The 118,601-nt window shown below is 39.9% G+C and overlaps 1 protein-coding gene and 1 pseudogene across 1 annotated transcript; one reads left to right on the forward strand and one right to left on the reverse strand.

The window, feature by feature from the left end:
• Positions 1 to 9,730: 9,730 nt before the first annotated feature.
• On the forward strand, positions 9,731 to 91,859 carry GTF2A1L (general transcription factor IIA subunit 1 like). Its single transcript, XM_062209419.1, has 8 exons — positions 9,731 to 9,751; positions 12,267 to 12,387; positions 28,424 to 28,479; positions 32,280 to 32,364; positions 33,343 to 33,914; positions 56,838 to 57,098; positions 58,748 to 58,837; positions 91,752 to 91,859. The coding sequence occupies exons 1-8, from the start codon at positions 9,731 to 9,733 to the stop codon at positions 91,857 to 91,859; spliced, it is 1,314 nt and encodes a 437-aa protein (XP_062065403.1).
• A 16,771-nt stretch (positions 91,860 to 108,630) lies between these two features.
• Positions 108,631 to 115,770, reverse strand: LOC133772321 (sperm-associated antigen 6-like; annotated as a pseudogene).
• Between the last annotated feature and the right edge of the window lie 2,831 nt (positions 115,771 to 118,601).

The raw sequence follows: 118,601 nt of genomic DNA on the forward strand, positions 1-118,601 counted from the left end.
AGATAGAGAGAGAGTTGGTTCATTCCCCAAATGGCCACATGGCTGTAGCTATGCCAGTCCAAAACCAGGAGTCAGGTGCTTCTTCCTGGTCTCCCACACAGTTACAGGGGTCCAAGCACTTGGGCCATCCTCCAATGTCTTCCCAGGCCACAATAGAGAGCTGGACTGGAAGTGGGGCAGCTGGGACTAGAACCAGCACCCATTTGGGATGCTGGCACCACAGGCGAAGGATTAACCTGCTGTGCTATGGTGCCAGCCCCTATTGTTTAGTTTTAAAACGTTTTTAGAACTCTAGCTCAAGGCTTTTTTCCATTTTTTAAAGATTTATTTATTTATTTATTTACTTGAAAGGCAGAGTTACAGAGAGGCAGAGGCAGAGAGAGAGAGAGTTCTTCCATCTGTTGGTTCACTCCACAAGTATCCGCAATGGCCAGAGTTGGGCTGATCTGAAGCCAGGAGCTTATTCTGGGTTTCCCATGCAAGTACAGGGTCCCAAGGACTTGGGCCATCTTCTGCTGCTTTCCCAGCCATAGCAGAAAGCTGGATTGGAAGTGGAGTGGGTGCCCATATGGGATGCTGGCACCATGGGCCACTGTGTTGACCTCCAAAAACTGTTTTTTTAAGGTTAAAATAAATAGGATTAAGATTCCTCTTAGGACTCTTGCATCCCATATCGGAGAACCCCCAGGTTCAGGTCCTGGTTTGGCTTGTGATTCTAGTTTTCTGCTAATGCGCACCCTGGGAGGCAGCATGTGCTGGCTCAAGTACTTGGGTCCCTGTTACCACGCAGGAGACCTAAATTGAGTCTATAGCTCCTGGCTTTGGCATGTCCCAGCTCTAGCTGTTGTGGGCTTTTGGGAAGTGAATCAGCAGATGGGAGAACTCTGTCTCCTGACTTTGTCTTTGAAATAAGTAAAAATAAACATACCAACATTAAAAAGCAAGGAGATGATCAAAGTAGGATTTCTTGAATCATATGGTTTACTGATGTGTTAAGAGAATTTCTTCCTAATGTTTAAAGAAGGGAGGAGACTGTCATAAGAAAAATTCACAGGAATACATTGATAGAAGAGGTACATTGAACGGCGAGACCCAAATTCTTAAAATCTAGTTGCTGCATTAGGACGGAAGCTGACCTCTGTGGAAAATGAGGTCTAATTAAAGCATGAGGTGTATCCTTATACACATGTTTCTTTGGAGAGGTTGCTTGAGTAACAGCAGAGATCTGTGATGACAGGTGAGGTCCCTGAACCAGCGAGAATGATGTCAGTGTCGGCTGGTGAGGTTCCCGAGGTGACCCCATAGGCTAACAGCATGGCCCCGCATAGCTTGAGCTGTTGACTGTCCATCTTCAGGGAAGTGGCCGACAGAGAGCTGCCTGCCACAGCCCATGCTCTCAAAGTGTCTGTCAAACTTAGAAGTTCACGCGTGCTTTCAAGTCCAGTGGTTGAGGTCCATAGCTCATCTGTGAGGTCTGAAACGATGCGATAGAACCTTCTTGAAGGGAGGGGGGGTGCACTCCAAGTTCTTGCCACAGCAAAAACGTATGTCACTCACACAGCAAACGAGGTGAAAGTGGAATAATTTCAAAGTTCCACGATAAGGAAAATTCACAACTAAGAAGAGTAAACTTCAATTTTTATTTATTACTCAAATACATTTCATATACAAAGTAACCCAACGCACTTAACAAATAAAAATAGATCTTGAAATTCATGCTCTAATTTACTCATCCGGATTTAAAGGCTAGAGTGAAAACTCACATGATCACACAGAATGAGACGTAAAGTAACCGGTTACATTTCGTCATCACTACTATCACTGCTTGTTATAATCTATGGTTTAAATCCAAGAATATGTAGCTCCCAGAGGCATGGAGACACAAGCTGTGCCTAAAACAGGTTTGAGTCATTGTAGAGCAGTGTGAATGCCCCACAGGAGTACGTGTATCTGAGTCCATGTGTGTCAGGGACCCAACTGCATAACCGGAGTCCTTAAAATTAACGCCCATGTAAATACAACATTTGCTAAATACTGAGAAATTAACATGTGCTGGCTCGAGTCTTTCATAGGCAATATTAAAACTGAATGGTAATTGCAGTGATTTTTTTAGAATGTCCAACAATAGAAAAATTGAGGGGGAGGTAGAGTATTTTATTGTGGACATTGCTCAGAACTGTCAGCATGTGGTGGTAATCAGAAGCAGACTGCCTTTTAGTTGTTTTAGAATTGTGTCAAATGCGCAACAGACAATGCATCCCATTATTGTCTGTGCCCAAGGCTGACTGCCTACACTCCTGTCCTTGGCACCCCACTGGCTGGTGGATGTTTCTGCATATTGGCAGTGATCCAACAGTGAGAGGAAAATTAATGATGCGAGGGAGAGAGTTGACTGCTAGGGCCATGTCTCTATCTCTGAGAAGACAAAAGGAGATGGCACCCAAGGTACAGGCAGTGCGGCTGGCTTAGAGCACAGACGTTCACCCCTGCACAGGAGGGAAGCAGAGTGTATGGGACAGATGAATACATGCCTGTATCCCCCACGTATTATTTCTTAGCTTCTTTTCCAGAAATGGAACCAGATTCAGAGCCTTTCCGTTGAGGTTCCCACATCTTTAAGGATCTTTACAGTTGACTGGCTTTGATTTTATTCTCTTGAAAATTCTGGTCACATCTTTCAATATGCTCTGTGCTGGTGTTAACCCTGAATACTGACTTTACTGACCCAAACGAGGGGGTTGCTATGATTTCGAGACCAAGACTGTCCATTTCCCCTAACAGAGAACAAATGGTTAAGGTAGCCATGGCTTGGGAAATCTGCCCAGGTTTTTTCTCTGCTCACAAGGCCGGGAGCTGCTGGGTGCAGGTGGGAGGTGACACCTCGCTGCCATGCTTGTCCTTTTCTGCAGAGTTTTATTTTGATATTTTCACATCTCTTAGAGAGAATTCCACCCAAAGGTCCTCAAGAGCCATGAAAAGGACAAGGAAAGAGCATCTTTGAACAGTGCCATTGTTAAATGCCAAGAGCCTGCCTCTCCAGTGGATAATTTTGAGATATTCTGAAACACTTTTCAAAGGTTTGCTAAGTGCCCATTGTGGAAAAGGACAGATCTATATTAAACTCACGCTGTGATCAGAGACGGCCTTGGGTAAGACGGTGAGTGCTCCAGATCCTCTCCCTCCCCGGCCCCCTCGGGCTCCTGGGGTCTCCCTTCTCTTGCTGTCTGCTGTATGTGACTGAATGCAGGGAAAGTCACTTCCAGCTTGGGATTCTTCCCTGTGGCTGTCACTTCTGCTGCAGGCTCTTCACACAGAGCTGCTTAATGGCTGCTTTGCCTCCAGTGTGGCCATCCCCTCAGCCACCTTCACAGTGGCTGCAGCCACTGGGGACACATCATCCGGCCCGCGCTCACCAGCCAGCCTCAGCTTTTGCCACAACTTGCTTGTTCTCCATCCCTGCCAGACTGAATGGGTCATGTTGCCTCCAAGCCATCCTGTTGTCAAGGCTTGAGCTTGGGCTGATGGAGGTGCCCTCTATCTGGAATACCCTTCTGTTGATCTCGGGAGCGGGGTCCTGTCCCAGGACGCCTTCCCCGCTGCCGTTTCCCCATGCAGGTTGGGTGCCCCTCAGAAGGAATTTTAAGTACTGATGCCATGACATTGTAGCTGCGTGTTTTTCTTCCTTTCTGTATTGTCTGGGGTTTATATTGCAGTGGCTCCGTCCACAGTGGTTTTTCTCATTTTCTGGGAGGAGGCTCTACAAGGGTGGTGGCAGGTGATGGCAGCAGCACTGCCAGGGGTAGGAGACTGCTTTCTTGGCCAGAACTTGAGATCTATGTGATGAATAAAAACACTGCATGAGTGAGTTATAGGATGAACTGAGATCAATGCACTGTTTCTTCCAAGGATAGTCTAATCCTCCCTTCCCTCCCAATAAATAAGCTAAGACTCTATTCTATGCAGTCTACCAGTAAATTCAAATCAGTAACATTTAGTGGGTGCTTTGCATACTTGAGTACTCTTCTAGAAACTTATGGGATACATGAGAATGAATAATACACAGTCCCAGTCCAGTCCTCAAGAAATTTAAAGTGTATCACACTTACAGTTACAAATGTTCTTTTCTTAATAAGCATCCATGCATTTTCAAGAAGTGAGGAAGATGAACATGTTTGTCTTAAATTTGATATAACCTTGTTTATAAAAGCTGCTGAAAGTGCAGAGGAAGTAATCTTACCTTTTAACATCTCCTATGTGCCAGGGACCATGTTTTCTCACTTAATATCCACCCTTAGATGAAGTAGGTATCTTGTTAAAGATATCTTGGAGCCATTGTGTAGCTGCTGAAGGTGTGTTCCTGTACTTGAAACAATGCCAGGTGCTTAATTTTCTTGACCTATCCACATAAGGATAAAACGTAAACCCAAGTGGAAAAAAAATTCAAATATGGAATTACTCATTAGTACGCCAAGAGTGAACAAGTAGAGGTTAGTAACCTATTTATGTGGCCAGGGCAATGCTAGTGAGCAAATGGAACTGTTCATACCATAGAAGACTTAAACTTATGGGACTGTAATGTCTTCCACCTCCAAAGCCCAAAGAAAAACACCATTTCAAGCAGCAGTAACAGGTGAGAATGGGGCCACCATGATCTTCAGTGGTGTTTGGATGGAGAAGAATGGCTCTTGTCGGAAAGCTTTCTACCTTGCTGCCCCTATCATAGTCCTTTGGCTGGAGACAGCAAGCTTTGCTTGTCTCTGTCTTTTGGTGTATTTGGGTGGCCAGATTCTCTTGCATTCCATCTGGGATCAGGCAGAAAGGAAGCCAGGGAACTCACTGCTGTGTCATTCTTTCAGTTGTGAGGTTCCTAACTGGTCAGTTCTTCTCTTTACCTTTTAGAACTGTATGCTTGCTTTATATGTAATGTCCGGCATTTTGTACTCTTCTTAGTGTAAGGAATAGAAGAATTGTATCCACTGCATGTGGTCCCTGCTTCTCTTGATATCTGAAGCACCAAAGCAACCACAAAGAATACTCAAGATACAACCATTTGGCTCTCTCAACAATGAAACAAATTAGAAAGGAAGGAAGGGAAATCCAGTGATTGTAGGAACAAAGCTGGTTGGTTCTCTCCCAATCACAGCCTTAAGTTCAGATTATTGGTCTTTATCAACTCCATCTTCTTTAAATGGAAATTTAGGTTGCAGGATTAATTGAAGACAATGAATATTATCCTTGCTAATATTTCATGTTCATGTGTGATTATGGTTATCCACATTATGATTAAAGAAATGAAAATATAATCACTTGTTAGCTAGGAAATTACTGAATCCTTATCAAGACCCTGAGGAGAACATTAGAAAGTAGTGATGGGGAAAATTGTGTTTGAAGTCACTCTGCATACTCCCTATGAGCTAATGATGATCAGTAATTTCTGTATGTACACAATGTATACATCTTTTGAATATTAAAACATCTTGAAACAGGCAGTAATGTGCTTTTTTGTGATTTATTTATTTATGTGAAAGTCAGAGTTACACAGAGAGAGGAGGAAGGTAGAGAGAGAGGTCTTCCATCTGCTGGTTCACCCTCCAACTGACTGCAATGACTGGAGCTGTGCAGATCGAAGCCAGGAGCCAGGAGCTTCTTCCGGGTATTCCAGATGGGTTCAGGGGCCCAAGGACTTGGGCCATCTTCCACTGCTTTCCCAGGCCATAGTGGAGAGCTGGATTGGAAGCGGAGGAGCTGGGTCTCGAACTGGCGCCCAAATGGGATGCTGGCACTGCAGGTGGCGGCTCCCGCCCGCCATGCCACAGCACCGGGGCCCCATGATGTGTTTATTAATAGTGTCCCACTGTGTGGACAAATAGCCAGTTGGCCATGGCATTGCATCTTTTAGTCACTTTAACTGAAATCATGTTGGGGTGGAGGGAATGATTCACCTTGGTGGAATAGCATCTAATGTTCAAGGAATGTAAGTTGATTTCTGAGCCGTATTACAAGATGGAAAATGTTACCAAAGCACAGAGAATACGTCAATCAGAAGTGCCAGCACTGTAACCGTTTCAGAATTACAGGATGAGGCCGAGAGGACCTGGATTTTCATTTCCTGGATGTGAAGGATGAAACAGAGCTGGAGAAACACGATACTGCTGGGTTTAGTGCATTGGTTGCAAAATGTTCAGAAACTAATTATGACTATTTGCTGCCTCAAGCCATATGCTCAAACACTTGTGTTTTTCATTATTGGTAAATATACTTAGGGTCTGCACAGTTACTGAAATACCCTGCATTGGATTGTAAAGTTTACCCTGTGAAAGATCCTAGGCTATCTCAAAAATGTGTTTTAAATGTTCTTATCCAGAACAAAAGGAGGCTTCACAGATGCACCTTTTCTCTCAATGAGCAAAACGAAGTTGTTTCTTCACGTGTGGAGTGGTCTCCCTGAGACCGCCAGGCACGAGTGAGGGCCAACAGAATGACAAGATATTAATCTGATCAACATTTGCTTTGAAGTTATAAAACATGGTGTTGGTTGCCAACGATGTGCTAAATACAGATTATGGTCTCTAAACAAAGCCGGAGGAAAGGAAAATCCGATGCCATCTCTGTGATGGGTGGCTGGGGAAGAGCTAAGCCTTGATGCAGGTGTAATTTCAAAGTGGGTACTCAGATAAGGACCGAAGCTCAGCATTCCTTTTTTTGTTCTGTATTTACTAGCATAAAAGAGACTCACTGCGAAATTGCCTCACTGAGGCTCTGGGATCTTGAAATTTCAATTTTAGCATCCAAAGTGCTTTTGTGCATGCAACACATTTCCCTTTTGAGTTTGAAAAATTGATGAAAGAAATGTGACCATTACATGACTGTAACAGTCTGCTGATTTCATGACAACCTGGGGCCAAAGCTATCCAATGTCAGTCTATAAAGATTCCTTTACATACTTTTCAAATGCCCTTGTGACTGATGAGGATGTTTAAGAAGTTTTACATGCTGGGGTTACAATGCGGGAAAATCAAGCCTCACCTAGTCATAGTCCAATCAGAGAATGGGCCCTGTAGAAGTTATCTCTTGCCTTACTGCAAATTATTCCAGCATTTAATTACTTAAAATGGCAAATATTTGTTATCTGACCCAGTTTTTGAGTATCAGGAATCTGTGAGACTCTTGGAGGATGGTCCTGGTTCAAGCTCTTTCACAAGCATGCTGTTGAGCGGTCTGTCAGGGCTGTAGCCAGCTATCAGCTCAGATGGGGAAGGAGCCTTGCCCAGGCTTATGTGATCAGTAGCAGATGTTTCATCCTTGCTGACTGTGGGCTACAGTGTCCGTTGCTTACCACATGGGCCTTTCTACAGGATCCCCGAGTGTCCTCCAAAGTGAGCAATCTGAGAGACGGCAAGAGCCCAAGAAAGAATCTACATTTATAATCTTGTCTCTGAAGTGAAATACCATGGGGCCTGCGCTGTGGCACAGCAGGTTAAAGCCCTAGCCTGCAGCCCCAGCATCCCATATGGGCACGGGTTCGAGTCCTTGCTGCTCCACTTCCGATCTTGCTCCCTGCTTTGGCCTGGGAAAGCAGTAGGAGGTGGCCCAACTACTTGGGCTCTTGCGCCCGCATGGGAGATCTAGAAGAAGTTCCTGGCTCCTAGCTTCAGATCAGCTCAGTTCTGGCCGCTGTAGTCATCTGGAGAGCGAACCAGTGATCGAAGATCTCTTTCTCACTGGCTCTACCTCTCCGTAACTCTGTCTTTCAAATAAATAAAAATAAATATTTAAAAAGAAGAAGAGGCCGGCGCCGCGGCTCACTAGGCTAATCCTCCGCCTTGCGGCACCGTCACACCGGGTTCTAGTCCCGGTCGGGGCACCGATCCTGTCTCGGTTGCCCCTCTTCCAGGCCAGCTCTCTGCTGTGGCCAGGGAGTGCAGTGGAGGATGGCCCAAGTTCTTGGGCCCTGCACCCCATGGGAGACCAGGAGAAGCACCTGGCTCCTGCCATCGGAACAGCGCGGTGCGCCGGCCGCAGCGCGCCTACCGCGGTGGCCATTGGAGGGTGAACCAACGGCAAAGGAAGACCTTTCTCTCTGTCTCTCTCTCACTGTCCACTCTGCCTGTCAAAAATTTAAAAAAAAAAAAAAGAAGAAGAGTGATATTCCACTACTTCTGCCTTATTCCATTGGTCAGCTACACCATGGTACAATGTGGGAAGGGATAACTCCAGGTTGTGAACAGCAGGAGGCAGGGGTCAACTGCAGGTTACAGCATGACCTGGCTACCACCACAGGTCCATAGCAGATTTTCAACTTGGATTCACCTAGAACTTGGCTTAATGCATACGTCCTCTAATGATCATTGTCTATCATCAGGAAGGAATTACAGCTGAGCCTGTGAGTGACCATTCAGATAGACACCAAGGGGCAAATACAAAGCTGCTGACATTTCTCTGCCAATGTAGCATAACGTCTCTAAACCTGCATATCTTAAGTTTACTGAGAAATAAAAATTCAACTGTTAGTCACATTTTTATGGGTACCAAGGTCCAAAGCTAATTTTAAAAATATGCATGATCCACAGTATAGCCCTGAGAAGAGCATAATAAATATACAACGAAGTAAAATAAAACAGTATGCTGTCACAAAAGGTTAGGGGATTACCAATCCCATGCATTTAGGGGTAACGTTTTAAAACCTTGCTATGAAAAAGATGGAAAACAAGATGCCTTTCAGCTTTCTTATTTCCCAGCTTGAATAATTTAATTGGATTTCATAATATCAGTAGGAATCAATGACTACTTTTCTATTTTGGGTGAATAATAAGTCACTTTGAATACTCTTGGTGGTAAACTGCCAGGTAGAGAGACCTAGCCATTAAAAATTACCATATAAACGTCTTGGCTTTTCGTAAAAGAAATTTCCAATAGTTTTCAATTTAGGAAAGTTTCTTCAGGGTGTCTTATAAATCACCTGCTTGAAACTCACAAACCCTACGGTACCCGACCCAGGCAAAGCAAATACAGAGAAACAGAGTATAAATAGCTTTTCTGCACTTACAGGCACAGGTAAATACACAGACAGCCAATTTAAAACCCCACAGGATTTTTAATCATCCAGTAGCTTAACCATCTGGCTAGGTCAAGACCCGTCTTGCAGGCAAGACAGGGTGCTTAGGAGGGCTGAGTGCCCGCAGAGATGACGTCGTCTCTTCTCCACCTGTTGAGATCACCTGTCCCTCCCTGCCCCCTCGAGTTGTCGCTTTTCGGCTCGGTGGGGTGTGGCCCTAGATGCTCAGCGCCTCAGGCGAGGGCCACTGCTGGTCCAGAGATGGCTATTCCGCGGCGGAAGGGAAGCCCCCTGGCTGACCCTGGCCATCTAGCACTGGTTTCCCACTTCGCCCGCATTTCATCCTCAGACTCCCAGGGGCGCTAGCTTTTACGCCTCCCAGGTGACTTTCAGGCGCAAAGCCGAGACGCTGACAGGATGGCGGGTCTCCTTTTTGGCGCTCATCAGGATCACCTGGCGCTCAAGCCGCAGCGCCGGGCCCAGCCCCCGGCCCCTCCCCACCCCGGCCCGCGCCCTCGGTCAGCAGGGCTCTGCCCTCTCTCCGCCCCGACCCCGCGCCCGGCGTCCTCCGCGGTTGCGCCCGCTGCGTGCACCGCCGTTCAAAACGGGCCCGGCGTTCTCGGCGGCGGCCCGCGAGCTGCGCAGGCGCGAAGGGCCAGGCGCTGGGCCGCCGTCATGGCCTGTGTCAACCCTGTGGTAAGGCGCACCGCGGGCTGTGTGTTGAGGGCGCTTCCTGGGACTCCGGTTCATGGCCGCTGAAGGCCGCACACCCTTTTGTGCCCGCTTTGGCTTTCATGACCCCCCCTCCTCGGGCGCTGGGGCGCCTCACCCCATGTTGGACTGGAAGCCCAAGGGGGCCAGTAGTTCTGCCGGAAGTGGGACCCAACCCCAGCTGGAGAGCAGGCCTCCTTCCTGGTGCCCTTGGTTTGGGTTGGGGTGTTTAGAAGGGGGACTCTGAAACCCTGCTGATTCTCTAGAACATTCTCAAGGCCGATTTAGCTTGTTGGTGACAATGCAGTGTACTAACCCGAGGTGGTAGATACTGTGCTCCTTCGTGTCACCGCACCGCCATATTTTTAAGGTCTTTCCCCAAAGTGTTACTACTTTACTGCTGAAGTGCGCAGCCTGCTCACCTTACCCTTTTGCTCCTAAGGGGTGCCTAAACCTCACATTGAGAATTTACAGACTTAATGGCTCTTGGGAGGCCCTCTGTCAACCTTAATAAGTGGAATCAAAGAGAAAAAGCAAAGGATTCGTCTTTATTAGTTCGTCTCAACAGATTTCTCATTTCCTGGAGGACAGTGTGCCTGCCCAGATCCGTGTGGGGGGTGTGTGCTTTAAGGTGCATGTACATATGCACCATAAAACGGTCCAGATTTACGGATCTGTCATTTTAATGTGCATCCACTGTATGACGTGTTTTAAGATATGTAAAGTACCTGTACTTGAACGTCAGCTTACCAGGTATGCCGGTGTACCAGGTCAGGAGCGCCAGGGAGAGGGCATGCTATGTGTTTTGAATAGGGAAGAGGTGCAGATGGACTTGTAGACTACTCATAGTTTTAATAAAGACGACAGGGAAAGGAATATAAAGTCTTAACTGTAGTTCCAGAAGAGAAGGTATGTTAGCTTTCTATTTTGCTTTTGAACAGTTGTGTTCAAATGGGTTCTTTTTGACTACTGCTGTTAAACTCTGAGGGCAGATCATAAAGATGTTTTTAGCCCTAGGAGATTTTTCCTCTAGCTTTAAGTGTGATCACACTAGCTGGGACTAACACTGAGGCATCAATTTAGTTTGCCTTTATCAGACTAAACCATTTTAGAAGAAGCAAGTAATCTAGGGGCACTTGGTCTTAATGGACACGCTTAGGAACAACCTGTTATTTAAATGTTACTGATTGGCCTATTAATAGGCTTACTCTGGATAGTTAGAGAGATTAATGTAACATTTAGCTACTCTTAGCATGAATAGGATTATTTAGAGTATTTTCTGGGCAATGTTAAGAAGCAGTCCTAGAATGCTGTAGTTTTCATCTTGGCCTGATTAAGCAATTTGAAAGAAGAGCAGCACAACTAAATTTCTGTTTTGCCACTAAATATCACGTTACTTCAGCTGGGTCATTATTGTTAGCATAGTTTAACATTGCCCTTCCGTAGATTTGAGTGACTTGATTTCAAATGCCTCTTTTTCTGTTGATGTAACAAATGTCTAACCTGGGTAGAAGTCTGCTTTATTTTATTTCGTGACTTGTTTTTACCAGGAAATGTTTTAGAATGCTATTTGGTCTCTACAGTATGCACCTTGTGGAAGGAAGGGTAAGGTTCTTTTATGCCCTCAGTTTATGTTAGGAAATCCATTTTGGTGCAGTTGGACTTCTACTTGACAATGGTTCAGAATATTTTTTGGACTATATATTTTGGAAGTGGTACAGGCTTTGATTACCCCTGTATTATGGCTTGGAATTTATTCACATTTGTGGAAATAATATAAAGAGCTCTAAAGTTCTTTTGGCCACTTTGAGTAAACAGTAAAGTGAAAACAGGTTTATTTCCAGCTGCTTTAAATTAATTTCCCTTTTAAAAAAGAATTGAGAGGTTAAATACTGACACTAGCCAAATAACATAACCATTACCATACATCTTTACAAGATTATGGTTTCATTTCATTGTAGCTGAGTTGTATTTCAATTCAATAGGCTGGGATTATGCGTCTGAAGCTACACAATTTGTGGAAAACTACGACAATACTGGGAGTAGGAAGTACATAGTAAAAATCTCTATGGTGGGTTTTCTCTATAGATTACAAAGATTAGAAAGTGTGCAATGCATGTCTTTTAAGACTAAACACATTTGAAGAATTTAAAACTGTATCATTTGCTTTTATGTAGCCTAAACTTTACAGATCTGTAATTGAAGATGTAATTGAAGGAGTGCGGGAACTGTTTGCTGAAGAAGGTGTAGAGGAACAGGTCTTAAAAGACTTAAAGCAGGTGTGTAGACAATACAAGTTTTCCTATACTTTTGTTTTTTTTTCCAGCTTAAACCAATAAATTATAGTTTTAACTCCTCCGTTATAGTTTACTGCTTTCCCATGCTTTGTGCCATCACTGACAATTTAAATTTCAAAAAAAAAAATAGAAGAAAATATCATAATGCTTTTTTTTTTTTTTTTTAATAAAAGCACCCCTCTGCCTCTTTCTCCCCTTTACAGCTCTGGGAAACCAAGGTTCTGCAGTCTAAGGCAACAGAAGACTTCTTCAGAAACAGGGTTCACACGCCTTTGTTCACCTTCCAGTTGCCACAGGGCTTGCACCAAACATTGCAATCAACAGGTTGGCTGTAATTAGTAAACGCATGCTATTCCTTCAGAACAGATTCTCATTTAGTGGTGATTTTTAACTAAACAGGGTAATGTTAAGGTGAGAGGGTGTGGACCTCAAAACTTTGCATTAAACCAACACATCCTATGTAATTGATTTAAAAACTCAGCTTGTTCAAATTAGGTTAAAAATATTTCCAAAGGTGAGGAAATCTTACTTTGGAGGAATAGTTTGTGGCCTTTGAGGAGCACCTGTTGGTTATCTTAGAGTGTCTGGGTTTCATAAAGAAGCAACTCTGCAGCCACTGCTGTGGGAGCAGAGGGAAAGGTGTGTGCTTGTTCATTCTTTTTCTCTTACTTTTTTTGTATATAATGGATCCATTTTGTACTGGAAGCAAAAATGGAGAGTTAACTAGAATAGGGAGCTTATTCAGGCCACCCCCTGTTTGGAATATATAAAATGATGGCAAGAAGTTGACCATAGGTATTTTTATCCTTGCTAAAATACCTTATCAAGGTATTTAATCCTTGTTCTTAGTTTCTATCGAGTACCCTGCTTTTAAGGGACACAATTTGTCCGTATTCTAACAGGAGATAGAATTCATGCCATTCTTTCTAGCCTTTATTCCTTGTTTTTCCTTCTTATTCTTTTCATGCTCCTGTGTGTGTGTTTGTAGATGTAAATAGTTGTGTTTTTTTTTGGATTTAGTATTTTAGAGTGATGTCTACAATAAGTGAAGGTAGATTGGGGATCAATTGTCAATTAATTGTCTTTTTTTTTTTTTGCATGCTTGGGAAAATTTACATGAGAATTACATGGGCCACAGTGAAGAGAAAATAGTAAGGCCGCCTCTCCTGTTACACAATGGGAGAATAGAAGCATGGCAGCAATAATATCTTCTAAAAATGAACTAACTTTTATCTAGCACTGTGCTTATAAAGTGTAAGTTTGCTGTATAAGAGTTTGATGTGGCAGTTCTTTTTTTTTGTTTGTTTTTATTTATTTTTTTTAACTTTTATTTAATGAATATAAATTTCCAGTGTACAGCTCATGGATTACAATGGCTTCTCCCTCCCATAGCTTCCCTCCCACCCCCAACCCTCCCCTCTCCCTCTCCCCTTCCATTTGCATCAAGATTCATTTTCAATTCTCTTTATATACAGAAGATCAATTTAGTATAAAGATTTCAACAGTTTGCACCCACATAGAAACACAAAGTGAAACATACTGTTTGAGTACTAGTTTTAGCATTAAATCACAATGTACAGCACATTAGGGACAGAGATCCCACATGAGGGGCAAGTGCACAGTGGCTCCTGTTGTTGACCCAACAAATTGACACTCTAGTTTATGGCGCCAGTAACCATCCTAGGCTGTCGTCATGAGTTGCCAAGGCTATGGAAGCCTTCCAAGTTTGCCGACTCTGATCATATTTAGACAAGGTCATAAAAGACAGAGTGAGGATAGTAACCAATGATCCTAAGAGTGGCATTTACCAGGTTTGAACAATTATACAGCATTAAGTGGGGAAGAGGACCATCAGTACACACAGGTTGGGAGTAGAGCCATTGGTGGTAGAGTAGAGGTTGTGATTACGAAAGAATGAGGCCCAAGTGCACTAGACAGGGTCTAGAACAAAGGACAGAGTCATTATTAGAGGAGCTAAGAAAGGTGCTGTCTAAGCTACAAGTAATTTTTCTGATTGAGAGGCAAATAGAACCTGATAGAAGGGGCTTGATAATCTGGTGGGCTTTAGGCCTTGTAAATTCAGAGGCCCAGACCTATCTATCTCTTCACATGGGGTATATCCTAAAGGAGGTGTGAACCTCCTAGGGGAAGGCACTCTGTTGACTTTCATTACTTGGCTGGCCTGGGAGGAGAGCTGGCCAGGTAAAGGCAGGTGGCATCTCTAACAAGAAATTTACAGTTCTGCCTGCAATGTTGCTGACCCTACTTGACCATCCCCTCAGCTGCAGTGGTCACTTTGGAAGTTGGGCTGAGTGAAGGGCTTTTCAGCTTAGACCCAATAAGATCTGTGGCTCTGACCTGGGCATCCTTCGACTCCAGGGCAGGTCCATTTCCAGTGATCCAACTCTTGGCAGAGCTGCCAGGGCTCTTCACAAGCTGACTTCTGCTGAAGCCCAGGCTTACCACATTGAAAGCCACTGCAGTGGACTGGCCTGTTGGGTCTCCTTGAGGGCAGATCAGTGTACAGATCAGCCATTAATAGGCCTGCCACCCATTGCTTCTGATGCCGAGCTTTCTTTTCCTCCTGGTTTGTGTTAAAGCAGACCAGAGGATGCAAGTCAAGGGAGTGCCCGTGTCCCATCTCTAATCTTCGGTGGCCTGAACTACAAGTCTATAGTCACAGGCATGTTCTGTAGTAGTTTTTCTAAGGTAGACAATGCCCATGAGGAAAATTATATTCTCACTTTAAAACTTTCTTTCCCTTTGGTCTGAAAGGGAGGTTTTTTCTACTTACTGTATACTTCGCTGATGGAGAAGTGAATCTAGCTATGAGATTATTATTTAAGTTCTTATTTTGGCTATGCTATTACAGAAAAATGTTAGCCATCTCTTTTATAAGGTCTAAAGATTAAATTGTGCGTCCTACAGATTCTTTTCTAATAGAATTAGTTTCCTACCTTGAAGAGAATAGAGAAATGAAAGAACAAGTTGGGCTTAGAATAGAGAAATGAGGGAGCAAGTCCTAGATCGCTTGCTGACAATAGCAATATTACATGAATACTTAGCAAACCTTTTCAACCATTAGATAACAACTTAAGAAAACATTTACCAGAAGGTCCAATGCCTTCTATAAATTTTAAGAATCATGTATTTGAAAACACCTCTTAAATATCTAACATGGTGTAGTTTGTTTAGCCAGTAAACTTAAGCACAACCATCTAAAATGTTTTTAGTTTCTTTCTACCAACACGTTTAAAACATATGATACACAGATTCAGGTCACACAAATTAAAATGTATCTTTGATTGATTTTAGCAGCTTAAATTTATGGACAATCTTATCTATAAGCCATTTAAAATAAAACTCTTAATAAAATTTCCCCATGTGGACATACAGTATGTACACAATATAACATAGCATAATAGACCAATATAGCAATTTTAATAATAGCTTTTAAAATCTTTAACTCTTTTTGTAGATTGCCAATTGATTTGAATTGCTTTTTGTTTTTAGTAACCTCAGTTAACCATACTTTCTCTCAGTTGGTACTGTTAATACATTATTGGCTTCATCTGTTTACAGAGCCATCCCAAAGTACTGAATACAATAAAAGTGGCTGGAAAAAGTCCATAGGAACCTATAGGAGGACAGCTAAACACAGAACCAACAACGCTTTAGTTTTATGAGCAGCACATCATATATAACTATGGATGACAAAAGACTTTAAGTCGCCATGTTTAAAATTATAAACTCATCAACCAACAAGAGGCACTTGCTTACTTCACAGTATTTTTGAAAGCACCTGTAGGATTTTACAATTATTTAACCCTTTAGGCCTCTGGGGCTTTCTCATTAAGATAACTATCATGTCTAGTAACACAAGATCATTAGACTTTTTAATTCTCAAACATTTGTATTAATAGCATTTTCCATTATAGAAACTTAAAGTTTGGTACCACATCACATCTTGACAGTCCTTCTAATATAATCCAAATAGACTGATTAGTTGGTGTCTCTATAAGATGAGAGACATAGGTCCTTCAATTTTTTCAGTTGGGCCCAAACTGGAAAAACCAAAGTCCAGGATTTACTGGAAATTTTAGAGACCAGATTGTTTGAAACTTTGATTTTTTGAATGCCTGTCAAGAATGCCAAGAAGGCTCAAAATCCAAAATATCTGGTTGAAATAAGATTTCTTAAAATCATGACATAACATAGACCAAATTTGATCATTTTTACAAGGTGATTATTCCAATCTTTGAAAATAAGCACATATTTAAATAACCCTTAGCTCTTAATAAAAATTCAGCTGTTTTTGAACAATTAGAATTTAACAGACATCAAGAGAACATAATAGATTAACACATTGATTTAACAGAGCCTCAGAGTTTAATTCTATGTCAAAGAGAAATTGAGCTTCCTGTGATCTTTTGCTGTGAGGTTTCCTTCCTTTACCTTCTTTCATATTGGTGACCATGTTTCTGTGTTTCTGTGTGTAAGACATCTTTAAGCATCTTTTGCAGGGCAGGATGAGTGGCAACAAATTCTTTCAGTTTCTGTTTGCTATGAAAAGTCTTAATTTCACCTTCATTCACAAATGAGAGCTTTGCAGGATATAATATTCTGGGCTGGCAGTTTTTCTCTCTTAGTACCTGGCCTATGTCTTGCCATTTCCTTCTAGCTTGTAGGGTTTCTGATGAGAAGTCTGCTGTGAGTCTAATTGGGGATCCTCTGAGAGTAATCTGGCGTTTCTCTCTTGCACATTTTAGGATCTTTTCTTTATGTTTCACTGTGGTGAGTTTGATTACAACATGTCGTGGTGAGGATCTCTTTTGGTCATGTTTATTAGGGGTTCTATAAGCTTCCTGTACTAAGATGCCTCTGTCCTTCTCCAAACCTGGGAAATTTTCTGCTAGTATCTCACTGAAAATGCCTTCTAATCCTTTCTCCCTCTCCATGCCTTCAGGAACTCCTAGAACCCGAATGTTGGGTTTTTTAATAGTATCCTGTAGATTCCCTACAATATTTTTTAGATTTCTAATTTCTTCTTCTTTTCTTTGGTTTGCTTGTTTCCTTTCCTGTTCTCTGTCTTCTAAATCTGATATTCTCTCTTCTGCTTCGCCCATTCTGTTTTTAAGGCTCTCTAATGTGTTTGTCATTTGATCTATTGAGTTCTTCATTTCATTGTGGTTTTTTGTCACTATCACAGTTTCTTGTTCCACTAGTTGTTTCATTTCATTTTGATTCCTCCTTAAGATTTTATTTTCATGAGATTTTCTATCTTGTCCATGAAGGATTTCTGTAGTTCAAGAATTTGTTTTTGAGAACTTCTTAATGTTCTTATCAATTTTTTGAGATCTGCTTCTTGCATTTCTTTGATCTCATCACCTTCATAATCTTGAATTGGGGTGTCTTTCATTTGGGGGCGTCATAGTGTCTTCCTTGTTCTTGTTAGCTTGGTTTTTGCGTTTGTTGTTTGGCATGTTGGAGATATTTGGTTTCTTCACTGTGGTGTTTTTTTCTTGTTACACTATGGCTCTATATTAAGTGGACTGTCTGCTTTCAGTGGAGTCTTAGAGGCTTGAGATGAGTGTGGACTGAGAGCCGTGTTTGGTTCCTCAGGGTTGAGGGTGTGTCAAAGATGACACTCCCAGGTTAGGTGTGGTAAATCTCTTTTTTTGATTCAAAAGGGAAGTAATTCCGCACAGCTGAACGTAATTGGAGGTAGTTAGCAGGCAAATGATATACCCACAGGAGCCAGAGATCAGAAGCTCTTTCCCAAGGACCACACAGGGAATCTGTGCTGCCCTCAGTGTGGGCTCCAATTCTCCTGCAGTCTCCCACTGGGTTGCCAAGTTAGATCCTAATCTCCTGTTATTTCACCCCTCCCCCCAGAGTCTGGTGTTTCTGCTAGGCTCAGGGCCGGTGCAGACCTGAGGTCGCCCTGCTTATGACGTATGTCCAAAATGGCGCCTGCTCTGTCTTGCTCGCCTTTGAGAGGTGAGCGGAGAGAGAGAAACTTGTGTCCGTATCGGTCACTATTTTTATTTTTTTCCTCTCTCTCTTCTAGTTAGCCTGGTGAATTTTTCCCCACGGAGTTTCAAGCCTCGTTCCCTCTAGCCTCCTCTTTCCGCTTGCTCGCTGGTGTCTCGGGCTATTGAGGTTCGGCTCACCTCGCGTTCCAGCGCTGGTGTGTTGAGTCTGCCACTGGTGTCCCGAACTTGGTCTCCCACGCTCTCCACGCAGGTCCACTGTGAATCACTAGTTCTGGAAGAGTTTCCCCTGCTGTTTCATCCCCTACTCTTCCTTGACCCTGCAGTATCTCCACTTATATTAAACTTTCTCTCCCCCTGGACTAATAGTGTCCTCCCTGCCTATTCCGCCATCTTGCCGCTCTCCTCTGATGTGGCAGTTCTTACAAAGCGGACACGTTGAAACTTTTCACCAGTGGAGTTTTCGGCTGTGCTTTAATTTTTTAGCTTTACTGTTTTTTCCTGACATCCTTTTTACTCTGTCTAAATAACATTCTTTTGGGCTTCTGTTTAGCTCTTACTTGCTGAAAAACCCCAAGGATTCTTTTTCTTTAGGGTTGGCATGAGAGTATGGTGCTGTAGAGGAAGAGATTTGCCTGTCTTTTGTCAAAAGCATGCTTCACACTGCTCAGTCACTTGAAATTGCAATACTTGATTTCACCGCAAGGTGGTAATATTACCAGTGCTTTAAATCACAAAATAGTTTTCCAGCTGATGTAGCTAGCTGATTTTCACTCAGCCCCTTATTCTTATTCTGTGTCCTTAGACGTTAGAATAATAGAAATAATTATGTTGTAAGTAACCGTTTTTCTCCTTATTCTCTTCTACATCATTTGTAATGGAGGAGATTAAGAAGGAGTACATGTATCCTTTAAAAGTACATTGCAGGTCTTGTTCCTATTTCTCTCCTATTCTAGAAACCCTACAATAAGATCCTTGGAATAAATAGCCCCATAAAATTGAAACACTTCTTAATTATATCTTCTCATGATATGCTTTTAAAAGCCTGATTAAAATAAACTTCTACAACCTTTTTCTCTTTTGATAACATGCAAATTCAAGGTACAATCAAGTCATTTGCCTTTGTCTTTTCTACTTTTACAACTTGTTTGCTCTACCATGTTTTCTTTAACTGTCTTGTCTATTTGTTTGGTAATTGCCTTTTCCTTTAGTTCTCAATTTTCTGGGTTTCAGGACCCCTTTATACTTTTAAAAATTGAGGACTCCAAGGAACTTTATGAAATATGGGTTTTAATTATTTACCACACTAGAAATTAAAACTAAAAAAACTAAAGACATTTTGATTTAGAAGCAGGAGTTTAGCCAAGTGGTTTAGATGCCTGTATCCCCTATTTGAGTATGTGAATTTGCTTTCCGGCTCCAGCTTCTAACTCCAGTTTCCTGCTGATGCAGAACCTGGGAGGCAGTAGTAATGGTTCCAGTAATTGTGTTTCCACCACCCACATGGGAGATTGCCTTCCTGGCTGGGTTCTTCAGCCTGGCCCAGCCCTAGACATGGTGGGCTTTTGGGGAGTGAACAGTGGATGGGATCTCTCTCTCTCTCTCTCTCTCTCTCATTTCTCTCAAATTTTAAAAAGATTGGTTAATTAAAAATCTGATTACATGTGAACATAGTATAAATTTGTGAAGAATAACCATTTTTCCTGAAGGAAAAATATTTGGTCAGAAGAATGGCATTGGTGTGCTTTTCTGTTAAGTCTTGTTAATTTCTGGCTTAATACAAGACAGTTGGATTCTCATATTAATTTCTTACTTAAAGCTTATTGTATGTATTAAAAATATATGTCATATAGTGGAAAAGTTATTGTAGCCAAGCAAAAATTAACAGATCCATCATTTCACTGTAATCATTTATTTTAACTACAGCAAGAGCACCAAAAATCTTTTTTATTTAAGGAAAATGCAAACTTCATGCATTTAATATATACACCCCTCTCTCATGCATACTCCCACCTTTTTTCTTTCTCCCTCTCCCTTTCCCATTCTTCTTTTCACAAAGATCTATTTTCAGTTAATTTTTTGCTCATAAGATTAACATTACATTAAGTAGAGTTCACCAATAGTATGAAGAAAAAATAAAAGAACAACAACAAAGAAACAAGCAAACAAGAAAAACATTGTTCCTCAACAGTCAAGACAAGGGCTGTTCAAATTCATTGTGTCTCAAGGTGTCTGTTTTGCTCTGATTACCTTTAAGGTACACTATTAGTTACCACAGATCGGAGAGAAGTTATGGTGTTTGTCTTTTTGTGACTGGCTTATTTCACTAAGTATAATGGTTTCCAGTTGCATCCATTTTGTTGCAAATGACAGGATTTTACTTTCTTTTTTATTGTGGTGTAATTTTCCATAGTGTATATATATCATAATTTCTTTATCCAGTGTTCAGTTGTAAAATCTTTTTTTTTTTTTTTAAAGATTTGTTTTTTTGAAAGAGCTGGAGAGAGTGATATCTTTGTTCCACTGGTTCACTCCCTAGCTGGCTTCAATGGCCAGGGCTGGGCCAGGCTGAAGCCAGGAGTTTCATGCAGGCCTGGGTGCAGGGGCCCAAGCACTTGGGTTGTCTTCTGCTGCTTTTTCCAGGCCATGGACAGGGAGCTGGATCGGAAGTGGAACATCCGGGACATGAATCAGTGCCCATACAGGATACAGGTATTGGAGGTGGTGGCTTTACCTGTTACACCACAACACCAGTCCCTAAAATCCATTCTTTTAACAAAAATCCTGAGTATAGGATGATATTTGGCACAGCCCTCCTGTTGTGCATTAGTCTCCAGACTTGCTTATCGTTCATGTCTGCTGCTTTGTATTTTTTGACCTGTATCTCCACATTTCCTCCCCTCCTGCCTCTGGAAACCACTATTTTAGTTTCTCTGGTATTCCACGTGTTACTTATTTATCTTAATTTCTTTAGATTCCACATATAAATGAAATCATGCAGTAGTTTTCTTTTGACTTGTTTCAGTAAGGGTAATGTCCTCCAGATTTATTCATGTTGTGGCAAATAGTATAATCTCCCTTATATAAGCCAAATAATATTCTATTTTGTATATAAGTATATCTACACACAGAATATTCTGTGTATAAGTATATTCTATATATAAGCATATGTATATATTTGTTCCTCTATGACCATACACTTGGTTGTTTCCATGTCTTGGCTATTATGAATGATGCTGCTGTGGACATGAGAGTGCAAATATCTTTATGAGTAATGATTTCATTTCCTTTGGGTATATACTCATAAGAAGGATTAGTTACATACTGTTTTCTTTAATAGCTGTAGCATTCTTTTTTTTTTCCCCCAGAGAAACCTTTTATTTAATGAGTACAAATTTCATAAGTACAACTTTAGGAATATAGTGATTCTTCTCACCATATATGCCTCCGATTCCCAGTCCCATTCTCCATTAAGGTTCATTTTCAGTTAGCTTTATACACAGAAGACCAACTCTATACTAAGTAAAGATTTCAACAGTTTTAACACACACACACACACACATACACACAAACCTGAGAACAAGTTTTACAGTTAATTCTCATAATACAACTCATTGAGGACAGAGGTCCTGCATGGAGAGTAAGTGCACAGTGACTCCTGTTGTTAATTTAACAATTAACACTCTTATGTATGCCGTCAGTGATCACCTGAGGCTCTTTACATGCGCTGCCAAGGCTAGGAAGCCTTTTGAATCCACAGTCTCCATCAGTATTTAGAAAAGGCCATAAGCAAAGTAGAAGTTCTCTCTTCCCTTCAGATAAAAGTACCTCCTTCTTTCCACTGGGGTCTCTCAGAGATCCTTCATGTAGGACAGTTTTTGTTTAGCCACAGTGTCTTGGCTTTCCATGTCTGAAATGCTCTCAGGGGCTTTTCAGCCAGACTAGAATGCTGTAAGGGCTGATTCTGAGATCAGAGTGAATAGCTATAGCATCCTACAGTGGTTGGTGAGTAGCACACAAGGAAGGGTTCCTTTTTCGCTACACCTTGTCAATATTTGTTGGCCCATTTTGATAGGAGCCATCCTGTCCAGTATAAGGTGATATCTCATTGTGGTTTTATTCCCTGAAGATTAGTGACATGGAACACTTTTTTCATACATCTATTGGCCAATTACAGTTAAAAATTTTTCATTTTATTAGAGAGATAGCGATATCATCCATCCACTGGTTCATTCCCCAAATGACTGAGATAGCCAGAGTTGAGCCAAGCTGAATACTTCCTAAGTGGGTGGCAGGGAACCAAGTACTTGAACCAGTGCACTGCCTCCCAGGATGCATATTAGTAGGCAGCTGGATAGGACGCAGAAGAGTCAAGACTTGTGGAGACACCAGGTTGGTGGAATAGGGAGGGAGCTTACTGCTCTAGTCTAGGGGAAGATAGTTGTAAAAAAAAAGAGGTAAATAAATAAATAAATTATTTTAAAAATGTGGAGAGAGTACTCTCAGGGAAGAGTTGGGGAGAAAATGGCAGAGGAAACTCCACGCAAATTAGAAGGACACTGTGGATCTATGTGAAGGGTGTGGGTGTGCACAACTCAGGACCCCAGCAGCTGAGAGCCTCAGGACCAGCTTTGGAGAGGGAGATGAGCCCAAGCCACTGGTGATAGAGTTGTGGGAAGAGCCTGCTGTGAGTCAGGTTTGGAGCCCCGTGGGGGACATTATAGCTCCCAACCTAGAGGAAAAAGGGGGCACATTTCTTTTTGACCACTTGGCACCAGCGTTCTATAACTAGCTGAGAGGGGGTGGGTGCCATTTTGGACACATGTAACAGGTGTGCCAGCTTTTGTCTGTACAGCCAGCAACCAGTCTAGAGGAGATGCCTGAGTCTGGCTGGTAGAGTTGACAGGGCTAGGCGCTCGTGACTGTGGGAGCCTTGTGTCCTGAGACTATTTTGAAAACACTGTGGCTGTATGTGAGAGTGCAGGGTGTGTCTGGGTCTTTGGGTAGTCACTGTGGGTGGCTCCACTCAATTTGGGCTCCTTGATTCCCTGGAGAGGGTCATTGCTGTGGGATCCGTGCTGCTCACACTGAGGACTGCATAGATTCTTTGTGTGGTTCTTGTGGAAGTGCAAATGTTATACCACTGGGTATAACATTGGTCTCCTTGGAGAAGAGGAGGTGAGACTATGCCAACAGAGCAGATTAAAACTCTCCTCTGATTTAAAAAGATTTTTTTTTTTTTTTACAACACTCGGTTGTTACCTTGGACCCTCCTCTCATCCTGCTGCACTGATCAGAGCTACCTGGCCGCACCCAGCACACACCTCCAGGTGTTCAGTGAAAGAGCAGACACTCCACTAATCCTCAGAGCCGTAGTCCGAAGATATAAGCCATCACAGGAAAAAAAAAAAAACAAAAACAAAAACCAAAAACCCAACAGGTATCTCCACAAATGCCTAAAGATAAACGCAGCAATTCAGAAACAATGAGGAAGAGGACACTTCAGTACTAGAATGTGAAAATGAAGAGATTGAAGAAATGCCAGAAGTGGAATTTTAAAAATTGTGGGATTACTTAGAGGTAATCAGAAGCAAATCCACAAATTAAAGAAATCCATGCATGACATGAATGAACATTTTCCCCATGAAATTGAGATTTTAAAGAGAAATCAAAATGAAATACTGGAAATGAATTCAATAGAGCAAATAACAGAAAAGCCTGAACAACAGACTCAGTGAAGCAGAAGAAAGAATATCCGAGTTCAAAGACAAATCTCTGGAAATTTTGCAGTCATCTCAAAAAAAATTTAGAAAACTTAGAAACAGTTGAGGAACAGTTTTTTTTTCCATACTGTTTGTTGAACTCTTTACTTAGTATGGAGTTAATCTTCTGTGTGTAAGTTTAATGAAAGTAGATTTTAGTGTTAAACATAAGAATGAGAATAGGAGCGGAGGGGGAAGAAGGGTGGGAGAGTGGGTGGAAGGGTAGGTATGGTGGGAAGAATCACTATGTTCCTAAAGTTGTATTTATGAAATGCATGAAATTTGTGTACCTTAAAGGTTTCTGGGGGGAACCCCCTCCCCACACAAAAAGAGTCAGGACTTGAACCCAGGCACTCCAGTATGGTGTCCAAGCAGTATACTGACTACTGTATCAAATGCCTTCCCCGTATTGGTTATTTTTATGTCATTTTTGGAAAACTCTTCAGATTCTTGCCCCCATTTTAAAATTGGGGTGTTTCCCCTGCTTTTGAATTGTATAACTTTTATATTTTGGATATTAACCATTTATCAGATAAATGGTTTGCTGTCAATCTGTAGACTATCTTTGAATTTCTTGACTGTTTATTTTGCTGTGCAGAGCTTTTTAGTGTGGTGCATATTCCCATTTATTTTTATTTTGTAGCTTGAGTTTTTGGCTGTTTTACTTGAGTCCTGGCTGTTTTACTTCCGATCCAGCTCTCTGCTGTGGCATGGGAAAGCAGTAGAAGATGGCTCAAGTTCTTGGGCCCCTTCACCCTTGTGGGAGACCTGGGAGAAGCTCCTGGCTTCTGGTTTTGGATTGGTTCAGCTCTTGCTGTTGAGGCCATTTGGATAGTGAACCAGCAGATGGAAGACCTCTCTCTCTGTCCCTTTGTAATTCTGCCTCTTAAATATTAAAAAAATTTACTATGTGTGTTTATATTTGTTTCTGGGTTCTTTATTTTGTCCCACTGGTCTGTGTGTCTATTTCTATGCCAGTGCCATACTGTTTTGATTATTAGAGCTTTGTAATATAATTTAAAATCAGGACGTGTGATTCCTTCAACTTTTTTTTTCTCTCCAGATTGCTTTGACTGTTCAAGGTCTTTTGTGGTTTCATATAAATTTTAGAATTGTTTTCATTTCTGTGAAGAATACCATTGTAATTTTGATAAGATTACGTTGAATATGTATACTACTTTGGACAGAATGGACAATCAATATTCTTTCAGTCCGTAAACTAGGGATTGATTTATTTCTTCTTCAATTACTTTCATCGATGTTTTATCATTTTCACATCTGAGGTACAGATCTTTCACCTCGTTGGTTAAGCTTATTTTTAAGTACTTAATTTTTTGATAATGCCATTGTAAATCCCATTGTAAATGGGATTATTTTCATTTTTTCAGATTGATCATTTCTGTATAGAAATGCAAATAAGGTTTGTATGTTGATTTTGTATTTCACTGAATTCATTTATTGTAACAGGTTTTCACAGAGCCTTTGGGGTTTTCTACTTAGAGGATCATGTCATCTGTGCATGGAGATAATTTTACTTTTTCTGATTGGTAGGCTTTTTGTTTTTAAAAAATTCTTTTGTGGTGTGATTGCTCTTGTTGATACTTACCAGGTCTGCTCAAAACAGAACTGTAACTGTTTGAAAGTCAGAGCGGGAGAGGGAGAGAGATCTTTCATTTGCTGGTTTACTCTCCAGGTGGCTACAATGGCCAGGGCTGAGCCAAGCCAAAGCCAAAGCCAGAGCCAGAGCCAGGAATTTCATCTGGGTCTCCCATGTGGGTGGCAGGGGCCCAAGGACTTGGGTCATCTTCTATTGCTTTCCCCAGGCCGTTAGCAGAGAGCTTGATAGGAAGTGGAGCAACCGGGACATGAACTGGCTCCCCTAGGGGATGCTAGCGTCTTAGGCAGTGGCTTTACCTGCTATGCTATGATGCCAGCCCCTGAAATCTAATGTAATTAATAATTCTCATGTTATCCCAAGGCTCCTGTGTTTGCTGTTGTTTTCTTTTTCCTTCTTTTTTACATTCAGCGATGGCTGTGGAGAATACAATGATACTATCAAGTTTTGTGCTACTGCCTTAATTTGTGCCGAGGTGTTCATCATTGATTTTCACATCATCAGTGCAAATGTCAGTAAAGCAGAGAAAAAACAGTGAGCAATGGAAAAGGCATATATTGTGTTGGTGTTATGAAAGTATTTTTAACCTAATGAATGCCCTGAAAGGGTCCTGGAGACCTCTGTATTTGCACGTTACACTCAGGACTGTTATTGTATGCTTAAAATGACTACACATAAATTGTAATTCACTTTTGAGAGAGAAGTGGGATTCTGTGATTAGTTGAGAATGACAGGTGTCAACGAGGCCTGTCCTGTGCCAGCTTGAGTGTGTAGTCACCCTGTACTCGCCTCCTCTCTAAGGGGCTTCAAGACAGCTTCTGCTGTATGGTTCTCAGTCACTGCAGGAGGCAGGCAAGGGCAGACCAGGCACACTGAGGCTTTGTTTCGGCTTTTTATCCTTGAGTATCAAAACTCCTGCACTGTTGGTAAAAACAGGATTTCCAAATCATATGCTAAGTTCTTAAAATCTGTTAGAGATTTCAGCATTGTTTTTGGTTCTGTAGTTGAGTACAGGGTTACATTACTTCAGTTTGATTTTCAGGAGATAACCGTATACTAATGAATCGTCACAAAGAAGAAATAGGCCAGTTTTTATGTGTGTTGAATCATATAACTCGCATATTAAGATTTGGAATGGTTCAGAGGAGGAGGAAGAATTGTGAAACTATTAATGACACAGTGTATCAAAGGATTTTTGATGGTGGATGGGGAAAATACACTTAAGAATTTGAATGTTATGATACCATATCAACATATTATGTCTTAAATTGTGTGTGGGATTGAATTTTTGTTATACTATGAAATTTACAGTTTGTGAAATTTAATACTTCTAGAATATAATACATAAAGACCAAAACTGACACTCTTAGTTTTAGCAAAAAGCTCTTATTCAGCTGAAACTTGGTTGGTTATTAAAGCTATCTTAAATATTAAAAATATGTTTCAGACACACTTAGTGGTATAGGTGTATAATGTGAACATACAGAAATGGTGCATTACACATAAAAATGTAACTTGTTTAGTATGGAAAACAGGAGCTGCGTGAAACTTCACTATAAAACTGATAGTTGAGTGCTTTTATTCTGATGTCTATACGGAAACTTTAAAACCTCTCTTATAGCTCTGTTAGTTTTTTTTTAAAGACAGAATTATCCTTTGAGATTTATTGTAAGGTATTTAAAGGAGGAGGATTGTTGCTATTTTTCCTCAAGAAATTCTTTTAATTGCTTGAGACAGTGTGTTAACAGATTTTTGTTTCCTCTCAGGCTATGGCTTAAGCTGTGGCAGCTTAAGCTTTGCTCACTTCAGCTAATTAAGACTAATACCATTGTGTTCCTGCCACTCCACTTCTTTCTAATTTAGCTTTTCTAAAAGAATGTCGGTTAATAGGCAAAGCCACAGATGAACAAAGGATAAAAATAATTCTGTGCTTCATTAACCATCAATCTGCAGCCTCATTTCTGTTGTCTTCACATAGAAAGAATGATTGGTTTAAAAATTTGCTCTTCTGAGCTGTTTGTTGTGTATGATGGAACTCCTCCAGCCTCAGAAATTGATCTTTAGGGCAATTTCCCCTAATGCAGTATGTGAAAAACAGGCCACAGTAAACATTACATTAAAACATGTCTGCTGGAAAGTTCTTGGTTTTGTTAAAGAAAAGAGAAAAAAATATCCTAACAATCATGTTTAGCTAGGTAAGGTTAACCTGTAGCATGTAAGGTTTATAGTTGTATAGCTCAACTGAGATGCTTGTACTGTAGTTACTATTCTTTGTACTTATTGTTTAAATGAAAGTTTATCACAACCACTTTGTCAACCTTTTAGATGTATTATAAATGTAGGGATAGTTAGCATACAAAATTGGCAGATAATAAAAATGATGGATGGGATTGCGCCTTTAATACAGGTTGAATTGGCATTCTCCTGGGAATTTGTTCTCCTATATTTTTCTTAGTAGTTATACTTTTTTCATTGCAGATACTTTAGGAAACATGTTCTTATTCATTTGTTCCTGAAACTATATAGTCATGTTTGCTTACTTGGTCAAAGTACTGTAACTAACTCTTCATGAAATGAATGAATTGAAATTTATTTTGAACCTGTATAATTCAGAATTCTTTATATTCTATATTTTTGCTCAGTAGTAAAGTCTTTTATAAATGTGTCACTTTAACAAATATTTTTTCCTAATGAAAATTTATAATGGATATTGTGTTACTTTGACTTTCTAAAGACCATCTGTATATTCTGTGGATTTCTAAAGTGATATTTTAGTTAGATACTGAAAATATTTTAGTTGTGAAGTCTTTTATATTGTTGGAAAAATGGAATTAAATACTTTTTTTCCTCACCTGGAATCAGGAAATTTAGAATTTACAGTGATCCAACATGTTAGTGATAGAAAATATTTTTGACAATAAGACATACTTAGCAATTTTATTAAATTGGTAAATTCTAATCAGTGTTTAATAATTTTGTTTTCTATGCAGCATCATTAGTTATTCCTACTGGTAGAACTCTTCCAAGTTTTACCACAGCGGAACTGGTATGTAACTTATTTAAAAATACTTTTAAATATATGTCCCACGTTTAGAATGGTGGCAGAATGCTGGGCATAGATGGAATTCATATTCCATCTTCTGGATGGGAAAAGGTGTGGTAAGAAGTGGGGGAGACATTAATTTCTGTAACAGAGCAAAAACTCAGACGTTGCAGGATTGGTATTTTCTGAGCAGCTTTTCCTGTCTTGAGCAGTTAGTGTCTGCCGAGACTGACCTGCAGGGTCAGGTTTTCATATACTGTATAATGTTCTACATGTGGATTTTAAGTAGACAATTTTGATATGCTATCTTTTTCTCTCTCAGCGTTGAACAGCGTCATAGTTTTTCCTTTCACTTAAGTGGAATGATTTGGTTATTTTCAATCTTTGTGAACAGAGTTTGTTTATTTTTTGTATTTAGGAACTTGGAGGCAGGGAGTACAGTTACAACTTATATAAAGAAAATTATGTAGTTTGTCAGGTGGGGAAGGGTACAGTTTTTCAACTTTGCCTTTCTTCTTTGGTAATGTTTAACATCATCCATTAACATTGTTTTTTTCTTCAGCCTGTGGGCTAACTTTCTAGGGTAAAAGCTTTTTTTTTTTTTAATAAAGATTTTATTATTACTTTTTATCTGTTTGAGAGGTGGAGTTACTGACAGAGAGGAGGAGAGACAGAAAGGTCTTCCATCTGGTTCACTCCCCAGATGGCTGCAGTGGCTAGAGCTGAGCCGATCTGAAGCCAGGAGCAGAAGCTTCTTCCAGGTCTCCCACGTGGGTGCAGGGGCCCAAGGACTTGGGCCATCTTCCCCTGCTTTCCCAGGCCATAGCAGAGAGCTGGATCAGAAGAGAAGCAGCCGGGACTAGAATTGGTGCCCATATGGGATGCCGACACCACAGGTGGAGGATTAACTTGCTGCCCCATAGTGTTGGCCCCAAGGGTAAAAGGTTTAGTGGGCTACCAATTTCCTTGTATTCATTAAGAACAAAAAAGCTGTCTTTCATGGGGGCTTTTGGAAAGATTGGTTGCTACTTTTGATAGGAGACCAATGAAGAAATATCTTTGTCCTTGAAATTCATGGAAATATCTTTTATTCCTGGTTAGAGAAATAATATAATTATAAAAATTAAAAATAGGGGCTGGCATTGTGGCATGATTGGTAAGGCCACCACCACCTGCAGGGCTGGCATCCCATATGGGCACCAGTTCTAGTCCTGGCTGCTCCACTTCCGATCCAGCTTTCTGCTGTGGCCTGGAAAATTCAATAGAATATGGCCTAAGTCCATGGGCCCCTGCATCCACATGGGAGACCTGGAAGAAGATTTTGGTTCCTGGCTTTGGATTGGCCTCGCTTCAGCTGTTGTGGCCATTTGGAGAGTGAACTAGCGATAGAAGACCTGTCTCTCTCTCTGCTTCTCTGTAACTCTGCCTTTCAAATAAATAAATCTTTTTATTTAATATTTTACTCTATGGAATTTTTTTAAAAGTCATCTGAAGACTTATACCCTAAAAATAATTATTTTAACTATTTGGTATATATATACCTGAACTTTTTTCATGAATGCTTCATTACTTTTCAAGGTAAAAAGTAAATTATTTTTTATTTTAACTGTCTCTTAACTATGTTTAAATTTTTTTAAAATTAATTTTTATTTGAAAGAGAGCCAGAGCCAGAGCCAGAGATAAACACAGAGATTTTCCATATGCTAGTTCACATCCCAAATTCCCACGATAGCCAGGACTGGGCAAGGCTGAAGCAAGGAGCCCAGAACTCTGCCTGGGTCCCTCCCAGTGGTAACAGGGACCCAAGTTCTTGAGCCATCATCTGCTGTCTCCCAGGATGTGCATTAACAGGAAGCTAGATCAGAAGTAGAGTAGCTGGAGCTCAAACCAGATGGTACAGTATGGGATGTGGGTGTCTCAAAAGGTATTTAACTGCTATGCCAAATTGCCAGATCACTTCCCTGTCATTTTTCTTTCTTCCATTTTTTAAAAAGATTTATTTATTTGAGAGAGAGAGTCACAGACAAAGAGAGGGAGAGACAGAAAGAGAGGTCTTCCATCTGCTGGTTCACTTCCCAAGTGGCCACAACTGCCAGAGCTGAGCCGACCTGAAGCCAGGAACCAGGAGCTTCTTCTGGGTCTTTCATGTGGGTGCAGGGACCCAAGCACTTGGGCCATCTTCCACTGCTTTCCTAGGCTACAGCAGAGAGCTGGATCGGAAGAGGAGCCACTGGGACTTGAACCAGTGCCCACATGGATGCTGATGTCACAGGAGGAGGCTTAGCCTACTAAGCCACAGTGCCGGCTCCCTTTTTTTGGTTTTAATTTAGGCAATATAGATGGATTCCACAGGTTAATCTACTGAGTTTTTGTTGGTAGATATTTAAATTGTTTGCTTTTTTCCCCCTAAAATAGCATTCCATTAATTATATTTGTATATATTTTATTGTATGATATTCAGGTACATTATTAAAGGTGGAGTCTGAGGTCATGGATGTTTTCAGTTTTATTATATGTTGCAAAATTTTCCTCCAAATACTGTGCCAGTTTACACATCATAAGGAGTGGTCTGAGAGAATCAGTTTTATCATCACCAACATTGGGTGTTATTTAAAATAACACCAGTCTTTAAAATACTTGTGGATCTCATAAAGCAAAAATGTTTCCTTCTGATTTTTTTTTTATTTTAAAACCTCAGGGTTTAATAATTTCCAATGAAAATTATACACTGTTGCATTATCCACTTAAAAATAGCTTTAGTGAATCCACTTAGAGGTTGGAGGGCCCTTATACATGGCTGTAGTTCCTATATTTGACACTTTGAGAATAAAAGTACCAGAGACACGTGTTGGATAAGTTTGATGAGCCAGTGTTCATACTTTTTGATAAGACTTGCTGGCTTGCCCGGTGCCGCGGCTCAATAGGCTAATCCTCCGCTTGCGGTGCCGGCACCCCGGGTTCTAGTCCCAGTTGCTCCTCTTCCAGTCCAGCCCTCTGCTGTGGCCCGGGAGGGCAGTGGAGGATGGCCCAAGTGCTTGGGCCCTGCACCCGCATGGGAGACCAGGAGAAGCACCTGGCTCCTGGCTTGGGTCAGCGCGGTACACCGGCCGCAGCGGCCATTGGGGGGTGAACCAACAGCAAAAGGAAGACCTTTCTCTCTGTCTCTCTCTCACTGTCCACTCTGCCTGTCAAAAAAAAAAAAAAAAAAAAAAAGGCTTGCTGGCTTTGGGCTGGTGTTGTGGTACAGTGAGTTGAGCTACCTCTTAAGATAACGGCATCCCATATTAGAATGCTGGTCCGAGTCTTGTCAACTGTTTCTGATCCAGCTCCCTGTTAATGTGACTAGGAAGGCAGGGAAAGATGGCCAAAGTAACTGGGCTCCTGCCCATCTGGAAGACCAGAATGGAATTCCTGGCTCTTGGCTTTGGCTTGGCTCAGCTGTGTTGGAGCCATGTGGGGAGTGAACCAGTGGATGGAAGCTCTTTCTCTACCCCCTTCTCTTCTTTACTCCCTTACACTCTGTCACTTTGCTTTCCAAATCTTTTTCTGTCTTTTAAAAGACTTACTTATAGAACTAATACTTATAGAACAGAATTCCTCTTGATCTTAATGGGATGATCCAAATCAAATATTAAAAAGCTGTTTCATTCCAAGAACTCAGCCCTCATATTAAATCTTAGGTTTGTCAAACTGTTTTCCTGTTGTCTGGAATCAGATGTTTTGAGCCCTTGTGGTATCAGGGAAAACACATCTGAGTAGAGAGACTTTTCCTAATAGTTCTAATATAAATTGCTTTTATTTAGGGCACCTCAAATTGCAATGCAAACTTGACTTTTCCTGGTTATCCTATTCATGTGCCAGCAGGTGTGACGCTACAGACTGCATCTGGTAAGAATATATCCTAGGAATATTTTGCTTTTAGCATTGATACTAACTTGTGGACATTCAGAAACTTGATTTTTAATAAATTGTACCAGAAGTTTTGAACTTTTAGTAAAACCAATTTGAAAGTAAGAATTGGTGGTGGTTATTACTGCTGTCAAGGCAGTCTATCACAAAAACCATTGTACTGGGCCTGCCCCATATTTTATTCCCAGTTCTTCTCCAACATTATATAAGGTGCTCTGTATATATTTACTTATATCTTCTCTAATTTTAAGTCAGTTATCTAAATTTTAGCCAATGCAACATGACGTATCTGTGTGCCAGCTAGCTCTAATCAAGGAGAAAGGTAAAGGTTAGGTTGATCAATCTGTGCTTCCTTTCTGTCTGGTGGTTACAAGGCCTACTAGGAAGGACACCTGAAAGTTGGGAGGTTAAGCAACCCATGCTTTTCAGCACTGTCTTTTGAGTTGAAAGAGTACCGCACCTAATTTTGGGTTGTTGAAAAGACCGCGTAAAAGAGCAAACTTGGTGCTCAAAGAAAAATTCTTTTCTCCTTTACAGAATTGTTTTAGAGAGAAGAATTTTGATAAGTTTTGAAATTATGAAATTCTTTTTTATAACCTTGTCTTTAGTTGCTGTATTATCTCTTAAATATTTCAGATACAGTCTACATGATGATGTTTGTTATAATCTCCTTTGGGGTTGATAACAATTTATCAAACCATGAGAAAAGTTCATGGATAAATATCGGTGTTTCTCAAGATCATGTATTTCAGGATGTGCCATATAAGCATTAGTGGGAACAATGCTAGACATAAAACAGGTGCCCTTAACAAAATCAAGAGTAAGACACATTTATTGTAGAAAACACAAAGAAATCTGAACAATAAAAGAAAAACACTTGGCGTAACCTTGGTGAGATTGTTTTTTGAAGGAGGTTAGAGTTCTGTTGTACTTAGTTTACGTTTCTGCTCTTGTTAGGTCACCTTTATAAAGTCAGTGTACCAATTGTGGTGACACAGACTTCTGGAAGGACAGGTGTGCTTCAGCATCCAATCCAGCAAGTACTGCAGCCTGGGCAGCCCTCAGTAATACCCACCAGTGTTCCGCCCCTGAGCCCATGCACGCTTCAAGCAACTGCTGAGAACTCACAGCGAGTGGAGACTGTGCTACAACAACCTACTGCCCCTGGGAGGAGGAAGCACTTAGAAACTGGCACCAGTGATGTGGTTGTGCCTGCTGGAACTGAGCATAAAGTTATGTCTGAAGCTTTGCGGAGTCAGCAGGGGAGCTCTCTGTGCATCCATCTTCCAGGTGGTAGTTTTCCCTCGCATGTCTTGGAGACAGATTCTACTGTGGATTCAGGGCTGCGTGTTTCAACCAGCATTACTCAAAATCTGCGTGGTGGGCCCCTCTCCAAAAGCCCTCAGGGGGCTTCCCGCCTGCATAGTGATGCTCAGCTTCACATTCTTAAAAACAAGATGTATGGATGTGATTCAGCAAAGCAACCGAGAAATACAGAGGAACCCTGCCGTCTACCTGTCTCAGAGAAGGTATAGTTCAGTGTTCAGCTTCTTGGTTGGGGAACAGTGGCCAGTGATGGGCATCCTGAGTTTTTTTTTAAAGCTTTGAGTTTAGTCAGAATGATATCTTTTGTTTTTTCCTCTAGAAGATAATTTCTTTATTATTGTTTTAAATATAACTGTCAGTTCTTTTATTTTTTAAAACAAGTTAATTTATTTGAAACAGAGAGGGAGAGGGAGAGAGAGAGAGAATATTGATCTTAGATCAATTGGTTCACTTCCAAAATGGCTGCAATTGGTAGGGATGGGCCTGGAGCCTTGAGCTCCATCCAGGTCTCCCACGTGGGTGCAGGGGCCCAAGCACTTGGGCTGTCTTTCTCTGCTTTCCCAGACACATTAGAAGTGGAGCAGCTAGAACTCCAACCAGTGCTTATAAGGGATGCCTGCATAGCAAATGGTAGCTTAACCTGTGGCACCACAAAGGCAGCCCCTACCCCTCAGGGGGTGGGTTACAGGTAGGGAGAGAGAGAGAGAGACAGACAGATGAACAGCCAGATATATCTTCTACCTGGTTCACTCCTCAAATGGCCAGGTCTGGGTCAGGCCAAAGCCAGGAGCCTAGAACTCCACATAGGTTTCCTATGAGTGGCAGGGGTCCAAGTATTTGTTCTATGAACTTTTTAAAAAAACAAATTATTTGAGAGACAGACAATGCTTTCATTTACTGATTTGCCCCCTAAATGCCTGTAGTGGCCAGGGCTGGGCTGGAGACAAAGCTCGGCTCTAGGATGCAATCCAGATCCACCATGTCACTGGCAGGAACCCACTTACTTGAACCATCACTGCTGCCACTCAGGGTCTGCATTGGCAGGGAGCTGGAGTCAGGAAGTGGAGCTGGGGAAAGAACTCAGGTACTGCGATATGGGACACAGGCATCTTAACCATTAGGATAAATTCTTTGCCCTCTGTGAACTTTTTGAAGCCCCTTGTATGTATGGATTTCAAAATTGTTGCACAGGGGCTAGCACTGTAGTGCAGTGGGTTAAACCGCTGCCTGTGCTGTCAGCATCCCATATGGTTGCTGTACAAGTCCCAGTTGCTCTTCTTCCAATCCAGTTCCCTGCTAATGAGCAAGGGAGGGCAGTGTTACATGGCTCAAGTCCTTGGGTCCCTGCCATTCACATGGGAGAGCAGGATGGAGTTCCTGGCTTTGCAGCCATTGTGGGAGTGAACCAGCAGATGGAAGATTGGTCTCTCCATCTCTTTGTCTCTCTCTCTCTGTGTTTAACTCTGCATTTCAAACAAATCTTTTAAAACAACTGATGCACAAAAATAACTTTTAATTTCATTTTCACAAACTATTTGAAGTACTCTGTATATAAAATTTTGAAAATAAATGTAGGGTAAAGTAATTATGAAATATTTGGTTTGAGGTAAAAAGAACTAAATTTAAAATGCATGTGTTTTCATCACTTACTACTTTAGAGGCATTTTTATCTTGGATTCTGTATGAACTTGGCATATTTTGGGTGTGATGAGTCAAGGTCTACTGTTACTTGGTAGATGTCATCATCTACTTTTTCTGATATGAGAAAATAAATTAGTTAAGGGACATTAATCAAGGATTGTTTAGAAAGTGGTTTAGAGCTTGAGCTTTGAAACCACAACAGGTTCAAATTCCAGATTAACTACAAGCAAGCATGTAGCATTAGTCTCTAAAATACACTGAAATTGAGTGGGCTGGACATAGTACCAACTTTGTAAGTTTCAGAATTGTTAGGGACAATGTTTCTGGCACCATAGTAAGCCTTAGATTAGTGCTATTATGCATTCTGAGCTTGTTATACATTGGGTGACTTTTCTTACCACTCATTTGTGGGTTTTAAAATAGGTATATGTCTAAAACATAAACATCTAAACATTAAGAACATTTACTTTATAAAATGTCTTTATTTTAGGATACCTTTAAAGTAGTCAGCAATCTGGTATGCTTATGCTGATCTTACTTTGAAAAAAATTTATGGAGAGTTTTTCATAGTTTAAAGCAAGTTGTATTTAGTTGATACTTGTTTATTTTCCTGTGTTGTAGATCACCAGAGATCTGAGGCATCTGTGCAGGTTTAGCATTCTTATCATTCTTAGTATTTTATAAAATATATGCCTGACAGCATTTGATTCAGCCTCTTAAAACTTCTGTTTCCTGTCTACATGAATTTGACTATTCTAGTACCTTAATAGAGTCATAATTTGTCCTTTTGTGACTGGCTTATTTCTTTCGGAATGATAGTTTCGAGTTTCATCCATGTTGTAGTATGTGTCAGAATTTCACTCCTTTTTAATGCTGAATTGTGTGATTTTGATAATTTTTAAAATTTATTTTAGTTGGGCCGGTGCCATGGCTCAACAGGCTAATCCTCCGCCTTGCGGTGCCGGCACACCGGGTTCTAGTCCCGTTCGGGGTGCCGGATTCTGTCCCGGTTGCCCCTCTTCCAGGCCAGCTCTCTGCTGTGGCCAGGGAGTGCAGTGGAGGATGGCCCAGATCCTTGGGCCCTGCACCCCATGGGAGACCAGGATAGGCACCTGGCTCCTGCCATCGGGTCAGCAAGATGCGCCGGCCGCGGTGGCCATTGGAGGGTGAACCAACGGCAAAGGAAGACCTTTGTCTCTGTCTCTCTCTCACTGTCCACTCTGCCTGTCAAAAATAAAAAAAAATTAAAAAAAATAAAAAATTTATTTTAGTTGAGATTTTTAATATTTATTGATAAATGTTAAATTGGAAGCACAAGTACCCAATCAGAAAGAATATGGATGACATGAAAATCATTATTAAACAACTTGATTCACTAGGAATTTACAGAACATTCTATCCACTACAAAATATACATTTTGTTTTTTATAAATATTTATAGACTGACAGAGGAGAGACAAAGAAAAAGATCTTTCACCTGCTAGTTCACTCCCTAGATGGCCACAACAGCTGGGGTTGGACCAGAATGAAGCTAGTAGCTTGGAACTCCATTCAGGTTTCCCACGTGGTGGCAGGAGTGCTTAGAATTTAAAATGTGTAGATATTTCTAGAATCTATTCCCTTTTTTCCCTCCCTGCTGTTGTTGCTCTAATTGTCTTTCATGGAGGCTAATACAACAATTTCCTACATTGTCAGCCTGTGTGCCTCTGCTGTTTCTTATTCCACTCCTGGTCCATCCATCCTAGAGGTTAAAGGTCCAGGCTTCAAGGATCAGGATTATTTTGAATCCTTGCTCCATCCTCTTTGTAACCATGTGACTTGGGCGAATTATGCATTTGTAAAATAAAGATAACGGTAATTACCATAGCCTGGTGGTGGTGGTAGCGGATTAGTCAAGGCGATGGTGAGCACTCAGTGGGTCTTTGCTGTTTTCTCTCTTGCCTGTGGCTTCCAGAGGTCTGTCCAAAGGCAGCCTGACTGTGTCTTTCCTCTGCCTGACACATTCCTGACTTCCAGTCACCTACAGGATGAATAAAGTTCAAGCTCCTGATGAAAGGACCTCCCTGTTTGTTCCTCCTTCCTTGTATGCAGATTACTTTATTGGGAATGCTATGTGGTGAGCGATTCTCTCTCTGGTTTCGTACATCTTTGTCTTTTTAGGAAGAATATCCGCTGTACTTGATCCTTTCCTCTGGTTAATCCCTACTTATCCATTTATTATCTCCTCCAGAAAATTTCATTACTTTTCTACTGTTACTTGATTGAGTGTGGCTCTTCTGTGTTGTTGTAGCACCTTAAATCTGAGTCTGTCCTAATGTAGTTAAAAGATATATTAAAATAAGTTTTTAAAGAATATGATTTCTTATTAGGGTTTATTTTTTCCTCAGTAGTTATCAACCTTAGCTGAATATTGGGATCACTGGGGCATTAAAATAGTTCACGTCTGCTCCTGGAGATTTAGATTTCATTCTTGAGGGGTAGGGTCCAGTCACCAGTATTTAAGAACTTCTGAGGTGACTTTAATTGTAGTCAATGTTAGGAACTACTGAGGTAGCTCAAAATCAATAAGTAAAAAAAAAAAAAAAAAAAAAAAAGCAAGGAGTAGAGGGATACTAGGATATGTATAACTTCAAGTAAGAGTTTTCATTTTTCTTCCAAATCTGTACTGTTATTTCTCCAAAAGATGTCATATCAGCAGTTATTTGAGTTTAGAATTCACTTAAATTGAAAGAAGTTTTTGAGTCCCTAAATGCTAATTCTAAATATCTCTAGAGATTTTTATTTTTTATATTAGATTTATTTTATTTATCTGAGGGGGAGAATTATAAAGAGAAGGAAGAATTTCCATCTGCTGGTTCACTTCCCAAATTACTGTGATGGCCTGGGCTGGGACAGGTTGAAAACAGGAGCCTGGAGCTTTATCCGGGAATCCCAAGTGGGTGCAGGGGCCCATATAGTGGGCCATCTCCCACTGTTTGTCCAGGCACATTAGCAGGGAGCTGGATTGGAAGCAGGGTAGCCAGAGATTTGAACTGGTGCCCATATAGGATTCTGGCATTGCTGATGGCAGCTTAACCTGCTGTGCCACAATGCTGGCACCTCCAGAGATTTTTACAGCCGGTATGTGACTTTTTCTTTAAAGAATAAAAGCAATTTGCCAAATATTTTTTGCCTTTGTGAAAATACATTCAGGGACATTTCATGCCAAGTAAGAGCAGAGAGGTCACTATATTACGAGGGAGAGATCTGGATTAAATTCCTAAGGATGAAAGAATATTTGACCTGTCATTATGATTGTAGGTCACTGAATTTGACATAGTTTAGGCTGGAAATGGGCAGAGAATGTGCATTATATCTTCGATTTCTCTTGTTTTATATTCATTGCCACCCTTGGATGCAAAGTCCTCTCAGTCCTTACTAGCTGTTGGAAAAATGTGATTCAATTTCAGCTTTCCTCTAATGAAAGAAAAAGTTGGAAGGTGGATTTGAGAACAAAACTTTATGTTGAAGCATCCTATGTATTTGCTAATTCACTGCCCAGCCACAGAAGCCACATAGAATTTCAGACATCTTGGCGAAGCAGAGAATCTGGGACATCACTGAGCCAAGTTGCTTTAGAGCAGAGGAAGAAAATTGAAGCAGTGTCTGGAAGATGACATCATCTGCATTAGAGCTGTTGACATTTTTTCACATTTGGTTGAAATTCATGGAAGAATCAATAGTGACTTTAACATTCAACAAGATAAAAATACTGATGCTTCTTAGGACTGCCAGTATCTGATTTTAATCTTTATTTGCACACTGACGCCATCAAAGAATGATGTTGTGAGCCCTTCCCACCTTCCTTTCTTTTGTAAACAGCAAATTGACATCTTTGTAATAAAAGGTTTGTTTATTATTTGCTTAGCAAAATTTTGTCCTCTGTATACTGATGAAGCGGCCGCGATACTTGGCAAGGCGTAGTTCTGCTGCTTCTCTGAAGAAAGTCTGGCTGTCTGTTTCAGCAGACGTGGCATGCATTAGTGCTCAGACACAGCCAATAATTCTAAAAGAAGTCTCGTCGGCCGACATAAAATTCAAATACATTAGAGCCATGGTTTTGAATTATTGTCTTCCTAAGACATTTATCAAAAAATGTGGGGAAAATGTTAAATTCTTTATGCAGAATTTTTCTGGCTTTCCAAAGGACAATGTGTGAAGCCCTTGTTTAATCCTTGGGGATGACGTTTACTATCTTGGAGAGTGAACAAAGCCCTCTCATAACAGGCTGATCAAGAGGAGTCATTGATGATCTATGTGGCAGGTGTTTGGCTACATGAGAGACTTAAATCTTTTTGTTCCTGATCTTGCAGCATCGATTATGGATGTTGCTGCAAACCTACTGGCTATTTTGGTTACATTACTGCTCTGAGATTGGAGACAGGGAATCATGTGCACTTTCCAATGCTTGTTGGAAATGCTTTTGAAGAAAGAAGTTAAGAAAAACAAACACTGATATTGAACCTGTATTTGTAATCTTCTCTCGAAGTAAAGAGGTCCTCACTAATTTAAGGAAAATCACATGATACTACATGAATTCAGTGAGAAGAGTTGTGGAATCTTTATTAGCTTAAATTTATCTGGCAAAGCAGCAAAGGAACTCTGATTCATTTTGCAACAAAAGATCTTGTGATTTAAGGTTTTTCAGTTCTTGTTATTAAAATGAAAAGTCAACTTTGCTATGTAGGTCCAGGACTAAATTTTTAAAAAAAATTCACCCTTTTTAAGTGTACAGTATTAGCTTTTTTTTTTTTTAAAGATTTATTTATCTATTTGAGAGGCAGAGTTGCAGATAGAGGAAGCAACAGAGAGAGAAGTCTTTCATCCACTGGTTCACTCCCCAGATGACTATGAGCTAGAGCTGGGCTGATCCAAAGCCAGACCCAAGAATCTCTTCTGGGTCTCCCATGTGGGTGCCGGGGTCCAAGGACTTGGACCATCATCAGGGAGTTGGATCGGAAGTGAAGCAGCCAGGATTTGAACTGGTGCCCACATGGGATGCTGATACCACATGCAGAGACTTAAGTACTATGGTACAGTGCTGGGCCCACAGTATTAGTTTTGAGAAACACAGTAAGTTATATACAACTACCACAACTGAGATAGAGAACATTTCTACAGGCCCCAAGTTTCCTCATTTGTCTTTGTAGACAGTACTCTGCTTGTATCCCCAGTCCCTAGCCGTCACTGATGTTTTCTTTTGGTACACATTTACCTTTCTCAGACTTCCAAGCAAGTACAACTATGCAGTATTTAGCTTTTGTGTAAGGTATTTGGGATTCATTCATGTTGTTGCATGTATCAGCATGTTTCATTATGTGAATGGACCACAGTTTGCTTACCAGTTGGACATTTGGGTTGCTAGTACTTTTTGGCTTTTGTAATTAAAGACCCTGAAAATATTTATATGCAGGGTGTGTATGTGTATGTGTGCATGTACATGTGTACCCTTTTTGTTTTGAGTAACTACCTAGGAGTGAGATTGTTCGATCATATGATATGTGTCTATGAGAAACTGTCAAACTCATTTCTAATGTAACTATTTCTACCAGCATATGGGGTAGATTTTGTATTTGTTCCAAAAACATATAACATTTGTTATTGCCTCACACTTTGCTGTTTAACACTGTCTTTCAGAGAGCACTTTGTGATTTTGATGAACTCCAGTGTATTACTTTTATGTATCTTACCTAATGAAGGTTGAAAAATTTTTTTCTCATTTTTTTTTGTGTAAATATTTCGTAGTTGTAGGCTTAACACTTAGGTCTGCGGTCTATCCTGGATTCCTTTTTGTATTTGGTGCAAGGGTAGGATGTAGGTTCACTGGTTTTTTTATTTGCTTGTTTTTCATATGAGTGGTTTTTTTAGCCTTAGCAGTTGAAAAGACTGGTCAGTGTTTATTGAGTTGTCTAAAACATGTTAAGTATGTAAAGCAGTTCATCTTTCATGAAAATCAGTCTCTATATCTGTTTTGACTTATTTCTGGACATTCATTTTGTTTCAATAATCTATGTATTTTTTAATAAAAAAATGAAAATTAAAAATTTTTATTTGAAAGGCAGAGGAAGAGACAGAAACAGAAATCTTCCATATGCTGCTGCTTACCCTAACTGCCTGCAACATCCAGGGCTCGGCCAGGCTGAAGTCAGGAGCCTGGAACTCAACCTAGGTCTCCCATGTGGGTGGCAGGGACTCAAATACTTGAGCCATCATTTGCCACCTCCCAGGATGCAAATTAGCAGGAAGTTGGATCAGAAGGTAGAAGAGCTGGCATGCTGATAGGGGATTTGGCATCCCAAATGTCAATTTAACTGCTGAGCCAGTTGCCTAACCCTGCTTCTTGCCTCCCCTCCCTGATCTCTGTCTCATGCGTGCACACACACACAGATACACACACTGGCTTGCATTTCTTTTCACTAGTACTACGCTGTCTTGATTGTGGTAGGTTCATAGGAAGTCTGGACATTAAGAGAGTGTGAGTCTCAAATTTGTTCATTTTCAAAATTGTCGCTCTTAAGGTCACTTTGTGTTTCCATGTAGCTGTTGGAATGAGCTTGTCATTTTCTAAAAGAAGTTGCTAGGACTGTGATTTGAGTTGTGCTGAATCTGTAGATGAAATATTGAGTCTTTGACTTTTTCACTAATATTTTCTAGTTTTCATCATACACAGATTGCATATATTCTGTTATATTTTTAGGTACATAGTTCATGGTTTTGCGTGCCATTTTAAATGGTGCTTTAAAAACATAAAATGTCTTTATGCTATTTTAAACTTCATTTGCATTGTTTTTAAGATACTTTTTTAAAAGGTTGGATTATTAAAGAAAAACCATAAACATTTCTGAGGTTCTTGAAATATATTCCCAGAATATTTCCAAAAGAGATTGTGCCAGTTGTGGTATCAGTGTTGCCACCAGTACTCTGTCAGTTTCACCATATACTTGACAGTATGTTATCACCATTGATTTTTCCTGTTCTATTTTTACCATGTGATAAAAAATATGTAACATAAGCATTTATCATTTTAACCATTTTTAGCTGTATAGGTCAGTGAGGTAAGTACATTCACGCTGTGCAGCCATTTCCACCACTTATCTCTCAAAATTTTTCATCTTCCCAAGCTCAGACTCCCTGCTCATTAAACAAAATTCTCCCCTTCTCACTTGCCCCAGTACCTGGCAGCCATCATTCTATTTTCTGTCACTTTGAGTTTGACTACCTCGTGTAAGTGGAATGAGACAGTATTTGCCCTTTAGGACCTTTTCATTTAGTGTGATGTCTTAAGGGTTCATATATTTTGTAGCATGTGTCAAAATTTTCCTCCCCACAGTTTTTCTTTTTTTAAATTCTTTATCTGTCTATGGACACTTCAGGGTTGTTTCTACTTTTTGACTACTGAGAATAATGCTTCTATAAATATGATACACGAATATCTCTGAGTTCCTGTTTTCTTTTGGCTACACAAGTACATTCAGAAGTGGAAGTTCACATGACAGTTCTAGTTTTTTATTTTATTAGAAACTGCCATATACTGTTTTCCACAGAGGCTGTACCATTTTACATTCCCACCAGCAGTGCACAAAGCTTCCCATTTTTCCACATCTATGCCAAGACTTATTTTCTGATTTTTTTTTCAAAAAATTGCTGTTCTAATAGATTTTAAGTTGTGTTTCAGGGTTTTGATAAGCATTTACTATTGTTTAACATCTTTTTATGTACCTACTGGCCATTCGTATCTCGTTTTTGGAGAAATATCTAATCAGCTCATTTGTACATTCATTGGGCTTTTGCTTTTTTTGTGGTTGAAGTGTAGTTCTTAATATATTGAAAATATTAACCCTTTATCAGATACATGATTTAGAAGTCATTTTCATTCCATGGGTTGCCTTTTCACTCTGTTGAGAGTGTCTTTTGAAGCACAAAAGTTTATAATTTTGAGAAATCTATTTTTTCTGTTACCTTTTTTCCCCTTTTGTTGCCTATACTTTTTGATGTCATAGTCAAGAAATCACTGTCAAATCCAGTCATGGAGGTTTCCCCCTGTATTTTCTTCTTACAGTTTAGCTCTTCTGTTTAGTCTTTTGATCTGTTGTGAGTTAGATTTTGTATATGGTATAAATAAAGGTCCAACTTAGTTCTTTGCATGTGGATACTAGTTTTCCCAGCACTATTGGTTAACTATCAATACCCCCATTGAATGGTCTTTACCATATATATGACAGTTTATTTCTGGGGTCTATGTTACATTGGCCTGTATGTCTGCCTTTGTGCCAATGCTATACTGTTTTCATTATTGTAGTTTTATAGTTTTGAAATTGGGAAATGTGAGACCTCCAACTTGATTTTTCTTTTACAAAATTGTTTCGGCTATTTGGGGTCCCTTGAAACTTCATATAAATTTTAGGATGTATTTTTCCATTTCTGTAAATACTCTTGGAATTTTGATAGGAATTGCATTGGCTATTTAGATGGTTCTGGATGGTTGACATCTTAAGGGTATTAAGTCTTCTAATGAACTTGATATGTCTTTTTATTTATGTCTTTAATTTCTTATGGCAACATTTTGTAGTTTTCAGTATCAAGTCTTTTGCCTCCTTGTAAGTGTTGTCTTCCTTTCAATGCTAATGTAAAGGAAATTGTTTTCCTAATTTCAGTTTTAGGTTAATTGTTGATGTATAGAAATGTGACTGTATTTTGTGTATTAATTTTATGTCCTATAAATTTGCAGAATTGATTTATTCTAGGCTTTGTGTAAAATCTTGAGGGTTTTCTACATGTGAAATCATGTAATCTGTGAATAGCAATGATTTTGCTATTTTACTTCCAATTTGGATGTCTTTTTTTCCCTGCCTACTTGTTCTAACTAGAACTTACAGTACTGTGAATAGAAGTGTTCAAAGCAGACATCCTTGCTGTATTTCTAATGTTAGAGAAAAGCTTCATAGATCTCAGTATTACATATGATTGCTTTTTGATCCATTCTTTCATCACAGGGGTAAGTTTCATTTGTTCATGGTGTAGATTCCCTATAATGTGCTGTTGAATTTTCTTAGTAGTTTTTGTTGAGGATTTTTGCATTATTATTAATCAGGGATGTTGGTTTGTAGTTTTTCTTGTAATGTTTTTGCCTAGGTTTGGAATCAGGGTAATGCTGGCCTAATAAAATGAGTTTGGAGGTCATCATTTCTCTTCAGTTTTTCAGGAGAGTATGAGGAGGATCAATGTTCTTTTTAAAATGTTTGATACAGTTCTCCAGTGAAGCTGTCTGGTTCTGGGCTTTTCTTTGTAGGGAGGTTTTTGATGGCTAATTCAGTTGCCTTACTAGTTAGCAGATTACCGGTCCAGATTTTTGTTTTGTCATGATTCATTGTTAGTAGTTTGTGTTTCTAGGGTTTTCTCCATTTCATCTAAGTTATACATTTTGTTGCATACAAGTGTTTGTAGTATTCTCTTGAATTTTTTTAAAAAAGTTTCTTAAAATTTATTTGAAAGAGTTAGGAGGCGAGGGGCCAGCACTGTGACACAGCAGGTTAACGCCCTGGCCTGGGGTGCCAGCTTCCCATATGGGCACTGGTTTGAGACCCAGCTGCTCCACTTCCGATCCAGCTCTCTGCTGTGGCCTGGGAAATCAGTGGAAGATGGCCCAAGTCCTTGGTGCCCTGCACCTGCGTGGGAGACCCAGAAGAAGCTCCTGGCTCCTGGCTTCGGATCGGCACAGCTCTGGCCATTGTGGCCAATTGGGGAGTGAACCATCGGATGAAGGACCTTTCTGTCTCTTATGCTTCTCCTCTCTCTGTGTAGCTCTGACTTTCAAATAAATAAATAAATCTTTAAAAAGTTAGGAGGTGAGAGAGAGATATCTTCCATTTGCTGGTTCACTCCCCAAATGTCTGCAACAGCCAGGACTGGGCCAAGCTGGTCAGGAGCTTCTTCCAGGTCTCCCACATGGGTGCAGGGTCCTAAGCACTTGGGCCATCTTCCACTGTTTTCCCAGGCACATTAGCAGGGAGCTGGATCAGAAGTGGAGCAGCAGAGCATTTAACTGATGCCCATATGGGATGCCAGCTTTACAGGTGGAAGCGAAACCTGCTACACAATAATGCACGCCCTTGTATTATTATTTTTTTAAGATTTACTTATTTATTTGAAGGATTCCTTGGATCTAGATGGATTGTTTTTCTCTTGCTGCTATAGGTGATACTGTTTTAAAACTTCAGTTCCTAAATTATTGATGCCATAAACACACAAATTGGATTTTTATAAATTGACCTTATATCCTCTGACTTTGTGAAGCCCAGTGTTTAGTTTTGGCAGTTATTTTTTTATAGTTCTTGGCATTGTGTTAGGTAGGCAATCATCTATTTTTGGGATTAGAATAAATTTATTTCTTCCAAGTCAATTTTTTTTTTCTTACCTCTTACACTGATTAAGAACTACAGTAGAAAATTAAAAAGGAGTTCTGACAGCAGATATCTTGCCTTTGATCTTATGGTAAAGCATTTAGTCTTTCATCATTAAGTACTTTTATGTTATCCATTTTTAAAGCACAAATAGAGAGATATCTTCCATTCGCTGGTTCACTCTACAAAAGGCTGAAATGGCCAGGGTTGGGCCAGGCTGCAGCCAGGAGCTTATTCCTAGTCTCCCATGTGGGTGCAGGGGCCTAGCGACTTGGGCCATCTTCCACTGCTTTCCCATTAACATTACCAGGGAGCTGGTTCAGGTGTGGCGCAGCTGGGACTGAACTAACACCTGTATGGTATGCTGGCTCTGCAGACAGAGGCTTAACCGACTCTGCCACAGCACTGGCTCCATCGTTAAGTACTGTGTTAGCAATAGGTTTTTCTATAGATGTGGTTCATCAGGTAGAGAAAATTTGTTTTAACCTACTCTGCAAAGGGTTTTTTAAAATCATGAACTGCTATTGAATGTTTAATTATTCTTAAAAAATTTAAAAATATTTAATTGGCACATAAAATTATATGTGTTTATTGGGTACCATGTAATGTTTTGGTACATGGATATGTTGTATAATGTCTAATTTGTGTATATATATATCATCAAATATTTAACATTTATAGTGAAAACATTAAAAATCCTTTCTTCTAGTCCTTTGGGGAAAAATATGCAGAACATGATTAATATCTAATAGTCACCCTACTGTGCAATAGAACACTAAACTTTTCATTCCTGTCTAAGTATTAGTACCTATTAATCAACCTTTTTCCAACTCCCTCTCCCCGTTCCCTCTGTATCCTTTAGCAACCATTAAGAGATCCTGTGGTTTTAGTCATGCTGTGCTTGCCTCAGTTCACTTAACATGATCACCTCCAGTTCCATTCATGTTGTTGCAAAGAACAAGATCTCATCCTTTTTATTTATTTTTTTAGTAACTGGATAGTATTCCATTGTGCATTTGTACCACATTTTCTTTGCTCATCAGTTGATGGACATTGTGAATAGTGCTGCAAGAAACATGGGAGTACAGATGTCTCTTTGATAGAATGATTTCATTTACTTTGGATATATACTACTAGTGGGATTGTTAGTTAATATGGTACTTCTATTTTTAATTTTATGATAGACCTCCATACTCTTTTTCCACAATGGCTGTACTAATTTCTTATCTCGCAATACGTGCAAGTGTTTCCTTTTTCCCACAACCTCATCAACACTTGTTATTTTTTGACTTTCTGGTCACAGTCACTGTAACTGGAATGATTTGATATCTCATTATGGTTTTTGTAGGCAATTTTCTAATGATTGGTGCTCAGCATTTTTTCATATATCTATTGATTATTTATATGTCTTCCTCTGAGAAATATCTGTTTGGATCTACTGCCCATTTTTAAATTGGCTTCTTTTTTGTTATTGAGTTGAGTATTCTGGTTATTAACCTACCTTGTCAGACATCTAGTGGAAAATATTTTCTCCCATTTTTTAGGATGCTTTTTCATTCTGTTGATTGTTTCCTTTGCTTTGAATAAGCTTTTTTGATGAAATTCCATTTGTCTAATTTTACTTATTTTTTTTTGCAGTGCTTTTGGTGTCTAATTTAAAAAATCCTTGCTCATTCCAATATCCTGAAGATTTCCCCTGTTTTCTTCTATAGCTTCAGAGTTTAAAATCTTCCATTTAGGCATTTGATGCATTTGGAGTTGATTTTTATACATAGTGAGAAAATTCTTCATGTGGATATATAATTCTCCTAGCACTGTTTATTGAAAAGACTGTCCTTTTTCTAAAGCATATTCTTTTTTTTTTTTTTCTTTTTTTTTTGACAGGCAGAGTGGACAGTGAGAGAGAGAGACACAGAGAAAGGTCTTCTTTTTTCCATTGGTTCACACCCCCAATGGCCGCTGTGGCAGGCGCGCTGCGGCCAGTGCACCGTGCTGATCCGAAGCCAGGAGCCAGGTGCTTCTCTGGTCTCCCATGCGGGTATAGGGCCCAAGCACTTGGGCCATCCTCCACTGCATTCCTGGGCCACAGCAGAGAGCTGGACAGGAAGAGGAGCAACTGGGACAGAATCCGGCGCCCCGACGGGGACTAGAACCCGGTGTGCCGGTGCCGCAGGTGGGGGATTAGCCTAGTGAGCCATGGCGCCAGCTGTCAAGACATTTTTTTTTTTAAAACTTTTATTTATGTGTTTGAAAGAGTTACAGTGAGAAATAGAGATGGGGAGAGAGATTTTTCCACCCTCTGGGTCACTTCTCATGATGGCCACAATGGCCAGGGCTAGGCCAGGCTGAAGCCAGAAGCTTTTTCCAGGTCTCCCATGTGGGTAACAAGGGCCCATGCACTAAGGCCATCATCTGCTGCTTCTCCCAGGCCCTTAGTAGAGAGCTGGATTGGAAGTACAGTAGCTGGAACACGAACCAGCGCCCATTTGGGATGCTGGCAATGCAGGTGGCAGCTCAGTGCCAGCCCCAAGAAAATTTTTAATCTTTTTAATTTCTTCCTTGTTCCATTATTTGTTCAGAAGTAAGTTTTTCAATTTCTGTGTATCTGTTTTCCAAAGGCTTTTTTTGTTTCTAATTTCATTACACTTGTCATCTGAAAAGGTATTAAGCATGGTTTCTACTCTTTAAAATATGTTGAGACATGTTTTGTGTCCTATTATATGGACTACATTATTGAAGAATGTGTATTCTGCATCTGTTAGATGGGACATTGTGTAGATGTCTGTTAGCTCCAGTTGCTCGAGGATATGATTTAATTTTCTGTATCTTGATTTTCTCTCTGGAAATCTGGATGAGCTCCTTCTTTTTTTAAAAAGATTTATTTTATTTATTTGAAAGATAGTTACAGAAAGAGGTAGAGGCAGAAAGAGGTCTTCCATCCACTGGTTCACTCCCAAAATGGGTGCAATGGCTGGAGCTGAGCCAATCCAAAGCTAGGAACCAGGAGCTTCTTTCGGATCTCTCATGTGGGTGCAGGGTCCCAAGCAGTTGGGCCATCTTCCACTGCTTTCCCAGATGCATTAACAGGGAGCTGGATCTTAAGTGGAGCAGCTGGGACTCAAATTGGTGCCCATATAGGATACTAGCACTGCAGGCTGGGGTTTTAACCTGCTCTGCCATAGTGCCAGCCCTGAATCTGGTTTCTGAAAGGGAATGTTACAGTCTCCTACTGTTAGAGTATTGGAGTCTGTCTCTCTTTTAGATCTAATATTTGCTCTATGTATTTGGGTGCTCTGATATCAGGTGCATATGTATATACAATTGTTATTTCCTCTGCCTAATTGACCTTTTATTTTGGTATAATGACCTTCTTTGTTTCTTTTTATTTAAAATATATTTTATTTTATTTTTAAAAAATATTTATTTTATCTGATATTAGTGTGGCTACTCTTCTCTCTCTTGAGTTTGTGTGGAATTCCTTGTTCCATCCTTTTACTTTCAGTCCATGTGTGTCCTTATAGTGATGTTAGTTTCTTAAAAGCAGCATATGATTGGGTCTTATTTTATTTACTCATTCAGTCTCTCTACATCTCTTGCAGAATTTATTCCACTTACAGTTAAGGTAGTTATTGATAGGTACATGCTAACTATTGCCATTTTGATACTTGTTTTCTAATTTCACTGTAGTTTTTTTTTTTTCTCCCTCTCTTCCCTTGTGGTTAACTGATTTTTTTTTTTAGTACTGTGCTTTGATTGCTTTTTATTTTTGGTAAGCCTGTTATATTTTTGCTTTGTGGTTACCATAAGGCTTACAAAAAACATTTTGTTATAAAAAACTAATTTGAAAAGACAGCCATTTGATATCGATAAAAATATAAGAAAAGGGAAAAAATAGTTAAAACATAATAATAGCCAGTGCCGTGGCTCACTAGGCTAATCCTCCGCCTGTGGCGCTGGCACCCCGGGTTCTAGTCCCGGTTGGGGCACCGGATTCTGTCCAGGTTGCCCCTCTTCCAGGCCAGCTCTCTACTGTGGTCCGGGAGTGCAGTGGAGGATGGCCCAAGTCCTTGGGCCCTGTACCCGCATGGGAGACCAGGAGAAGCACCTGGCTCCTGACTTTGGATCAGCGCGGTGCACCGGCCACAGTGTGCCGGCCACGGTGGCCGTTGAAGGGTGAACCAACGGCAAAGGAAGACCTTTCTCTCTCTCTCTCACTGTCCACTCTGACTGTAAAAAAATAAAAAATAAAAAAATACTATAATAAAGAATTTTATACTTAAAGTCCATCAATCATTTTGAATATTTGATATGCCTTTTTATCTCTGTGTATTTCAGGTCTATGAACCTATTTATGTCACTGTTTTTAATTTTTTGGTCTTTATTAAAGATGTGTGTGGTTTAGGCATCATGTTTATAATATTAAAATATTATGAATTTATAGTCAATCTTGTGAGTTTTCTTTTTGATTCTTTATTTTTACTTGTTTGCATCTCTTTTAGTTTTTTTTTTTTTTTGACAGAGTGGACAGTGAGAGACACAGAGAGAAAGGTCTTCCTTTACCGTTGGTTCACCCTCCAATGGCCGCTGCAGCCGGTGCACTGTGGCCGGCACACCGCGCTGATCCGAAACCAGGAGCCAGGTGCTTCTCCTGGTCTCCCATGTGGGTGCAGGGCCCAAGCACTTGGGCCATTCTCCACTGCCTTCCCGGGCCATAGCAGAGAGCTGGACTGGAAGAGGAGCAACTGGGACAGAATCCAGTGCTCCAACCAGGACTAAAACCTGGTGTGCTGGTGCCGCAGGTGGAGGATTAGCTTATTGAGCTGTGGTGCCAGCCTCTTTTAGTTTTAAGTACTCCCTTTAGCGGTTTTTTTAAGACAGGTCTAGTGGTGACAAAGTATTTCACTTTTTGTTTGGTAATCTCTTTTGTTTCTCCCTCAGGTAGAGGAAAGCTTTGCTGTGTATAGTATTTTTGGCTAGCAGAATTTTTTCTTCAGTACTGTAAAAGTCTCATCCCATTCCCTATTGGCCAGTAAGGTTTCATCTGAGAAGTCTGCACATAACCTGTTTGTGTATTATGTGTTTCTTTTCTCCTGCAGCTTTGAGAATCTTCTGTCTTTAATCTTGAAGAGCTGTGTTGTAATATGTCTTAGGGTAGGCTTTGTTAAGTAGACTCTAGTTGGTGATCTTTTTTGTAAAATTTTATTTCAGTTATACAAGTTTCATGTATTTCATATATGTACAGATACAGGAACATAGTGGTATTCCAACCCTAACCTTCCTCCTGCTCATGTTCCAACCCTTTTTCCTCCTCCTTTCCCATTGCTACTCTTAATTTTTACAAAGATCTATTTTCAGTTTACTAAATGATTGTATATCCTCAATTTACCTACATTAAATAAAAGAGTTCAACAAATAGTATGAAGAAAAAAAAATCACTGTTCCTCAGTGGAAGAGACATGGGCTGTAAACAACCATCAAAACTAAAAGTGTCCATTTCACTTCAATACATTACATTTTAGATACACTCAGTTACCTCAGATCAGGGAAAACATGGTATCTCTTTTGTGGACTTGCTTATTTCACTAAGTATAATGGTTTCCAGTGGTGTCATCTTGTTGCAAAAGATGATTTGCATTTCCCTGATGGCTGGTGATCCTGTGCATTTTCTCAAGTGTCTGTTGGCCATTTGAATTTCCTGTCTTGAAAAATGCCTATTCAAGTCCTTTGCCCATTTCTTAGCTGGATTGTTTTGCTGTTGAGTTTCTTGAGCTCTTTATAGATTTTGGATGTTAAGCCTTTATCAGTTACATGGTTTGCAAATGTTTTCTCTCATTCTGTCAGTTTCCTCTTCACTTTGCTGAGTTGTTTTCTTTTGCAGTGCAGAAGCTTCTCAGCTTGATGTAATCCCATTTGTCAATTTTGACTTTAATTGTGCTTCTGGGGTCTTTTCCAAGAAGTCTTTGCCTATGCCAATGTCTTGCAGTTTCTCCAATGTTATCTAGTAATTTGAGGGTTTGGGTCATAGATTTAGCTCTTTGATCCAATTTGAGTGCATTTTTGTGTAAGGTAGGGGTCTAATTGATGTTCTTTGACCTCCTTTTGTACCTGGATAGTTGTGTCTTTCTCTGGGGTTGTGAAGCTTTTTAGTTACTATTTCTTTGAATATGCTTTATATTGTTTTGACTTTCTCAGGTCCCTCTTGAACCTCAGTAAGTTGGATATTTGTTCTTCTCATGCAGTTCCATAGTTCCTGTAAGTTTTCTTTAGTCCTCTTGATGTTTTTGTTTTGTTTTTCTCCTGTACATTTTCGAATATCCTGTGTTTGAGCTCGCTGATCCATTCTTCTGTTAGGTCTGCTCTGCTATTGTTGCCTTTGATTGCATTTTAAATTTCATATAGAATAATTTTAGGTAGAAGGATTTGTTAGTTTAAATAAATTGTTTCTATTCCTCTGTCAGGTCTCTCTGTTAAAGTATTGAGCTGTTTGTGTTCTCTTGAAGTTCATTCAGTTTCCTTAAAACAGCTGTTTTAAATTCTTCATCTAAGCATTTAAAATGTCAATTCCCTATGTGATTGGATTTTGGCATTTTGTTGTGTTAGGTGAATCTTGAGCGTTCTTAACATCTTTTGGCATATGATATCATGTACATTAAAGTAGTATTTTTTTTCCATTTTTGAATCTTACTTTGTGGCTGTACTTTGAGAAATTTAAAATAGATGGCTTATTTTCTCTGAGCTTGTGCACACTTCTGCTAATTCAGAACTAGATGGCATCCAAAGTCAGCAAGGTTTGTTACAGGTCTGGTGTTGGTGTGTGTCACTGTTTCAGTCCTAAAATACATCCCAGTCTCAGGTTTGTCTCACAGTTGGTGTGTCATATGGAATTAACTGTAAAATCATGTATAAAAGACCACAAGTTTCTTCCTGGGGTTGGGTTACGTCCAGATGCCTAGTCCTATAGCCATCAGTGCCACAGTGCTTAAAAATTCCTGGAGCATCTAGCCTGAGAGGTAGGACCAAAGCCCATTCTATTGTGGTCTGTCTGTCTGCTGTTAAAGTGGGCTCACAACTCAAGGCCTGTTCTACCAGTCACTAGTGATGCTGGGTGGTACATAAAACTGATCAGCTAGGATCATGGAACTTCATTTGGCACTGAATCAGAGACTCCGGACAAGGATTGTTGGGATCTGCCCAGTGTTGGGTTTTACCAGCCTGGTGTGCTGAGTTCTAGAAACAGTTTTGTGATTCCTTGTTGTCTGCCCATGGCTGGAAGAAGGGTGATAGAGGCAACTCATTAGCTTCCCAGTCAGGTACAGGGTAAGTTACACCTGAGTCTCACTGTTACTACTCCCTGTGCTATCTCAGGAGCACATGGAAGGCCCACATGGTGATGATATATGCCGAAACAAAAATATCCCACCAGTGTTCATGTCTCTGCCTGACACTAGGGTAATTATGGAGGATCCATCTGCAAGCACTGGCCTAGGGATGGGGGCCTTCACAATCTGCTCAGTTTTGGGCTTTAGCAACCTGACACTGAGAAGTAAGATGGTCCTCTGATTCCTTTCTGTCTATCCAAGGTTGTTGGAGAGGTGAAAAAGGTTAATCCTTGACATTCTTAGACTGGCACTAGGCTGAGTCACACCTGAGTTTCATCTTAATATCAGACAAAATAGATTTTTAACACAAACACTGTTAAAAGGGACAAAGAAGGGCACTATCCATCCATGGATTCACTCCTCAAATGGCCACAACAACTAGGGCTAGGCCAGGCCAAAGCCAGGACTCCATCTCCCCTATGTGGTTGGGTGGCAGGAACCCAAGTATTGGGTCATCATCCACTGCCTCCAAGGTGAGTTAGCAAGAAGCTGAATCAGAAGAATGTAATAGCTGGGACTTGAACCAGGCACTGTGATAGGAGATGTAGGTGTCTCTGCTAGCAGTTCAGTTCACTATGCTACAACATATACCTCTATTCATTTTCTTTTAACCTATCTCTGTCATTATGGTTAAAATGGGTTTCTAGTACACAGCACATGATTGGGTATTTCTAATTTAACCTAGTATTATGATTTTTATCTTTTTGTTATGTTTAGACCATCTATATTTAATATAGTGTAGTCATTAAAGTATTTGTCAAATGTTTTTTATATGTTCATCTTTTTTTCTTTTTGCTGCATGCTTTTGATTCTTTCCTTGGCTGTGTCACATCTACTGACTATTCCTTTAGATTAAATTTTCTAAAAATTATTTATTCAAAAGTCAGAGTTACACAGAGACAGAAGGAGAGGCAGAGAGAGAGAGAGAGAGAGAAAGAGAGAAAGAGAGAGGGAGAAGGAGATGGAGAGGGAGGTGTTCCATCTGCTGGTTCACTCCCCAAATGGTTGTAACGGCTGGAACTACGCTGATCTTAAGCCAGGAGCCAGGAGCTTCCTCCAGGTCTTCCACATGGGTGCAAGGGCCCAAGGACTTGGGCCATCTTCTACTACTTTCCCAGGCCATGGCAGAGAGCTGGGTTGGAAGTGGAGCAGCTGGGACTTGAACCGGTACCCATGTGGGATGCTGGCACTGCAGGTGGCGGCTTTACCTGCTATGCCAAGGTGCTGGCCCCCTTTAGATGAAAGTTTTGCTTTGATATCATGGTTTCTATTTCTGGAATTTCCATTTAACTTTTAGTTTCCCTTTCTCTTGACATTCTTCATTTGTTCATGTTGCCTACCTTTTTTGCTGGATCGTTCGTCTAACTTAGCAGTCACAGTCTGACAATTCTAGCATCTCTAAGCTGTTTTTTTTTTTTGATTACTTTGCTACGTGGTGGATTATTTTTGTTGCCTTTTGTTTTATTATTTTTGATTGAATATCAGACATCTTATATATAAAAGCAGAGACTGAGGCAAGTAATATTTATACTTGGAAATATGTGTTACTATTCTGGTAGAAAGATATGTCCCTACATCTTTCTATGGATTTATCTCCTTAGATTTCAGGCTGGTTGAATGTTCTGTGACCCAAGATATTTGATGGATCCAAGAAAAGTGATTTTTTTTTTACCATATTCTTAGTATGGTAGTGACATTCTTTTTAGCTTTTATACCATAGGAAGTAGTCTAACCTCAAGATTTCTTCAATTTTGAGCACAATAAAATTATTCCTATAATTTGGACTTATTTCCACTTTTCAACACATTGCCATTAATTTTTACTTGTGTGACTCCTTCTGTTCCATCTGTGAAGGAAATCTTCCAATGTTGTAAAAGTTAATTGCCTGTAAACACACATGCTTTTTATCTTAATAATCCAAGTTTTTCTATGTAGGATTATTTGGGGATACTTTGTGAGGAAAATATTCATATAGATATGAATCCCAAAAGGGAGGTTTTCTACTCAGGCAATAAGTTAATTATTTGCATGTATTAAGGTTATATCTTAAGTTGATACATTGAGTTGCGTTTTATTATATCAACACCACTTGTGCCTGTCAAACTCATGTTCTTGCTCCTGTTGCCCATCCTTAATGCTAAAATAATCTGTTTTACATGCAGTGCATGTGTTAACCTGTGTATACACTTCCAAGACAACCAGTAGTGCTGTGTACTCCACTGTTGCATCTAGTACTGACCAGGTTTTGATGGGGTCTCCAACTTCTTCCAAAAAGTTAAGAACTTCTGCTATAAATTCTGTGAAATATATTTTAAAAACATAAAATATCATCTGCTTCCAAGGAGCTGGAAACTTAGTTTGTTTTTACCCTGTGTATAATGAATGGAGGGAAGGGAGAGTAGAATGGTGTGGTAGTGAAAAGTATAGTCTCCACAGTCAAACTTGGGTTTGAATCTTGCTTTACCTCTTTTTGTCTCTGTGATTTTGGTGGGCAACAGTATCTTATATGTGGCTATTAGGTGTTGCCATTAGACTTAAATTATAAAATGCCCATAAAGTACTTGGCAGGTGCTCATCTGTTAGCTTTGAGAGATGAAAATATTGATCAAAATAATAGCTATTTATGTGACCAGAAGTGATAACTAAATTTCTTTTGCATTTTTTATTTCTATTATGGCAAAATAAGCTTACATGAAGCTTGCTGTTAAACTTTTTAACAAACAGTTCGACTTATTTATTTTAATGAGAGAGAGAGAAATGTTCCACCCACTGGATCACTCCTCAAATAGCCACAATGGCTGGGATTTGGGCAGGAGCCAAGAACTTTGTCCAGTTCTCCCCAACATGGGCAGCAGGGATCCTAGTACTTGGGCCATATTCCTATACTTTCCCAGGTGCATCAGTAGGGAGCTGAATCAGAAGTGGAACAGCCGGGAATCAACCAGCACCCATGTGGGATGCTGGCATTAGAAGCAATAGCTCAGCTGTCTCTCAACCACAACACTGGCCTCCATTTTAACCATTTTAAGTGTACTGTCCAATGATATGGAGTAGATTCAATTCACAATGTTGTGAAACTCTCATCACTCTTCATTCCCAGAAGTTTTTCATTATTTCAAAGAGAAATAGTAATTCTTCATTCTCCTCTGCCTCCATGTCCCTGGTAACTTCTAATTTACTTTGTTTCCATGAATTTCCCTGTTTTAAGTACCTCATATAAATAGAGTCATAATAATTATTCCTTTGTATTTGGTTTATGTCACTTAGTGTAACTTTTAAAAAAATTTGTTAAGCATGAGACCACTTATCTTTTCCATTTTATTGAGTTATTATTTAAATTTAAAGGAAATAGTTAAAATACAACAGATGTATATACATTTAAGCTGGTACATACAAAAACTTGCAAATATTACCTGAAAGCAATGAACTCATTTGCTGTCCATATTTGATTGTAGATGGATTTGATTGTTCATAATAAATTATTCCTATACTACATATAAATGCTAGGTATACTTTAAAATAAAAATTAGGGAATACTTTTTTTTTAGGCAGAAATATGTTTTATGCGACCACTTGTGGAAAGTTTGCCCAATTTTACATTCCAATTCAGTATTTTATAGAATTTACTTGACTTGAAGAACTTCATTGCTTTTCTTTCTCTTGTTAGGAATCTAATTCTCAGGTGGATTTAAACATTCATATAACTGATGATGATACTAATGAAATAATTCAAATAGATGGGACCGGTGATACATCTTCCAATGAAGAACTAGGAGGTACAAGAGATGTAGATGAGAGTGAATTTCTAGGAATTATCGATGCAGGAGATCTGAAGGTACTTGAAGAAGAAGCTGACAGCATATCAAATGAAGGTTCAACTGCAAACAGTAGTGATAATGAAGACTCTCAAATAGGTACTGTGGAAGAGGTAAGGATCTGGATCAGAGACTTACTTCATTCATTCATAACGTCTGTGATTTAGTATGTTTTAGAACCAAGAAGAATAGTCTTAAGATTAATCCTACACTAGTCTTTTTGGAAAAAAAGATTTATTTTATTTATTTGAAAAGCAGTGTTAGAAAGGGAGAAGGAGAGGAAGAGAGAGAGAGGGGCAGAGATGGAGATCTTTCCACTGGTTCACTCCCCAAATGGCCACAAAAATGGCTGGGGCTGGGCCAATCTGAAGCCAGGAGCCATGAGCTTCTTTCTGGTCTCCCACATAAGTTTAGGGACCCAATGACTTATGTCATCCTCTGTTGCTTTCTCTGGGCACAGTAGCAGAGAGCTGGATCAGAAGTGGAGCAGCTGGGACTTGAACCTGTGCCTATATGGGATGCCGGGGTGGTAGGCAGTGGCTGAACCCGCTATGCCACAACACCAGCTCCAGTCTTTAGTTTTTAAATGAGATTTACTGATGGACATTTGGCACAGCAGTTGTCACTTGGGATGCCTGCATCCCATTTTGGAGTGTCTGATTAAAGTCCTGGCTCTGCTTCCAATTCAGCTTCCTGCTAATGTGTTTCCTGGGAGGCAGTACGTGATGGCTCAAGTAGTTGTTTCCACCTCCTATGTAGGAGACCCATGTTAGGTTCCTGGCTCATGGCTTTGGCCTGGCTCAGCCCCAGCTGTTGTGGATTTTTGGGGAGTGAACCAGTAGTTGGGAGATTGATCTGTCTCTCTCCTTCTCTGTGTTACTGTAATTAAATATATCTAAAAAAAAATTTACCAACAAATATAGAAGCTGATTCCTAGATACTTAATACTAGTTTAAATTACAGTTCAAGATTAAAAATTTGAATCTAAGCATACAAATAAGTCTTATTTTTAAAATCCCTATTGGCTCTAGTGTCTTTACTTTTTCTATATTTGTTTTTATTTGAAAGAGAGAAACAGGTATTCCATCTGCTAGTTCATGCTCAAAATGTCCACAAAAGCTGAGGCTGGGCCAGGCCAAAGATAGGAGCCTGGAATTTCTTCTGGTTTTCCCACACAGGTGGCAGCGACTTCCCAGGAACAATGATAGGAAGCAGGGTGACTGGGACTGGAGCTAGCATTCCAGTGTGGGATGAGGCATCCCAAGCAGTGCCACAGTCCCCTCCTCTATTTGTTGGTCTTCATTGGAGACAGTGTGAGGTTGAGAGACTGCGAGTGGAGGTTAAAGACAGAAGCTTTAGTACAAGCATATAATATATGCTCTAATTCTAGTAAAAGCAGTGAAATCTGGGTGGAATTAATAATTAAGCATGTAAGTGGTATTAGTTACCACTTTGAGCTAACATATGTGACAGGTATCTTGGTAAATTTTACCTGCCTTACTGTATTTAACGGTCCCATGTCCTAAGCATCTTACTGCTATCCTCATTTTATGGATGAGAATTCTGAGATATGGGGAGTTTTAGTAACTTGCCCAAGGTCAGTAATTACTAAATTGCCAAGCTGGGATGCAAACCCAGGCTATTTGACTTTTAAGAACAATACTATTTTGCCTCTTCTACTTTCTTCATTTCTATACATCTCTATCTTTAGAAAATTGGAAGCATCACAGAATTCCTTAATGTGATCATCTTTCATCTTTAGGACCCTTTAAATTCCGGAGATGATGTTAGTGAACAGGATGTGCCAGACCTGTTTGACACGGATAATGTAATTGTCTGTCAGTATGATAAGGTACTGTATTCACCCACTGGACCTTGGGCTTATTAATTACCTTTAGTAGAAAGATATGGAAAGTGATGTCAAATACAATGGTGAGTAACATTTCCCCTGAAACAGCTATTTAATTCTGCAAGTTTTGAGGGTATATTGAGTTTCACACTGTACTGTGTGATCTCACTGATACCAAAGAAGTAATAGTCCGAGTTATAAGGAGGGGACATTACTGAAACATTCTATTATGAAATAATAGAATGACGATTAATGAGATGGCAGGTAAATCAGCTACTACAGTATGTGGCATGCAAATCAAATGATGAGTGGCACATAAATCAAATGATTATATATGTGGCACAGACAGTAGTCCTGAAGAAGGCTAGGAAACATAAAAAATCATTTGTAGTTGGAGTTCCCTATAAATTCTTTATTGGTGATGAGGAGTTTTGAAATGGGGCTTGAATGATTTGTAGGATATAGGTAACTGTGCAGAGTAGGCAGTCAGAGTAGCCTGACCAAAGTTAGAGAACAGAGAAATGAGAGGGATGGTGAAGAGGCAGTTCTGTCTTGAATGGATGTACTAGGAAATGAAGCTGAGTTGGGAAGTAGAGGAGGGAGCAGACGGGAATATTTTGAATACTGGTGGGAGAAATACAAACTTGGTCTGAAGGACAACAGCTTTCTGAGATGGTTACAGACTTCTGAGAAAATTACAGTTGAGTTTAAAAACTGTGTTGGCAGGGCTGGCATTGTGGTGAAAGGGTTAAGCCTCTGCCTTCAATGCCAGCATTCTATATGAGTTCTGGTTCAAGAACCAGCTGTTCGACTTCTGACCCAGCTCTTTACAAATGTGCATGGGAAAGCAATGAAAGATGGCCCAAGGACTTGGGCCTCTGCACCTATGTGGGAGATCTGGATGTAGTTCCTGGTTCCTGGCTTTGGCCTGGTTCAGCCCAGTCTGTTATGGCCATCTCGGCAATGAACCAGTGGGTGCAAAATCTCTCTCTGTACTCTGCCTTATAAATAAGTAAAACAAATATATTTTTTTAACTTTTATTTAATAAATATAAATTTCCAAAGTACAGCTTATGGATTACAGTGGCTTTTTCCCCCCATAACTTCCCTCCCACCTGCAACCCTCCCCTCTTCTGCTCCCTCTTCCCTTCCATTCACATCAAGATTCATTTTCAATTATTTTTATATACAGAAGATCAATTTAGCGTATATTAAGTAAAGCTTTCAACAGTTTGCACCCACACAGAAACACAAATTGAAAAATACTGTTTGAGTACTAGTTATAGCATTAAATCACAATGTACAGCATATTAAGGACAGAGATCCTACATGAGGAGTAAGTGCACAGTGACTCCTGTTGTTGACTTAACAAATTGACACTCTTGTTTATAGCATCAGTAATCACCCTAGGCTCTTGTCATGAGTTGCCAAGGCTATGGAAGCCTTTTGAGTTTGCCGACTCTGATCATATTTAGACAAGGTCATAGTCAAAGTGGAAGTTCTCTCCTCCCTTCAGAGAGAGGTACCTCCTTCTTTGATGACCTGTTCTTTCCACTGGGATCTCACTCACAGAGATCTTTCATTTAGGTCATTTCTTTTTTTTTTTTTTTTTTCTTTTGCCAGAGTGTCTTGGCTTTCCATGCCTGAAATACTCTCATGGGCTTTTCAGCCGGATCTGAATGTCTTAAGGACTGATTCTGAAACAAATATATTTTTTAAAAAACTGTGTTTGATGATTTGGAAAAGGTAGAGTGTAAGAAAAACAGGGGTAGTGTGGACATAAAGTAGCCAGAATGAAGACCAAGTGTGGCAGGTGGAACTCAGTGATGAGGTGATGATCCCTAGAGATTTAATTACTAACAGTTTAACTTCAGCAACTAAGAAGTACTAATGCTTTTGTTCTTTTTAAGAGCTACTATAGCTACTATAGCTGTGATTATGTAGTAGAATGTTCTGTTTTTGTCCTTAATTCATGAATAATTACATCTTTTTAAAAAATCTTAAGGTATAATTAACATAGCATACAATTTACCTAAATTATACAGTTTAATGTTTTAGTATATTCATGGATATATCAATTTTAGAACATTTGCATCACCTCAAAAACAGACTCTGTGCCTTTTAGTTTTTACTCAGTATCTCCCCAATTCTCTCACCCCCAGTCCTTAGGCCTAAGGAACCACTGATCTACTTTCTGTTTCTCAGGATTTCTCCATTCTGAAGTTCACATTGTACACGGCCTTTTGTGACTGACTTTTTTTTCACCTGTCACAGTATTTTTAAGAGTCAACCACATTGTAATGCGTGTCAGGGTTTTATTCCCTTTTGTTGCCAAATATTTTGTTAAATAGACCACATTTCACTTTTTTCCTTTGTTGATGGACCTTTGTGTTGTTTGCACTGCCCATGAGACAAAGTGACATCTACTCTCTATCATCATTGTTAAGCTCATATCTGAAGCTCCTGTAATAAAAGTATAACAAGAGAAAACAATAGACATTTGTTTAAGTTCTATATGGCATGAGATTCTTCAGAATCGAAGACACAAAGAAGCAAGGAATCTATTTTTCTTTACTTTTAAAATTATTTTATTTATATGATGTGAACAAATTTCATATATACAGATTTAGGAGCACAGTGATACTTCCCTCCACCCTCCCTCCTCCTTATTTTATTCTTTTAATTTTTACAATGCCATACTTTGTTTATTTTGTAATCATATGTATAACCCTCCACTAAGTAAAACATTCAGCAAATAGTAAGAAGAAGAAAACTGTTCAGCAGTAGAGACAGGGGATGTAAACAGTAATCAAATCTCAGCATGTCAGTCTCACTCATATACAGTAAGTTTTTTGTGCTTTATTACTTACCACAGATCAGGGAAAACATATGATGTTTGCCATTTTGGGACTGGCTTTCACTAAGTATAATGGTTTCTAGCTGTTTCCATTTTGTTGCAGAAGACAAGATCTCATTCTTTTTTACAGCTCAGTAGTGTTCCGTAGTGATATGTACTGCATTTTCTTTATCTAGTCATCAGTTTATGGACATCTGGGTTGATTCCATATCTTAGCTATTGTGAATTGAGCTGCTATAAACATAGAGGTACAGCTAACTCTTTCATATGCTAATTTCAATTAATGTTGGGAAATTCCCAGGACTGGAATGGCTGGGTCATGAGATAGGTCTATTTGCAGATTTCCTACAGATCTCCATATTGTCTTCCACAATGGCTATACTAATTTGCATTCCTACCAATAGTGGATTAGGGTACCTTTTCCCCCATATCCTCACCAATATTTATTGTATTTTGATTTCTGTATGATAGCCGTCTAACTGTGGTGACATGAAACCTCATTATGGTTTTGATTTGCATTTCCCTGATGGCTAATGATCCTTAGCATTTTCTCATGTGTCTGTTGGCCATTTGAATTTCGTCTTTTGAAAAATGTCTGTTCAAATCCTTTGCGCATTTCTTAACTGGATTTTTTGTTTTGTTTAATTTCTTGAGCTCTTTATAAATTCTGGATAATAATCCATTATCAGTTGTATAGTTTACAAATATTTTCTCGTGGAGCCAATGCTGTGGTGTAGTAGGTTAAGCCTCCTCCTGCAGAACCAACATCCCATACAGGCACTGGTTCAAATCCTGGCTGCTCCACTTCTGATCCAGTTCACTGCTAATGGCCTGAGAAAGCAGTGGAAGATGGCCTGAGGGCTTGGGCCTCTGCACCTATGTGGGAGACCTGGAAGAAGCTCCTGCCTCTTGGATTTGGCCTAGTTCTGGTCATTGAGGCCATTTGGGGAGTAAACCAGTAGATGGAATACCTTTCTGTCTGCTGTCTGTCTCTCCCACTCTGTATATAAATCTGCCTCCCATATAAATAAATTTTTTTTTAGTTTTGAGGTATATCTTTTTTTTTTAAAAAAGATTTATTTATTTGTTTGAAAGGCAGAGTTACAGAGAGGCAGAAGCAGAGAGAGAGAGAGAGAGGTCTTCCATTTGCCAGTTCACTCCCCAAATGGCTGCAATGGCTGGATCTGGGCCGATTTAAAGCCAGGAGCTTCTTCCAGGTCTCCCACAAGGGACTCAAGAATTTGGGCCATCCTGTACTGCTTTCCCAGGCTATCAGCGGAGAGCTAGATTGGAAGTGGGACAGCTGCGACTCAAACTGGTACCCGTATGAGACTGTGGCACTGCAGGTGGTGGCTGTACCCACTATGCCAAGCACTGGCTCCCAATAAATAAGTCTTAAAATGTTTTTTTTTCCCCATTCTGTCAGTTCCCTCTTCATTTTTGAGTGCTTGCTTTTCAGTGCAGAAGTTCTTAGCTTGAAGTAATCACATTTGTCTATTTTAGTTTTGATTACCTGTGCCAGTACCAGGTTGTTTTGATTATAATATATATGTCTTGAAATCTAGTATTGTGATGCATCTGGCTTTGTTTCTTTTTTTTTTAAAGATTGCTTTAGCGATTCAGGGTCTGTTGTGTTTTCATATGAATTGTAGCATTGTTTCTTCTAGATCTGAAAAGGATGTCATTTGTATTTTGGTTGGGATCACATTGAATCTGTAAATTGCTATGGATAGAACAGAAATTTTGATGATATTAATTCTTCCAATCCATAATCATGGAAGATTCTTCCATTTTTGTGTGTCTTCTTTTATTTCTTTATTTAGTGTTTTGTGATTTTCATCATAGAGATTTTTCGCATCCTTGGTCAAATTTATTCTGAGATATTTGCATTTTTTTGTAGCTATTGTGAATGAGAGTGATCTTAGAAGTTTTTCCTCAGCATTGTGTATACAAAGGCTATTGATTTTTGTGTGTTGATTTTATATCCTGCAACTTTATTAAACTCACTTATGGATTCCAATAGTTTCTTAGTTGAATCTTTTGATCTCTATATAGGATCATCTCGTCTACAAACAGATACCACTTGACTTTTTCCTTTCCAGTTTGTATCCCATTGATTTCTTTTGCTTAATAGCTTTTACTAAAGCTTCCAGAACTATATTGAATAGCAGTGATAAAGTGGGTGTTTTTGTCTTGTTATGATTTTTAGTGTAAATGCTCCCAGACTTTCCCCATTCAATTTGATTCTAGTTCTGGATTTGCCATAGATTGCCTTGATTGTGTTAAGGAATTTTCCTTTTATCCCCAATTTGCTTAAGGTTTTTAGGATGAAAGGATGTTGTATTCTATCAAATGCTGACTCCTGTTGTTGACTTAACAAATTGACACTCTTGTTTATGGCATCAGTGATCACCCTAGGCTCCAGTCATGAGTTACCAAGGCTATGGAAGCCTTTTGAGTTCACCTACTCTTACATATTTAGACAAGGTCATAGTCAAAGTGGAAGTTCTCTCCTCCCTTCAGAGAAAGGTACCTCCTTCTTTGATGACCTGTTCGTTCCAAAGGGATCTCACTCACAGAGATCTTTCATTTAGGTCATTTCTTTCTTTCTTTCTTTTTTTTTTTTTTTTTTTTGCCAGAGTGTCTTGGCTTTCCATGCCTAAAATACTCTCATGGGCTTTTCAGCCGGATCCAAATGCCTTAAGGGCTGATTCTGAGGCCACAGTGCTGTTTAGGACATCCATCATTCAGTGAGTCTGCTGTGTATCCCACTTCCCATGTTGGATCGTTCTCTCCCTTGTTTGTTCTATTGGTTAGTATTTTCAGACAATAGTCTTGTTTATGTGATCCCTTTGATTCTTAGTCCTATCATTATGATCAATTGTGAACAGAAATTGATCAAATAGACTAGTGAGATGGCATTGGTACATGCCACCTTGATGGGATTGAATTGGAATCCCTGGTATGTTTCTAACTCTACCGTTTGGGGCAAGTCAGCTTGAGCATGTCCCAAATTGTACATCCCTTCCCTCTCTTATTCCCACTCTTATATTTAACAGGGATCACTTTTCAGTTAAGTTTCAACACTTAAGAATAACTGTGTATTAATTACAGAATTCAACCAATAGTGTTAAGTATAACAGACAAAAAAAAACCAAAACACTAAGAGGGATAACGTATTAAGTTGTTCATCAACAGTCAGGGCAAGGGCTGATCAAGTCAGTGTTTCTCAGTATCCATTTCACTTTAACAGGTTTCCTTTTTGGTGCTCGGTTAGTTGCCACTGATCAGGGAGAACATATGATATTTGTCCCTTTGGTACTGGCTTATTTCACTCAGCATAATGTTTTCCAGATTCCTCCATTTTGTTGCAAATGACTGGATTTCATTTTTTTTTTACTGCTGTATAGTATTCTATAGAGTACATATCCAATAATTTCTTTATCTAGTCTACTGTGGATGGGTATTTAGGTTGATTCCAGGTCTTAGCTATTGTGAATTGAGCAGCAATAAACATTAATGTGCAGACCACTTTTTTGTTTGCCAATTTAATTTCATTTGGGTAAATTCCAAGGAGTGGGATGGCTGGGTTGTATGGTAGGGTTATGTTCAGGTTTCTGAGGAATCTCCAGACAGACTTCCATTGTGGCTTTACCAGTTTGCATTGCCACCAACAGTGGGTTAGTGTCCCTTTTTCCCCACATCCTCACCAGCATCTGTTGGTAGATTTCTGAATGTGAGCCATTCTCACCGGGGTGAGGTGAAACCTCATTATGGTTTTGATTTGCATTTCCCTAATTGCTAGTGATCCTGCCCATTTTTTCATGTGCCTGTTGGCCATTTGGAGTTCCTCTTTTGAAAAGTGTCTATTGAGGTCCTTGGCCCATCTCTTAAGTGGGTTGTTTTCTTGTTGTGGAGTTTCTTGATCTCTTTGTAGATTCTGGTTATTAATCCTTTATCTGTAGCATAGTTTGCAAATATTTTTTCCCATTCTGTCGGTTGCCTCTTCACTCTCCTGACTGTTTCTTTTGCAGTACAGAAACTTCTCAATTTGATGCAATCCCAATAGTTACTTTGGCTTTGACTGCTTGCGCCCCCAGGGTCTTTTCCAGGAAGTCTTTGCCGGTGCCAGTATCTTGCAGGATTTCTCCAATGTTCTCTAATAATTTGATGGTGTCTGGTCATAGATTTAAGTCTTTAATCCATGTTGAGTGGATTTTTGTGTAAGGTGAAAGGTATGGGTCTTGCTTCATGCTTCTGCACGTGGAAATCCAGTTTTCCCAGCACCATTTATTGAATAGACTGTCCTTACTCCAGGAATTGCTTTTAGATCCTTGATCAAATATAAGTTGGCTGTAGATGTTTGGGTTGATTTCTGGTGTTTCCATTCTGTTCCATTGGTCTATCCATCTGTTTCTGTACCAGTACCATGCTGTTTTGATTACAACTGCCCTGTAGTATGTCCTGAAATCTGGTATTGTGATGCCTCCAGCTTTGTTTTTGTTGTACAAGATTGCTTTAGCTATTCGAGGTCTCCTGCGTCTCCATATGAATTTCAGCATCATTTTTTCTAGATCTGAGAAGAATGTCTTTGGTATCTTAATTGGCATCGCATTGAATCTATAAATCACTTTTGGGAGAATAGACATTTTGATGATGTTGACTCTTCCAATCCATGAGCATGGAAGATTTTTCCATTTCTTGGTATCCTCTTCTATTTCTTTCTTTAAGGTTTTGTAATTTTCATCGTAGAGATCTTTAATGTCCTTGGTTAAATTTATTCCAAGGTATTTGATTGTTTTTGTAGCTATTGTGAATGGAATTGATCTTAGAAGTTCTTTCTCAGCTGTGGCATTGCCTGTGTATACAAAGGCTGTTGATTTTTGTGCATTGATTTTATATCCTGCTACTTTGCCAAACTCTTCGATGAGTTCCAATAGTCTCTTAGTAGAGTTCTTTGGATCCCCTAAATAAAGAATCCTATCATCTGCAAAGAGGGATAGTTTGACTTTTTCCTTCCCAATTTATATCCCTTTAATTTCTTTTTCTTGCCTAATAGCTCTGGCTAAAACTTCCAGAACTATATTTAAGAGCAGTGGTGAGAGTGGGCATCCATGTCTGGTACTAGATCTCAGTGGAATTGCTTCCAACTTTTCCCATTCAATAGGATGTTGGCCATGGGTTTTTCATATATTGCTTTGATTAAATTGCGGAATGTTCCTTCTATATCCAATTTGCTTAGAGTTTTCTTCATGAAAGGGTGTTGTATTTTATCGAATGCTTTCTCTGCATCTATTGAGATAATCATATGGTTTTTCTTCTGCAGTTTGTTAATGTGGTGTATCACATTGATTGTTTTGCGAACATTGAACCATCCCTGCATACCAGGGATAAATCCCACTTGGTCTGGGTGGATGATTTTTCTGATGTGTTGTTGTATTCTATTGGCAAGAATTTTATTGAGGATTTTTGCATCTATGTTCATCAGGGATATTGGTCTGTAATTTTCTTTCAATACTGCTTCTTTCTCTGGCTTAGGAATCAAGGTGATGCTGGCTTCATAGAAAGAATTTGGGAGGATTCCCTCTTTTTTGATTGTTTTGAATAGTTTGAGAGAAATGGCATTAGTTCTTCTTTAAATGTCTGGTAGAATTCAGCAGTGAATCCATCCGGTCCTGGGCTTTCCTTTGTTGGGAGGGCCTTTATTACTGTTTCAATTTCTGTCTCAGTTATGGGTCTGTTTAGGTTTTCTATGTCTTCATGGTTCAATTTAGGTAGATTGCATGTGTCCAGGAATCTATCCATTTCTGATAGATTTCCCTGTTTGCTGGCATACAAGTCCTTGTAGTAATTTTTGATGATTCTTTTTATTTCTGTGGTGTCTGTTGTTACATTTCCTTTTTCATCTCTTATTTTATTGATTTGGGTCTTTTCTTTTTTTAGTTAGTTGGGCCAATGGGGTGTCAATTTTGTTTATTTTTTCAAAAAACCGGCTCCTCATTTGGCTGATTTTTTTGTAATGTTTTTTTTGGATTCAATCCTGTTGATTTCTTTTCTGATTTTAATTATTTTTCTTCTCCTACTAGATTTAGGTCTGGTTTGCTGCAGTTTTTCTAGATCCTTGAGATGACTTGAAAGCTCATTTATTTGGTGCCTTTCCAATTTCTTGATGTAGGCACCTATTGCTGTAAACTTTCCTCTCAACACTGCTTTTGCTGTATCCCATAAGTTTTGATATGTTGTGTTGTTATCCTCATTTACTTCCAAAAAGTTTTTGATTTCTCTTTTGATTTCTTCTATGACCCAATGTTCATTCAGGAGCATGTTGTTCAGTCTCCATGTGATTGCATACTCTCTAGGGATTCCTGAGTTGCTAATTTCCACCTTCACTCTGCTGTGGTCTGAGAAGCTGCATGGTATGATTCTAATTATTTTAAATTTGCTGAGACTTGCTTTATGGCCTAGTATGTGGTCCTAGAGAAGGTTCCATGCACTGCTGAGAAGAATGTAAAATCTGTAGATATAGGATTGAAAGTTCTGTAGATATCTGTTAGATCCATTTGGGCAATCATGTCGATTAAATCTGCTGTTTCCTTGTTGTTCTTCTGTCCGGATGATCTTTCTATTTCTGAGAGTGGAGTATTGAAGTCCCCCAGTACTATTGTATTGGGGTCTAAGTCTCCCTTTAAGTCCCTTAACATATCTTTTAAATAAACCTGTTCTCTGTAATTAGGTGCATATACATTTATAATAGTTACATCTTCCTGTTGAATTGAACCCTTAATCATTATATAGTGTCCCTCTTTGTCTCTCTTAACAGATTTTGTGTTAAAGTTTATTTTGTCTGATATTAGTATGGCTATACCTGCTTTTTTTTTTTGGTTTCTGTTGGCATGGAATATCTTTTTCCAACCTTTCACTTTCAGTCTGCATGCATCTTTGTTGGAAAGATGTGTTTCTTGCAGGCAGCAAACAGATGGGTTTTGTTCCTTAATCCATTCAGCCAGCCTGTGCCTTTTAACTGGAGAGTTAAGTCCATTAATGTTCAATGTGACTATTGATAAGTAGTGATTTTGCCCTGCCATTTTCCCGAAGATATTTTCTAGTATATGCTTTGAGCTTCCTATGATCTTTTACTGGTATGTTTTCTTCCTTTACCTTCTTTCACATTGATGGCCGTGTTTCTGTGTTTCTGTGTGTAACACATCTTTAAGCATCTTTTGCAGGGCCGGACGAGTGGCGACAAATTCTTTCAATTTCTGTTTACTATGAAAGGTCTTTATTTCACCTTCATTCATAAATGAGAGCTTTGCAGGATATAGTATTCTGGGCTGGCAGTTTTTCTCTCTTAGTACCTGGGCTATGTCTCGCCATTCCCTTCTAGCTTGTAGGGTTTCTGATGAGAAGTCTGCTGTGAGTCTAATTGGAGATCCTCTAAGAGTAATCTGACGTTTCTCTCTTGCACATTTTAGGATCTTTTCTTTATGTTTCACTGTGGTGAGTTTGATTACAATGTGTCGTGGTGAGGATCTCTTTTGGTCATGTTTACTAGGGGTTCTATGAGCTTCCTGTACTAGGATGTCTCTGTCCTTCTCCAAACCCAGGAAGTTCTCTGCTAGTATATCACTAAAAAGGCCTTCTAATCCTTTCTCTCTCTCCATGCCTTCAGGAACTCCTAGAACTCGAATGTTGGGTTTTTTAATAGTATCCTGTAGATTCCCAACAATATATTTTAGATTTCTAATTTCTTCTTCTTTTCTTTGGTTTGACTGTATGCTTTCCTGTTCTCTGTCTTCTAAGTCCGATATTCTCTCTTCTGTTTCACTGACTGTTTTTAAGACTCTCTAATGTGTTTGTCATTTGATCTATTGAGTTCTTCATTTCATTTTGATTTCTCTTCACTATCACAATTTCCTGTTCTACTAGTTTCTGCATTTCATTTTGATTCCTCCTTAAGATTTCATTTTCACGAGTAAGATTTCTATCCTGTCCAATAAGGATTTCTGTAGTTCAAGAATTTGCTTTTGAAAACTTCTAGATGTTTTTATCATCAATTTTTTGAGATCTGCTTCTTGCATTTCTTCTATCTCATCATCTTCATAATCTTGGCTTGAGGTGTTTTGTTCATTTGGGGGCGTCATAATATCTTTGTTGATCTTGTTCCCTCGGTTTCTGTGTTTGTTGCTTGGTATTTTGGAGGTATTCTTTGAATTCTTAATTCTTCTTCCCTCACTGTGGTGTTTTTTTTTTTTCTTGTTATACTATAACTGTGTTAAGTGGACTGTCTGCTATTGGAGGAGCCTTGGAGGCTTGAGATGGCTTGAGAGAGCTCTGCTTAATTCTTCAGGGTTAAGGATGTGCCAAAGGTGACACACTCAGGTGTGGTAGATCTTTATTTATTTATTTATTTATTTTATTCAGGAAGGAAGTAATACCGCACAGCTGAGCAGAATTGATGGTAGTTAGCTTCCTATCTCTGGCTTCTGTGTGTATATCATTCGTCTGCTTTTTCCCACAGACCACCCAAAGAATCTGTGCTGCCCTCAGTGTGGGCTCAATTTCTCCTGCAGTCTCCCACCGGGTTGCCAAGCTTACCGAATTGTAGTGTCTCTGGAGAGTACTCACGTGACCTCCGTGAGTACTCTCACCCACCGTTTCTTTTTCCCCGCCTCAGTTCATTAGCTCTACCCTTTCATTAAATCCTAACCTTCTGGTATTTCACCCCCCCCAGAGTCAGGTTTTTCTGTTTGACTGATGTCGCGCACAGCTCTGATGTCGCGCACAGCTCTGATGTCGTGCACAGCTCTGATGTCGTGCACAGTCCTGAGGACGTGCACCTTTTACGTATATCCAGAATGGTGCCTTCTCTTTGTCTCTTGCTCGCCTTTGCAAGGTGGGCGGAGAGAGAAACTCGTCCGCACCGGTCCTCCCTTTTTTAATTAATTAATTAATTAATTAATTAATTTTTTTTTTGACAGGCAGAGTGGACAGTGAGAGAGACAAAGAGAAAGGTCTTCCTTTTGCCGTTGGTTCACCCTCCAATGGCCGCCGCGGTAGCGCGCTGCGGCCGGCGCACCGCGCTGTTCCGATGGCAGGAGCCAGGTGCTGCTCCTGGTCTCCCATGGGGTGCAGGACCCAAGGACTTGGGCCATCCTCCACTGCACTCCCTAGCCACAGCAGAGAGCTGGCCTGGAAGAGGGGCAACTGGGACAGGATTGGTGCCCCAACCGGGACTAGAACCCGGCGTGCCGGCGCCGCAAGGTTTATTTTATTTTTTTTCCCTTCTCTCCTGTGGTTAGTCTGGTGAACTTTCCCCAGCGGGGCTTCAAGCCTAGTTCTCTCTAGGTTCTGTCTGCTGTTTACCCCGCCAATGTCTCGGATTACTGAGCTCACCTCCCCTTCCAGCACAGATGTGTAGACTCGGAGCCGTGGACGTCCTTGCACTCCCCGCAGGTCGTCTGTGTCACATCCACTAGATCCGGAAGAGTTTCCTCTGCATTTTTTCCCCCGAGCCTTTCCCTGTAATTACTGTAATTCCTCTTTTATCAACCTATCTTTTCCCGGACTATCAGTGCACGTCCTCACTATTTCGCCATCTTGGCTCCGCCCTCCAGAATTCATTCTTCTTTAAATGTTTGGTAGAATTCAGGAGTGAAGCCATCCATTCCTGGGCTCTTCTTTGTTGGGAGGATTTTTATTAATGATTCAACCTCTGTCTTGGTAATGGGTCTGTTTTGGCTTTCTATGTCTTCATGACTCAATTTTGGTAGCTTGTATATGTCCAGAAATCTATTGATTTCTTCTAGATTTTCCAATTTGTTGGCATATAGCTGTTTGTAGTAATTCCTAATGATTCTTTATTTTTAAAAAGATTCCTTTAATTGAAAGGCAGAGTTATGCAGAGGTGGGGGGGGGCAGAGAGGGGCGGGGGAAGGTCTTTCATCCACTGGTTCAACCTCAAATGGTGGCAATGGCCAGAGCTGCACCAATTTGAAGCCAGGAGCTTCCTCCAGGTCTGCTATGTGGGTGCAGGGTCCCAAGAACTTGGACCATCTTCTTCTTCTTTTTTTTTTTAAAAAGAAAGCTTTTATTTAATAAATATAAATTTCATAGGTAAAACTTTAGGAATATAGTGGTTCTTCCCCCCATACCTACCCTTGTACCCCCACTCCTGTCCTACCTCCTGCTCCCTCTCCCATCCCATTATTCATTAAGATTCATTTTTAATTATATACAGAAGACCAACTCTATACTAAGTAAAGATTTCAACAGTTTGCACCCACACAGACACATGAAGAATAAAGTACTGTTTGAAGACAAGTTTTACTGTTAATTCTCATAGTACAACTCATTAAGGACAGAGGTCCTACATGGGGATCAAGTGCACAATGACTCCTGTTGTTGATTTAACAATTTATACTCTTCTTTATGATGTCAGTGATCACCCAAGGCTCTTGACATGAGCTGCCAAGGCGATGGAAGCCTTTTGAATCCACAAACCCTGTCAGTATTTAGACAGGGCTGAAAGCAAAGTGAAAATTCTCTCCTCCCTTCAGAGAAATGTACCTCCTTCTTTGATGGTTGGACCATCTTCTATTGCTTTCCCAGGCCATAGCATGGAACTGGATTGGAAGTAGAGAAGCTGGGACTCAAACCAGCACCCATATGGGATGCTGGCATTACAGATGGTGGCTTTACCTGCTATACCACAGCGCCAGCCCCACTAATGATTCTTTGAATTTCTTTGGTACCACTTATGGTATCTCATTTATTTATTTGTAACTTCTGCCTTTTTTTCTTGGTTAGTTGGGCCAGTGGTATATAAATTTTATTTGTTAAAAAAAAACCCACATAATTCTTTGTTTTACTAATTCCTTTGTATTATTTTTTTTTGGTTTCAAATTTGTTTATTCTCTAATTCTAATTATTTTTTCTCCCTATTAATTTTGGGTGTTTTTTTTTTAACTTTTATTTAATGAATATAAATTTCCAAAGTACAGCTTATGGACTACAATGGCTCCCCCACCCCATAACTTTCCTCCCACCCGCAACCCTCCCCTCTCCCGCTCCCTCTCCCCTTCCATTCACATCAAGATTCATTTTCAGTTCTCTTTATATACAGAAGATCAGTTTAGTATATATTAAGTAAAGATTTCAACAGTTTGCCCCCACATAGCAACACAAAGTGAAAAAATACTGTTGGAGTACTAGTTATAGCATTAAATAACAGTGTACAGCACATTAAAGACGGAGATCCTACATGATATTTTTAAAAAATTAATTTTCTATGCAATTTCCAATTTAACACCAGATTTTTTTTTTCATTTTCAATTATCTTTATATACAGAAGATGGATTCTGTATATACTAAGTAAAGATTTCATCAGTTTGCACCCACACAGAAACACAAAGTGTAAAAATACTGTTTTAGTACTAGTTATAGCATCACTTCACATTAGACAACACATTAAGGACAGATCCCACATGAGATGTAAGTACACAGTGACTTCTGTTGTTGACTTAACAATTTGACACTCTTGTTTATGGCATCAGTAATCATCCTAGGCTCTTATCATAAGTTGCCAAGGCTATGGAAGCCTTTTGAGTTCGCCAACTCCGATCTTATTTAGACAAGGTCATAGTCAAAGTGTTCTGGAGTTTTTTAATTTGTTATTTTCTGGCTTCATTTCATTGTGTCATGAAAGATACATGGTATGATTTTAATGTTTTTAAATTTGTTAAGATTTGCTTTATGGTCGAGCATCTGATCTATCCTAGAGAAAGTTCCATGCGTTGATGAAAGGAATGTGTATTCTTTAACTGTGGGAAGAAATGTTTTGTATGTATCAGTTAAGTCCATTTGATCTATAGTGTAGATTAGTTCTATTGGTTTTTTTTTTTTTTTTGTTGATATTTTGTCTCGTTGATCTGTCCATTGAGGAAAGTGGGGTGTTGAAGTCCTCCAATACTATTGTATTTCAGTCTATGTCTCCCTTTAGATCTATTAACACTGCTTTTAAATAGCCAGGTGCCCTGATATTGGATGCATATACATTTACATGTCACATTTCTGTTGAATTGATTCTATAATCATTACATAATACCCTTCCTTATGTATTTTTTCCTAAGATTTTATTCATTTATTTGAGAGGTAGAGTTACAGACAGTGAGAGGGAGATACAGAGAGAAAGGTCTTCCTTCCTTTGGTTCACTCCCCAGCTGGCTGCGATGGCTGTAGCTGCGCCGACAAAACCAAGAGCCAGGTGCTTCTTCCCAGACTCCCATGTGGGTGCAGAGGCCCACTCACTTCGGCCATCTTGCACTGCTTTCCCAGGCCACAGCAGAGAGCTGGATTGGAAGAGGAGCAGCCGGGACTAGAACCAGCACCCATAAGGGATGCTGGTGCCGCAGGTGGAGGGTTAACCCACCGTACATGGGTCCGGCCCCTCATTGTCTCTTTTAACAGTATGTGTGTGTGTGTGTGTTAAAGTTTAATTTTGTCAGATATCAGGATGGCTACTCATGCTCTTTTTTGCTTTTTGTTAGCATGGAATATCTTTCCATCCTTTCAATTTCAGTCTGCATGTATCTTTGTTGTTGAGGTATATTTCTTGTAGGCAGCAAAAAGATGGACCTTATTTTTAATCTATTCAGTTAATCTGTATTTTTAAATTGGACAATTTAGGCCATTTACATTCAAGGTTATTATTAATAAGTAACAACTTTGCCCTACCATTTTTCCATAAATATTATTATTGATTGCTTTGGATTTCCTTTGTAGTTTTACTAGGAGATGTTTTGCCCTCACAAGCTTTCATAATGATGTCCATCTTTCTGTGTTTCTCTGTGTAGCACATCTTCAAGCATCATATATAAGGCTAGATGAATGATGACATTCTTTCAATTTCTGTTTGTGATGGAAGATCTTTATTTCACCTTCATTCATAGAGAGCTTTGTAGGAGACAGTGTTCTGGATTGACAGGGTTTTTTTTTTTTTTTTTCTTTTAAGGCTTGCGTTGGACTGTCTCTGTCCATTTTCTCCTAGCCTGTAGGGAAACTACTTTTCTACACAGACAGAACTATGATTGGTGGGGAAAAATGTATTTGAGTAATAAACTGTCAGAAACTTAGTAAGAACTCATTGTTCAGGTTATTTTCTATCTCTGTTTTCAGAGCTAAAGACATTCTTGTCCTTTGGGTATAGGGTGGACACCTCTGGAATAAAGGTTTTATGCCCTACCTTCGAGGAAGATAGGAGAATCCTATTAGAGCCCTGTTATGGTCTACTTCAGGGGAAATGGATTAAGGGAAGGTCTGTTTTAGAGTAGCAAATCCTGAATCCCATCAACACTTCCTTTTTTTAAAAATTTTTTGACAGGCAGAGTGGACAGTGAGAGAGACAGAAAGGTCTTCCTTTTGCCATTGGTTCACCCTCCAGTGGCCACCACGGCTGGCACACTGCAGCCTGTGCGTCGTGCTGATCCGAAGGCAGGAGCCAGGTGCTCCTCCTGGTCTCCCATGGGGTGCAGGGCCCAAGCACTTGGGTCATTCTCCACTGCACTCCCGGGCCACAGCAGAGAGCTGGCCTGGAAGAGGGGCAATCGGGACAGAATCCGGCGCCCCGACCAGGACTAGAACCTGGTGTGCCAGCGCCACAGGCGGAGGATTAGCATATTGAGCCGTGGCGCCGGCCAACCTGTGCAACTTTTTGAGTGGACCTGTGTTTTCATTTGTCTTGGAAGATACCTAGCTAGCAGTTGAATTCTTAGTTTAAGGAGCTTCCAGACTGTTTTCCAAAATGGTTGTTCTGTGCGAGGTCTTTAAAAAGTTCATGGAAAATGCATACTTATATTATGAGAAAACTATGCATGGATTTAAAAATTTTTTTGCACTAAAATAAACATCTTTTATTTTCATTTCCCATGGAATTCTGAAATTCCTTCATATTTCACATTCTTTTTTTTTTTTTTTTGACAGACAGAGTGGACAGTAGAGGGAGACAGAGAGAAAGGTCTTCCTTTTGCCATTGGTTCACCCTCCAATGGCTGCCGCGGTAGGCGCGCTGCAGCCGGCGCACCGCGCTGATCCGATGGCAAGAGCCAGGTGCTTCTCCTGGTCTCCCATGGGGTGCAGGGCCCAAGCACTTGGGCCATCCTCCACTGCACTCCCTGGCCACAGCAGAGAGCTGGCCTGGAAGAGGGGCAACTGGGACAAGATCGGTGCCCCGACCGGGACTAGAACCTGGTGTGCCGGCGCCGCAAGGCGGAGGATTAGCCTACTGAGCCGCAGCGCCGGCCTCATATTTCACATTCTTATCAACAGTGTTTGAGGGTTTCAGTTTCTCCATGTAATCACCAGTACTTGTTGTCTGGTTTTCTAATTTTAGTCAAGCATGCTGGATGTGAAATGGTTTCTCATTGTGGGTTTGATTGGTGTTTCCATGATGACTAATGCATATTTTTATCATTGGCCTTTTTTGTTTTCACTTAGAATTTGAATATACTTTAGGGAAAGAAAAGAGGTAGTATTTTGATTTTCTATAAAAATAAAATCATTTTCTCTAAAATTAAGATCGCTTTCTTCATGATGACATTTTATACAGACAGAAAATGGTGATTTATATACTGGTAAATATAAACATAATATAGTGCAGGGGTTATAAAAAGAATAGTTCTTAGTTTGAAATTTATTTTAGTGTATTTCCTTCTTGGAAGAAACCATTATAAGGCACTTGGTTAAATATATACATTCTATGAATTCTCAGAATTTTCTAGTAGCTGGTGCTGTGTAGAGTGTAATATCACCACCTGCAATGCTGGCATCCCTTTTGGGCACTGGTTCATGTCCCTGCTGCTCCACCTGTGATCCAGCTCCCTGCTAATTGCCTGGGAAAAGCAACGAAGGCAGGCCCAGCTGTTTGGGCCCCTGCTACCCAAGTGGGAGACCTGGAAGAAGCTCCTCACTCCTGGCTTTGGCCTGGGCCAGCCTTGGCCATCTGGTGAGTGAACCAGTGGATGGAAAATTTCTCTCTCTCTTTGTCTCTCCCTGTCTCCCTCTCTGCCTGTAACTCTGACTTTCAAATAAATAAATAAATCTTAAAATTTTCTTGACCATTATGGATATGATATCACTTGTTTGTTGCATTGTGGGAGATAGCTTGTAATTAATTATATGTGCTTTATATTTTCCCAAGTGTTTGCTCATACATTGTCTTTCGTTTCTTATAATAACCTGTGGGAATAGATATGAGTGATATGAAGTATACAGAGTCTGCAAATTAGTTCTCTCAGAATATTCTCTAATTAGTGAATATTTTAAGAACAGTACTAAAAAATTAATGGAAACCAGGGCATTGGGGAACCATTGAAACATTTTTAAGAGGGAGTGATGAAATTAGAAGTTATCTAGCAGACAATGTATTTATAATGTCAAAATTGGGCAGGGAGCACTGTTACAGTGAATTTAAAAAAAAATTTATTTATTTGAAAGGCAAAGTTACAGAGAGACAGAGGCAGAGAGAGAGAGATCAAGATCAAAATCTAAATCTTCCATCCGTTGGTTAACTCCCCAAATGGCTGCAATGGTGAGAGCTGTGCCAATCCAAAGCCAGGAGCCAGGAGCTTCTTCTGGGTCTCCCATGTGGGTGCAGGGGCCCAAGCACTTGGGCCATCATATACTGCTTTCCCAGACCATAGAAATAGCTGGGTTGGAAGTGGAGGAGCTGAAACTCAAACTGGTGCCCATATGGGATGCTAGCACTGCAGGTGACAGCTTTTTACCCACTACACCACAGCACCAGCCCCTATGGTGAATTTTTATAACAGAAAATCTTTGCAGTCTGGTGATTTGTTTTGAATAGTATGGAATGGAGCCAAACTCAGGCAAATTGAAAGAATTTTCAGTAGTGTTTTTAGAACTTAACTTCTCAGTGTGTTTTATTTAAGATTTATTTATTTATTTGAAAGGCAGAATGATGGACACAGAGATCTTCTATCTACTGTTTCACTCCCCAAATGCCTGCAATAGCCAGGGGTAGGCCAGGCTAAAAACATGGTCTAAGAACTCTATCTCATCCTCCCATAGTGGGTGGATGATATGCAGTTTACCAGACTCTCGGGTGATTTACTCACCCACTAGCTTTTAAATTTTGTTTATTTTTTAAAAATTTGTTTTGCATTTTATTTGAAAGGAGAGAGAGAGAGACATCTTCCGTCTGTTGATTCACTTCCCCAGTACCAGTATCGTTCAAGACTGGAGCCAGGCTAAAGCCAGGAGCCCAGAACTCCATCCAGATTTCCCATGTGGTAGCAGGGCCCCAAGTACTTGAACCATCAGTGCTGCCTCCCTGAGTGTACATTAGCAGGAAGCTGGATTGCAAGCAGAGAAACTGACACTCAAACCACCACTCTAATATAGGATGTGGGAGTCTGAAGCAGCATTCTAACCACTGGGCCAAATTCCTCCCCCACCCACTAAATGTTGAGAAGCAATAATTTTCTTTTAGCTTTTTAAATTTTGATTAGCAGATGGAATTTATTTTTAAATTTAATATGTTATGAATTGGGGTAAATTCAAAATATTAACATGTATAATGAAAAAGGGCTAAATGAAGGTCACTGGTGCATATACTAGGTAAGAATTATTTGAATGGTATGAATATCTTATTTCAGAGGCCTAGAAATTGTCTTAAGATTTATATAAAGATTAAAAAGATATTATAGAGAAAATTAGTGGTGAAATGAAACCTTTTACTAGAAATGAATGTTTTCTTTGCAAAATAAATGGGATACTGTAGTGGAATATGAGGCCATTTGTATATACTGTATGTTCATTTAGCAATTTAGCAAACATGCTCATAGTTGGATTTGTCTCTTAGTTGCTAGGTATTTAGCATAGTTGCTTTCCTTTTATAAATGTGTTTTGTTTTTGAATAGATGGTTCATATACATGGTTAAAAATCAAAATGCTACAAAAAGGTATACAGTGAAAAGATTGGTTCCTGCTGCTTCCTCATTTGTGCTTGGTACTGGTAATTCCTTGTCCCTGTCTTGAGGACAAGTTAGTAACTAGTTATATTAATTGGTAAATAAATTCACAGTTTATTTAAGTATAAGCATAAAAGTTAGCATAGACAACTAAACAACACTGTATTCTATACCTTGCCTTTTTTCTCTTAACAATGTATCTCAGATTTTTCCATATAAAGACGCTTTCTTTGTACTAACATTTTAATGGTTGTATAATAGTCTATTATGGGATTATGAAAATTTATTTGGACAGCTCCACATTTGTTATTTTTAAATATTTTCATTAGTACCATATACTTAAGATGTTTCATATATGTGCAGATACACTTATTAAATAAATTCCCAAAAGTGGGATAATTAGGTCAAGGGTGAATGTGTTTAGTTAAATATTGCCATGATGCTCTCCAAAAAGATGTTCCAGTATGTACTGCTCATATAGTGTTAAATAGTTCTTCATTTCCTGCATAAAATGTGCTTTAAAAGTTGAATCTTTGCCATTATAAAGGGTGAAAAATGATTCCTTGGTGGAATTTTCAACTCTTCATGTGTTTAAGGGTTATTGGTATTTATTTTGTGTGACCTGGTTGTTCATAACCCTTGTCCTTATAAAAATTGCATTATTATTCTCCTATTTAATGATTTTAAAGAGTTCAGATTGTTCCTGGGAAACTCTTTGTTTATAGGAGGCCTTTTTGCTCTGTCATTTGTTTTCATTGCCTTTTCTTTCTTATGTGCAGATGTTGAACTTGTCACTCTTTAATTTTGTGGCTTTTGGATTTGAGTCATGAATATAAAGTTCTTTATTAACTTGAGGTTTTAAAGGGATTAACTCATTTTCTTCTAATATTTCTTTGGTTTCCTTTTCATAAAAAGTCTTTTTAAAATAAGTTTAATTTTTAATTTTAAAATTTAGTAATTTTTAAGATGTTGCCACATTCACTTTATATGTAGGCATTATATACATATACATATATGCTATTTTTTCTTGAAAACAGATATTAATACCACTTAGGGAGAGATTTGTGATAATGATCACCATGTGGGGAAAGAAGGGCGTATTGTCATGTCCATGGTGTGATGCAGTGAAGCAGTATTTGCAACTATATACTGAATAATATAGCATCCATACAATTGTTATACTCTATATATTTCCATAAACAAGAGAAAACTTCCAGGTCCGGCTTATTTTAATGATCTCCAGCTGCATCCATTTTGTTCAGATGTTAAGGATTTCATTCTTTTTTGTGACTTATATTCCATCATATATAGATATAGCACATTTTCTTTATATCATCAGTTGATTCTGTATCTTTTCTATTGTGAAGTTAACTGCTATAAACATGGGAGTGTAGGTATCTCTTTCATAGGTTGATTTCATTTCCTTTAGATAGATTCTCAGGAACTGGATAGCTGTTTGTATCGTAGATCTACTTTTAGTTTTCTGAGGAATCTGCAAACTGTTTTCCATAATGGTTGTACCAATTTGCATTTCTAGTGCATTAGAGTGCCCTTTTCTCCATAACTTTGCCAGCATTTGTTATTTTTTGAATAATTGGCATTCTAACTGGTCTGAGGTAATGCTCCATTGTGATTTTTATTTGCATTTTCCTAATGACTAGTAATCCTGAGCATTTTTTTTCACATGTCTGCCATTTTTTTTAAAAAAATTTATTTTATTGAGAGAGTTACAGACAGAGAGAGGGAGAGACAGTGAGAGCGGTCTTCCATCTGCTGATTCACTCTCCAAATTGCCATAAAGGCTGGAGCTGCGCTCATCTGAAGCCAGGAGCTGGGAGCTTCTTCCACATCTTTCATGTGGGTGCAGGGACCCTAACACTTGGACCGTGTTCCATTGCTTTCCCAGCAGGGAGCTGTATCAGAAGTAGGGCAGCAAGGACCCAAACCAGCAGCCAAATGGGATGCCAGCCCTACAGGTGGAGGCTTACCATACTTAGTTACAGCACCGGCCCCTGTTTGCCATTTGTATTTCATCCTTTGAAAAATATCTATTCACATCATTTTCCCATTTCTTAACTGGGTTGTTATCGTTGAGTTTCTTGAGCTCCTTATATATTCTGAGTATACTGTTTGCAAATAGGTGCATTTGTCTATTTTTGCTTTTATTGCCTGTGCTGTTGGGGTCTTACCCAGGAAGTCTTTGCCTAGGGCAATGTCTTGCAGTGTTTCCCCCATGTTTTCAGTAATTTGATGTTTCCACGTGTTAAGTTTAAATCCTTGATCCATTTTAAGTTGTTTTTGTACAGGGTGTAAGGTAGGGATCATGTTCTGAACTTCTGCAGGTGGAAACACAATTTTCCCAACTCCATTTGTTGAAGAGACTGTCTTTTTTTTTTCCCCCCCCAGGGAATGATTTATATTGTTTGTCAAAGATTAGTTGTATGTAGATGGAGTTATTTTCTGCAGTTTCTGTTTTGTTGGTCTACATGTCTACTTTTATGCTAGTACAGGATGTCTTGATTATAATAGCCTTGTAGTATATCTTGAAATCTGGTATTGTGATGCTTCCAGCTTTGTTTTTCTTTCAGATTGTTTTGGCTATTAGGAGTCATTTGTGTTTCAATATGCATTTTAGATTTGTTTTTTCTAGTTTGTGAAAAATGTCCTTGGAATTTTGAGTAATTGTAAGGCTGGTTTATTGGTGAAAAATTCTTTCAATTTTTTCTTATTTTGAAATATCTTTATATCACCTTCGTTTATGAGTTGGAGTTTGGGTAAAGTATTCTTGGTTGGCAGTCTTTTCCTTTTAGAGCTTGAACTAGATCTCTCCATTCTCTCCTGTCTTGTATGGTTTCTGTTGAAAAATCTGTGTCAGTCTAATGGGACTGCCTTAAAAGTGACCTGGTATTTCTGTCTTGCAAATTTTAAGATGTTCTCTTTATTTCTTAATTTAAAAATTTGACTCTCATGTGTCATGGTGAGGATCTTTTCTGATTGTGCTTATTTGGGGTTCTGTGTGCTTCCTGCTTTTGGATGTCCATATCTTTCTCCAAATTGGAGAAATTTTCTGCTATTATTTCATTGAATAGTTTTTTAAGTTATTAGTTTACTTTTTTAAAATTTTTTAAACTTTTATTTAGTAAATATAAATTTCCAAAGTACAGTTTATGGATTACAATGGCTTTCCCCCCCATAACTTCCCTCCCACTCACACCCCTCCCATCTCCCACTCCCTCTCCCATTCCATTCACATCAAGTTATTAGTTTTTGTAAGACTTCTATATTTGGTCATTTGATGGTATCTCATAGATCCTGAACATCGTTTTCTTTGCTTCTAATTTCTCCTTTTTTTGTAATTCAGGTATTTCAAAAATATTTGTGTTTTAGATCAGAATGTCTTTCTTCTGCTTCATTTAGTTTGTTAAGGCTTTCTACTACATTTTTTTTTTTAACAGGCAGAGTGGACAGAGAGAGAGAGAGAGGTCTTCCTTTGCCGTTGGTTCACTCTCCAATGGCCTCTGTGGCCGGCATGCTGCAGCCAGCATATCGCGCTGATCTGAAGCCAGGAACCAGGTGCTTCTCCTGGTCTCCCATGCAGGTGCAGGGCCCAAGCACTTGGGCCATCCTCCACTGTACTCCCGGACCACAGCAGAGAGCTGACCTGGAAGAGGGGCAACCGGGACCGAATGCGGTGCCCCTACTGGGACTAGAACCCTGGGTGCCGGTGCCGGAGGTGGAGGATTAGCCTATTGAGCTGTGGCGCCAGCCTCTACTACAATTTTTATTTGATTTATTCAATACTCATTTCTGATATTTATTTTTGTCTCTTTTCCCAATATCTCTACATGTTGGCTAAATTTCTCATCTATTTCATGAACTGATTTCCTAATTTCATTTAACTGTTTCTTCACATTTTTTAGTAACCTTACTCTCATTTGTTTTGAATTCTTTTTCAATCATTTTGTCAGGCTCCCTTTCTTCACAGTCCACATATTATTGTGTTCCTTTTGTGGAGTCATATTGCCTTCCTGTTCTTATTTCTTGTGTTTCTACCTTAATTTTTGAGCATCTGGAGATCTCTTGATTCTTTCACTTTTGGCGGATGGTTTTTGTTGATTGAAGGCTTTATTCCTGGAAATGTACCTTTTGGTATTGGCTTTATCTTTAGTTCTGGTTAGATTTTATGGTTTAGTCTCTCTGTACGTTGATTCACTATAGTTGATGGTAGCTGTAAGGGATCTGTGTTTTTCCTGTTGCTGTGTGTGGTCCCTGAGATCCCCATTTTTCAGGTCTCCAGCCCTCCCTTTAGGGAGGGTCTGCTGTGATGAGCTTCTTGGGGATTGGGAGTAGGCCTTCCTAGTGTTATGTGTGTGCCTACAACATAGTTTCCTAGCCACTATTCAAGTCAGGTAGTAGAGTTGCCAGATCAGTGATGGCTCTAAGAAATGAGTGAGCTTAGAGACTGCTAGCTACTATCTAGATCCAGAGCTCCAAGAGTTGAACTAGTGCTGAGTGGAGGAGGTAGGATCCACAGAAGCTGACAGTGGCTGGATATATGATGGTGACTTTGGCTCGGTAACAGCAGGGCAAACTGTCTTAGGCCACTCTCTGTGTGCTGCTTACTGATTTGCATTATGTGCAGCTACCTTAGTCCAGAGCACTGAGTGAGCAGTAATATCCAAACTCTCGCAGCTTCCATGGAAGGAGCTTGGGCCTGTATCCCTGAGCTCTGTGCTGGGCCTGGGCCCATTGATCCAGTGGGCCAGGGATCCCAGCAAGTTGTAATGTTGTACTCTGAGGCTCAGTACAAAGAGCCCAGCTGTGATTCCCAGTGAATGTGTTGCTTTGCTAGCTGGAGCACCTAAGACTTACACCTGAGCTCCAGCAGTGTACACTGGTGGGGCCAAGGAGTTCTGGCCACCATAGGTGGGTGGAACCAGAGTCCAGAGTGATACCTAAGATGGGGATGGTGGAGCACCTCTGGCCACTTTCAGTATGGGAAGGGGATGCTGGAGCCCAGTGGTATGTTTGGAGTCCCTTAACCTGCCCAGTTGCACATATGGTCCAGACTCACTCTTTGTTGTGCCCTCAACCCCACTGTGAACTGTATCTCCAGTATCCAGGGAGTTCTGAGCCTGTGTAGTGAAACTGGGCAAGTACATGTGAACACAGCCATAAACCTGCAGTTTTTCAAGTGGTTGCGCAGGTGAGGCAGTGGGTAACAGGGTGGTCCCCTGTTCTGTTGTGGTGGGCCTGCTTATTTCCAGAGTTCTAGGGGCTATCCATACCAGCTACCCTGGCCTCACTGTCTGCACAGCAGAGTGATGTGTGGGCCTGTGCTCTGGGGCCGCCACTGCCCTGTTGGGCCCAGCTGGACTTGCAGGGCTCAGTCTGCCATGCTAGAATGCAGGAATGTCTGGGCTGGAATTAAAGCCAGCAAGGACTGTGGAATTCTCCTGCAGCCAGGGCTGCTTGTCTATATTGCTGGTGGGAATCATGGCACCTTATCTTTTTAGGGCAAGATGACATTCCCTGTCTGGAGCAGGCGAGGCATAAGTTGGCAATTGCTGGACCATTGGTGGCAGCATATCTGTCCTCTCTCTCTCTGCTGGTTTGTGTGGTTTGTGTGCTGTTCAGTCACTACTTCATTGGCTTCTTTAGCTTTTGTGAAGGTGGGTTGGCATATGAATAGCTGTGAAATTGGTGTCTCTGGTGATGTAACCACGGCAACTTTTTACTCAACCACCATCTTGTCCCACCCTTCAAAGATGAGCTATTTTAGTTTTCATCCATTCAATGTTTATATTGGTATGTAATGTAACATAGTTTTCAACTTGTAATTTTTTCCAGGAGGCTATCCAATTTTCCTAACATTTATTGAAATGCCTATTTTGTCCCCCATTATAAGAGAAGATTCCTTTGTCCTCTACTACATCTGTGTATGGAGCTACTTCTTATTTTTCTGCATTGATCCATTGCTTTATTTGTGCATAGGCTGGATTTACTATGTTGATTTAATTATTTATATTTTTATTGTTATTTTTAATATCTGGTAGGGCTGTTACCTTGTCACTGAAATTCTTCCACAGAATTTTCCTGAACTTTTTTTTCCATATTAACTTCAGGATTAGATTGTTTATTAGAAATAAAACTGTTAGTATTTTCACTGAGATCATGTAAAATTTACAGAATTTGGTATCTTAATGATGTTTGGGAGAAATATGTTGCCATTTTAGATGGAGTGTCCAAGGGAAGCCTTACTGAGATTGTTGTAGTCTGCATATCAGAAGGCTGTGAGGGAACGAAGCACAAGAATATTTGGGCATATATAAGCATGTCAGATGGCAACAAACTCAAAAGACCAGAGGTAGGAGAATGTCTGTGTGTTCAGGAAACAGAGAGGCGGTCAAAGAGTAACTGAGAGGTCTTTTCAGTCCACTGCGAGTAGTTGTTTCTGGAACGGAAGTCATTGGAAAATTTTGAGCAAATGACATCTGAATTACATTAACAGAGTCACCCTTTCATTTTTATGGTAGATTGAAGGTGAGGGGTACAGGGTGAAAACAGGGAAACTCGTTACGAAGCAAGATAATCTAGGCAAGAGAATACGGTGCCTTCAACAAGAGTAAAGGCAGTGGAGGTGGTGGAAGTGGTTGGAATGTGAATATGCTGTGTAGGTAGAACTAGCATTTACTGGCAGATTTAGATATGAGGTGTGAGTAGGAGGCATAGAGTCAGAGTTACATACAGAGAGAGGGAGAGACAGAGAGGTCTACCATCCACTGTTTCACCCCCCAAATGGCTGCAATAGCTGGAGCTGAGCCAACCCGAAGCCAGGAGCCAGGAGCTTCTTCTAGGTATCCCACACGGGTGCACAGCCCAAGCATGTGGACTATCTTCCGCTGCTTTCCCAGAGAGTTGGATCAGAAGAGGAGCAGCTGGGACACGAACTGGTACACATATGGGATGGCAGCGCCACAGGCAGAGGCTCAACCTGGTACACCACAGTGCAGGCCCCACAGAATGTCTTTAACTTATATGACCTGAGCACTTATAAAAGAATCATTCCCAGCTGAGATGGGAATGATTGTGACACTTGGCGAAGAGGATTTTGGTGTCCTGGTTTTAAACTGGTTTCAGATGCATATTTCACACTCTGGAGGAAATACTGAAGCAGTTAAATGAGGATTTGGAGTTTAGAGAGGGATACATGAGCTGGAGATATAACCTTTGGCATATAGATTCAGCATTATGAATAGTATTTAAAGTCATAAGAATAGGGTCACCTAGAGTAAATGTAAGCAACCATAAAAATCTAAAATTGAGAAATGAGAGATAAAGAAGAATCAGCAGAAGAAACTAAGGGGTGTCTAAAGAATGGTTTTCCAGGAGTGCCCTAGAAGCCAAGTGAGGAGATTTCAAAGAGGAGAAAATATTTAATGTTAATAGATCAAGTATTTTTAGGTTTATTTATTTCTAGCTATTTTATCTCTTCTGTTGTGATGAGAAATGGATTCTTTGTCATTTGTTGCTTGTATGCATAGAGACTTTGAATTTCTCTATTTTAATTTTGTATCAAGTAACTATCATTTAGTATATTTCATCAATTATCTTTTTTCTTTTTTGACAAGCAGAGTTAGACAGTGAGAGAGACAGACAGAGAAAGGTCTTCCTTCCCTTGGTTCAGCCCCCAAATGGCCGCTACGGCTGGCGCTGTGCTGATCCGAAGCCAGGAGCCAGGTGCTTCTCCTGGTCTCCCATGCGGGTGCAGGGCCCAAGCACTTGGGCCATCCTCCACTGCCTTCCTAGGCCACAGCAGAGAGCTGGACTGGAAGAGGGGCAACAGGGACAGAATCCGTTGCCCCGACTGGGACTAGAACTCGGGGTACTGGTGCCACAGGTGGAGGATTAGCCAAGTGAGCCATGGCGCCAGCCAATTATCTTGAAATTTCGGATACATAGTCATAGCATCTGAAAATTTATTTAACCTTTTTATATCTTTTTATATCTTTACTTTCTCTTAATTGCACTAACTAGTATTAATTATACTTTTCTCTTGTCTAATTATATTGGCAAGTACTTCTATGGTGATAAAATAGGAGCCAGCATTGTGGTGCAGCAGGTTCAGCTACCACTTGCAATGATGACATCCTATTTGGAGTGCCAGTTGGAGCCCCATCTGTTCTGCTTCCCAACTAGCATTCCTGCTAACATACCTAGAAAGGCAGTGCGTCATGGCCTAACTGCTTTGGACCTTGCCACCCATGAGGGAGACGAGGATGGGGTTCCTGGTTCATCGCTTTGGACTGGTTCAGTCCTGGCTGTTGCAGCCATTTGGGTAATAAACCAACAGATGGAAGATTCCCTCTATTTCTGTGTTCTCTGTTGCTTTTGGCAGGGGCCCAAGTACTTGGTCCAAGTCTGCTGCTTTCCCAGGTGACTTAGCAGAGAGCTGGATCAAAAGTGGAGCATCCAGAATTTGAACTTGTGCTCATATGCAATACCACTGTGGCAGGTGGCCTCAACCTGTTGTGCCACAACACTGTTCCTAAACTACTGTGTTTCTAGAAAAAAATGCAGTTGTTTGATTAGGCTACCAGAATGCGTTGTTACTGCTTCTGTAGTTCTCCTAAGTTCTGGTTCTATTTTGTCACCTATGCTGAGTCCAAGGTTCTGTTGTCACTGTTGTGTTTCCAGAGGCTTTTTCAGATATGTGCAAGTGAGAATTTAGAGGTCACACCAGAAAAACATTTTCATTATAAGAACTCTTTTTTTTAAAAACACACAAACAAGAGTATAATCTTTGTTTCTTGTGTTTCATAAGTGCATCTGAATACCAGTCACGACTTCTCTTCCTGGATTTTACTATTTGCAGCCAACAACTAGGTTTAAATTTTACCCTTGATCTCAGCTCATATACCTCAAAGGCTTTTAAATAGTCCATTGCCATTTACCCAGAGGTGGCAATGATTTTATGGTTTCTTACCTCTTAAAGGAGCAGCATTTCTTTTTTGTTGTTTTGTTTTGTTTTATCTATATATGAGCTGATTTATTGACTCTGAAGAATAGCCAGCAGAATCTAACAGGCTATAAGATACATCTGACCTTGATCAGTACTTTGTTTTCTTCCTTACAGTGAAACACTCTTTCCATTTCCAGTAATATTAGCTACCACCTTCCCTGTTTATTCCATTGCAAATACACCAACTTTTTGCTATTTTAAAAAACAATCCAAACATAGGCCTTTGCTGGGCCTTTCACTTCTGTTCCCTTTGCCTGGAATGCTCTTGAGTCAGTACCTGCCTGGCTTCATGCCTCACTTTCTTTGTGTCTGCTGCAGTGTCACCCCAAGAGCCAAGCCCACCTGACTCTCCTTTTAAACCTTGCCACCCCTTCTCTGTATTTCTAAGCTTACTTTTCTTGCTCTATTTTTATTCATAGCACTTTTCACCCTTTAACAATCTATGTAGTTTAATTATATATTAGGTTCTTGTCCTTCTTCCCCACAATTAAATGTAAACTCTTCAAAGGCAGGGGGCTTTTTTCCTGTTTCTTTTTGCATATACATAGGCCTTTTACTTATATTTTATCTGAAAGCATGTGTAGTCAGCCCTGCAGTTCCCCATCTGTGAATTCAACCACCATGGAAGGAAAATGTTTGGAAAGAGATTATATATGTTCTGAACATGTGCAGACTTTTTTTTTGTCATTATTGCCCAAACACTACAGGATAACATAACATTTACCTTGTATTAGACATTAGATTTAGAGATGATTTATTTAAATTGTTTTATTAGAAATTGTTAACATGTTTACACATAGAGTACTAAGTGATGTTTTGATATATGTGTACATTGTATACTATCCAGTCAGGATAAATATATTTCCCCCTTCAAATATTTAACATTTCTTTATGGTGAAAACATCTAAAGCCTATCTTGTAGTTTTTTTTAAAAGAAAGTGATATACAGTATGTTAGCATTATCTATGGTCATCCTACTGTGCAACCTAACACCAGCACTTCAACCAGCACTTCAGCTCTTATCTTGCTATAACTTAGCACCTGTTCAACATTTCCCATTACTCCCTCCCTGCTTCTATTCCCTTCCTCTTTGTTCTCTTGGAGTTCATTGAGGTTCTGTAAAGCAATGATTTTGAAATCTTCAAGCATATGAAAATTTCAATTCTTTGATAACTGGTTCCTGGCACCTCATTTTGCTCTCTCTAGGTGAGGTCATGGTTCCCTGGAAGTTCTTGATATTTGTTGGAGCATGCCATCATCTGTGCATTGATGGATTCATTATAGGACTCTAGCCACATTTGTGGCTATCTTTCTAGAAATTCTGTGCAGTGTCAGGATCTCCCCCTCCGGGAACTGGCCAGGTTGCCTCAAAGGAAGAGTCGAGGAGACTGAGGAAGGTCAAGCTAAACACACTTTATTGATACTCTAGGCGACTAGGAGGAGAGATCGCTCAAGCCTACTCCTGCGGGCACTAGGCACTACGGACTGGGGAGAGAGGCTGAGCAACCTCTGGTTTGCAGCGTCTGAGGGTCCCCTTATATACAGTTTCTAGAGGCTAGCCCTGCCCACATTCCAACCTCCCAGGGTCCTGTAGTCATGGCAACGGCAGTTGGTGGTTAGGCCATCCCTTTTCAAATCTTAACAGCTAGGGTGGTTACCTTTCTACTTTTCTTTCAAGCTGTGCTACTGCACAGTTACTTTGTTTCAAACAGTGTTACAGTTACATTCTCCATGAATGGTTCCCTAACATGCAGTCTCTATTTTTTCAGAGCCCATGGGTGATTCTGCTATTTTAATACTAGATAGTACCCTAAATCCAGGTTTGCCTGAGGCATGTATATATAATTACTGTTTTAGTCTTACAGTACTCCCCAAGCTCCACTTTGTCCCAAATCTGCAGTTGGTGTCTTATTCAGAATGAACTGGAGGTGTCTAGAAAGGGTTAGTCTGTCTCTGCAAGTGTTTTCTGGGGCCTGAGGTAGACTCAGAATGCTTGTCCTATGTCTACCAATGCATGATGCTGGGTCATATCTGGAACCCATGGCCCACTGAGACCGCTGCAGCCTGGGGTAGAACCAATGCCGACTCTGATGTGGTCTGTCTGCTGCTGAGGTGGACTTCTGCAATGTGGAATGAGAAGGTGAGAAGGTCATGCCAAGATGGCCACTGACAACAGAAACTGCCTGGCAACAGGCCGTGATTGGATGGCTTCGGAAACCACATGACAACAGAGCCTGACTGACAACAGGCTGTGATTGGATGGCTTTGGAAACTGCCTGGTAACAGGCTGTGCTTGGTTAGGGCATAGACCGCCCCTTGACCGGATTGGCTGCCTTGGCTTAATAAGCAGCTGTAGCTGCTTATTAATAAACGAGTCTGCGGGCTGCTTGCCTCAGGTCCGCTTTCACTCGACTCCCAGGGTCTGTGTGGTGACTCCACGCCTCTTGCCCTCACCATGCTCCTCCTTTCAGGAACGAATCCATAGCAACATCGCGTGATACTGACGGGGGTATCAGACTTATCAGCTGAAACCACAGAATGCCACTTGGCACTAAAGCAGGTCCAGAGGTTCATCTGTAGGCACTGGCCTGGGGACAGGGACTGTTAGGAAGCAGTCCTGTGGTTCCTTGCTGTTGGCTCAAGGTTATAGAAGGGGTGATAGAGGTAGGCCCTCAGCTACCCAGGTGGGCACCAGGTGGGTCATACCTGGGTCTCGTAGTTATTAGGCCCTGTGCAGTCAATCTTAAGGGTGCACACTAGGTCCATTTGAGGCTGGTGATGATATATGAGAAAATAGGATTGTCTCATCAGGGTATGTGTCTTTGTCTGACATGAAAATAAGTCCAGAGACTATTTCCATAAGCAGTTGCCCAGGCATGGGGACTGTTAGGGTCTACCCAGTGTTGGGCTTTACCAGCTGTGCAGTGAGCCCTAAGACACCATCCCATGGCTCCTTGCTGTCTGCCAAAAGATGGAGGGAGGTTGATAAAAGGAGTTCCCTGGCCACCCAGACTGGCACCAGATTCAGAGTCCCAGGGGTACACACTAGGCCCACCTGAGGCTGGCATTGACACACCAGGACAAGTCCATCCTGCTGGAGTGTAGACCTTTATGCAGTGCTAGCCAAGTTCAGGGGCAGGTGGGTGGTAGAGTCCTTTGGGCTTTATCAGATAAGGTGCTGGTTCTCAAGGTGGAGGTCTGGCTCTGAGGTCCATGGCATGGTCCTCAGCTGCTTCTCCTGCCTTCTCCACAGCAGCTGTCACCTTGCTCTGCTCTCTGTTGTTTGGGGGAGGGATGGTGGAGGCCACCTGCCTATGCAGGTGCCGAATACATTTTGCAAGACTGGGCCTGAAAGCAGAGATCATGGGACTCTGTCTACTGAATTTTTTCACAGTGGGCATGGCGCTGGGCTTCAGATCCCTCTCCCTCCCCTGAAACAGGAGCCTTCTTTCTCCATGCTGCACTCCTTGGAGCTGGGGAGGGGTGATGTGCACAACTTTTCCTTCTTGTCATCGTCAATGTGATTTTTAAAAAACTTAACTATACTAAAACAAGACACTGTGATCTTTCCTTTGGCCTCTCTAGCTCTTGTGAAGGTAACTTGGTGTGTGAAGAGCTGTTCAAATTGGTGTCTGTGTGGGTAGGTGGTCGCTGGAGTATCTTACTTAGACACCAACATGGTTTGCCTGAAATGGCTTAAAGTATGTGGGAGGATATGCATAAGTTATATGGAAATGCGATGCTGTTTGATAAAAGGGATTTAAATATTTACAGACCTGGGTATGTAAAAGGGATCCTAGATCCCATTCCCCCTTGATACTGAAGGATACTCACTCTGTTACACATATAAATTTTACATAGACATTTTAAACTAATAAATCTCTAGTGCCTAACTAATATCTGACACATAAGAATTCAAATATTTGTTGAGTGAATGAATAAACTATTTTGAGATCCTATTTTAAATAAATCACATACAGGGTTAGAATAATTCCATTTGCTATATCAAAGAATTGTATATGATCGTTAATTAGATTATTTTTCTCTTCCTAGATTCATCGAAGCAAGAACAAATGGAAGTTCTATTTGAAAGATGGTGTTATGTGTTTTGGAGGGAGAGACTATGTATTTGCAAAAGCCATTGGTGATGCAGAGTGGTAAACCTTATGAGCTCAGTATGTTACTTTTGTAAACATCAGTGGGGCTATATTGCAGATTGTGAAGCTTATTTCTATTTTAAATATAGTCCAGTGTAGAGCTGCTCAAATTTTTATTTCACTCAATGGAATTTAATAAAATTATAGTTCAGGTGTAGGTATCAATATTCAAGTTTATATTTGTTTTCTGTTTGAAACAGATTTTTTTAAATCTTCACTTGTACCATTACAAAGCATATATGCATTGAAGGTGATGGAGCATGAAGAAATGTTTTTTATTTATTTTTGAGCAAAATGTAAATCAAATTCCATTCCCCTTTATGTAAAGTGAGTATCAGTTATTAGGTTGGGGCTGGCATTACTTCCACCTCTTACCAAACCATAGCAGAGAAGGTCCCGGGATGTCTTCTCTATAGTGTGATTTTGATGAAGACTTTTCCGGGTCTTCAGTGTGTGTTGCTCACTGGAGATACCTTGAGTGTGTCAGCCCAGCTGGTTCCTGTGAGGCAGAGGTCTACATTATTATTTGAACATGAAAATCTTTGCTGAGGTTTAGCATCACTGGGCTTATGTGGCAAGATCATTCTCATAACCTTGGGGAATTGTGAAGGAGTGGGTTAAATGTCGTCCTCCTTGAAACTTTAGACTTCCATCTTTTTCCTAATCCCAGTGAGTTTTCCCCTCTCCCCACGTTTTTCTGTTGCTCTTAGAGTGGAATATCCTTTTGAAATCCCTTTCCTCAAAGGCAGTATCTCTCTTCTTTTCCCCTAGTAGGGAATCTCCTTATTGAGATTAGGTTTTTCTGAAACACAAGCCAAGAAATGGTGTTCTCTTCTGGAATGCTGTGTTTTGACCAGGATCTCTCATTTGAGTTAAGGGATCCTGGATAACTGTGTTGAAACCAGGGAGAGAAAACAAAACATAAAACATTAGTAGCTGTCATTTTTCTGTAACAATAAAAACAAAACAAATTAATATCCCAATAAGCTATTTCATATTATGCACTTCCTCTGTAGATTCAAATCCCTCAAAGGAAAATTATCCCAACTGCTGTTTCTCTTAGTGGCTATGGCACACATGGTCTTTGGTTTAGGAGCCCTAGTTTTGGTCCTGAGTGGTGTTCTCCAAGACAGTAATTGCGCAAAAAAGCAATGGAAGGATCAGATTTTGTCTATGAAAGATCCCAGTGGATGAGTACTTAAATCTAGATGGACATAGGGAAAATTTATTTTCTTTTTCTTCCTGTTTTGTTTTTAAAGATTCATTTTATTTGAAAGGCAAAGTTACAGAGGAGAGACAAGGAGAGGTGAGAGGAAGAGAGAGAAGGAGAGGGAGAGAGAGCTCGATCTTTCGTCTGCTGATTTATTCCCTAAATAGCTGTGACAACCACGGTTGGGCCAGGCCAAAGCCAGGAGCCAGGAACTCCATCCAGATCTCCCATGCTGGGGGGCAGGAGCCCAGGTGTTTGGACAATTTGCTGCTGCTTTCCCAGGCACATTAGGAGGGAGCTGGATTGGAAGTAGAGCAACTGGGACTTGAACTAATATTCCTATGGGATGCCAATGTCACAGGCAGCAGCTTAACATACTGCACCACAGCAACAGCCCCCGAGGAAAATTCCTTTTTGTTTTGGAAAGCAACTCCACTTGTAGAGTTTAGTTATTCAAACACTGGTTCTATTCTATCAAAGGGGCTCAGCTGTTGCTGCATCTTTTCAAAATCTGGGTGAATCTTTTCTGGGTCTTGAACAACATGAGTAAGATGTTGCCTTTGACCTAAGGCTGGCAGCTTCATGAAGATTTAGTTAGTACTAGCAGGTGGGCAAGTCCCTTAGCTACATTCTCCAGCTCTGTCTTCTTCATACTCGCATACACAGCCATTGTCTTTTACCACCACTGCTATTCCATTTTTTGTTTTTGGCAACAGAAAAATTATACATACCTGTAGAGGACCATGTGATTTTTTCATACACACATAATTGTGGTAATGTCCAATTAGAATAAACACATCTGTCTATTCAAACATTTGTTTCCTTACAGTGAAAACATTAAAAATATTGGGTTTTTTTTGAGAAATACACAGTACTTGCATGTTATCTACAGTCACCCTACTATGCATAGAACACAAGAACTTCTCATTCCCATCTAAGTATAACTTAGTACCCATTAAGCAGCCTTTGCCCATCCCTCTCTCGTGCTTCCCTCTCCGGCCTTTAGGAACCATGATTATGCTTTAACTTCTATGAGATAAACTTTTTAAGATTCCCCATATGAGTGAGTTCCCGTGGTTCTTGTTCTGTGTTTTCCTTATTTCACTTAACATAATGAACTCTAGTGCCGTCCATGTTGTTGCACATGATAGTACTTTAAACGGCTGATTGTTACTGCATGGTGTTTACGTGCCATGTTTTCTTTATCTACTTGTCAGTCGATGGACGCTTAGGTTGTCTCCATTTATTAGCTGTCATGATAGTCTTGAAATTAACACAGGAGTGTGGCTGTCTCTTGGATGAGCGATTTCATTTCCTCAGATAAATACCCAGTAGTGTATGCAGTATGGTATACAGTAGTTCTGGTAGCTCATTGTGATTTTGATTTTCATTTCACTGATAATTACTGATGTTGAGTATTTTTTCATTTACTTGTTGGCTATTTCTTGTCTTTTTTAATTAAATATTTATTTATTTGAGAGGCAGAGTTACAGAGGGAGAGAGAGAGGTTTTCTGTCTGCTGGTTAACTCCCCAAATGGCCAGAGCCAGGCCGATCCAAAGCCTGGAACCAAGAGCTTCTTCCTGGTCTCCCATATGGGTGCAGGGGCCCAAGCACTTGGCCATCTTCCATGGCTTTCCCAGGCTGTCAGAGGGAGCTGAATTGGAAGTGGAGCAGCCAGAGCTCAAACTGGTGTGCATATGGGATGGCAGTGCCTAACCTGTGCCAGAGTGCTGGCCCCTGTATGTGTGTCTTTGAGAAATATCTATTTAGATCTTCTGCCCATATTTTAATTGGGTTAAGATTTCCAAATAATTTCTCCCATATCTTTTCATTGTTGATAATTTCCTTTGCTGTGTAGAAGCTGTTAGTCTATTTTTGCATTTGTTTCCTCTGCTTTTGGGGATTTGATAAAAAAAAAAAAATCCTTGCCCATTCCATGTCCTGAAACATTTCTCCTGTATTTTTTTCTAGTAGTTTCAGGTCTTACATTTTTTCTTTGATCCATTGTGATTGTTTTTGTACAAATATCTGCCTGTGGATTTCTAATTCTCCCTGCACTATTTATTGAAAAATTGTTCTTTTTCTAATGCATGACCTTGGCACCTTTATCAAAGATCGCTTTGCTGTAGGTATGTGAGTCTCCATTTCATGAAGCTATGTGTCTATTTTTATGCCAATACTGTGGTGTTTCAATTACTGTAGCTTTATAATGTATTTTAAAGTCATGTGGTATAATACCTCCTGATTTGTTCTTTTTCCTCAAGATTGCGTTGACTAGTCATAGTTTTTTGTGATTCCACAAAAATATCAGTAATTTTTTTCCAGTTTTATGAAAAATGTCAGCTCTCTAACATCTTTAATGAAATTAATCCTGGGTATATCAGTATTTTTTATATCTATTGGAAATGAAGAAGCATTCTTAATTTCTTTTTCAGATAATTTGCTATTGGGATATAAGAATACTACTGATTTCTTTTTGGGTTGACACATTCACTTTGTATCCTGCAACTTTATTGAATTGGTATATTATTTCCAGTTGCCTTTGATGGCATATTTGAGATTTTCTATATATAAGATCATGTTATCTGCAAACTTGACTTCCTCCTCTCCAATTTGGATGCACTTCATTTCTTCCTATTGCTAAATTTCTTTGGCTAGGACATCTAGCACTATGTTGAATGAAAGTGGTAATTTGTTCCAAATCTAAGAGAATGCTTTCAGCTTTTCCCCATTCAGTATGATGTTAGCTGTTGGCTTGTTACTTATGACCATTGTTATGTTGAGTTATGGTCCTTCTATAACTAATTTTTTCACAGTTTTTATCATGAAAGGGATGTTAGAGTTTATCAAATACCTTTTGTGAATCTGTTGGGATGATCACATAATCTTTGTTATGGTTATTGATTTTTTAATAGATTTATTTTATTTATTTTAAAATCAGAGTTACACAGAAAGAGGAGAGGCAGAGAGAGAGTAAGTGTCAGTCTTCCATCCATTGGTTCACTCCCCAGATGGCCGTGATGGCTGCAATGGCCAGAGCTGTGCCGATCTGAAGCTGGGAGCCAGGAGCTTCTTCCGGGTCTCCCACGCGGGTACAGGGGCCCAAGGACTTGGGCCATCTTATTCTGCTATCCCAGGCCATAGCAGAGAGCTGGATTGGAAGAGGAGCAACTGGGACTATAACCCCAGGCCCATATGGGATGCCAATGCTTCAGTCCAGGACTTTAGCCCACTGTGCCACAGCGCTGGCCCCAGTTACGCTGATTGATTAGTGAATGCTGAACCATCACTGGGATGAATTCCACTGGGTTGTGGTGCACAATATTTTTAGTGTGGTGCTGGATTTGGTTTCCTAGTATTTTGTTAAAGATTTTTGCATCTATGTTCATCAAGGATATTGGCCTTTGGTGGTTTTTGTTATGTCTTTCTTGGTTTTAGTATCAAGGTAATACCTTCTGGAATAATTCTGTCTTCTTTTATTTTTTGTAATAATTTAAGAAGAATCGGTGTTAATTCTTTAAATATTTGGTAGAAGTCAGCAGTAATGCCATCTTGTCCTGAGCTTTTCTCTGATGGGAGACTTTATTATTGACTCACTGTTGCTACTCATTACTGCTCTGTTTAGGCATTTTAATTCTTCTTGATTGACATTTGGTAAGGTGTGGTATGAATAAATTTCTCTATTTTATTTCCTGAAATTATCCAATTTTCTGCCATATTGTTATTCATAATCTCTAACAATCCTTTTTATTTCTGTGGTATCAGCAGTAATATTTCTGTTTCCTAATTACTTTAACTGTCTCTTGAAAATTTATTTGAAAGATGGGAAGAGAGAGAGAGAGAAAGAGAGAGGAGAGAGAGCAGAGGAGAGAGAAGAGAGAGACAGAGAAAGAGAGGTCTTGCATCTGCTGGTTCACTTCCCAAATGGCCAAAACAGATAGAACTGGGCCAGATGGAAGCCAGGAGATAGGAGCTCCATCTGGCTCAACCACGTGGGTGTAAGGGCCCAAGTATCTGGGCCATCTTCACCTGCTTTCCTAGGTGTATTAGCAGGGAGCTGGATCAGAAGTGGAGCAACTGGGATTCAAATCAGTATCAATATGGGATGCTGATGTCAAAGGCAGAGGCTTAACCTGCTGTGCCGCAATGCCAGCCCTTAGTTGTATATTTTCTTAATCTAGCTAAGCATTTGGCAATTTTGTTTATCTGTTCAAAGAAGCAGCTCTTCATTTCCTTGATTTTTTGTGTATTGTTTAGTTTATATGTTATTTATTTCTGTTCTTTTTTTTCCTATGTACTTATTTTTGGTTTGATTTTTCTCTTTTCCCCCACTTCCTTGAGATACAATAATATATTGTTTGCAATATTCCAGCTTTTTTGATGTAGGTACTGGTTGCTATAAATTTCTGTTAGTACTGCTTTTGCTGGATCACACAGTTTTTGATAGGTTATATTTTCATTTTCATTCACTTCAAGAAAATTTTAATTTCCTTCTTTCTTTCTTGATCCATTAGTTGATCACTTTCCTTGGTCAAAGGTAAGTTGTTTAGTTTCCACGTATTTATATTTTTTGCAGTTTTTCTTGCTTGAATTTCTAATTTCATTGCATTATGGTCAGAAGCGATACTAAGTATGATTTCTAATTTTAAAATTTGTTGAGACCTGTTTCATGACTTACCCTATGATCTATCCTGGAGAACGTTCCCTATATTGAGAAGAATGCTTTGTGGTACAGTTTAACTCTGCTGCTTTGTTGAGTCTCTGTGTGGGTGATCTATTCATTTTTGTACTGGAATCTGTCCCTTTAGGTCTACTAATACCTGCTTTATGTATGTTAGTATTCTAATAGTAGATACATGTATATTTATAATTGTTATTTTCTCTTCCTCTATTGAACCTTTTGTATATTGACTTTTCTCAAATCTTTCTAAAACTTACTTTTTTAAAAAAGATGTATTTATTTAATTGAAAGAGTTTTAGAGAGGCAGAGGCAGAGAGAAAGGTCTTCCGTCTGCTGGTTCACTCCTCAGATGGCCTCAATGGCCAGAGCTGGGCCAATTCGAAGCTAGGAGCCAGGAGCTTCTTCTGAGTCTATCACATGGGTGCAGGGGCCCAAGCGCTTGGGCCCTCTTCTGCTGCTTTCCTAGGCCATAGCAGAGAGCTGGATCAGAGGTGGAACAGCTGGGACATGAATTAGCACCCATAATAGTGTCTCTCTCTCTCTTTTTTTATTATTATTATTATTATTTTTTGACAGGCAGAGTGGACAGTGAGAGAGAGAGAGACAGAGAGAAAGGTCTTCCTTGGCCGTTGGTTCACCCTCCAATGGCCACCGCGGTAGGCGCGCTGCGGCCGGCGCACCGCGCTGATCCGATGGCAGGAGCCAGGTGCCTATCCTGGTCTCCCATGGGGTGCAGGACCCAAGCACTTGAGCCATCCTCCACTGCACTCCATTTGGTCATTCTATATCTTTTTACTTAGAGAATTTAATCTGTTTACATTCAAGGTAATTATATAGATAAGGACAACTGTTGTTTTGATTCTCGTTCCTAGTTTTACTGTAGTTATTTTATTTCCTTCTCCATCTCTCAAATCTTTCACAGTTTTTTTTTTTTAATTGAAACTCAACTCCTCAGATGTTTTCTTTTCATACAGTGCCACAGTTCCCTTTCTTCACTCTTCTGGATTATTTTTTGTCTTCCTGCTGTGTATTTTCAAATAGCCTGTTGTCAAGTCCCCTGATTCTTTCTTCTGTTTGATATTTCTGGTATTGTTGCCTTATTTTGTATTTTAAAGTTTTCTTAGTGTAATTTTCAGTTGAAAGATTTGTGTTTGATTTTCAACAATTACTTCCATCTCTCTATCAAGTCACTCTACTAGAGCATTAAATCATATCTGTGTTTTCTTGAAGTTCATAGAGTTTCCTTAAAAAGCAATTTTTAGTTCTTTTTGTTATTTTAAAATTAATTTTAATTTTAATTAATTTTAACAATTTCAGTGTGATTTGTAGATAGAATTCTAAGAACATGATATTCCCTTCTTCCCTCCTTTTCTCCCTCTGTCTCTCTCACATCTTCTTTCCTTTTCCCTTTCTTTTTTAGTTTGGAATAACATTTTAAAATCACATTATAGTAAAAAGGCTTAATACTTCACTGAATAAGAAGTTTAATAAGTAAAAAGCAAAGGTAGTATAGTTTACAGTAATTGAATGGAAAAATGACCATGTCAACCAAATACAGTAAATTTTAAAGTAATCCTAGAACATTAAAACTATAGTAGTTTAACATTCTTAACATTGGTTTGACAAATACATAACAAAGTTTTACAAAACCTTATTTGCAGCAATACTGATATATATAGACATTTCTTTATTCTTTTTTTTTAGCATTGAGAATCCCATTTTATTTTTCCCAAGAAATCTTTTATTTAATTAGTACAAATTTCATAGGTACAACTTTAGGAATATAGTGATTCTTTCCATCATACCTGCCCTCCCATGTCTACTGCCACCCCCACCCCATCTCACCTCCTCCTCCCTCTCCCATTCCTAGTCCCATTCTCCATTAAGATTCATTTTCTATTAACTTTATACATAGAAGTCCAACTCTATACTAACTAAAGATTTCAACAATTTGCACACACACATACATACACACAAATGGAGAACAAGTTTTATAGTTAATTCTCATTATACAACTCATTGAGGACAGAAGTCCTGCATGGGAAGTAAGTACACAGTGACTCCTGTTAATTTAACAATTAACACTCTTACGTACGACATCAGTGATCACCCGAGTCTCTTGGCGTGAGCTGCCTAGGCTATGGAAGCCTTCTGAATCTACAATCTCTGTCATTCTTTAGAAAAAGCCATGAGCAAAGTGGAAGTTCCCTCCTCCCTTCAGAGAATAGTATATCTTCTTTGATGGCCACTTCTTTCCACTGGTGGTGTCACAGAGATCCTTCATGTAGGACATTTTTAATTTTTTTTTTTTTTGCCATGGTGTCTTGGCTTTCCATTCCTGAAATGCTCTCATGGGATTTTCAGCCAGACCAGAATGCCTTAAGGGCTGATTCTGAGGTCAGAGTACTATTTAAAGTGATAGTCATTTTATGAGTCTGCTGTGTGGACTGCTTCCCATGTTGGAACATTCTCTCCTTGTTAATTCTATTTATTATTATTATCAGGCATTTGATCCAATTTATATGATCTCTTTAACACTTAATCCTATCTATATGACCACTTTAACACTTAATATGGTCATTTTAACACTTAAGATGATATTTTTACCACCCAACTGAATGGGATTTGGGGTCCCATGGCAAGTTTTTAAACTGTACACTTAGAAGTAAGTTTGATGGGAAGCGGGATACACAGCAGACTCATAGAATGGCAGATGTCCTAAACAGCACTCTGACCTCAGAATCAGCCCTTAAGGCATTCAGATCCAGCTGAAAAGCCCATGAGAGTATTTCAGGCATGGAAAGCCAAGACACTCTGGCAAAAAAATGACCTAAATGAAAGATCTCTGCGAGTGAGATCCCAGTGGAAAGAACAGGTCATCAAAGAAGGAGGTACCTTTCTCTGAAGGGAGGAGAGAACTTCCACTTTGACTATGAGCTTGTCTAAATATGATCAGAGTCGGCAAACTTAAAAGGCTTCCATAGCCTTGGCAACTCATGACAAGAGCCTAGGGTAATTACTGATGCCATAAACAAGAGTGTCAATTTGTTGTCAACAACTGGAGTCACTGTGCACTTACTCCTCATGTAGGATCTCTGTCCTTAATGTGCTGTACATCATGATTTAATGCTATAACTAGTATTCAAACAGTATTTTTACAGTTTGTGTTTCTGTGTGGGTGCAAACTGTTGAAAGCTTTACTTAATATATGCTAAATTGATCTTCTGTATATAAAAATAATCGAAAATGGATTTTGATGTGAATGGGATGGGAGAAGGGGCGGGAGATGGGAGGGTTGCGGGTGGGAGGGAAGTTACGGGGGGGAGGGGAAGCCATTGTAATCCATAAGCTGTACTTTGGAAATTTATAATCATTAAATAAAAGTTAAAAAAAAGAAGAAGGTTTGTAGGAATGTATGCAGAACTACACAGCTTTATATTTACAAGCTTCCTCCCCTCTCTCTTATTCTCACTCTTATTTTTTACTGAGATATATTTTATTTTTTTTTGTATTTCTTTTTTTTTAACTTTTATTTAATGAATATAAATTTCCAGTGTACAGCTTATGGATTACAATGGCTTCCCCCCCCCCCCCCCCCGCCATAACTTCCCTCCCACCCGCAACCCTCCCCTCTCCCTCTCCCCTTCCATTTGCATCAAGATTCATTTTCAATTCTCTTTCTATACAGAAGATCAATTTAGTATAAAGATTTCAACAGTTTGCACCCACATAGAAACACAAAGTGAAACATACTGTTTGAGTACTAGTTATAGCATTAAATCACAATGAACAGCACATTAAGGACAGAGATCCCACATGAGGAGCAAGTGCACAGTGGCTCCTGTTGTTGACCCAACAAATTGACACTCTAGTTTATGGTGCCAGTAACCATCCTAGGCTGTCGTCATGAGTTGCCAAGGCTATGGAAGCCTTCCAAGTTTGCCGACTCTGATCATATTTAGACAAGGTCATAAAAGACAGAGTGAGGATAGTAACCAATGATCCTAAGAGTGGCATTTACCAGGTTTGAACAATTATACAGCATTAAGTGGGGAAGAGGACCATCAGTACACACAGGTTGGGAGTAGAGCCATTGGTGGTAGAGTAGAGGTTATGATTACAAAGGAATGAGGCCCAAGTGCACTAGACAGGGCCTAGAACAAAGGACAGAGTCATTATTAGAGGAGCTAAGAAAGGTGCTGTCTAAGCTACAATTAAGTTTTCTGATTGAGAGGCAAATAGAACCTGATAGAAGGGGCTTGATAATAATCTGGTGGGCTTTAGGCCTTGTAAATTCAGAGGCCCAGACCTATCTATCTCTTCACATGGGGTATATCCTAAGGGAGGTGTGAACCTCCTAGGGAAAGGCACTCTGTTGACTTTCATTACTTGGCTGGCCTGGGAGGAGAGCTGGCCAGGTAAAGTCAGGGGGCATCTCTAACAAGAAATTTACAGTTCTGCCTGCAATGTTGCTGACCCTACTTGACCATCCCCTCAGCTGCAGTGGTCACTTTGGAAGTTGGGCTGAGAGCCCAACTTCACTGAGATATATTTTCAATTGACTTGATATAGATAGGATTAACTCTATGTTAAGTAAAGAGTTCAACAAATAGTATGAAGAAGAGAAAAAAAAACTGTTCTTGACAGTCAAGAAGGGCTGTTTAAGTTATTGCTTCTCAAAGTGTTAATTTCACTTCTACAGATTTCTTTTAGGTGCTCTAGTAGTTATCACAGATCAGGGAGAACATATGGAATTTGTCCCTTTGGAACTGGCTTATTTTTACTAAGTATGATGTTTTCCAGATTCATCCATTTTGTTGCAAATGACCAGATTTCATTTTTTTTTACCACTCTAATATTCCATAGTGTACATATCCCATAATTTCTTTAGCCAGTCTTTGGTTGACGGGCATTTAAGTTGATTCCATGTCTTAGCTATTAAGCTGCAATAAACATGGGGTACAGGTAACTCTTTTATTTGCTGATTTCATTTCCCTTGGGTAAATGCCAGGAATGGGATGGCTGGGTCATATGGTAGGCCTATATTCTGCTTTCTGAGGTATCTCCAAAATGTCATCCATAGTGGTTTTACCAGTTTACATTTCCACCAACAGTGGATTAGGGTACCTTTCCCCTCACGTGCTCTTATTCTTCTCTAATTTTAATTATTCCTTTCTTTCTACTAGTTTTACGTTTGGTTTGCCTTTGTTTTTCTTGATACTTGAGATGCATTGATAGCTCATTTATTTTGTACCTTTCCAGTTTCTTGATGTAGGCACCTATTGCTATAAACTTTCCTCTTAACACTGCTTTTGCAGTGTTAAGTTGTATCCCAAAGTTGTGATATGTTGTATTGTCATCTTCATTTGTTTCCAGGAATTTTTTGGCTTCTCTTTTGATTTCTTCTATGACCCACTGTTCATTCAGGAGCATGTTGTTCAGTCTGCAAGGGTTTGCATATGTCCTAGAGATTTTTGAGATGCTGATTTCCAGTTTCTTTGTATATTTGGGTGTTCTAATATTCAGTGGATATATAATTGTTAATTCTTGCTGTATTGAGACCTTTATCATTATATAATGACCTTCTTATTCTTTTTACTGCTTTTGATTTAAATATATTTTATTTGATAGAATATAGCTACTCTTCTTTCTTCACTTAAACAATAATTATAATTTTTACATAATTAATATGTAAATATTTAGGAACATAGGGGCTGGTGCTGTGGTGCTGCGGGTTAACACCCTGGCCTGAAGCACTGGTATCCCATATGGGTGCCAATTCTAGTCTTGCCTGCTCCTCTTACAATCTAGCTCTCTGCTATGGTCTGGGATAGCAGTGGAAGATGGCAGAAGTATCTGGGCCCCTGCACCTGCGTGGGAGACCCAGAGGAGGCTCCCAGCTCATGGCTTTGGATTGGTGCAGCTCAGGTTGTTGTGGCCTTCTGGGAAGCGAACCAGTGGATGGAAGACCTCTATCTCTGTCTCTATTTCTCTCTGTAACTCTTTCAAATAAATAAAATAAACCTTTAAAAATATTTAGGAACATAGTGATATTTCCCACCCTATTCTCTCCCACCCAAGCTCCCACCATTCCTCCTCCTTCCTCTCTTATTCCCTCTAATTTTTACAAAGATCTACTTTCAGTAGATTAACCCATAAGATTAACCCTACACTAAGTAAAGAGTTCAAAAAGAAGGAAAAAACACTGTTCCTCAATAGTAGAGACAAGGTTTTCAAACAGTCATGGAATTGCAAAATGTAAACTTCACTGCTATATATTACAGTTTTGGTACTCTTTTAGTTACTACAGGTAAGGGGAAGTATGTGTTATTTGTTTGGGACTGGCTTATTTCACTGATAATGGTTTCCAATTATGTCCACTTTATTGTAAAAACAGGATTTCACTGAGTAGTATTCCATTATATATATATACACACATACACACACCCCACAATTTTTTAATCCAGTTATCAACTAATGGCCATCAGGGTTGATTGTATATCTTATCTATTTAGCTGACATAAACATGGGGGTACAGATGAATCTTTCATAAGCTGATTTCATTTCTCTTTGGTAAATTCTCAGGAGTGGGATTGCTGGGTCATATGGTAAACCTGTTTTCAATTTTCTAAGGTATCTACATACTGTCTTCAACAATGGCTGTACTAGTTTACATTTCCACCAATAGTGAATTAAGATACCTTTTCCTCCCACATCCTCACCAGCATTTATTGTTTGTTGATTTTGGTATGAGAGCCAGTCTGACTGGGGTGAGGTGATACCTCATTGTGGCTTTCACTTGCATTTACCTGATGGCTAGTGCTCTTGAGCGTTTTTTCTTGTGTCTATTGGCCATTTGATTTTCTGCTTTTGAAAATTGCATGTTCAAGTCTTTTGCCCATTTCTTAACTGGATTGTGTGTTTTGTTATTGTTCAGTTTCTTGAGCTCTTTATAGATTCTGGATTTTAATCCTTCATCAGTTGCATAGATTGCAGTATTTTTCCCCATTCTGTCAGTTGCCTCTTCACTTCCTTTGCAGTGCAGAAGCCACTCAACTTGATGTAATCCCATTTGTCTATTTTGGCTTGGTTTGTTAGTGCTTCAATGTGTTTTCCAAGATGTCTTTGCTAATGCCAATGTCTTGCATACTTTACCTGATGTTCTTCTCAAGTAGTTTGATGTCATCAGGTTGTACATTTAGATCCTTGATCCATTTTGAGTTGATTTTTGTGTAAGGTATAAGATAGGTGTCATGTTTCATACTTCTGCATGTAGAGATCCAATTTTGCAAGCACCATTTGTTAAATAGACTGTTCTTTCTCCAAGGATTGATTTTAGCTCTTTTGTCAAAGTATAGTTTGTTTTAGATGTGTGGATTGATTTATGGAGTTTCTATTCTGTTCCATTGGTCTGCATGTCTATTTTGTGCCAATATCAGACTGCTTGGATTATAACTACTCTGTAGTGTGTCTTGAAATCTGGTATTGTGATGCCTCTGGCTTTGGTTTTGAGATTAAAATTGCTCTATGTATTTGGGATCTCTTGTGTTTACATATGAATTTTAGAATCATATAGATACGAGAAGAATATCATTGGTATTTTGATTGGGATCACATTGAATCTGTGAATTGCTTTTGGTAGTATGGACAATTTGATGATATCAATTCTTTCAGTCTGATCATGGAAGATTTTTTTCTTTTTTTGTTGTCTTATATTTCTTTAATGCTTTGTAATTTTCATGGTAGAGATCTTTCACCTCCTTGGTTAAAATTTTTTTAAGATGTTTAATTTTTTGGTAATTATTATGAAAGGGATTCATGTTAGAAGTTCTTTTTCAGCTATGGCATTGTGTGTGTATCCAAAGCCTATTGATTTTTGTGTGTTGATTTTATATCTTGCAATGTTACTGAACTCTTACATGAGTTTGAATAGTCTCTGAGTGGAGTCTTTTGGATCCCCTATATATGGAATCATGTCATCTGCAAATAGTTTGACTTCTTCCTTCCCAATTTATATTCCTTTGGTTTCTTTTTCTTGCCTAATCACTCTGGCTAAAACTTCTAGGACTATTTCGAATAGCAATGGTGAGAGGGGGCATCCTTGTCTGGTTCTGGATCTCAGTGGGAATGCTTCCAACTTTTCCCCATTCAGTTGGATGTTGACCGGGGATTTGTCATAAATTGCCTTTATTGTGTTGAGGAATGTTTCTTCTATACCCAGTTTCCTTAAAGTTTTCATCATGAATCAATGTTGTATTTTATCAAATACTTGCTCTGTATCCATTGAGATAGTCATATGGTTTTTGTTCAGCAGTTTGTTAATGTGATGTATCACACTAATTGATTTGCAAATGTTGGACCATCCATGCATACCAGGGATGAATCCTGCTTGGTTTTGGTGAATGATCTTTCTGATGTGTTGTTGGATTTGATTAGCTAATATTTTGTTGAGAATTTTTGTATCTATGTTCATCAGGCCAGTTGGCCTGTAGTTCTCTTTCTTTGTTATATCTTTTTCAAGTTTAGGAATTAAGGTAATTTTGGCTGCATAGAAGGAGTTTGTGGGGATTCCTTTCCTTTCCATTGTTTTGAATAGCTAGAGAAGAATTGGAGTTACTTCTTTTTTAAATGTCTGGTAGAATTCAGCAGTGCAGCCTTCTAGTCCTGGGCTTTTCTTTGATGGGGGGGGGGGGTCGTTATTACTGATTCAGTTTCTGTTTTGGTTATGGGTCTGTTTAGGTTTTCTATGTCTTCATGGCTCAATTTAGGTAGGTTGTATGTGTCCAGGAATTTATCCATTTCTTCTAGGTTTCCCAGTTTGTTGGCATACAGCTCTTTGTAGTAATTCTGATGATTCTTTTTATTTCTGTGGTGTCTGTTGTTCCTTTTTCATCTCTAATTTTATTAATTTGTATCTTCTCTCTCTTTTTTTTGGTTAGTTTGGCCAATGGTGTGTCAATTTTGTTTATTTCTTTCAAAGAACAGCTCTTCATTTTGCTGATCTTTTGTATTTTTTTCAATTTTGTTTGTTCTCTAATTGTAATTATTTCCTTCTCCTGCTAGTTTTGTGTTTGGTTTGCTGTTGTTTTTCTAGGTCCTTGAGGTGAATTGATAGCTCCTTTATTTGGTGCCTTTCCAGTTTCTTGATGTAGGCTGTAATTGTTATAACCTTTCCTCTTAACACTGCTTTTGCTGTATCCCATAATTTTTGATATGTTGTGTTGTCATCTTCATTCATTTCCAGAAATGTTTTTTCTCTTTTGATTTCTTATATGACCTATTCATTCAGTGGCATGTTATTCAGTCTCTATGTGTTTTCACATGTTCTAGAATTTCTAGCTTAATTCCCCGTGGTCCAAGAAGATGCATGGTATTTTGATTTTTTTGAATTTTCAAGAAAGATACAACTATCCCAGTATAGGAAAGTTAAAGGTCACCAGATTCAACCCAACCAAGTCTATCCCAGGACATATTATAGACAGCTCCTCCAAGGTTAAAGATGAAGAGCAAATTCTCAAAGCTGCAAGAGAAAACAAGCAAATAACATAAAGGGGGCCCGTTCCCCTCCCTGCAGACTTCTCAAAATAAACCTTACAGGCGAGGAAGGAATGGAATGAGACTTGTACAGTTTCAAAGGGAAAAAAATTGCCAACCAAGAAACCGTATCTGGCAAAGCTATCCTTCAGATATGACGTAAAAATGAAGATATTCCCAGACAATCAAAAGTTGAGAAAATTGATCACCACCAAACCTGTGTTACAAGAAAATGATAAAGGGAGTTCCTCAAACTGAAACAAAGAGATGCTAACAAGTAAGAACAAAATATCAAGAAGTAAAAAATTCACTAGAAGGAGTAACTATACAAATTGAGAATGCTCTAATATTTTAAACATTGATAACATTACCTTGAAGATTAAAAAATTATAATCACTACATTAAAATATGAAGAGATAGTTAATACTGAAAGAGGTCAAATATAATATCAGAAATGTGAAATACAAGGAGGAATATAGCACAAGTGTAGAATGGTTTATTAGGATGTTGTACCTCTTTGTTTTTTGCTTGTCTCTTTCCATATCTTTATAATCAACACTAAGTTATTTCAAGGTAGCTTGCTATAGCCAAAAGAAGTTGCTTTCAGGTTATCATGAGGCTTATAAAAGAAAGACATACTAAAATTAATAAGAAACCAAACGACACCACTATAGAAAGTCACTTATCTGCAAATGAAAACTGTAAAGGAGGGAGAAAGAGACTACTTTTTTCTTGCCTTTAATGTCTTTTAAAAAATCTATCTTTAGATAAAATTTTATGCATACAAATGACTGTAAATTGTTCCTCATATATTCAAGTTAGTAATTTTTAAAGTACTGCATATGTCCAGAAAAGTTTATCTAAAGGTATTTTGCATTGAGTAAAACTATGCTTTATTAGATCAAATATTTAGGAAGAACTTCAAGAACTGCTATTCACAAAGACTTTGTGTTCTTGGCCGGCGCCGCGGCTCAATAGGCTAATCAATAGGCCTGCAGCGCTGGCACCCTGAGTTCTGGTCCCGGTTGGGGTGCCAGATTCTGTCCCAGTTGCTCCTCTTCCAGTCCAGCTCTCTGCTGTGGCCCGGGAGTGCAGTGGAGGATGGCCCAAGTCCTTGGGCCCTGCACCTGCATGGGAAACCAGGAGAAGCACCTGGCTCCTGCCTTCGGATCAGCGCGGTGCACTGACCGCAAAGCGCCGGCTGCAGAGTGCTGGCTGCAGTGGCCATTGGGGGGTGAACCAACAGAAAAAGAAGACCTTTCTCTCTGTCTCTCTCTCACTGTCCACTCTGCCTGTCAAAAAAAAAAAAAAAGACTTTGTGTTCTTGATATAAAAACATGACTTTGTTTTAGTTAGTAAATGGTTGATAGCTGTCTGCCCTCTGCAGATGTGTATCTGAAAATCCAGGGGAATAATACATTATTATTTCTTCTGGATATAAGTTAATATTATTGATATATTCTTGAAGGAGAGAGCCAGGTTCCACTTTTATCTCCTGAATCCTTTTAAGGCCACTGCTTGTCACAGAAAGTCGCCGAGCTCTGCTGCTGTGTGGCAGCACCTTGCTGAACTGCTCCAGCACTTGCTTCAGGGTAGTGTGGGGCGTCATACAGGAGGGGCTCGAGGGCTGCGAGGTGGATGCACTTCTGGAGGATGCTCTTGATGGCTTTCCACTCTTTACCTGGATGTCCTCAGCTCTCCACTGCTGTGTGCAAGGACAGCAGGACTGGCAGGGTGTTGGTGACCACAGAGGCCCAGGCATGCTCTTGAGTGTGTCTCCCAATCTGTCCTAAGGCCCAAGCAGTTGCAGCCTTAATGTGATCTTCTGGCTCTTGTGACAAGCAGATTGACAACTGGGGCACACCCTTGGAACTTCTGACAGCCGTGGCCAGGTTCTCAGAATGAGCCGCCACATAGCGGAGCATCATGATGCCGGGCAGCCGTATGTTCCCTTTGCAGGAGCCAATGCCATCAATCACAGCAGCCACTCCTCCTCCATTAACTCTCAGTTGGGAGAGCTCCAGTGTATGTTTTGTAATCTCTCTAATTAAAGTAGAGGCGTTTTTCTTCACATGGTCATCCCTGTCTTTCAAATAGGTAAGCACGACTGGAAGGATCTCGGCTTCCACGACCATCTCTGTGAGGTCCACACAGTGTTTGGCTATCTGGCTGAGCGCAGAAAGGACCTGGCACTTCAATTTCGCATTGGGACTGACGATCATCTGGGCTAAGTGAGCAATGGCTCCTGCATCCGCCACAGTGTGTGCTAATTCTGGACAATGCTTTGCAATATCGCTGAGGGCCAAGGCAGCAATCCTTTTCAAAGCAATCTCTGGCTCCTGGATACAGAGGACTAAAAGAGGAACAGCTCCTTCATCCACCATAGCTTGTGACCCAAACCATAGCAGCTTACAGCATCACGTATTATCTCAGTTTCTGTGGGTCAGGAGCCCAGGTGCAGCTCAGCTTGGTGGTTTGGGCTCAGAGTCTGGTACAAGCTGTGGTGGCAGTCAGTTGTTGAGAGGCCTCGATGTCTAGCTGGCTACCCGAAAGGGACTACATTAAAAGAACTTACCTGTTAATAATTACTGTAATGTCAATGGACTAAATTGTCAATAAAAAGACACTGAGTTACCCAATGGATTAAAAAACAGGACTAACTACATGCTGCTTACAATAAACTCATGTTGCCTCTATACACATAGATTGAAAGTGATTGAAAATCAGAGAGGAAACAACAATGTTAATTGACACTATAGACTAAATGGACCTTATGGATATCTATAGAAAATTTCATCTAACAGATGCAGAATATACATTATTCTCACCAGTCCATGGAGCTTTCTCTAGGATAGATCACATGCTAGGCCATAAAGCAAGTCTCAGCAAATTAAAAAAAATCAAAATACCATGCATCTTCTTGTTTTTGCTTGAGTCAAACATTATTGCAAATTTAGGGCTTAATCTGACCCAGTGTGCTCACCTTGAAATTAGAGTTTAATGTCTTGATTCAAATGCCTGTGGGAGGCAATAACAGGTTTTTTTTTTTTTTTTCACTATGAACTTTAAAATCTCAGTACGCTTCAATAATTTTTATTTCATTTTTACTTATTTTTCTCAGTGCTTTTTAAATGATACATTACAAATACTCTTAGAATATTGGCCCTCTCTATTTATGTAGTATTTTTTTTTTTTTAATTCACAAGCTTTTATTGGGATTCTGCTCCCGGGTAAGGTTCCCTGGTCCCAAAGGAGTAGGGGCCGGGGAAGTCACGCGTCAGAGGTTGGGAGAGCTCCTTTTATAGATACAGGGCGTGGGGGTTAAAGGTTGAGGCAGATCTGATCCTCATTGGTTGACCTTTAGGCACCTGCGGGGACCTTGACAAGGACTTTTCTTCCTGGGAAGTGCGGGTAGGGACTCTCCATTCTCGGAAGTGTAGGCCTTCCCTCCTTGCAGATCCCAAAGCTACCATCCCGACCTTTTGATGATAGGAAAGGGGGCGATGATGAATCTCTCTGGCTACTTCCTGTTGATTGGGAACATCATCTACAGGGGCCCACTGGGGGTATCTTGGGGCTCCGCAGGGACAGGCATATATGTATGGAGAAGCATCTGGTTGACTGCCTGGTTGCTGAAGGCCTTGGTTCATTCCATTATCACCTGCTGTAAACACTTAAACAGACATTGTAGTATACAAGTCAGGGTGAGAATAGCAACCAATGATCCTAAGAGTGGCATTAACCAGGGAGAAAGGCCACTCAACTTTTGTAAGTAGTGGGGTTTGTAGAGAAATTCTGGATAATCATACAAATTAAGTGGAGGAGAGGACCATCAATACACACAGGTTGGGAGTAGAGTCATTAATGTTAGAGGCTATGATTACAAAGGAATGAGGCTCAAGTGGGCTAGACAGGGTGTAGAACAAAGGGCAGACAGAGTCATTATTGGAGAACCTAAGGAAGATACTATCTAAGCCACAACTAAGTTTACTGATTGAGAGGCAAATAGAACCTGACAGAAGGGGCTTGATAATAATCTGGTGGGCTTTAGGCCTTGTAAGTTAAGAGGCCCAGACCTACTTCATCACATGGGGTGCATCATAAGGGAGGTGTGAATCTCTTTGGGTAAGGTACCCTGCTGACTTCTATTACCTACCTGGCCTGGGAGGAGAGCTGGCCAGGTAAAGGCAGGTTTCGTCTCTAACAGGAAATGTACAGTTCTGCCTGCAATGTTGCTGACCCTACTTGGCCGTCCCCTCAGCTGCAGTGGTCACTTTGGAAGTTGGGCTGAGTGAAGGGCTTTTCAGCTTAGAGCCAATAAGATCTGTGGCTCTGACCTGAAGTCCTTCGACTCCAGGGCAGGTCCATTTCCAGTGATCCAACTCTTGGCTGGCAGAGCTGCCAGGGCTCTTCACAAGCTGACTTCTGCTGAAGCCCAGGCTTACCACATTGAAAGCCACTGCAGTGGACTGTCCTGTTGGGTCTCCCTGATGGAAGATCACTGTACAGATCAGCCATTAATAGCCCTGTCACCTGTCTTTACATTTCTGATGCCTAGCTTTCTTTTCCACCTGATTTTGGTTAAAGCAGACCAGAGGATGCAAGTCAAGGAGGTGCTCAAGTCCCATCTATCTTTGTGGCCTAAACTAGAAGTCTGTAGTCACAGGCATGTTCTGATAGTGGTTTTTCTGAGGTAGAAAATACCCATGAGGAAAGCTATCTCCTCCCTTTAAAACTTTCTTTCCCTTTGTTTGGTTTGAAAGGGAGGTCTTGCCTGTTTACTGTGCCCATGGCAAAGTAAATCTAGCTGTGAAATTATAATTTAAGCTTTCATTTTGGCTATTACAGAAAATGTTAGCTATCCCTTTTGTAAGATCTAAAAATCAAATTGTGCACCTTGGAGAGTCCTTCAGAATAGAATTAGCTTCCTACCTTGAGGAGAATAGAGAAATGAGAGAACCAGTTGGACTTAGAATAGAGAAATGGGGGTGCCAGTCTCAGATCACTTATTGACAATAGCAATATCAAATGAAAACTTAGAAAGCAGTTTCAATCATTAGATAACAAATATAGCAGTTTCAATACTAGCTTTTTAAACTCTTTGTTTTTTAATTTACCAATTGATTCTAATTATTTTCTGCTCTTAGTAACCTCAGCTAACCATATTTTCTCTCAGTTGGTACCTGTAACATTGTTGGCTTCATATGTTTACAGAGCCATCCCAAAATACTGAATACAATAGATTTGGCCAGAAAAAGTCCATCAGAACCTATAGGAGGACAGCTAAGCATAGAACCAACAACACTTTAGTTTTATGAGCAGCAAATCTGATATTTTAAACTGTGGATGACAAAAGACTTTAAATTGCCACGTTTAAAATTATAAACTTACTATAAACTCAACAAGAGGCACTTACTTACTTCCCATAGCATTTTTGAAAGCATCTGTAGGATTTTACAGAACATTTAAGGCCTCTGTGGCTTTCTCATGAAGATCCAAGATTTCTTTCGTAACCTTCTGTGACTTCCACACACCCTCTTCAACTTACTTGAAACATTCCATCATTTCCATTCCATTCTAGAGTAAACTAGCCATCAGGATGAAGTCATTCGTACAAACCTTGTCCTTTCTTTACTCAAAATAACTCTTTCCTTTTAACCTTCCTTACCAAATGCACATTTCTATACTTGTTATGTTTTCCATCTGCCAATTTCCTTGATTTATGTTTTGAAATAAACTGTTAAAAAATCTGATTAAGGTAACACATCAAATTTCAGCCTGAGTTACTCCAAGCAATGTTGAACTCTTTTCATAGACAGTTTATAAACTAACCCAAAATTTTTTTATAGAATATAACATGCTGAGTATACAAAAGTTTACATTTAGACACATTTATCTCATTTGCCTTTACCCAATTTAAATTAAATTAAATTAAATTAAATTTAAATCTAAATGACTTAAGATGCTGATATTAAATATCGTTATCTGAATTCAGTTAAAATTGAAATTGCATTCATCTAAAACAAGTACTAATTACCCATTGCTGTTTCATTGAGTACTGACTACCAAGAAACCTGTTAAAATAAATTGCAAAATAAGTTTAGCAAGTTACAAAGCAATATTTTCAAAGGTAGTGATCTTCCTAGATTTAAAGAGAAATTCCTAAAAAAAAAAAAGAAATTCCTTCAAACTCAGTGTATAGTTCCAGTTGCATTTTTCCTGAGAACACCTTAGGCCCATGATGTCATATTCAGTTGGCCACGTGGGGTTTAGGCACTTGACCTAAAACCCAGCAGACCAGAGGGGTGGGGTGAAGAAGGGAAAAAAGAGAAGGAGAGTGTAAGACAAGAGGAGAGGAGCTAGTGAAGAGAGAGAGAGCGAGCAGGAGAGAAGAGAAAGATGAGAGGAGGAGGCTAGAGAGCCACGTGTTCAGGAATAGGTCCTTTTAAAACTTTGCTGGAGGGTGGCCAGGGAAGCAGGAGCAGCGAATCCTGTTAGGATGGGTGTGGAGCTTGACACCGGTGGTTGGGCCACGTGGCTACCTGGCTTTCAGCAATGGCGGCGGGGAGCCAGAGGAAGAGACAGGACATGGCGGAAGGGTGGAAGAATGCGCATATGGGGGCAGGAGGTTCCTGGCTAGCTGTGGGGTCCCCAGGAACTCAAGAGGATCCGAAAAGGTGGAAGGTGGAGAGTTTGGCAGTAACACAGAAGAGGCGCCTTAGGAGGTGGGGCCGATCTTGGCCAGCAAGACCTGGGCTGTGGAGCAGGCAGAGAGGAAAGTAGGGGAGAAGGGAGTAGGACAGGAGCGGAGGTCCCAGAAAGCCTGGACATATGGGACCTCTGACCATTTTCTCTCCCTGCGGCAGAAATTCTCAAGGTAATTAGGCCATGCCTGGGTGGAGTAGAAGATTAGGTGTTTACTGCATAGGTCCTGGGCCAGTCCCAGTTTCTTCAAGTTCTTTAGGAGGCAGGCCAGGGGGCATTTTGAGTCCCACCCTCGGGATTGGCCAGATCCCATGGTCTCCCCGGCAGCCCGGATCTACTAAAATTTGGGCAAGGTGTCCCCTGTCCTGGACTTCAGTAGATGGATTAGAGGTCAGTCCTCTATGGGGCCAAGCTAGCGGCAGGACGTCTCCACAGCCGCTGGGAGGCTAAACAGCAGAGAACAGAGCCCACGTGCACATGATTTGGAGGTCTCTGTCTGCTCAGAGAGGTAGCTGGAGATCTTGGAGACTGGGACAACCCAGAGGAGGGAGGGAGAGCAGGGGAGGAGTTACTTACAGTTAGTCGAGCATGGTCTGTAGTCAGCCTGGGGCACCAGACAGGTTCAAGGAGCGAGGGGGCCTCAAACCTAGAAAGGGGAGGCGTGCACCCACAGCTTCCGGGTTTTGGCACCATCTGCAAGGTGTCCGGCGCATAACAAATCTTCCCAGGCAGACAAATCAATTAATTCACAGGCTTTTATTGGGATTCTGCTCCAGGGTGAGGTTCCCTGGTCCCAACAGAGTGGGGGCTGGGGGAAGTCGCCTGTAGTATGTTTTATTATTGGAGAAAAAATAACTCATCTCATTTATCCCATGTCCCTTATCTTTTCAAATGTAAGATATCTGGCCTGGGTGCTAAGCCTGTAGTTAAGATGGATGCATCCCACATCAGGGTGCATGGGTGCGGTTCCCGGCTCCAGCTTCTGACTCCAGCTTCCTGTCAGTGCAGACCCTAGTAGGCAGTGGTAATGGTTCAAGTAATTGGCTTCCTGCTACCTGTGTGGGAGACCTGGACTGTGTTCCCTGCTCCTGGAACTGGCCTCAGTCCATCCCTGGATATTGTGGACATTTGGGGAGTGAGTCAACATATAGGAGCTCTTTATAAGTAAAAATAAAAATACAATAAATCAATTTAAAAGTAGGCTTACACAAAACAAAGTGATTATTATTATCACTATAATAATTACACAAAACAGTGATAATTATCCTTGTGTGCTAATATAACTGGTGATAGTTGCAGTGGTGACTCCAGAGAGTACTGAGAGGTCACCAAATTGTTTTGGGTCTGGTGCACTTTTATTAGTTTCAGATTATTCTGGAACAATAAAATCCTATGAGAAATTGCCTACACCAGTGATTTTGAAACTTTTTTTTGCCTGGATCCACATTAAGAAAGACATTTGAACAATCTGGTATGTATCTGAGTGCCCATTGACACAGATAACAAGAAGGAAACAAAAATTTCAGGAGATTGTTTGCATTTAGAATAATGGCCTTCTACGAGAATATTGTCTGTCCACTTGTTTTCTGTTTCATTTTTAAAAAATGGATGAAATTTAGCAATTAATGTCATTTCACTAGCCACAGTTAGAAAAACATGAATTTATGTGATAAAGATAGAATGACAAATCTTAGTCTGTTTTAAGAGAAAATTATTTATGCTGTACAAGTTGAGTGGCAGTTTACCTTGCTATCATGATTTTTACTTCCAGACAGTTGTTCATCATGTCCAAAGTAAGCATTTCTTGTTTCATTTTATAATAAAATGCCATAAAGTAACTTTCTACATCTTTAGAGACACAATACCTTGGTAAGTGTATCATACTCTTTTGTAGATGGAGGTTAAGGTTTGCTGTGTTGTAGGACATTTGGGGAAGAAGTGTGTACTCTAAGTCTTATGCTAGGACATTTTGAGATTTTTCAAACTTTTTCTTGATGCTTGCACCTTTTAGTGCATTCTTAAATACTTCCTACTCTTTTCTGCAGTCCAAGCAGATCTTTTTGAATTTGCACCGGGGTGGTAGCTGAGTGGCTGGCCGACTGCTCTTCCTTGATACACTTCTTTTACCTGTGTATTCAGTGTACACAACACGTCGGGTGGTGCCACAGTATGCACAAGCTGGCATCTGTGCAGATCAGACTCCATAGAGCAGTGGGCCCTACCGCTGACTGATGTCCTGCTCAGGTTTAGTCACTTGAGTAGTATAGGAAAGCTAACTTCAGCAGCAGGAGTTAATTGGGGTGGTAAAGCAGGACATTTAGTAGGGAGATTCTATGTTGACTCATGCCCATAGGGTAATGTTATGCTTATTTTCATGTAAATATACTCTGGGTCAGGTGAGAACTCTGATTTATAACTGGAAAGCTAAATTATAAGTAGAAAGCCCATGGTAATAACTCTTAGGAAAAAATGACATTAATAAAAATTAGTAGTTTCCCCTTATCTGTGGTGAATATGTTCTAAGACACCCCAGCTGAAACTGCAGACAATACTGAATCCTGGGTGTACTGTGTGTTTTTATATATGCCCTGCAGTGTTACCACACAGTCCCAGAGTTAATCTGCCCTCCCAGGTTTTATACACTGGTGACTTCTTTGCATCACTACTCATATGTGTTGGGCCACAGTGAAGTAAAGGTGTGTTGAGCATCACTGCTTCGACACCCCCACAGTTGTTCTGATAGATGGCTGGCAGATGACTAACAGCATGGAAACACTGGACAAAGGGATGACTCAGGTCCGGGGTGGGGTGTGGTGGCACAATATTGCATGATGCCAGTCAGAATGATACACACAATGCAGTATTATCCAGCTATAAAAAAGAATGAAGCCTGTCATTTGCAGCAAAATGGATGGCTTTATTTAAAATACTTTATTAAAATAATAGACATACAAATTTTAGGGATTACTGTTTTGGGGATTACTACGTGATATTTCAGGACTTCTATATGGTGTAATGTCCAGTCATGGTAAATAGATTTATCTCTTCAAACACTTAACATTTGGAGCTTTTCTGTATCTTGGGCTAGGAACTAAACTTGAATTTGAAGGTACTGCTGAGTGGCTCAAGATTTTTATGGAGACACATAACAAGATCAAACAGGAGTTTAAAAAGATGAGTGGTAGAGAGTTTGAGAGAGTGGTCGTAGGAAAGATACTGGGTATGAATAAAAATAGACATCATAGTAACTCAGGAGTACAAGAACATAGCCTGAGATGTGGATATAGCAGTAGGAATACAAAACAAAGATCTGGTGTGTATGGCAATTCAAGGAATAACTGACAGAGCTTAATGAGAGAAAGGCTATGGAGATGAGAGGGACAGTTAACTGTGACTCGTTATGTTAATACTTAAAATTATAAAGTAGAAAAGAAAGATCAATATTTGTGCGAAAGGTTATGAATTTCAAGGTATGTGTTCAGGTATCTTGGGTTCAAACCATATTTAAGTGTATGATTTAAATACAGTTTCTTCACAGGATTGTATTTTATTTTCTCCTTTCTCCGTTTGCTATACCTCAGCACTGGTTCTACCAGCAGTAAATCTTGAACCTTGGTGAATAAGAGTCTGAAATTGTTTAGTGCAGATAAACACTTTGCAAATTACTTTGAAATGAATAAAAAAAGATATAAGATGGATTGATGAGTAGATAATTAAAATAATGGATAATTATATTGGCATGCATTGAAGCCAATATAGTAAAATGTTATTAAGTCCAAGTGGTGATATATAGATGTTTATTATACAATTCTTTTTCTTTAAGATTTTTTATTTGAAAGGCAGAGAAAATGAAAGTAAGGCACAGAGACAGAGGGAAGGAGAGAAAGATCTTTTGTCTGGTGGTTCACTTCCCAAAGGTACACAACAGCCAGGGCTGGGCCAGGCCAAAGCCAGGAGTCAGGAATTCCATCTGGATCTCCCACATGTGTGGAAGGGATCCAAGTACTTGGGCTGTCATTTACTGTGCCTCCCCAGATGAATTAGGAAGCTGGATCAGAAGTGGAGCAGACAGGACTTGAGTCAGCACTTGATTTGGGATGCAGTGTTATAAGCAGTGACTTAACATACTGTGCACAATGCTGGCCCCACAATACAATTCTTTTAATTTTTTGGTACATTACAAATTGTTGGGGTAAAGTCGCTGGTGATGCTGGCATTCCATTTAGGCACAGGTTTGTGTTCCAGCTGCTCCACTTCTGACCAGCTCCTTCCTAATGGCCTGAGAAAAACAATGGAAGATGGCCCAAGTGCTTGGGCCTCTGCTACACCCAGGGGAGATCCATTTGGAGCTCCTGGCTTTGACCTGGCTCAGCAAAGGATGTTGAAGTCACTGGGGGAGTGAACCAGTGGATGAAAGATCTGTCTCTCTTTCAAATAAATCTTTAAAAAAAAATCATATAATGTTGGTGAAAAATTAAGGAAATCTGAATGCTTATTAAACACTTGGATGGCTATTACTTATAAACATGGGAGTCAGTAAGACACTGATTAAAAGACGAGTCTTAGAGCTTTGAGTTTGAATACTACTGGTTGAAGCTTTCATTAGTTTTGAGA

Source organism: Lepus europaeus, chromosome 13 (genome assembly GCF_033115175.1).
Source record: "Lepus europaeus isolate LE1 chromosome 13, mLepTim1.pri, whole genome shotgun sequence".
Taxonomy (NCBI): domain Eukaryota; kingdom Metazoa; phylum Chordata; class Mammalia; order Lagomorpha; family Leporidae; genus Lepus; species Lepus europaeus.

Bases quoted from the DNA above. Each gene is read 5' to 3' on its own strand.
- GTF2A1L (XM_062209419.1), top strand. From the start codon at position 9,731: ATGGCCTGTGTCAACCCTGTG. The intron at 28,480-32,279 runs GTATGTAACTTA...GCTTTTATTTAG, and splicing joins GTTTTACCACAGCGGAACTG to GGCACCTCAAATTGCAATGC. The intron at 33,915-56,837 runs GTATAGTTCAGT...TTCTCTTGTTAG, and splicing joins GTCTACCTGTCTCAGAGAAG to GAATCTAATTCTCAGGTGGA.